At 41.0% G+C, this 114762-nt stretch overlaps 9 protein-coding genes and 1 long non-coding RNA gene across 11 annotated transcripts; 8 read left to right on the top strand and 2 right to left on the bottom strand.

Moving 5' to 3' along the window:
* The first annotated feature begins 9097 nt into the window (after positions 1 to 9097).
* On the top strand, positions 9098 to 11993 carry LOC121609832. The gene is made up of 3 exons (XR_006007021.1): positions 9098 to 9156; positions 9255 to 9489; positions 9578 to 11993. It is a non-coding gene; the product is annotated as an uncharacterized LOC121609832 (long non-coding RNA).
* Positions 11994 to 29577: 17584 nt separating this feature from the next.
* bdnf (brain-derived neurotrophic factor) lies at positions 29578 to 35839 on the top strand. Its single transcript, XM_041939653.1, has 2 exons — positions 29578 to 29713; positions 35009 to 35839. The coding sequence occupies exon 2, from the start codon at positions 35030 to 35032 to the stop codon at positions 35837 to 35839; it is 810 nt and encodes a 269-aa protein (XP_041795587.1). The 5' UTR covers positions 29578 to 29713; positions 35009 to 35029.
* Positions 35840 to 39273: 3434 nt separating this feature from the next.
* lin7c (lin-7 homolog C (C. elegans)) lies at positions 39274 to 44946 on the top strand. The gene is made up of 5 exons (XM_041941472.1): positions 39274 to 39438; positions 40722 to 40840; positions 41023 to 41094; positions 41276 to 41485; positions 42709 to 44946. The coding sequence occupies exons 1-5, from the start codon at positions 39402 to 39404 to the stop codon at positions 42874 to 42876; spliced, it is 606 nt and encodes a 201-aa protein (XP_041797406.1). The 5' UTR covers positions 39274 to 39401; the 3' UTR covers positions 42877 to 44946.
* A 5505-nt stretch (positions 44947 to 50451) lies between these two features.
* LOC121605302 (60S acidic ribosomal protein P2-like) lies at positions 50452 to 53359 on the top strand. Its single transcript, XM_041935177.1, has 5 exons — positions 50452 to 50506; positions 51533 to 51656; positions 51767 to 51815; positions 52445 to 52537; positions 53247 to 53359. The coding sequence occupies exons 2-5, from the start codon at positions 51534 to 51536 to the stop codon at positions 53321 to 53323; spliced, it is 342 nt and encodes a 113-aa protein (XP_041791111.1). The 5' UTR covers positions 50452 to 50506; position 51533; the 3' UTR covers positions 53324 to 53359.
* Positions 53360 to 56048: 2689 nt separating this feature from the next.
* On the top strand, positions 56049 to 60256 carry fth1a (ferritin, heavy polypeptide 1a). Its single transcript, XM_041943907.1, has 5 exons — positions 56049 to 56348; positions 57670 to 57775; positions 58641 to 58787; positions 59125 to 59250; positions 59782 to 60256. The coding sequence occupies exons 2-5, from the start codon at positions 57674 to 57676 to the stop codon at positions 59938 to 59940; spliced, it is 534 nt and encodes a 177-aa protein (XP_041799841.1). The 5' UTR covers positions 56049 to 56348; positions 57670 to 57673; the 3' UTR covers positions 59941 to 60256.
* Positions 60257 to 62003: 1747 nt separating this feature from the next.
* On the bottom strand, positions 62004 to 65716 carry mcee (methylmalonyl CoA epimerase). The gene is made up of 3 exons (XM_041943919.1): positions 65679 to 65716; positions 64695 to 65035; positions 62004 to 62429 (listed from the first exon to the last, which is right to left on the bottom strand). The coding sequence occupies exons 1-3, from the start codon at positions 65704 to 65706 to the stop codon at positions 62277 to 62279; spliced, it is 522 nt and encodes a 173-aa protein (XP_041799853.1). The 5' UTR covers positions 65707 to 65716; the 3' UTR covers positions 62004 to 62276.
* A 63-nt stretch (positions 65717 to 65779) lies between these two features.
* On the top strand, positions 65780 to 72036 carry mphosph10 (M-phase phosphoprotein 10 (U3 small nucleolar ribonucleoprotein)). The gene is made up of 11 exons (XM_041938108.1): positions 65780 to 65882; positions 67238 to 67910; positions 68001 to 68182; positions 68268 to 68433; positions 69929 to 70070; positions 70172 to 70239; positions 70329 to 70466; positions 70547 to 70657; positions 70729 to 70836; positions 70923 to 71153; positions 71590 to 72036. The coding sequence occupies exons 1-11, from the start codon at positions 65797 to 65799 to the stop codon at positions 71737 to 71739; spliced, it is 2055 nt and encodes a 684-aa protein (XP_041794042.1). The 5' UTR covers positions 65780 to 65796; the 3' UTR covers positions 71740 to 72036.
* Positions 72037 to 74225: 2189 nt separating this feature from the next.
* ist1 (IST1 factor associated with ESCRT-III) lies at positions 74226 to 79946 on the top strand. Of its 2 annotated transcripts, none has more exons than XM_041942219.1 (10): positions 74226 to 74314; positions 74911 to 75011; positions 75174 to 75354; positions 75440 to 75527; positions 75648 to 75731; positions 75840 to 75950; positions 76044 to 76211; positions 76561 to 76656; positions 77135 to 77141; positions 78012 to 79946. In XM_041942219.1, the coding sequence occupies exons 2-10, from the start codon at positions 74924 to 74926 to the stop codon at positions 78173 to 78175; spliced, it is 987 nt and encodes a 328-aa protein (XP_041798153.1). In that variant the 5' UTR covers positions 74226 to 74314; positions 74911 to 74923; the 3' UTR covers positions 78176 to 79946. The 2 variants fall into 2 exon arrangements, with proteins under 2 accessions (XP_041798153.1, XP_041798144.1); XM_041942210.1 differs by having other exon boundaries at positions 77096 to 77141.
* Positions 79947 to 81604: 1658 nt separating this feature from the next.
* Positions 81605 to 96019, bottom strand: pkd1l3 (polycystic kidney disease 1-like 3). The gene is made up of 23 exons (XM_041941346.1): positions 95771 to 96019; positions 94861 to 94968; positions 94647 to 94672; positions 94519 to 94552; positions 94346 to 94407; positions 94153 to 94215; positions 93479 to 93637; positions 93260 to 93372; positions 93041 to 93164; positions 92839 to 92961; positions 91817 to 92036; positions 91125 to 91306; positions 90776 to 91006; positions 90344 to 90445; positions 89376 to 89554; positions 88243 to 88389; positions 87952 to 88154; positions 85989 to 86176; positions 85714 to 85846; positions 85138 to 85333; positions 84415 to 84631; positions 84199 to 84283; positions 81605 to 82695 (listed from the first exon to the last, which is right to left on the bottom strand). The coding sequence occupies exons 1-23, from the start codon at positions 95883 to 95885 to the stop codon at positions 82649 to 82651; spliced, it is 3057 nt and encodes a 1018-aa protein (XP_041797280.1). The 5' UTR covers positions 95886 to 96019; the 3' UTR covers positions 81605 to 82648.
* Positions 96020 to 96567: 548 nt separating this feature from the next.
* On the top strand, positions 96568 to 107529 carry dhodh (dihydroorotate dehydrogenase). Its single transcript, XM_041937324.1, has 9 exons — positions 96568 to 96682; positions 99212 to 99424; positions 99513 to 99712; positions 100909 to 100991; positions 101426 to 101613; positions 102568 to 102681; positions 103571 to 103724; positions 103807 to 103966; positions 105040 to 107529. Exons 1-9 carry the CDS (start codon positions 96665 to 96667, stop codon positions 105173 to 105175), a joined length of 1266 nt encoding a protein of 421 aa, XP_041793258.1. The 5' UTR covers positions 96568 to 96664; the 3' UTR covers positions 105176 to 107529.
* The last annotated feature ends 7233 nt before the right edge of the window (positions 107530 to 114762 follow it).

Genomic DNA, 114762 nt, shown 5'->3' with positions numbered 1-114762 from the left:
GCATTTACAACAACATGCAAGCTATCAGTTACAATAGGTGCTCTAACCAACAAAGACAGTTGTAGCACCACGTGTTGCCATTGAAAATGCATAAAATCTCCAGCAAGCGAGTGGAAAATTCAAAACTTGCTAAAAGCAATGGATGAAGGGTTGTAACAGCTAAAAGAAATTAATAAATGGTTGAAATGTCAAAGTGATGATTCAGTGGTTGAAATAATTAAATAAGTAATGATAAGTTGATTTAGAGGTGGATAATCAGTGAAAGTAGCAAAAAGGGATGAATAACTGGTTGAAATAGACACCTAAGTGTAAGGGGTAAACGATTGCTGAAAAGGATCAACAGTGGAATTAAGTAAAGTGAAGGATAAACAGTTGAAATAGCTCAAAAATAATGGAAAACTTGTTGTCCAGCTTCTTCTTCCAAGTCACAGAAGTACAAATTCAAACTTGACCAAACTGACCTAAACACTGACAATTCATTATAAGAGAAAAAAATGTAACAGTTTCCACTTTCATATAATAAACCATGTTAACATCCATTGAAAAGATTGATCTCATAGGACCGTGGAGAAACTACTGCTAAATGTCACTTTTGACTTGTATTTCAGAGATATTTCCGGCTTTCCTACATTGCATTTTTAGCCTGATCAGATGTGAAGAATTTATGGGAACAAGCTTTTATTAGAATTCTATACTGAACACGAATGGCAAAAAATACCTCGAGGCTCTGTGATGAGGGTGGGACCTCATTGCTCTGTCTGGAGAGAACTAGACTTGTCACTTTGAATTCGGTCTTGCAACTTTCAGTGGCACAGCATTCAGTGTGATCGTTATTTTTAGCTCAGGAGCTCAATGCATATATCAGCACTGTACTGCGCAAGCACTGACACCCTCTCATGCTCTCATTCACAAGAATCTCTTCATTGTGTGTGTGTGAGAGAGACAGAGAGAGAGAGCGAGGGAGAGAGTGTGTGTGCGCACACAGGGAGGCAGGTCTTGGCTAAAGTTTATTAACTTTCTCTTAGCCAATGGGGCGCCTTGTGCGTTTTTCCCGCTGACCAATGGGACAGATTGAGAGGTTGGAGGTGGGTGTTGCTTAGCAACTGCAGGTAGAATCTCAGATCATGTCGGACCCATTGTTTTATCTTGCCTCCCTGAGAGACATTACATGCTATGTGTTGTGATTTGTTAGTAAAAAAAACACCTCTGTGCAAATGCGTCACAAAGTTGTTAACTCTATTTTTGCATTGTTAAGCAAAGACCACAGTGTCTTTAACGGCATTTCGCCCTCAGGTCACAGCACTTTTAATTGAATTGTCATTATGTTACTACATGTAGCACATGTCTTATTTTCACCGCCAAATCAAGCGCATACAAGAGAATTTTTATTTGATTGTTTTGGGGGGGGCTGCTCCTGATTAGAGGGATAATACTACTGAACCTCATGCAGTGTCAGAGATGAGTGGTTATAAACACAGACAACAGACACAGCTGCCAAAAGCAAAGATTCTACATGGAGATGAAACGTCACCGTTCGATTTTGAAGCAACGTTTAACCCACCACACTCCCAGATACCATTGCACTAACACACACACACAAAGCCCAGATGCAATTAATTATGATTCTTTATTCTAATTCTGACTCAGAAAGCCTTGAGTGTTGGCCTAAATGAAGTGAGTAAAACCAGCATTTGAATTGAGGCTTTATGTTTGTGTGTGGCCAGGAAGAGAGACGCCAACTAGAACGTACAAATATAAGCATATGATCCCTCCTACAATGTTCCTGACTCCCACGAGGCAGCACGTCACAGCTGTGAACTTTTCGTCCTCTGTCTAATTAGATGACCTGATATCTTACAGCAATATGTCACCGTGGAATAACTCGTGGAGAGCTGACCACCAGCACTGTCTGTCCTTTTGCCACTCTAATAGTGTTGCTTTTTTTCTTTTTGTTTCACCTCTGTTAGCCTAAAATTATCTGTACGTTACTTGAAAATAGGCGTGCGTGCTTGATGCATGCACACAGCTTATTGTGTGTCATGCTGATGTGAACAAGCTGAAAAGTAGGAGTGTGGTGTTTACTATTTTATGCTCCCCCACACCTTTTTTTTTTGGGGGGGGGGGGGGGGGGGGGGGGTGTACGATTAATTTGCTTAATTAATTTAATTTGGTGTAGTAGAAAATTAAAGGTATTTCAGGTAGCATCATGAGCGAGGCACAGTAGAGTTGCTCATTGCCCCGTCCCGTGATGCTAAATGCAAATATTTAAATGGAGGTTATGGAAATTCCTGCAATGCACCCTGAATTTGGCATGTAAAGCAGGACCAAGAGGATTGTTGTTTACGCCACGTACATTTGTGTCCAGTTTGTCCAACACTGGGAAGCAAAGGAACAGACATACAGGTATAAAATTAAAAATATTTGCCCACCAGATTGGAGCACATTTGGGGAGATACAACTTCAAAGGCAGTGAAACAGAGTGATTCTGGATAAGGTAAGCACTGACCGCTCACACCCTAACAGAGGTTTAAACTAGTGCTGAAATGATTTGTTCATTAATCAACAGGTCAATCAAAATATTTATTGTTTTTAAGAGAAAGAGAGAGAGAGCCCCAGGTCATTTGATGGTCATTTTTTTTACTATTTTATGACAGTTTAAGGACCGAAACATCAACAATTGTATCAACAAATGAACAGACAAAGAAATTAATGAGTCATGGATTGACAAATGTCTTTTTTTAACAAAACTAGCAGACTTTTTATAAGCACTGGCAGGCTTAGATGATCTTTTTTTTTACAACCAACCACCTAACATCCATCCTCAAGGACATCATATGTATACTGTCTGTGTACTACAGAAAGGTAGAGACATCAGCCAGAGCTCGATGGCACACAGTGTTTTTTTTTTTTTTTATCCTCAGTCGAATGTCACCTAACAATGAACTGTTTTGCAAACTGGCTGCAACCGAAATTCACCTGATAACGTCTCTGTTTAGTTGCACGTTTGTGCCATGTCCTCATTTTTTGCTTGTTTTCTGGAGCGTTCCATGCTACGATCTCCCTCCACATTTTACTCTGCGAACAAATTTTGTGAGAAAACAACGTGGCAGCAAATACCTGGCTCCCATTATCAATACATAGCTGACTGTTGGCAGGACCTTGTGCAGTGGGGGATGGGTGAGATTTACAGTTTCCTTTACCAGGTAATGTCTCCTGTTGTGAAACAATGTGACAGAAAATCAGTACAGCTGTGATGGCTCAGCAGTGTTCTTTGCCCCTCTACATTCTCCTCCAGGAGCTTATCCAAAGCCCACCTCAAATGTACTGTATGTAGCCTGTGGATGACTCATCCTCGGGAGAATGAGCTGTATGGTGCAGGTAGCCTTGCAAATAAACATTTCACGATTTGCAGAGTCTACTGAGGCACTTTGCTGACTTACAGTCTGAACCCACAGACCACAAATTCAAACTCTGACAAACCAATTCAATTTTATTCTGCCTGTAAGGCAAACAGAGTCAAACATCCTTAATGTGCCCCTTCTGTGTTACACATGTGATGACTATATCACTAAAACACACAACGGTGAGACATCAGTTAAAGCTCCAGAATTTTTAGTCATTTTGTTTATTGAAACAGCAAATTTGTCATCATTGCACCAATTACCATGGAGACAGGGTTAAGTCCCAAACTGACTGGTATTATACAGTGCATGAGTGTATGCTCATACTCTTTACCGCAACTTCCAGGAAGGTGAGTGGATGGACATTCAAATGATTTCTTCTTTCCCAGCAGCCTTTCACACCTGTTCCCTTCAAACGGCCTGTACATCCTCCCTCGTTCCTCGTTGGGTCTGTAGCATCCTGTTTGTCTGTCGTATGTGCGTGTGCTGTTTATGCTATAAAGTTTGTCACTAACCGGGGGGGAATTCTCCACCCGATGACAATGGAGCGGAAATGATGCTTTTTATAAGAGCTTTGTCTAAATTTCTTTCATATAAATTTGTCCTTTACATCTCTCCTGTTCTAAATATTTAGAAGAAGTGGGCCTGGCCGGGATCAAATCATATTTTTGAGGCCAGGGCTGCAAATAGCGGGAATATTACCCCTAATAATATCCAGCATGCACGTTTTCAAGGGCGATTGCATATGTTTGTGGGTTATAACCATGGAAACCAAAGGGCAATTGTGATCTCAGATTTTTATTTTTTTTATTTTGAAGGCTTGAAGTGGCAAAATTATCCAAGATCTATGGGGCAACCATGCTAAACACGAAGCAACAACTGCATGATAAGTAAAAAAACGTAACTCTCTCACACAGGACGGTGTAGACGTATGCCTGACTGTGGGTGTGGCAAAGTTAATCTGTCAGCAGTGAGGAAGACCACGCTGCAGGGTCAAGTGTAACCTGAACACAGCACCTCAGACCCTTTTTATTCAGGCCTTGTCATCCTGTTTCAAATAAAGTTGGAGCCACTCCACTGCCCACACAGGATGTTTTCACTTGTTTTGTTTGAGACCTCCTCTCAGGACTGTGTGGGTGTGTACAGACTGTGCTCCATTCACATCTGCATCAATCTCCTGTTGGGGAACGTAGCCCTTTTATCATTCAGTTTTAATACGAACAAATAGTTTGGTCACCTCACTGTAGTTTGCTTTAGCTATCATCTTTGTTTCTCAACACAGAAGCACAAGTCACCTACATATCTGAGAAATCCTGTTTCTCAGTATGGTCGATGGGTCCGAATACTGTGATAGCTGTGAGCCTCACCCACCATTGGTCTGGAGAATAGAGGCGCAAATCTGAGCTGTTGCAAAATTAAAACACTTCATCATTGCAACTGGGAACAAAATATTTCACCGTAGTGGTGACATTCATCCAAAATCGGCCCAAAATCTCATAATTGATGGAAGTTTTATCAGGTTTGGACAAAGCATATTCCTTAGCTTCAGCTCATTGTTAGCAGTGCATGCTGAAGAACTCGAAGGTTTTTGGTTCAAATGACGACCACATTAAAGTTAGGGGATGTTCATGGTCATGCTTTAAAAAAACAACAACGTTGACCTGTGGAGGAAACGAACAGCAGTCTCTTTTGTTTAAGTCTCATGTTTCGTTGACCCATCTATCCACTCTCTTCAAGTGGGATCACATTTACTTTGCTCATTGAGTCCATCTGAGCCCGTTTAAGTTACTTTTTAAAATTTGTTAAACTTGTCTATTCTTGTCAACTGGTGTCTCCTTGTTCATAAACATGACGTCAACATTAAATTAACAGTGCTTTAATCCACTTGACTGCCAAGCCTACTTTGCCCTTGACTTCCTCTAAAAGGCTTAACTGTGTTTTGCTAACATTACTAGAAAGCCAGCTACCTTTACAAAGACAATAATAATAATAATAATAATAATAATAATAATAATAATAATAATAAAAACAACCAAAGAATTTCACACTGTCAGCTTCTGGTCTTAAAAAAGAAATTCTAGTAGCTGCATATTAGCAGAACTGGTAACTTTATTTGAGGCCTTTTGCAGAAGTCATAAACGAAAACTGACATGCATTCGAATGTCTTTTACCATTCCTCTTAAGTGTCATTTTGTAAATAACATCACTTTCTATGCAAAATTGGGATTACTGCCATGCCAACCTGAGCTTAGTTTACATAAAGGATTTATTGACTCCTTGCGTGTCTGCTCGGGCTTTCTCTGAGATCAGTAGATGCAGCTCTTCTGGTTGCTCTGGATCCTGATAGTGTATAATCACCTGAAAATAAGAACTGTTGCATTATCATTACCTTAGAATGAGCTCTTTATATCTACAGAGGGGGCGGGTTCTCTCCCACTGTTTCCAGTATGTTGCACCGCTATGTTTCTACAGTAACCCAGAATGGACAAACCAAACACTGGCTCGAGGGCCTTTCACGTCGTAGGGAAGGGTGAGGGGAGTGCTATTCAGCTGGTTGCAATCTGAATTAGCTCACTAAATCCTACACACTAGACCTTTAAGGGTTTTTAAAAGTATATAAAAATATATGTTTAAATGTATTTATATATTTATTATTATTATTACTATTTAATTCTCACTGTTTTCTATGTGGATTTATCTGTTTAACTGTCGTGTCCTTACTTGTGGTTGGAAAATATTATATCTAGTAAATATATTAGTGTAAAAGGTGGTATTATAAGGTCGATTGAGCCTTGGCCTGTGTTCAAGTACCATTCTACTGACACAAGTGGTCACCCCTTTTCAGGCAGAGCCATATGCTTTCTCTGCCACCTCCACAGTGTTGTTGATGCCTCCTCTTCCTCTTTGTTCCGTCATGCCCATGCTTCCATTGGCCTTGTGGAGGGGGGTGGCTTGCAAACTCCTGACTGCACCAGGTCTGCCACCCATTCCTGAGGTAGTCCTCCACCAGTACTTTCTTAGCACTTAGTACTTACCCCTCTTCCTCTGGCAACTCTCCATCCTCTCCTCTGAGGGCACAGTTAGCTTCAGAAAGATGGGCTGTCTTGTGGTCGCAGAGACCAAGATGATGTCCCGTCTGTGCAAGGGCTGGGTGATATGTGGGGGGATTTTCAGCTGCCTCTCAAGGTCAGCCACTCTCCCTCCTTGGCGAACATGATCATCTTGGCCGTAGCTTGGCCATATCTGCAATCACTGAGCCTCTTGCTGATCGCCTCAGTAATGGACGACCTGGTTGTGTATCCATTGACAGCGCCCAACACCTAATGCCTTGGCGCAGCTGCTCAGGATATGTTTGAAGGTCCCTTTCTTGGAAAACGGGTTATTTGGGTGTCTCTGCTTTTCCTCATGTGAGCAGGTTTGGTGGGCAGGGGAAGACATCATAGACCCTCTGAATCAAGAACTCTATCCTCTGAGGGTTTCCCTTCCAGAAGTCCTGCCAGGTGACTTTCTGCTTGATCGTCTGTTCCCACTTAATCCAGACACCCTGTTGTCACATAGCCACTGTTCTGCTTGTTCCTTCTTCCTCGTCTGAAGCTTGCACCTCGTCCTGCACCAGGTTCCACCTCTTGTCATCCTGTTTCTTTCCCACTGTCTATATCGGGTAAATGTTGAGCTCTTGAGACCGACTGGCCTGCGCTACACTTAGCAGTGTACACTTGCTACTTTTAAGCTGTACTTGCTTTAATTGTCCAGGATGAGGCTTTTCACCTTCTGGGGTATGCAGTGTCCCTCCAGTGCAGCCTCGAACAGCTTCTGGGGCCATAGGCATTTCCCAGGTCCCCTCTGTCCTCTCTTGCCTCCCTGATGACCTGGGTCACCAGACCACTGTGTTCAATGCAACTGGGGAACCCCAGGATGCCCACCTTCTATACCGACCTGTCAATATATTTGTTACCCTGCAAGAAGTTGGAGAGACACCTTTGCATGTCATTATTAATTAAATGGCACTTAATGACAAGAATCATAAACAATAATAAAGATAAATTCATGATCATACCAGTTTTCACGTGTTTTCATGATTGTGTAATGCCAGCCTTATGCACACCCCTTCAAATAACGTGTTACCATGGATATGACAGTAGCTATATGTGGGCAGGATTTCTGCAGAGCTTAATTAAATTTCCTCCTGCCTACCATGGCCTTTAATTTTAAAAACTTGCAAAAAGTTGCACCTGCTTTGTAGAGATGAGAAATTTTCCACTGAAAACCAGCCTTCACAAAGTGTGTGAACTTTAAGAAATCAGGCAAAATGCGCAACCAGCCACACTTATCATATCTCGTCCCACTTGTTGCATGTTGCTCCCGCAAACGCATGTGCGAGGGACGCACTTCACTGCTAACACACAGAGGGTTTGTCTGTCAGATGACAGGAAGCTGCACTTCCAGGCCAAAGTGTCTGTTTGATGAATAACACGTGTGGATCCGGGCGCCCAATGAATCTCAAAGACTCAAAATGTGGCCCTCAGTCTGTGTGTCTCTGTGGCACACATACTGTACACACTCACACTCTTTCATATGTATCGTACACACAAACACAAACACTAGGTCTCTCTTTCTCAACCTTTCTTTCTCTCTCTTCAGTGATTAACAAACAATATCCAGCTTATAACTGCAAGTTAGTCAGACACCCACACTCATTTGCAGTGAAAGGCAAATGACCCTGGTGATGAGTCATTGCATTCACTCAGAGATTTGCTTTATTCAACACACTGAAATCTCATAAGGCAGAGTGAAGCAGTGGTTCTCGCCATTGTGCCTGTGAGTGAGCTCAGGTGTGCCTTGACGTTTTTTTCAAATGTAAAAAAAAAAAAGTGAATCAAAAATAGCACAGAACGTCATTAAAATCCGTTGAAATCAGACTATGATTCCCCAGCCACACACACACACACAAACATACCAAACAATTAAAAAGGGCTCCCTTCTCCTGTGATCATACTGGGATTTACTGTATATATTTCCAGCCAATCAATAATTAGACGTCCCTCAGAAATTAGTTTTTTGGGTAATGTGTCGTTATGGTGAAAGGAATCAAGACCAAAAGGATGAACAAATTTTCTCTGTACGGCAACTAAAAGCTGCTGTAATAATTATTATAATGAAAATGGCGACTGTATTTCAAACTGTTTGTTAGGACCCTGTAATAATATGCTGAGTGTCTGTTTTGTTTATGCTCGTAAGGACATGTTCCAAGTCTTCACAGAAGTTTGAAGGGTTTTGGTGGGCGTATTTAATTTGTCTGTTTACAAAGGCGTGACCTATTGATAAAAAGGGCTGGATTTAAAACGAGCAAGATATAAAGACACACTACTTTCATTCTGGATATTCAGTCTCTGGTGAAAGAGCATCTACAAGCTTACACTGCAAGAAAGGCCTTTTAATTCTGGAATCATCATGATGTTGGTATGTGGTGAGTACTGAACTATTTTTATGACAAATTGAGACAAAACCAGTATAAAATGCCAATATGTATTCTCCATACTCTGCTTAAGATTTGTCGCATTAGAAGCATCTGCTCACAATGATGTGTTACTTAGTTATCTTTTTTAAGCAATGTTGGTGAAATGCTACCATGCAAAAACATCAGTTGTCTGTTCTGTGGAATTGTTTGATGGACCACTTCTAGAGAAAGGTAGAAGAATCCATACTAATACAAGATGTTGTAAACAGCTCAAACAGCACAACACTGAGAACAACAGTGAGTCGGACCTTTCTTTAACAGCTAGAATGATAAAAGGAGAAAGTGTGTTTTTGTTGTAAGTACTTGCTCATAAATAGAGTTTTTTTGTATTGCAGGATTGGTAAATGAGCATCAGTCTGGTGAGAGATTTCATGTTACACCCCTCTGAAACACCATGAGAAACAGAATGACAATAAGTCTTATTCACATCTCGCATGTTTTTATTCGTTCCGATCAGTTTTAGGGAATAATCCTCAGTGTTCTGGATCTTCAGAATAAATTCTGGGTTACAACACTTGGACCATATGACCCGTAGCTGTGAAGGTGTACCCTCTGCAGAACTTAGACATGGTAGGTTTTCCCCAACATTTCATCACTTTTGTATATATATACAGTAATTTTTTAAAAATTGTGTTTGTTTTGTGTGTGTTTTTAACAGATCTCATGAACATTTGCTCAATTCACAACTGTTCAGACTGCTGATACCGGAGCTGAATCATACCACCAGCTGGAAGCAGTGCAAAGAGACAACCTGGACACATCTGATAAGACTGAAGGAGTCACATGACATGGCCTTAACACAGACAATTCCCCTGGTGAGCAAAGAATATCTTGCCATTTTTGAAAACCTTTCACACAGAATATGTACCGATACAAGCAACATTGCTTTTGCTAATTCAGTGACCAATCGTGCAGTCAAGGAATTTGTACATTCTAATAAGGAAGTCATTCCATCAATAAGGGATTTTGATGGGTGGCCCAAATGGGGTGAGGCATCTTTAGCTGGGCTTGCAAATGCTTTGAAGGCAATGTATTTGTCTGGTTGTGTACTAGCCATGTCTATTCATTATGACTCCAGGAAAAAAGCTTTGCAAATCAGTTAGAAGTCGTCACAATGCAGAGGGAAGGCGGTACGTCTTGGATGGTGGCGTGAGCACTGACGATGAGTCTGTCGATGATATTGTTAGGGTTAGACTCAGAGTTTTGTCCATTATCACCAAATAATGAAGACCTTGATATAGAAAGACTGAAAGTATTATTGGCCTGGAAAGATCATCAGAATGAGGTGATTAATCATGTGATAGATGATGTGACATCTTTCAATCATGAACCCAGTATAAATGAGGCCACTGATTTAGATTTAAATCAAGACAACTGATGCCCTCGTTATGATGATGATGATGTCAGGAAATAGGTAGAGGTGGCTGTTGGGATGGAGATGTTCATGATCAAACAGGTTGTAGTGCAGATTTACATGTGAGGGGAATATGTCTGAGTACTGTAAGCCGTACAGCACTGTTCTAATGCATAGGTGTGCATAATACTGCAATGTATGTCTGTCAGACTACAGCAGTCGTCAGTGAAGCATCTCTTGAAGGACACAGCTAAGGCTCCTTCACTGTTTTGATGCATGGTCCTCGTCTGTTTCTTTGGCCAGTAGTCTCTGAAGCACAGTCACAGCAGGAATCACATCTGATGCCAAAGCATTGGAGGAGCTCACTGTTCAGGTTAGCTCCTCAAATGGGGCCAGAGCAGATTTCTGGCTTTTGCAGGAGTGTCCACGGGTGAGGGGTTGAGATTGTGGTGAGGGGAAGGAGCTCACATTTGGAATGAAATCCCAGAGCCTGCTTCTGCACGAATACTGTTTCTGTGGTGCGCTGAAGGCTGGGAAATCCAACATTTGGCAATGCCTGGTCATCAAGAGAAATGTGCTGGATAAGAGCGTCTGTTATTTCTGTCTCTGGATATTTTCTCTTGCTTCAAGACAAGTTGGTTGTTGTTGTTGTTGCTGCTGCTCGCTGCAGCAAGTTCCTTGAATTCTGTATTGTGTTGGTTCTTTAAATTGCTTGTGTTAATGGAGCTACTTTTCACCCCTCTTGACCGTTTAGCAAAGTATCATTCGCATTCATCTTCTCTAGTTTTGCCATTGTCACTTACCCTAAAATATCTCCAAACTGCTGATGTTTCCACTTTAGCAGGGCTTGCGTCTCCGCTTTGCAGAACTTGTGTCGACAGCTTAAATCAGACGCGTGTTTGTCAAAACACCAGCAAAGAGGGGGCGCTATTGGGTGTTTGGGTTTCGTTTGTGGCACAGGTGGCCAGATAGATAAGGTTTTGCATTTCCCAAAGACGTCAGACACGCTGTTTATGGCTTAAGTCAAAACCTCTCTGAAGTGTAAGCATGAAGCCTCAGGTTAAACAAGCCATGTGACTGGTGAGGAGGCTCAGTGTGAATACATTGAGAATTACTACGCTAGAAAAGATTGATGTTAAGTGCCAAGTATGATGTAAGGCAGGCTCATGCCGTATGACCTTCTGGAGAAGTTTGGTGACATGATGTCGTACTGTGACATAGAGAGATTCATATTTTTGTCACGTGATGGTGATTGGATTCGTCCTCTGGGTCCTTCTTTGGATGGACTGAGAACTTTGTGGGTCAGAGCAAGAGGACTTTATTACTGAATACAAAATTTCTTTGAAATTTCTATGTAAACTGGGGGAACCCTGGGAACATAGGAGTGACTACCAGGCAGGATAAATTGCTCCCGTTTACAAGATTTCCAGCTCACCGGTTGGACGCGTTGATGAATATTCATTTTCAGATACACCTGTAAGTAGTGTAAATAAAAAAGGAAGAAGCCTGAGAAGACAAAGGTGTCCTAATACAGACACTAAAAGATGGTTGAAGTTTTTATTTTTTTAATTATTGTTTTTTTATGACTTGTTATTATTTATGTCTATCTCATGCGTTGATTATTACACAAGCATGTATGTGAGGGAAGAAAATATGTTCGCAAACTGACTGTTTCCAGATGATTGTATAAAAATGCTTCAATAAAACACGTTGAAATGTTCTTCTTCTGTGACTTGATTTGTTCAAAAACAACCATAATGCAATACACAAAAACAGGATTTGACAAGCAGATCTGTGCACACTGCACATTGGTGAAATCAAAACAATGATGCATGAAACTTGGTAGTTCTGATCTGACCGGATTCAGATAATATTTATAGAAAATATATTTTTCTTTGTTGTGACTTGGTCTGGCGACCATCTTTAAAGCAACTAATACTGATCAGACTGGACACTAATTTCAGTATTGACAGTTGCTAATTTTGATATTTCAGCAGCATATGTGATGACCCATTAGCTACCATTAGACACAGTTAATGCAACACCACTTCCAAGCTAACATGATGGAGCTGGAGCACAGCAGGACGACATAATCATTTTGATAACAGCATTTGATCTTCCTGTCCTAAGCATGATGTCAGAGGAATATGATGTATTTTGCTGCCTCTGGCTTGGATGTTTAATGTGATCCAACAATCCTCCTTTATCCTTTTTTTTTTTTAGATGATGCTTTCAATTTTCAAATATTTCATTGCCTTCAAATTATGGACAGTGTGTAGTGGTAGAGGCGGTGACAGGTCCACTGTAAATTCAGCAGTTTCCCACATCATCTTCTGGGCTTTGTCCATCTGTTCAACAGTGCAGGTTCCTACAGAGTCCTCTTGCAATTCTTGTGTTAGGAGCTGGGGTTTTATTAGACATGGTTATTAAGCCAGAGTGTATTTTCTTTGTCTTCATCAAAACCCAATCTTTTTGTTAGTCATCTTGGAAGAAAAGTAGTGCATTGTGAAACTCATCTGTTTAAACATGGTTTAAAAAAACATTACATACTGAAATTAACACATTAATGATACGTTTTTATCACTGCAATATTCACCACCTTTTTTTTTTTCACTGTGTATCACAGCTGATGGGCGAGCAACTTTGCTTCAGACATCTGTTGAGCATTAGGCACATACCACTCCGTAACAAATGGAAGAATTGATGGAAAAAGTAGCTCTATGATATTGCCTCACTACATCAGTCATATATTCTTTGGCATAGTGGTCCACCTCTTTACAGACATACCTGATGAGGTAGACTTGGCAGTTTGACTGTCTGATGTTGCAACATCCGCGGCTGAGAGGTTGGAGGTATGACAATGATAACAATAATAAAACCTTTATTCGTATAGCACCTTTCGTATAAGAGTTGCAGCTCAAAATGCGGTAGAACAAAGAAATCACATGCACCAAGTGCTTCACATAATACAAGACAAAGAATGAACATAAACATAGAACATCTATATAATACAAGGCGGAGAATAAACCCCACTTCATAATAATAATGAAAATAAGATTAAAAATAAGGACGAAAATGGGAACATCAAAGGTCCCCAAACCATCTAATTCCTTTAATACACTGGCAGTTAGCAGTTTGAGACTTAACTGGTGAGAACTCAGAAAGTGTTTTACCTTGTATGCACACTCTATCAATTAGCACCTCTGAGGCAAACAAGCATAACAGAATCTCCCACTTTCCCGATGGACACAGATTCGCCACCAGTCTTGATTAATCGAAATAAGCCGATTTCAACCCACCCCAGAATGTCTTTCCAGGAGTTTAAACTTACCGTGGGTGTTATCTGTGAAGCTGCCCCCAAAAAAACACCCAGTTGTGGTCCTGTGGGGGGTAAGAAAAAAGAAAAAGAAAAAAAGAGAGAGAACCTTGGAGAGAACCTCCAATAAACCAGCAACAGATGATCACAGTGTTCTTGAAGACAAATAGTGTACAAGGGGGGTAGTGGTGAATGTGAATGTTTCCAACAAAGAGTGATTTTCCCTTCCTTTCAATTGTGTATTTTGAGTCATTAGCAGAGGCCTGAAATGGTTAAGCTATCCAGTGTTTGGAAATAACCAGCAAAAGTTAGAGAAAACTTTGAAAACAACATAATTTTGTGTAGCAGAAATTGCTTTTTATTTCTGGGACCCGTCAGATTTATTTTGCGACTCCTTCGAGAGACCATGACCCACAGGTTGGAAACCACTGGAATAGGCCAATAGGAGGTCATATTACAATCAGACCCAGAACAATTAGTCTGGTGAATGGTTGAAAGGTAACTGACAATAATTCTTATCCATTCATTGTTTAACCTAAATTTATTGCTTCTCAGTTGTGTGGATTTGCTGCTTTGTGTTGTTTTCTGTGATAACAAACTTAATATCTTTGGACTGTTCATCAGAGGAAACAAGCAATCTGAATGCATTAACTCTCACTGTAGGAAATTGTGATGGCCATTTTCATGACTATTTTATATTTTAGAAATATTTCAGAAACATTTAACTGAGCTTCATGGATAATGAAATGACCATTAGGTGCAGCCCTAATTAAAAATAGATTTTTTTGTTTTATCTGAGTGTTTGCAAGATTTCACACAGGAAACCTCCACAGCGTCACACAAATCATTTTGATGTATGTACAGCGTGTTTCAGTTTGTACTTGGATGGACTTGTGAGTCGAGTGTGTGCGGGCGGTAAGACTACTTTTTTTCTTGGCATGGAAAAACTTTCCAAGTGATAGTGATTTATTTAACAGGAATAGAAAAGACACAGATTACAGATGTTTAAAAGAAATGGAAAACCAAAATGGACAAAGCTTTCTTGAAGCCAGAGTGAAAACTGTCCGTCTGTCTCGTACAAACTGTCTGACCAGGGTTTGTGCGAGGCTCTTTGCTAAAAAACCTGAATGAACCTGAGACTCATTTTTGGGCATTAGGCCTGAGGGCTGCAAGTGTTATCTGGCTGCATCAAGTTTACTTTGTTTAAGAAAAGAAAGAATAGTGGAGTGTATGGGGGAGGGAGTGTAACGGGAGTCTTTAACAGGGAGTAAAAGGGACTGAAAGGATTTTGATCCAGTGATATTATATATCTGTCCTGGTCAGGGCAGACAAAAGCACACAGCAAACCACCAGAGAGCAAAGCATGTCATCTGAATAGTATGTCTTCTTTGCAGTGTTGTACATCCAAAGGCTTTGTGTGCCTGAATTTGGCTGGTAGAAGGCACAAAGGAGGCAGTTTGTTCGCCCCTGACAAGTGTGCTTTTATTTGCGGCGGCCCTTTGATGTATAGAGAAACTTTGGCTGGGATATCCCTCGCAGACAAATGCACCAGAAATCCCACTCCTTTGTATTATCCTTAACAATTCCCTCACCATTCACTGCAAAGCTTTTATTCCCTTCAAGACCTTTATTTTAAACTTTGTGCCTACTGTCTGTCTGTCAACTGTAATGGGGAATCTAGTTTGACTTTATTGTACAGAGGAGGGGGGTTTGACGGGGAGTTGGGGGCACGCAGTTCAGATATGAAAAAAACATCAGCAGACCACGTGAGATTGTTTATCAAGACAGTTTGGTGATTACAGCATGTTGATACTGTTTAGAGAGTAAAGAGGTGTAAAAATATAAAACGCAAAACAGTGCTGTCTGTGTAGTAGCTTCTCTGAAGCTATTAGTCCTTCTCCTTCACCAGAAGGAGTTTGCCCAGTTTAATGAAATCGTAGACAATTTACAGTTTAAAGGAATAGTTCAACATTTTTGAATATGTGCTTATTTGCTTTCATCCTGAACGTTAGATAAGATCGACACCACCCATATCTGTACATTAAATATGAAACTGCAGCCTGTAGCCTCTTAGCTTAGCTTAGCTTAGCATGAAGAGTGGAAACAAGGGGAAACAAGAAGGTTACCAAAATCCACCTACCAGCACCTTTAAAGTTCACTTATCAGCACATTAAGTCTAGATGGTTAATTTGTACAAAAAACAAAGTGTAAAAATGACACATTGTGGTATTACGGGATTTATCTGCTGGACCATTTCCTGGCCATGTAGAGTCACGTCCTTGAGTCTCGCCGGGAAACCAGTATTGACTCAACATGCCTTTTTTACACTTGTTCACTTGTCAGTGTGCACTGGTGGACAAATTAAGGAATGGTGACACTGTTTCTTTCTACATGGATGCATTTATGCCACTTCTTTATAATTATTGTCAAAGATTGGGTCAGGAACTTGCTTAATTTCTCAAATTGGTTAAATTTTATAGTGGTATCCAGATGTTTCTTTTCTTAAAATAAAAAAAAACTCATTCATAATTGAAAGACTCTGTCAGGCCTCTTTCTTTTAAAGCGCTCACTACGATCAGAAAATAGAAATCGGACATTATTTTGATTGCTCTGTGTAAATTTTCCAAAAATTTGTTTTCACAGTCAGTTTGCATCTTACAGTTTACGGAAAATTATGATTTTTTACAATTCTGGATCTTAATTCAAACAGCCACACGTTGCTTCACATTAGATAGGCAAACCTTTAAGTGTAATTCCAAACACACACCTTATTAAAATCAGTGATTTAACCGGATTAGGGCAAGAGAAAGTCCACACACTCACACCTTGGAGCTGCCCAGGATGCTGCCACAGGCTGACACTGTTGTTACTGAACAGTTGGGACTTGAGTGATTGTGTGCAACAGCTCGGTCGAGGCAGAGCACAGTGTTGCTTCCCTGCACAGCTTTCGTCAGTCAGTCCGGGGATTTGAACTGCCGGCTTCCAAGTCATGAGCCTCCACCTCCTCTGCAGGCTGCCGCTACTGTCCTTTATATCAGACGACCAGTAAAAGAGCTAAAACTCTTGACCCGTCCATTCCTGGGCACCCACAAGTGCTTAAGCAGATAAAGATTATATTCATCACACAGGCATTTTAGTATGGGGGTCAGGAAATAGGGCTTTTACATAAAAACATTGAAAAAACGGTTTTGTTTTAAAGCCTGTGTAATGCTGATATGAGTTTTGCAGGGTTGCTGACCTTGTCTGACTGTATATTGTAACCTGCCTTACACTGACTTTTACAGCAAGGTATTTCCAATGCTTACTGGTTATACTAGAAACTTGTACACTGGCTAACTAAGACAGCGTGTGTTTTCTTGTTCAGAGTAAAAGAAGACGTCTGTGGGCTCAGTGTCCAGTTCATAAATCCATTACAAGGTCAACAGCCTGTGCTGCTTCAGTCCACCTCACTGGTGTTGGCTAGAATCACACAAAAGTGAATATCTGAACTCGCAATCTACCACCTACCTCCTGAGTGTGCAAGAACTATTGCTGTGGAATGACTTCTGTACATCTGCAAGCTATAAAAAATGGTGTTTTACTAGTGTGGTCGTCTTTTCAGTTATTTTATGTCTTTTTGACATTCATACATTGCAGTATATCCGACTTCTTAGCTATATTTGAAGGCACAGTGGCGTGCAAATAGGACTGACTATTCATGACCAGATCACCAGAGCAGTCTGAGCCATCGCACTCACGTGCAGACAGGTTTAAACACATTTTATTGTTTTTCCCTTTCCTCGTAGGGCTCAGCAGAAAAACTGGGAAGGAGAGACAATCATGAAATGTGAACATCTCCATCGACGTGTGTTACATGCATGTGCCGCGTTGAAGGTCAGTGCCTCACACTTGCGCTGTGCAATATTTGGCTGATCATAAAGGAGATACCATTTGCAGAGTTGCCGTGCATGCAAAATTTCAGGTCACTACCACTGGGAAACAATAATGCCTTTGGCTAAGCAACAAGATGCAAATACATCTATTCAAATTCGCACCACTCCATACACATTCGAGCTTACACAAACGCTCGCACACAATCTCATCTCAGTGCACCACGCTGCAGAATTAAAATACATTTCAATCATGAATAAATCACAGTCCTGCGCCCATATTTGATCTGAGACAAGTCTTGTTGTCCAACAAATGAAACTTCTCTAAAATATTCTAGATATTTTAAATCCCAATTTTTTACATTTTCCCTCCTTGTTGCCCGCTGTGGTTTGGCAGCCTCTCAGTCCAGTGGCAGGCCCAGATTACCCATCTCACCCAGGCAGTCGTAAAGCTAATGGCAGAAAGGCAGCATCCTCCACTCCAGGCTGTCAGGCAGACGGAGGTTAGTCAGAGTTAGGAGATCAATGCACTTATATGTCACACCCAGAGCTGCAGATTTCCCCCCTCAGGCACTAAAGACGGAGTTTACATAGTCACCTGGTGTTTAACTGCTGAAAGATGGTCTGGAGAAGACAGATGATACTGTACGCAGCAAAGCCAGATAGAAACCCTCAATATCCCACCGGCACATTCAGTCCAATTTCAGCCTGCTAAGCCACTGGGGCAACCCAAATATCATCCATCCTGACACTGTCCGTCACACTATACATAGACCGGCGAAATTAGCACAAATGCAGCGCTCGCCATCAGTGTGAAGTATGGTGGCTGGGGCGATTATTTACGGGCTGCATTACTTTCTGAAGACCTGAGCTCTGAGTCACCGACCGAGCCTGATAATTAATTCCACACTCTACAGAAATATTATGAAGCTGCATGACAGAATGACAGATGTACAGCATGGAGCACATTGTCAACAGGGTGATTGGATTATACTATTCTGACCGCTTCATTATGAAGAAAGAAGAAGAAATCATGCATTTTATGTTAAATGAATCAAGATTTAATACATGTGGCAGTTTATTCTTTTTTGCAAACTGCACTTTGACTGTTTAGAGGTGAATAGACAAGACGTGAGGTACAGCAGTTTGATTTACTGGTGTGCAATCAGAGTATTTGTTGTTTTCTGTCTGCTCTTTGTTTGTCCCAGAGCTCAACTTCCTGTAGATACAAGGTAGAGGGGGGGGGATACACTGGAATCTGACAGTAAGAGATAACCTGCCATCAGCAGGCCTTCTATTTTTAACAGCAGGTACTAGTAACACATGACGTGGGGCTCTTGTTATCAATATTTATGGAACAAAGATTAAGACAGAGTAATGATACACATAGCCCCGACTGGATCCATCCTCGCTTAATAGTTGTCATTACGGCGAGGGGGAGGAAAGTGCTGATAGACTCAAAATTTTAGGCTGGCACTCCACATTTTAGTAATGATTCAAGAGACCAGACAGGGCCCAAATGTAATTAGCAGACGTAAACAGGGAAGTATGATGACTGCCGTGTTAAAATGGCTTTAACAATACTTCTTTTGATGATTAATTTTTGCACAGTTGTCATTTGAGAAGCTGGGGATTCATTTTCAGGCTTCCATACACAGATTGCTGTCAGCTCCTCGGGAAAGGTTGGATTAAAGCACGTAAGATCGCATCTCAAAGGCAGGTTGCTGCTTTGGAAAGTGAAGACAGTTTCACAAACACAAGAGTGATAACAAGTGGCAAATGAGCCGACCACTAAAGAGCGATGCTGCGACTGTTCCTGCTATTGTTCTTACATCATATATCTTCTCCACTGCGTTTACTGTACCTTATGAATATCAGTATCTCTACCAATCTCAGTCTTTCTTTACAGGCCACATTCATCTCCATATTTATCCCACGGTGCAGCCCGTTGGCTACACATTTTAATAACACTCCCTCTGCCAAAATATATTCCACTCAAACACTTAAAAGTTCCAAGAGTAAGCTCAAAAGAGGTGAAGTATCTTGGCAGACCATAGAGCAAAATGCCATGCAGTCATATGCAGCCCAGGGGATGAAGTGATTGATCTGTGACCTCGGACTCAGCCATAAGATATTGTGGTGAAGAGTGCGGGGGAGGGCACGGATAGTGGAAAAGGGACGAGCATGAGTCAGTAACAGAGTCTGCGAAAAGCTGTGGGAGCAGAGGAAGTGTTAACAACATCACAAGTAGGAGCAAGTCAAGTTACCACGTCAGGAAGCAGAAAGGACTGAGAGTAGGATGATGGTAGGAGCCAGAGAGGTGATGGGACACATGCATCCTAATCATTTAATAAGCCAGCGAAGGGGATTGTTCATCCGCAGCATGCTGTCCACGCCGAGCTGATATGTGTTACCTCTCTCCCTACGTCACTCCCTTTTATTAGTAGCCTGTAATGAGTAGCCGCCGTGTGAAAAGCCTACATTTAGAGAGGAGTGAGTTCAAGGATAATAAGCTATGTGTGACTCTCAAGTCCAGCACTTGTTGCCTGCACATTGGAAAAAGTGAATGTTTTTCTGCAGACTGTGCTCACAATTAGAGCTAAAAAAGATTCTAATTCTATCTGATTATGCCATCTTGTGTCTTCGAGACAGAAATGTATTGACACAAACTGCGAGGAAGATAAGTTTGTTTTCTTTTCTCCCTCTGCAAGCAAGATGACATGGTACATGCGTAGTCAGACCAAATTAGAATCCACTGCATTTGCCAAGAAAAGGCTTTTGAATGTGTCAGAAGTTTTGGTTGGTACAATATTGACTAGTGACACTGACAACATAGAAACTTGCACCCCCTCCTCTAAAGCCATACAGCTGCAGATGCAGTGCATTTTTCAGTGCATGTATGACGAGGAGGGCACAGTGTTTGTTACACCTCCTTTTAAACCCATGGTTGTATAGAGACGGAAAGCAAAGTGTCCCCGAGCCGCAGTTCTGAATGGCATCAAGTTCCCTAAAACACTTTGATGAGCAGCTCTTTTGTTTTGTGAGAGGAGTCCATGGATTTGTCAGATTGGCGCTATTGTCTCTTCGCAGACGCCCGCCTACAGGTTCCAATAACGCGCCACCCATGCGGCGTGATTTCCATAAACTATGACAAAAAAGTAATTTATACCACAAGAATGACACTTTTCGTACAAACACTCCCGAAAGTTTTGGGATGCTGGCAGAGAGTCAGACAAATATCACCTATTACTCATGTTACTTCGTGCATTTGGGGCTCCACTTGCAAGCACAGCGCTTCGTCACTGCATAACAATCAGATGGCTGAGTGTTGGCAGTGCAACTGATGGAATTTTACTGAAAACAGATTTCGCCTTTGAACTTCCAGATATTCCTGATCGACAAAGTATCACTCTTGGCTTTAATCGCCCCGATCGCTTCTCTCAGTGTCATTACGCCTCGGGAGGACGTGGATTAACTTTTTTTTTTTATTTCTGTCATATCTGTCCGTGGGGAGAGAAAAAAAAACAAAACGCTTCACCTTAACAGAATTTGACAATGTAAGTATATCTGAGCGTGTTTGGATCCCAGAAAAAATAAATAAATAAAAAGCGGAGGGGGGGTTTCTTTTTGAGCAGCAACAAGTTCCTGGAGAACTTGACAGGCGGACGCAGGGGCGCTATTTAATGTGGTATTTGTTTTGTAACCTGCATCGTCCGCGTTAGACAAATCTAAATGACCAGCTGTGCGTATGCGTAATGGACATATGGCCCTTCGCCAAAGAGGGAGTCTATAACACAGTCTATAACACAAACACGTGAATGTGGATAGGTTTCATTCATTTCTTTGTCTGTTTTTGGATAAGTTTCATGTCTCTGTCGCTGTTGCCCGATGCGGATTTGAGGCGGTGAGCGAGCCATCAGTCAGGAACTAGTATCCCCATAAACTTGGATTGCCGTCGCTTATTTCAATCACGTAAGACCCCTAATGGCGTTGTCCGGGCGAGGGTGTTACGTATATCTGTTCAAGCTTTTCTGACAGCCCGGGCTTGTTGATATTTGCCTTTACTGTAGAGCCACCAAGGTGTTGCCTAAGAGAGTTTAAGCACGCCGATATTGCAAAGGGTTATTAGATTCATAAGTCAGCGAAGTGGTGGGCGATCTACTGAGCACAGCAGAAGTTCTCATATGATGACTTCAAACAAGACACATTACCTACCAGCATCTGTTGGAGTGAGTGGATATTAAGACACTTCTATCTCCAGGACAGCGTAGGGGGAAAATGGTAAGTAGCAATGGAAACACACGGCATATAAAGGACGATTACCAGTAAATAGTCGTGCTTGCTGTTTAGTCTGGCAACGCATTGCTGGAAGGGCTGGACTCAGTGGCTACTTGAGAAACTCAGCATCGAGACCCGTGTCTGATGAGGCTGATGTTGACAGAGCTTGTGTGAGAAAAAGGGGGTTGTGTGGCATTTCTCGGCTCAGGATATGCCGGTACAGTGAGAGAGGTAAGGAAATATTACATTGTGTCTGCGCGCAATGTGTGGATGTGATGTAGGCTGAGGACTGTCTTGGAGGGCTGTGTGTGTGTGTGTGTGTGTGTGTGTGTGTATTGGCAGTGGGCTTTATATTTTATGCATGTATGTATGTGCTTTTTGAGCGGTGTCCTTCTTTAAAAAAAAGCAACATGTGCCACTTACCTGTGACACTTGTCATAAGCATGACATTCAGAACAATAGGGCTCAGTATGAGCGGTGTCAGTTGCATTTCTTTTTTTTTTTTTGAGAGTGGAGCCTTTTCTCAGGCGAACGTGCGCTGAAGCGAGCCGGCGTTTGTGATATAGGTGCTGTTATCTGGAAGGAAATGTCCGACCAACATGTGATCAAATATTAACAGGACTGGTTTGGCAAGAAGGGGGGGTGAGGTAGGGAGGGGGGGGGGGCAATACACGTGACAAGACGCGGGGAAGCAGCGGAGTAAAAAAAGCAGTTTAAAGTGGGCACTCAAACAAAAGTATATAGATATTTTCTTGGCCCCCCTCATAGTTACCCTGGCTGTGTTATGCTTTCAGCACGTTGGACAGAGGCACCGGAGTCGTGCATGGACTAAAACGCCGAGTGGACGCCAACTCTCTTTCTCTCTTTTCCCAGCCCCCCCTTTGCCAAACCTGGGATTGTTTTTTCAACTTTTGGTAAGCTTATTCTGAGGGAGCCTGTGGTCTGTGAAACGGAAAATAAACGGGATTCTAAAGAGAGGCACACAAAAAGAAAGAGCAAAAAAAAAAAAAAAGAGAGAGCAAATTTAAGAGAGAGAAAAACGCAAAAGAAAAGCGCTTGACGTTAAAAGAGCTCGTGCTGTAGAGCAGCGTGAAAGTTGAAATGTTCGCTCGTGTGGTCTCTCGCACGCCACATTCTCGGTACCTATAAGCCCCCCCACACTGCGTTAAACTTTGGGACATGCAAGTCTTGGTCGCGGAGATCTAACCACGCACGTAGTGGTTGTCAGCCCCTTGTAAAGGTAAGAGCACAGTCCATTGTTTTCATGTCACTCTTTTGTTCCTGTCGTCTTTGCGGGCTTCTGGCTTTTTCTCAATTGAACTTCGGCTTAAAAAAAAAACTACAGCATGCAGCCCTCGGGTTGGCAGCGTGTTCATTGTGGGCATCAGTGACCGAAATAACTCCGAAATGAAATCCGATCCAGGTGACCAATATCTCGCAGACCATCTATATCCCCCCTTTCTTCTAAATGTGAAGTTATATTTCTAAAATGCTGGTGCGTGCATGATCGCCTCGGCGTTAGAAACTGGGACTCGTGCTCGTGCTTTTTTTAACGGAGCTTTTTTAAGCGTTTCTGGAGTTTCCGACACTGCCTGCTGCAACATAATTTGCGTAATCGTTGCGTTGTGCCTAATCATGCTCCCAATATGGGACTTAAGACGCTGCAGTGATCCTTCCAGCCTGCACGAACTGGAGTACTGATGCTGGTGCATGTCATAAAATTGTCTGGAAAAGCCTCCGTCTATCTATCTATCTATCTATCTATCTATCTATCTATCTATCTATCTATCTATCTATCTATCTATCTATCTATCTATCTATCTATCTATCTATCTATGCTTATTTTTCTTGTTTGGTCTGCTGCATTCATGTTTTGTCTTGATGTCAAACCCTCTGGATTTTGTTATCGACCAAAAATAGCCCTACTCTTTACCCCTCCACCACCACCCCTCTCCCTCCCTCCTTCCCTCCCTCCATCGCCCCCCCTCCCGTCATCGCCATCAAATCACTTGTGTTTTTACTACGACCGCTCCACGGTTTCATTCATAAGGTGCTTTTCACTTCACCTGCTACCCTACCCCCTCTTTTGTCCATACACGGCTCCGTGTCGACCTGTCAAACGCAGGCTACGGATGAATAATGTAAAAAAAAAAAAAAAAGAGAGAGAGAGAGAGAAAGAACAGATGAATTAATTCTTAATCGCTTTGACTCGTGCGATTTGCGCACGAGCCTCCTTTACAGTAGGCCTATACAAATTGTTCCATTATTCCCGTGTAAAATTACAATGAAAATGGGCGTGGTCAAAGAGCATCCGCTGACAGATGTTATGGCTGAATGTGATGGGGAGAGATAAGATGGCTTGGTATGCAACCGCTCGGGAGGTTTCGATTTTTCGTTCTTTCTTTTCTTTTTTTGAATTAATTTCAAATTAAGGCACGCGTAAAGTCTCGTCACGTGAGGCTGTTAGATTTAGGCGATCATGGCACAGAAGCGCTCCGGGATTTTATTCCTTTGCTCCCCTTCGAGGACTTGTAGCCTAAAAATTCGTCTCGCACCGATGCAGAAGCGGTGGATATTGTCTATTTCTTCTCTCTCTTTCTCTCTCTCTACAGCTCTCACTCACTCTCTCTCTCGTCTTCTTCTCCTCCCCGCCACCACCACCACCCCCACCCCCACCTCTGGTCAAAGATTTAAGATTTCTGATCCAAGACGAAGCAATTGCATGGCAAAACAACTGCAAGAGGAGAGAAAAGCCCCAACGCCCACCGGCTGTCCTGTTTTAATCAAGGCTCCTCTTGCAGGCTGCATTTTCAGATAAATACTCCAAATCGAAAGGATCCAGTAAATTCCTAATTGCATTTGAATTGTGCGACTGGCGTTTTTCGATCATTTTCATCCAGCAGCATAATGCGCGCGCATCGCTCTCTGCATATTATAGCCTATTACTCCTCATTTTATATGATAGTGAAACCGAAATAGATCATGTTACCTATTAGGCTGCCCGACATTTATAAAAACACTCCTTTAATAAAGGCTGCGTCGCAACTATAGTTTCAGGCTTATCAGTAACACGAAACCGTTTATTGCACGAATTATGATCAATCACTAATTTACCAAACGAAACGATACGCGTTTTAGCTTCTGCGAGATCAGGAAAATTGTGATGCTTTAAAGAAATATTTGGCCTTTTATTCACAGATGCCACGGGAGAGTTAGGTTTCTTTTCCCGCAGCATATTTTCCGGTTGTCTTTTGTTTATAAATGTAATAGTTTCTTTGCAGAATGCCTATTTTCTGGCCATGTAGCAGTATTTTTATTTATTTCCTTTTTTTCTACTGAGACGTGGGATTATGGTGTGGGCGTGGGCGTATTGGGTGGAGGAGGAGGGATGAGCGGAGGCGGGTTAGGAGGGGTCTGTGGGGTGGCACGACACACTTTGTATGTATGAAGGTTTTTTTATAGCACTTTTCTGCAATGTACGTCAGCGGATCAGTCCATAAATGGGGCTGCGTGTGTTTGTGTGCGGGCGTGCGCCTGCGTGCGCTCGCGGCCGTGTGCGTGCGTCTCCGCGTGTGTTATCTTTACCGAGAATCTCCCCTCTCTCTCTCTCTCTCTCTCTCCCTGCACTCTCAGCTCTGCAGAGTTGGGGTGGGCGTCAATAACAAACCTGATGGTAGGTTTCATTGCAAAAATCAGATGAAATTCTTTCGGCAAAGGCCTGTTTTTATTTAACGGAAGAAATAAACAAATGCATTCTGCGGGAACGAGGATTAGCGTTTAATAACATATCAGATTGTTGCATCCAGCTAATGTGTTTGCTGCTTTTTTTCTCATAATGTAAATGTTGGCCTTTGTGTGTCGTTTTTTTTCCGTTGCGATCAATCCATGCACTTTGGCGGCTAAAAGGATTTGGCGAAATCTGGTTTTCAATTACGGACTTTCAGTTTTCCCTTTCATGTAAATAATCGGTGCTACCTTTTAATAAAACTCGATTTCGGATCGTGCTTTCCTACTATGCTACAACGTTTTCATTCATGAAATGCAACAACTTGTCTATTTATCCAAGATGATGGTGCAGCCTGATCTAAATTATAAATAGGCTATGGATTATTTTGGACTATAGGTGGCAGAAATCTCGACTCACTGCCGGACGGGCGTCACGATATATTTAGAGCGAAAATTAATCATCTTAATCATTATGGAAATGTAGGCTACATCGCCCGCCGCCGCCGTCGCTGCTGCCACTGCTTTAGTCACCACCACCATCACCTTCATCACCAACACCTTCATCCAATTAACAGGCTTGTTTAAACAAGTTCTGGCAGGAGGCGAAGCCATGAACCTTCTTCCGAACCTTTAATTATCAGTTATTCGTCACAAGCATGATTGTGATTTTACAGTAATGACGCTCATAATTAATACACAGTGGATATAGTTACTGTAAAGACATCTTAATGTCGGACCACTGCGGGACTACAAGGATTCATGATGCTGTGTGTGTGTGTGTGTGTGTGCGCGCGCGCGCGTGTGTGTGCGTGCGTGCGCGCGCGCGTGTGAAGAAATGTTCGATCATGCCGGCAAACCATCCAAGTGTGTCTCTCAGCATGTGAACACGCAGCACACCAGTGGATCCAAGCAACTTCCCGACATCATAAAACGTACGTGCTTAAAGTGAGTCCGGCTACTGGAGCAACTCACTGCTTGATTGTTCGCGTTTTGGGAGGGGGAGAATGTCTCGTGTCTTTGTTAAAAGATGCATCTGTAGCTGCACATGGCGACAGGATGTGTCATATTGAACCAGGCAGGAGGCAAATTCGAGCCCCTGATTGAGCTCTCCACCGCCTCATTTGTGTGGCAAATGAAAAAAATGCCCGCTTTTTAGAGTTGGGCCACATATTTCAGCATTTCCAAGTAATTTTGTGGCATGATTAGTGTGTTTTCCTTCAGCAGTGAACCATGCAAAGGTTATTGATGCTGTGGTGATATTGGATTGGGGGGTGGTGGTTGTGTGGGGGGAGAGGGAGAGGGAGAGGGGAAGGCATGAGCCATGAGAAGAGACAGACAGACAGAGACAGAGAGAGGCTTAATAGGCTGTGGAGTGATTTGCAGGCTATGCCTCTATAGAAATAATGTATCAGCTGGTGTGAGGATGTGCAGGGAGGAGTGCATGTGCAGCTTAGGAGGCTGGTCTTCTCTGTCTGCCTGATGATCACAATAAAGGTTATTGTCATCGCGGGAGGGATGACATTAACTCCTCAACTCAGCATCTGAGCAGGCCTGCGTTCAGCTTACCTGTTTACCAGGCTGGAGTTTGCTCAACTGTTCACCAGCGCGCCCTGCGTCTTGTTTGACGTCATCCAACCTCTCTCTCTCTCACACACACACACACACACACACACACACACACACACACACACAAACGGTTGTCTCAGTTGACGTGTTTCCTTCTCCGAGGTAGAACGCAATTTCACTTTGATCAAAATACCCCCATCGCCCGCCTTTATCCCCAGTGAAAATGACATTTCGCAAAATGTCATTTCGTCCGCGCCACGCGGCTTCCTCTCCCGCACGAGGAGGCATAATTCCACTTGTTAAGTGAGGCTTTCGGCCGCGCGGAGCCGTCAGCATCGCGCTGCATTTGGCAGGAGAAACCTTGAAAGGTTATACAAGTGTGTCGTGCTGTCAGCTCGCGGTGATTGTTTCTTCTTTTCTGCTGCGCAAAAGTGTGCGGCGATGAAGATGTGAGGAGACCCAACTGTTCCTCGCGTGCTCAGCCATGAATGGGCTGATTGAAACCTGCAGAAATTAGCTACAAAAGCATGCAAAGATAAAAAAAAAACACCCCAACACCTCGGCTAGTTTTGGAGACACTGTGACACATCTTGCCCCCCAGCATCGATGAAATAGCGGTTCAGCAGAGAGCCTCCTGGCTGCCTTCAAGCAGGCCAGCGCTGCCATGCTTCTGTTTGACCCTCAGACGGATGAGTCAAACAGATCCCAGCACCGCTCACAGCTCCTCTTTGCTCCCAGTTAGTGAACATTTTGCTACTTTCATTCAGAAATCCAGCCCTTAACGCTTCAGTCTCACGCAAGCCAAAAGCCCTTTGCTTGATGCGCCACCTTCAGTTGTGTCGTATTCGCAGAAACGAGAGAGACCATGTTGTTGTTTTTGCTCTTCTAATGAGATGCCAAGTGATTTATTTATGAATTACTTGTTTGGAACAGCCCCCTTGTGCAGTGTGCATTTTTTTTTCATCCTCTTTGGAGTCATGTCGCTCAGTGATTGCTGATGCAACTCTTTGTCATCCAGAGTTTGCCCTCACCTCCTGTGAGCCTTTGGGGAGGGCTATATCTATCTTGGCATGTCCCCGGGTGTGTTGGAGGTGGGAGTGACTCATTAAGCAGGTGTGAGCATCCACTCCCATACTGCTGCATGCCAAACAAGAGCTCTCCGGCTCATAAGCTCGTGCGGGGAAGAATCATGATGGCAATATAGCAAACGCATCACAATAAATCTTTGCACTGGACCAGGGCCAAGTCACAAGGATAATGAGCTGCTGTTTCCCCATTATGCTCACTCTTGTATTCATCAGAGGTGGAGTTTCCGAACGTTCATCACCCATTGAAAGGTTGTGGCTCCACTGACATTTTTATTTGAATTCTGCATTATAAAGGGAGTGAATTGTTCCCAGTTTGTTCCAGGCAAGGGGAAGCAGAGTATCAAGCAGCAAAGCGGTTCCACTCTCCGAGAGGGCTCTGTGTATATAATTTAAATGCGTTTGTTTAGCTGACATTTGGTAATAATAACCTGTGAAAGCTGGTTACTACACTGCAGAGCACTTGCAGGGGAGTCATCCATCTGTTGTGGAGATGGCTCACTTTTAAAGCAAGGAGAGGCAGAATTGTCTTCAATTAAGTTCACATCTTTGTTAGCCTCCAGTGCCTGTTTCCATCCAAATGTTTGGACACACTTTGATTTCACAGCAGCAGAAATGATAAGCTGATGTTTGGGAGGGGGGGTTGGTTATATATAATAGATGTGACTCAACACATCACATTTTATATGACAAGATTGGGAGAAACTTCTTTGGCTATATCAGGGATGCAGAAAATAGATTTAGGGAGACTCATCCTGCCTGAAATGGCTTGAATGAAAAAAACACATAGCCTCAAACACCTTCTTTCTTAAAGCGCATTTGATATAAATCACCTCCTCGCTATCTGCAGACCAGCACAGGAAATGCTTATTTTTAATTCCCTGAATATCTAATTTTACATAAATAGGCCATCTCCAAATGGCACGCGGTGTATCACGACTTGTGGAGACGCGCTGTTACGCAAAAGCTTCGAAAAAAAGAAAAGAAAAGAAAAAAGAAATACGCCACATATTTGGCCTCGGTGAGCAAAACACGGAAGAGGAGAGGCTTCGCTTGGGCTTTATATATCGCCAGACATTCTGGTGTGGATGCAGGCTGCACGGCATGCGGACAAACAACCGCAGTTAATGCACACTGAAAGCGCATTAATAGTTCCGCCTCGGGGCTGCTTAAACAGGAGTTTGGTGGCGAGCAGCCAGCCAGCGGCAGGTCACATGTTGCAGCGTCATTGTGTAGTAAAGTTACTGTAGTTGCAAAGAGGCTCCTCATTTCGGCTCCAGAGGTCTCTCATCCCGTGCTGCTGCTGCTGCTGCTGCTGCGGCGGCGTCTCGCCATGCGACAACTTCAGTTTCAGACGATTCTCTCCAAAGGAGCCGCGCAGCCATGGGAGTGCATTACCTCATCCATGAATTTTCCACCATCAATAATTTAATCTATTTGCTCCAAAGCTGAAGAGATATCCTGAAGCTTGTCGGGAGAGTACAGAGAGGAGAATATATATATATATCGCTTAAGTAAATTACTCAGGGAGTTGTCCAAAACATCCCAGATGACACTACTGTCCTGTTGAATGGTCTGTTTTACGACTGGGCAGTAAAAGGTATGTGTCTGTTTGTTTTTCCAATAGTTGTTTAGAGCACTTTTTGCTTTGTTTGATGCTGTTTGAGGAAAAAGATGTGTGTGTGTTTGTGTGCGTGCGTGCGTGTGTGTGTGTGTGGGGGGGGGGGGGTCTAAAAGTAGCTCGATCAAGTCCGGTTATCCTGCGAACAGACAGCGCCGCAGCCCGAGAGGGGATATGTGTAACCTTATCCTCTCGTTCATTAATAAAAAACGGAGTTATTATGTTGATTGGGTTTCCAGTGGAGAGAGCACGAGCTCAGCAGATGCAATCTCGAGAGAGAGAGAGAGAGAGAGAGAGAGAGAGAGAGAGAGAGAGAAAGAAAAAGTCTTGTTTCATTATCAGTGCAGCCTGAGCAATGTGACTTCTGATGACTATTTCTCTGAAGTAACAAAGTGGAAACAATCCAGCGCGCTTCTCTGCGTAAAATCCGCCACGTTTGAACACTTAACGGCAACTTCATGCTCATAAATAGCTCAATTAACCATTTGTTCAGGTCTATATTTGCTCATCTAACCTCCTGCACTGTGAACAAACACACACACGCACGAAAAAAAACCCAGACAGTTTTTGTATTGTTGTTTAGGAGGGGGGGGGCTTTGATGAACTCATTAAGACTTTATAGGAAACCCGAGACCTGAACGCCCAGCTACGTCGGCCAACGTACGCTGTTGGGTCTACTTCTTGGTGTTGTGTGCTCGCACTGAACGACTTCAAATTACTGGCCAGAATGAACACGGATTAAAACAAAGTCCCATTTATAGGGTGGAGGAAAACTCCGCTCATTTGTGACAGCTTCTTGCGAAAATATATCGTCCAGGAACTTATCCGAGGATCACAGCAGTGCACAGGGGCTCGTTAGATGATGGTTTCATGATGCACTTTCCAAAAAATGCAAATTAGGGCCACATGTCTGGTCAGAGTTGTGACTAAATACCGTACAAGTGAACTTTACAGCCTGTTTACCATTTCACACGACCAAAGGCGGTTGCGCGTAATTGTTTTGTTTTGGCTTGGTTTTTTGTTTTTCTATCTATCTATCTATCTATCTATCTATCTATCTATCTATCTATCTATCTATCTATCTATCGTGTTTCACACCAGGGAGGGAAAGAGACGGGAGGAAGGTGGAGGGAGGTAGGAGGAGAAGGAGCTCGTAATATTTCACGGTCTCACACGCCATCTAGTGTACAGTGTTAAGAACTGCAGCGCGGTTGATTTGGAGCTGAATGTCTGTTGGTGTTATTTTACTAGTTAAGTTCCAGAGTTGCTGATTTGTGGGTTAAAATGAGCTGTGTGCTTTCATTGTTGAAGTTTTAATTGGGAAAAACCCGCTTTGCCACTGATATACCGCAGCGCAGCACATTTAAGGACGTGTATGTAGGCTTCAATCGGCCACTTATAATTTTACCTTTCTGTACATGTTGTGTGCTTTCAATTGCCTGCTGTTGCACACAGCGTGGGAGGGAGGCAGCGGCCCGTTTGGATAGCACAGATCACTCAGCAGCTATTTGAATGGCGGGCTTTCCATGGCTGTGGCCGGGGTTGGCCTGGAGGCCAGGTATAATCCCTTAGTGATGCTCATCTATTACTAAACGTGCTCTGAAACTGTGTCAGATTGAAAACAGATCTCAAGGAAGCAGGCTTCCACATGTGTCAGCCATTACTGCAGACAACCTTTTTTAAGTGCTGCACTGTGGCACACAAGGGGGTAGAAATTTTGGTATCATGTGCCGCGTGCTTTTCTTTCTCTCTCTTCTTGTTCTCTTGCCATTGTGTGCTATACGTTGAACGTGACAAAACACGCTGCAGGGTTAAACAGCTCTGAACGACACGATTCTTGAGGATCTGAACAAAGACGGATGCCCATGGGGGAGCAGTGGTAGCAAACAAATGTTGCCAAAGGTCGTACATTTCTATTCAAATGTAGTGGGCACATTTCCCTCTTTCATGTCTCCTGTTTCATGTTTATTTTCCCTTCTAACTGTATCTAAGATATCAGCGCCGCTGGTGAAGATGAAGCCATAAAGTGTGCTGACATGTGTGGGGAGGCGGGGGAACATTACTGAATGTGTAATAATGCTGGCCGTGCTAGTCCTTTCATGCTTTAGAGAAACTTTTCAGCATCCGTCAAAGGAGGCATTTATCACTTTAATCCCCACCTGGCACAGAGAATAAATGCGAGGGTAAGTTACATATCCCGACCGTAGAGCCGCGCTCTCAAAGCAGATGAACAGGTGGTCATCTAGAGACGTCAAAGCCAAACAGTAGGCAGAGTCCGCACACTCACCTGCTCCTATTGTTCTGGGTGTTTCACGCTCGAGGTGCGTTGTCATGCATAAAGGCGTGTTTGAGCGGCGGTTACTGCAGCTTTATCTTCCTCCACTCCATGTTTAAGTGATTTACATTTTTGGTAAAAGAACTGTTGTACTTGGACGGTCCTGACGCAGCTGGAGTGGTGGGATCTTCCTGGATTTCATTATATTTTATCTATATGGGAGAAATGTGCTCGACCACCTCCTTGTGTTCAGTGTTCTCAGAATAAAACCGACTGTCTCAAAGCCGGTCCAAGAAAAGTACATCTTATTGCAAACATTCCTCCGTATGTAGCTGCTTTATTATTCATGCCCGTCGTGTTAACTCACAAGCTCCTTTTTTATTAACTGCGAAAACCCAGCAGTGCACGTGAAATGTTCCTTCCCTGGATGTTTAAAACAAGAGCAAACCAATCAGTTGTCACATTTAGCCTCTAGTAGATATAAGCCAGAGATTCTCCGCCAGTCCCACAGCAATTAAATGATTCATTGGTTTTATCGCATTTTAACAGGATGTTGATTGAGAGCATAAGCCATATTGATTGTCCTGATGGAAACAGGAAATCACAGAGATAGAAATAAAATCATTTGTTGTTCCCGGTGTGAGGATACCCGAGGGAATGGCATGCAATTGCACGCTGTTGAGTGGCATTACCCCCAGCAACCTCCTCCCCTCCATTCTCTCCCCTATGGAGACCTGGAAGAGACGTCATCTGTGGTTGTTATGCTGCGAAATGACGCTGGCACTCTCTCCACCCCCTGCTACTGCAATATTACCCCTGTGGTCTGTTACGGAAGATGCAGCACTCTTCGTCTGCACCATTTCCAGCATGAAGTTTGACGCCTAACAGTAATTAGCCCTCTGCCTTCATTTCCTTCATGTGGAAGTGGAACCATTTGAGTGCGATGCTGATAATAATATCAGCCTAAATGCATCCTACACATAAAGCTCGTGACTGGCCTCGATCCCGTAAAAACCTACATGATTTTCTGTGCTGGGAAGCCTCGCAGACCGTTCTTGTTATTGGAAGCGAAACCTCCACAATGTTGAAGATTTAATAAGCTTGATTTTGCATGTTAAATAGGCTTTTATTAACAATATATACTGAAAGATGGATAATTAGCTCCTTCTTCTTGGCTTTGTCCTCATTGCTGTTTTAATTGGTGAGAGGAAAAATACCCCCATCTCCCTGCAAACACATACAAGGCAGCCCCTCCCCATGCCCTCCCTCTAACACACACACTCGCACACTCTGGAGGAGCACGTCACTGAGCTCAGGGAATGAGTGGCTCATTAAGAAGAAGGATGTGATATTCTGAATAGAGACTGTGAGACTCCCAGCACGTCTATTTTTAGACGAGATATCTCTATGGCAGTCACCGCGGTGTTGGTTAATTGCAGCCACGGCCCCAGATACCAATTAAGAATGAAACAAATGCTTTTAAGGTGGGGTTCCGCTCCTCCCTACTGTAAAGGTCCTCGTGTCCGTTCTGAGTGGAGGCAGGAGTGTGTTTGCCCGCCGTGTTTTCCTGTATCAAGTTGGGACATGCAGAGTGCAGTCAAAGCCACGGCCAGGCTATTTTTAAATGAGCCCCAGTGGAAAGCTAGATCTAGATTTTCTTTTCATTATGGTTGCTTTTATATCTCGGGCTGTTGGATGTCCACCAATTCATTGATTTGCAGTGAATCTTAGAGCTCCTCAAAGGTAAGGGATGCATATGTGCTCAAGGATGTATGTACGGTATTCCTGCTACCTGGCTCTTTTTACCCCCCCCCCCCCCAGCAGTGCTTTGCTTATCTTGCGAGTTGCTCTCCGGAGCCTGGAGACTGGTACCTTACAGTGCAGGGAGGATGACACATCTTTCTGTCATTCAGCTTCCTCCTGACAACATGTTAGTTCATCCTGCAGCGCGCTCGCCGTCCACCTGCCAAAAAACAAACAGTCCCTCAATGTGCTCCTGATTCCCGCTCATGACTGGAAGGTTTAGTGTATCAGACCTGTCTTACAGCACGGGCCAGTTTGAGAAATGATAATAACGCTGCGGCATCGGTGTTTGTCAGAGCTGACACAAACACGCTGCTTCCCACTCGGTCAGTCCGTCCACGTTGGAGTCTCCCCGAGTGTTGATAATGATGTTTTGTCGTGGGGCAGTGTCACAGTCAGAAGATAATACTGTACACAAGCTCTTCAAACAAGCAAAACAAACAAACCCATATCATTATGTCAACACACGCAGAGCCGTTCTGCATTTTGCCAGTTCACAATTGACCCTCACATGGTCTGAGCCCAACATGCATTCACTTATCAGATTTATTATTAATATGTTACAAAATCTAGCAATCCAGGTAACGACTTGCCCTAAAACACATGAAGTCTAATAATCTAGAAATGTCTTTTAGAAAGTTTGAAATGTGGGGAAGGCTTGAGCTTCCAACACTGATGACAACACACTGATTCAGGCAGCGAGGGATGAATGACGTCTTTGAACGATATGAAACTGCACATCCTCGTACGCTCTAGAAATAAACCGTGCACTTTAACACGGCGGCTCATAAATGATAGCGAGCCGGTGTGGAAGTAGTGACATCTATTTGTGTAATCTTATCTTTTGTAATAAGCGATCTCTCTGATGCTCGGCACAGTTTTTGTGCATCGCTGCCAACAAATACAAATCTAAGCCAGACCTCACATAGGAACAGAATGATTACAGTTTGCAAACAGTGATGACACAGCTCCAATATTAGTTTAATGACAACAACGTTTTGTGATTATTCCAAAGCTACCGGCTCCCTTTTTGGCTTGCAAAGAAACAGTAGAGGGTGGAAATAAGAGGAACGGCTGACATGGTGCATTATGGATCAAGAATAAGATAACTTCATTGAAAATATTCTTTGACTAACCGTCTTGTTCTCTCTCCCCCCTCCTTCCCTCTTGTTTTCTGTCTTTGTCTCCCCCTCCAGTTCCACCAGGTTAGAAGAGTGATGACCATCCTGTTCCTTACTATGGTTATTTCATACTTCAGTTGCATGAGAGCTGCGCCCCTGAGAGACGCCCCGGGCATGCGGGGCCATCGGACGGAAGGCTACTTGGGCGCCGCTGCGACGGCCGCACGAGGCCACGGGACTCCACAGAGTGGTGGTGGGCCAGGCCAGCGCGGGGAACTGCCCTCACTCACAGACACGTTTGAGCAGGTGATAGAGGAGCTGCTGGAGGTGGAGGGAGAGGCGGCACAGCTGGGACAGGGGGCTGATAAGAGCCAGGGAGGTGGGGGCCCATCCTCTGTGGTCACCACAGAGACCAAGGATGTCGACCTGTACGACTCGCGGGTGATGATCAGCAACCAAGTGCCTTTGGAGCCGCCGTTGCTCTTTCTTCTGGAGGAATACAAAAACTATCTGGATGCCGCTAATATGTCCATGAGGGTGCGGCGACACTCCGATCCCTCACGGCGTGGAGAGCTCAGTGTGTGTGACAGTATTAGCCAGTGGGTGACAGCTGTGGATAAAAAGACGGCAATAGACATGTCTGGGCAGACAGTTACCGTCATGGAAAAGGTCCCTGTCCCCAATGGCCAACTGAAGCAATACTTTTATGAGACCAAATGCAACCCCATGGGGTACACAAAGGAGGGCTGCAGAGGAATAGACAAGCGGCATTATAATTCCCAATGCAGGACAACCCAGTCCTACGTGCGAGCGCTTACCATGGATAGCAAAAAGAAGATTGGCTGGCGGTTTATAAGGATAGACACTTCATGTGTATGCACATTGACCATTAAAAGAGGGAGATAGTGTATAAAATGTATAGATTTTATTGAAGAGTTTAAAAAAGAGAATAAAGAGAAAATATCTATTTGTATATATACATAACAGGGTAAATTATTCCGTCAAATGAAAATTTTATGGACTGCATGTAAAAAAAGATGAAGTTTATACAGTAAAAGTGATACTACAGTCTATTTATTGAACATATTCATGACCTTGTAAACAATTAAAAAAAATCTGATCAGTCATTTGCGCCCAGTTTAAATTACTATATCACATTCCTCAAGACATTGTGATTTGTTTACGTTGCCAAGAATTAGAAAATGAAGGGAAAAAAAACAGGCAAGGAATGAGAGAGGATAGTTCCATCTTCAAAAGCTTGCATGCTGCTTCAATTGTGAATTGAGAAATTCTCCACTTACAAAAAAGGATATGATGCTGACCGAAAAAACATTCCGTTTACATATTCAGCAGAAAACAATTTTCCTCTCAAGTAATTTATCTGTTTACTGTTCTAAACTTCTCAAGGTAATGTTGGAATTACATACTATGTCAAGGTGCTGTTGTCAAAGCTTTGCTGTTTATTTTTTTATCCCCACCAGAGGACAAGATATATATATAAAGAAAATTATATACATATATATATATATACATATATATATGTATATATATATATATACACATATATAAATTTATTCATTGACATGTTTCTGGGTTAATATTATTCATTTTGTATGTTGTGAAGTTGTTTGCAATATTAAACTGAAATATTTGAAGAAATAAAAATGACTATAGGCAACTGAAAAACAAAATCAATGTCGATAAAGTTTCAACAGTGCATTTCAAGGCAGGATAAACTTTATTATACAGACAGGCAAGCAGGGAGGGAGGAAGGTGTGCACACACATACACACGCATACATTTGCACAAACGCTGCCATAAACGGGCAAATTAAATCAGGAACGACCAGGATGCTCAATAATAGTGGAAGCAGTTCTTTCAAATTCATAGAAGAATGCAAGAAAAGAAAACAATGTATTTTCAGTAGCAGAGGAGTGTATGCGTTGGGTGATATATAGCGACAGCAATAATGACGGCGTTATGGGTGGAGACGATGCATATTATGAAGCTGTTGGTTTGGAAAAAGTGGGAAAAAATGCTCCTAAACCACTTCCTGCTCTACAAAAGCTCCATTCCTGCTGCAGAAACTTACTGTATGTCCTTTGATATATTTATACGCAGAAATTCACTTAATTGTGACTCCAGCTACAAACGTAAAATTTCGCAATTAGAAGAAGGTTGCATCACAAGAAAAGCGCCTACACACACAAGAGTAGACTAGTTCAAGTAGGCCAAGGTTGTACATGAAGCATGCCTGAGTTTGACAGTGATGGATTCAGCCACCCCTACACTTGTGTACATTAAAAATACACACACAACATTTTCTTACTAGTGCACGGTAATCCCACCTTTAAATCTTCCTTTTCTTGATGCAGCTGTACATTCACTTCATCAGGAGGAAACAGTTTGGTATCTGGGTTAAAAGACGACTGCAGCTTCGTACCCACATTCCCTCCAGCAGATTATAACTCAGTGCATTACATGGTGACAGCCCCTTGCTTGCCAAGTCTACACGCCATAGTTTAAGGTTGTAGAGGGACAACAAGACGTGTTCAACTTTTCATCTTAATATCATGAAACACATCCAAATTTCCCCATAACATACAAACCTTTCAAAAACGTCAATGATGCCTTACGTTGGTGTTACGTGTGATACCAACCACCTCATTTTACTTCATCGACCTGACGGTAAGTGTGACCTCTGAAGACAACTGGATCTGCCACGTTGAGATTTGCTGCAGAAAACATCATCATCTCTTGGATCCTCCAGGGGAGGCTGATGAAGATGTTGTAAGTTACTTTCCTTATACAGAAGCTGAGAATAAATAGAGAGTGTCTCTACGCCACCATCTGACAAAGATTGCAAGCATGCAGTAGTGTCTCACAAATGATTATTATGAATTTCCAACAAAAAGTTAGTGAGGTGTCTTGTCACTGCCAAACAAACCAAGTAAGAATTAAAATGACCAGTCATTCTGAAGAATAGCAGTTGTTATGCCTTGCTCTTCAAAGAAAATCCACCTTAAGATAGAACTGGAACGATACAGTACAATTCGATAAACGTGTCTGAGCACTAACACAACGCCAGCACACGAGACCATGAATCAAATCCTCTGCAGTGTCTTTCAGACAAGATATTCTGAGATGCTCCATTTATCATGAGTAGAAGCTTCAGGCTATTTTTGTTTAACAAAGCTTAAGTAATAGAAAACTGCCATCCACCAGTCACACATTTATTAAAGTAATGGACAAATTGACTGTGAAATAACCAGTTGTCTCTCAGCCAAAGTGAAGCCCATATTATCTTTTCCGTTCATAAATCATGCATGTGAATAGATCTGAGAGTATGATGTAGTATTTATTTCATAGAGAGCTGCAGAAGCTTAAAGACAAAAACAAGAGCAAGAAAAATCAACCTAGCATTTTAGCACAATGTGAAGCTGATTTTGTTGTATCGAGAGGAAAAATGGACAAAAAAAATGCTGCTGATCCACAACATGTGGGTCCTACATTCAAATGTGTTGCGTCTCTGGCCACACCTCAACTCAGTGATGTCACAGCAGGTGTATTTCATCAGCTGTCACAGGCAAACACTTTATTTGTCATCAGTAGCTAGGGTGTGGTCAGAGGTGAATCATGCTTGCTGTAGGTTTCAGCCCACAGAGAGCAGTGCACTGCAGCTGCAGTTCTGCAGACTTGATGCACTGGAGTCTCAAGGTGTGCCGCAGCCAACCAGTAGAGGGCGGCAGAGAGAGCATTCCTCCCAGGTGTCCGCAAAAAGCCAAAGAGGCTTCTGGCTGGTCCCTTGTCACCAATACACAGGACATTATGTAACAATCCCGTGAGCTATAAGCATCCACCAGATATCAGCGAAGCTATTAAATGAATGATGCACTAGCCCACAGATGATTGCTGATTTTGTTGATCATTAAATTCTGAGAAGGGACCTTAATCAATGTGGGCACCTCTCATCACCTTTTTCCTGGATGAGGCGTAGAAAGGAAGGATCCTCAAGAATAGTGTTACTTCCATGGTCTCCGACACTGAGTCATGGTGATATTGTTATATGATATATGATATATTAAATAGTAATATGTGTACAAATGGGTGAGGTATTACATAAACAATTCATTTCCTCTGGTTCTTTGGAAACGTATAATTTATTTAGTTATTGTTTTGAGATAAATCATTTAAAACATCTACTGATTCACAATAGTCAGGGAAGAGGCCTTCAGTGTTCACTCGTGAGCATCCATTAACTACGGAAAAGAAAACGGAGAGTTTGGTGGCTTTCTCATTTTACGAGGATTACTGAACACACCATGACACTGGCAGCTAGCCTAGCCGGCTAACTTGGCTAATCTGATTTATCGTCTCGGTTAAGCGCACGGAAAGCTAGCCAGGATTACCAAATTTAGTTTTCCATATCAAGCATTTAACGCAATATAAAAAAACGGTCATTTCAAGAATGGCATCGCTTGGAGAGCCTGTGCGGTTGGAAAGAGGTAAAGTTAATCGGCTAACTAGCGTTAGCTGAGATATATTTGTTGTGCTACCAGGGAGACATTACCCTAACGTTATCTTAGCTAGCGTTAGCCAAATGAGCTGGTGATTGTTTTTGACAGCACACTTTGTTGTTTAGTTATCTAACGTTGTGTTAACGATGAGATCCAAATAGTTGATGGCTTTGAATGATGGTGTAGCTACATTCTTGCACCGAGCTAAAGCAACGATAGTTTTTACGGCTACATTGTTTTTTACTTTGCGCTCCAGCTAACAAGCCAATAGTGACAACAGACAGTGATGGGTTAGCATAGCTTGCTTGTCAAAGATTAAGCGTATGTTTGCAAAAGAAATTGAGGCTTTATACACTTTGTTATACACGCTTCATCATTAGTAGCAGGAGGAAGTATTTACATTACAAAGGCAATTCAGCCCCCGTCTTCCTTATATCTAAATGCTCACATTAGCTCCTGTCTGGTCTGGTACTACACTGGACAATACAGAAAACCCTGAATTAGCAAAGCCCCAAATATGTAATGTTAACTGTGGTTGCAGAAAGTCTCAAGCAAATATATGTGAATTAATCTCTTCGCTGTTGGGTATATTGAAATGTTGAAGGGAATTGTAACCGTAGCTAATGGCTAATGAATAGCTTTCATTAGGATCAGATAGCTGCAGTAGTAATTAGCATAGATTGGGAGAGTAGTCTTCATGCTCACGATTTAAGTCGGACAAAATAAACTATAAATCTGAAATTATAAACCGAATGTTGGAGGAAAACGGCTCACACATGGTTGTTATTTATTTTGACATAACAGCTGATAATGTTTGCCCTGTGTTGGCAGAGGCAATTACCTATTTCTTAAAACTTTATTAAGGTGCAGTACATCATTTAGCGCTATATTTGCTCTGAAGTATGATATAGTGCAATCTCTCGTACTGACGTATGTAGCTCTTTTTATTCATGGTAGATAAACATCACTGTAAGCCAAGGCGAGCGTCCCCACAGCCTCAGAGTATAATCAGATCAAATGTAGTGCAAGTCAGGGTAGATTAAAGCTCAGACTAATTAAAGACATGTTAATTCACAGAGAACTGATTCCGATTTTAATGATTTATAAATCATTGTAGACTTTAGCGATTCGTTAAGTTCCTTCAGAGATTGTTGCTTTTAAGTTTAAGATTGGCACAGATGACTTTCAAACAAGAAATTGTTTTTGTGAATGTCTTCATTGGCAGATATCAGTGAAAACCTTGGTGGCGATGTGTGTGTTCTTGTTAACAGATATCAACCGTGCTGTCGAACTGCTTGATAAGCTCCAGAGGACAGGGGAGGTGCCTCCCCAGAAGCTGCAGGCTCTGCAGAGGGTCTTACAAAGTGAATTCTGTAACGCTGTTAGAGAAGTGAGACACTTTGCTATTTTTAAAACACTTAACTGTAATGTGGCAGTAGTTCACTTTTCTGTTTTGATGTTAAACTTTAGTGTTTAAAAACAGAGTTTGGTTTGATTACTTTGTGTTAGCCTTTTGGAAGCATGAACATCTGTTTCTGGGATGTGATGAAATGTCCAACAATGTCTCTTCAGGTTTATGAACATGTGTATGAAACTGTGGACATTAACAGCAGTCCTGAAGTACGAGCCAACGCCACAGCTAAGGTAGACCCCAGTCAAACACCATGTAATACACAAGCATTGGACTTGTGGACATGTTGTTCTAATCTCAATTTCAGAGCATTTGTTTCTTAAAGGTGCTCTAGTTGAACACCTCACCTTGCTTGTTAGATACCACAAATGCACCTTATTTGCAAAGCTTATGCACCACTTTGTTTATATTTAGGCTACTGTTGCAGCTTTTGCAGCAAGTGAGGGACACTCACATCCACGTGTCGTGGAACTGCCCAAGACAGAAGAAGGCCTGGGTTTCAATATAATGGGTGGAAAGGAGCAAAACTCACCTATATACATCTCACGGATCATCCCAGGAGGCATCGCTGACCGTCATGGAGGCCTGAAGAGAGGCGACCAGCTTCTCTCTGTCAACGGGGTGGTACGTTCAATTCAATGAGTCACGGCTGACTCAAAGATGTTCGATTTGAAGCTTTAGCAAGAAACACACTTCAGTCTGATGACGTGTACACATTTAACTGATGGCTCATGCGTTTCCATAAATGGTAAATTACAAAGGCATAAATGCAAAGCTGATGTTTTTCTAAACTTGGCTTTATTATCCACCAGGTGATAAAGTAAACACTTTTACAGAATTTGAAACCTCTCAAATTCTCTGCTACTCTTCAAGTCAAGTCAGTTTTATTCATACAGTCAAATATCACAAATTTGAATCCTGTCATCCTGATGTGTCGACCATTACAGATGTCACATTTCATACTGTTTGTCTCTCCAAATCTCACTTGTGATTCCTTAGCAGAGAGCTGGGTTAAACTACTGTACAACTTGTAACGTTTTATTTTTAGTATGCTCACTGCTAAAGAAGACAGAGGTGTCTCCAGTAATCAGACCACAGAGAAATATTTTCATCGGCATGCTGGTTTACTATTAGTTGTAGGAACTGATAAAGAATTGTTATTTGGAAGTCCCCTTCAACAGTCCCCTTGCACACTGATCGGCAGGTGGTGAATGTAAGAATTGTTAGCCAGTGAATGAAGCAATGCACCAACAAAGGTAAAGGAGAAGAAGACTGCTAGCAAGCAGATATGATTGTAAACGATGGAGGTTTCAGATTCTTCTGACAATGGTCTCTGCAAATGTTTAATGAGGAAGGAAATGCATTCAACATGTTTATTAGGCCTCAGGAATACAGACTATATGTTTTGGTGAGAAACTGAACATAAACTTGTTTTTTTTTTGTTTGGAAAGAAATAATCCAACAGGGTACTTTAAGGCTCTTCCACATTAGCTACAACATTTAGCAGTTGAGATCGCTGCTTGCTGTGCTTAGGTTGCAATTCCAGGATCAGCCAAAGATAATTATCCAATTGACTTTGTTTGTTGCTCAGTTTGTTCTCTCATTAAAATTTCCAAATTACAAACTTTTATATGGTGTGTTGAACCAAAACCCAAAGCTTATGTTTAATTCACTCAAATACCTATAAAATACTGAGGTCATTGTTCCTTTCAAGTCACCTTGTGCTTAACAGTTGCCCACAGTATATTGCTTTTTGGATTATAAACCTATAAAAACTGTTGACTTTACTACAGTTGTTATGCCTCTTCGTCATAAAATCTTACAATACTGTTCTGTGTTTTCTCCAGAGCGTGGAAGGTGAGCACCACGAGAAGGCTGTGGAACTCCTCAAAGCAGCTCAGGGCACAGTGAAGCTGGTAGTGAGGTACACCCCCAAAGTCCTAGAGGAAATGGAGTCACGCTTTGAGAAAATGAGGTCGGCGAAGCGTCGGCAACAGAACAACTATCCCCAGTAGGATTTTTCTGTGCTGATGCCCAGCTCCCATGTGTCTCCTCCTCTAGCCTTCTGGCCATTTGTTCTGGTCTCTTTCTTATCTCCCTGCCCAAAAACAGCACAACAAACATACTACAAGTTTAGTTGTAGTTCCTACTCACACATACTGTATATTGTGCGTCTACCCTTTTCTGTAGCATTGTTAATATTCACCATTGTTACACTGGACACTACAACTCTAGAGACACACTAAAATGATCATGATTGTCAGTTCAGGTGGTCGCTCACACATGTGCATTAATTTTGAATTGACAATTTGAATGCGTCTTTGAGTGCTGTTGAGACCAGCTACACAATTCCTTAGACTGGAAAAGTAGTGTTAATTGTTTTATCACAGCCACTACCAAGTGCCTCAGGGCAAACACGTTCATCTCATGTACTGTGTTCACCATTCTTTCTTTCTTTTTAGTCATTCAGAGTCAAGTACTGCTAATCAAATGCTCTTGGGCAGGAATTACAACATGCTTTACATCTGTTATTCTCAAATATCATTTGATGTGATACAAATACGTGCTAAAAAATGTGTAAACCTCTTTAATTTGTGAAAACTGTAAAAAGATGCTGCTGGGGTTTTTGGTTTTTTTTTTCATTGCCGCTCCACAGACATGTTGGAATGGGAAAGCTTTGGAGGAGTTGAAGACAGTTTGAGTGATTTAAAAGAGATAGTTAGGTAGTTATATGTTTGATGATAAGGGAAACTGCTGAAAGGACACTTAATTACAAAAGGGATGGATTATCTATTAAAAGGTTTCTCTTGGCTTAGTCTTTAAGTTTTCTAACATCATTTCACACTATAAAAAGCTCAGCAGGCACTGTAAGTGATGTAATGGGGTCTCGGCAACTTTTGAGCTGAATTCCTGCCGCCGCAGAGACTCATGTTATTGCTCGTATCAAAGGAATAAATCAGAACCATAAACCTTGCAGTCAGCGTGACATGAGATGAAACCTCTTCAGCTTCTGATTAATTTGTCTTGACATAAATCAGGAATGTTCTATGTGTCACATTTTTGTTCCTATGCCAGGCACATTACTTAATGAAAAGTCAGTTACAGAACATTTGTCTTTAGTTTCTGCTAAAAACAGCTTGTTAGTATCGTTGGCATCATTCAGTTAAAGTTCAAAATGAGGAAAAATATCAATATCAAGCAATATGATAATATGAAACAATCTCTTTAAGTCACACTGATACCTAAAGTGAACTTTCATCATTGTTGTGATGAATGCACTGGCAGGTGTTGAAATCACACATACTGTATATTAATACGGCATATTTGTTGAGACTCTATAGTGTGTAGAGACTCTATACAGTGTGTAGAGACTCTATGCAGTGTGTAGAGGGTTATGCTTTTAATCTGTTGCATGGGCACATCATTCATTTTAACTTTTTTTTTAATCCTGGTAATCATTGACATCTTTAAATTACCTGGATTAAAAGATCAAATATGGCACCGGTGCTGGGATAAGAGAACCATTTACTTTAATCATGCTTGGACACAATTCAAACACAAGGCCGCGCCCGATCATGAAGATTTTAGCTGAGCAGTCAGTTTCAGCTTTTTCTGACCTGTGTGCCAGCACAGGTTTATTTCTGATCCCATCATCACTAACAGTCGTCATTGCTCCATTAAATCTAACAGTTTACTGGCACCCATGTAATCTGTATGTAATATACAAACTGCACATCGTGTTAAATAATACTTTTTATTACTGAATACTGCCAAACAGTCAAGTTTATTCTGACTGCAGTTTTAACAAGGCTAATATCAAAACAGTGTCAATAACCCTCAATATACTGCATACCAAGGCTCCCCTCCTACCTTTACAACACTGATATGTTTTATAGTTTTAAAATGTTTGCAGAATGCATGTTTAACTGTCATATTAGTGTTTCTTGTATCATGAGAAAATTTCTTGTGATGTGGAATATTAATGCTTAAAAAAAACTGATACATGTCAGTCAAACAAGTCTAACAATTATGTCTTTCAAACCCTTCAAATACTCTGTTATTCAATAAAAAACAGCAAAAGTGAGCATTCAGCAACTTTTCTGGCTTTCCCAGTGAAGGGAAATATCAAGTCAATTTCAATATAAATAACTGTCTGTTAGAAGCTCCTCATCGTCCTTTTTTTCAGTGTGTAGGACAACAAAACATCCCCAGGACAAATTTAATTTCAGAGATTTATCCACAAATTCTTCTGTTTCCATTGTAGATGCAATGTTGTGTACAATATAAAGCATAATGTAAAGTAGGCTTTAGCTGACTAAGCCATACTATCTTCCAGCCTCAGGATGAACACAGCACGTAATTGGGACGAGAAGGTAGTAACGATGTATGAGCGCAGGAAGCGTTTGCCATTGGTGTAGCTTTGAGTGGTGTCCTCAACTGTTTGTCCTCTGAATCCTTATTCACAAATGAATTCCTTTTCAGTGCAGTGTAGTGTGAAATGGATTTCTATTTGAGTTTGCCAGTGTTTGCTGTAGGACACGAATTGACGCCTGATGACATAGCTGTACAGTTTGTGTGACCATCTGAAATGAGGTCCCAGATAGTTTCTGTTCGACTGTGTAGCTGCTTTTGTGATGTAGTTACTGCAGTCCTTGTCTTTTTTTCATTGGTGTTTTGTTGCATTATCCACCATCATATGGGCAACTGCCTATGACATCACTCCCAAACTGTAAGTAGCTTTTTTCAGAAGTTATGAGGTCCATAGGTACTTTTTGACCTTAAAAAGATTCCATGATAACTGGAACTAAAATTGCAGTTTGCCAGAAAACAAAGTGCATCTTCGTCATCTTACTGTCTGTTACAGTCACTACACGTGTCCATTATTGCCCTCCATGCCAACGCAAAGTCTGCTGTTCCTTTAAATATAAACTTTTCTTGCTGGAATATCTTCACTCAAGTCAGTGGAAGGTGTTATTAACTTTTATTGAATTGCGAGACTTTGATATTTAATATAGTGCAAGAAAAACGATGATACATGATGAGCACATAGCCCAGTTGTATTCAGTGCGTGTGCTCCCTGTAATCTATTACTCCTTATGAAAAATGCTGAATTTTGGAACAAAGTAATAAAACACACACAGTACTGCAAAACTAAATGCAAAATATCTATGCAAGGTCATTTAAAAACTTTGGAGATATCCTTTAATGGTGCAAAATAGCTGCCATTTTACTGCAGAATGTGCTGAAAATTACTACTTTAATGTAAAATGACATGTTCAACAATGTTGGGACTGCTGCACTCAGACTAATTGGAGTCACTTAATGTCATGACGCATTCACAATGTTTGTGACATTCTCCTATTGATCACCATTAAAAATACTTACAGTAAAAATGTCCATGTGATATTAGCCTTGCTATTTAATTAATGATTGTCAGGATGCATGTAGAAGAATAAGCTTATGTGAAAGTGTGGTTAGCAATAGACCATTCCATAGGCTACTTTGAGCATACTTTTGTTTCAAGGCAGAGAATTTAGCAGAAGAGTCGAGGTGTACATAAAAGTTGAAATGTCTTAATATAATGTATAGTTTGTCCCTTGATTGTGTTTAATCCAACATTAGCTAGCTGGATTCACCGCTTACACTCATGTATAGTAAATCAGGAAAAAAATGTAATGAGGCTTGGTATTGATATTGCACAGTCGCACTCTTCACTGAATGTCACTGACCATTATCCAACCTTAGTTGCAACATTTTATGAAGTACCCTTCAACTTTCTACCCGTTTTCCTTGTCTATATATTGGAATGGTCAATAGAATATTTTTTATAATACTTTTCTTTTGATATTTTTCTCAATTTTTATAAGTGATTTTCCTAAAAACAAATACCAGGAATGATTGGTACTTCCATTTTGACTGCGTACCAGGGCCATATCAGCAAAGCCTCTCTGAAAAGCAGCACTGATGTCGGATGGTTGCTGATGTCTCTCGACTGTATGAACTCGCAGCTAAACTGTCCTAGATCAGCTCGTCTTCTCTGAGACCTGAGCTGATCTTTTTCTTTCTGGTACAAAGACCAAACTTGCAGCATTTGTGAAAACTTTGATAATGTTTTGAAATATTTTAGTCAGTGTTTGTTTAGGATTATTAACTGTAGATTGTGTTGTGTTATTTTGTGTTCTCTGGTTTCTTACCTAATTTACTGTGTTACATTGATGTGGAATGTAAACTGTTGTGATGTAGAACATGATAATAATTGAACTGGAGGCTAAATAAACAGTGCTTAAATTTACATCTTTTGAACGTGTTCTTGAGCATCTTTTATTGTGAGTATTTATTTTAGTTTTAGGCTCAATAGTATCAGAAGCAACCACCAAAGGCAGTGAAAGGGGAGCGAGAGGACGTGTGTTATCCCAGCCCTTCATAATCAAAATAATAAGATGACTCTTATCATTCAGCTCAAGTTCCAGACCTGTAAAACTTGTCTTGTATTTTAGAGGATATATTTAGGCTTCATAATATAGTCGTAACTCATAATTGTCATGCCTGACACCTACATGTATGATAGATGTTTGATAGAAATTCACCATCTAGAGCTTACACACAACACACACCAAGCTCTTTTTGATGCAGAGGGAAATGTAAAAAGTTTGCCGTCAAACACTTTTGGAATAATGAAACCAGAATGAACTTGAACTCTCGACTATGCAGACGGTTTATTTTTTAGACAGATCTGACTCACTCCCTCGTTGATGTGCGCTGCAGCAGCTGCACCATTTAATGTTTTCTCTCCATTTCAGCTCTCGTCTTTCCCTGCCTTGCTTTAATTGTATTAAAAGCAGGAAACCGCTTCCGAGATGGAAGCAGAGACTTGGTGAGAGCATCAGCACAGGTCACGTTAAAAGAAAATCTTTTCTTAAAATCCCAATTTTGTGGTCAAAAACTATTTATCATGAGGAAGTGGAGACATTTAGATTCAAGATTTAAGATTGCCTTTATTGTCATTGAGCGTAACATGTCAATGAAATTTGCATTGCAACCCCCCGTGTTAGAAACAAGATAATAAAATAAAGATACTAGAATAAAATAAAGTAACATGCAGTAAAAATATGTGCAAATGCAATAAAAATATACCAGAAATGAAAATATACTAAATATAGAAGGATGGAACAAGTGGCTTCCAAGTTTTTCTGCCGTACCCTCCTTTGAAAGCCAAAGACTGCCTTCTTCTCATTAGTTATAAAATGAAGCATTTTTACACTCAAAGGAACAAAAGCTTTCCATTTTGGTTCTCTCCCTGTCCTAATCGCTCCATCTTTTTCTTCACAGTGTGAAGCTTTGTGTTCTGAATAAATCCTGCTCACCTGAATTTTGGTAGCCTGGCCAGTGTCCAAGCACCCTTATTATTTTCAAGTGGATCCCAGTCATTAGCATTTTCCAAAGCAAACATTTGACTTCTCAATGCAGGAAAAGTACAGTTGTATTTAAATAACATTAATGATTGCGCCATTCATGTTATCACCTGTGCTCAATAAAATGCAAAAAAAAAAAAAAATTCAGTCACATTTTGCCTCGCCTTGTGTAACTGATAACTTATGTTTTGAACTGCTGAATTAGTCATATAGTGGCAATAACCCTGAAAGCATCCACTTACTCTACCCACAATTGATTAAAGGTATAGTTTAAAATACAGTTTTTAACATGCACTTATCCATTATTAACAAATATAAATCCTGCATGCTGTATGTACTGTATATCGACATGTATGCAAGCATATATTGTGCATAATCACCTGCTTCATGTGTATCCATTTAATATTTATTTCTTTGAGTTTCTTTTTTCTGTCTAAAATTTACAGAAACACTTTACTTGTATTTATACACTGTATGTTGTTGGTCATTGTTGCTTATTTAGATATATTTTTGTACATATGCACCTATTTTTTCACCCACCAGTATGTACATAATAGTTTTTTGTTTATTTCTTACCTGTCTTGTGTTCAGCTTTGTTGTTTTCTATTAAAACTGTCTGTAGCATTGAGAGCAGTGAAAAAGCACAGTCAAAATTTCTCTGTCTGTGCACATACTGGGCCAATAACTCTGATTCTGATATAAAGCAAAACATAGCTAATAATAAAAGTATCTTTGAGATTGTAGGTTGATCATTTTTTAATCAGACAGGTTGAATTAATAATAATGACCACTCCCACTCTGTATATATTTATGTTTAAAAGGTGGTTTCACCCAGATGCATCCATACATTATGTGGATGCCTGAGAGGAGCTCTGTAACAGCGGCTCAGTGGTACATCAGTGGCTGGTTGCCTGGAACCAAACAGTGCATGTGACAGCGATTCATTAGAGCTGGTTGTTCACACTACAGCTTGAGACCAGAGCACAGCTGTTGGTTTCTCGTGGTGTGGATCCAATCCATTGCAGAGCGTCGTGTTATTTCGTCTTCTCTGGCAACCAAAATCAATCACACCCAGCAGCAGCAGCAGGGGATGAAGACGAAGCAGGAGGCCAAACTGGACCAGGAGCCAAACCAGCAGCAGGAGCAGACAAGGAAAAAGGAAGTGATTCATGTTAATATACCGTACAGTAAAACACACTTACTTAGACTAACACACAAAGGTCGTTTTGGGGAAAAAGCTGGAAAGATGGTGGCAGAGTTGAAAGGTGAATGGACAAATGCTTTGCACCATCACAAAAGCACTAACCCTGCCACAAAGTAGGTAATTTATCATAGCAATAATTCCAAATAATAAAATAATTCCAAATACAGATCAGTTAAAATACATTATCCGATCTGATCTGAAGATTTAAAGATTCCTGTCTGATTTAACTTCCTCTCCACACAGATATTGCTGCAGTAAAATCTATACAGACCCAAAAGACAGAGACACAATCTAGGAGAAATTAAACATATCACATGAAGACACAAAACCAAACTGCGGACTGAAACGGTGAATGAGACGTATCCATGTTTGTTTGTTTTTTTAATTATTTACAGTAATTGGGACATAGCAACAGGATTTTTTTTTAATCTGCTTGTCTTTATTGTTACAAGTACAATTCTGTGGAACAAAAATATACCTGTATAAGCACACAGAAAAACAACATTGCATATTTGCTGGATAGTTATGTAAATAGACCTGAATACAAAAAATTTGAAATAAACAGAATGTGTACACGTTTAGACAAAAAGGTTTCCAGCGATCCATCTTGTAAGATCATAGGTTAAAATCCCACATTCTATCTATTTCTACCTCTTGTTTTTCACTGCCTTTTCTATTTTTGCGTTTTCAACAGAAATAAAATACACATTTTTTTAGGTATTACGTCGTATGAATGGATTTATGATAATATTCAGCTTGATAATCAATAAGATATCCTTAATGTTGAGCTACAAATATTAATCGATTAAAGATCAACTATTAAGTTAATCGCCAACTAATAATTGCTAATAGAATAATCATACAGACACTGAACACACACTCCTGCACAGTAGGCAGCGAGCTTACTTGCTTTCCGTATTTTAATAGAAACGGAGAAGAAGAGAGGTTTCTTCCGCCTCCATCCGGTGACGTAACTTCCTTTCTGTCCGTGCTAACCTTTGAGTGAACACGCGTTCGCCTGTCTAGCAAGTGAGTGTTTTGTTTTATATTATAATGAATGTATTAATCGTTGTAAAAACAGTAATGCTGCAACAAGAAATAAGTAAACTTAAAACCCCGGTCGCTCAGAAATCTTAAAGAACGCAATTTATACAACATTAATTCATTTTATTCACCGCAACGTCGGCGGTGGCTAAGTTAGCTAAATGCTAACGAGTCTGGAGAACATGCCGCCACATGGTTGTTAAAACTGTTGCTGTATAGTTATCCTATCCTATCCTATATCCTATCCGTTCGAGTAAATCTAACTAGTCTTCACTACAGCGACTTGCTAATTTGGAGTTCTGGCCCTTAACTCCCAAACTCGGTAGATGCTCATATTTGGTGACTGGCCACCTGGCTTGCTCTTACTGCCAGAAAATCACCAAGAGGCGTTGTTGTATTGTCATAAACTGTCATGCAAATTATTTAACACAAACGATTAAATGTTAGGATCTTGCAAGTTTTTAGTGTTAATCGTGATGAATGAAGGCTTTACCATAAATCAACATGCAATCATGTAAAGGAAAAAGCCGACACAAACATGGAGGATTGTGCTGCTAGACAGTGTCACTGTATTTATTTTACTTCCAGATAAAATGAAATACTTTGCAAATGTCATGAAGGAATATCATAAGATTATGTCTAATGACATATGACAGAATAATCCTGAATGTGTTTTAAAATCAGAAATGAGCCTCCAAGGGATGAAAGGTAAAGGTTTTGCCTTGAAAGTTGACAGATTTCAGTTTAAATAGAAAACTTCAGTGAAAACTGAAACATGTAAAACAGCTACAGTTAATCTGCATGGAAGGAGAAGAAAAGATTAAAGTGATAATCAGATCAGAAGTAATGGCAGCTGGCTACAATATATGCTTGGTGTGGTTTTTGCTTGTTAACTTTTAAGGTATGTTAATTTAAGTAAAGTAAATGTGTATTGAGATTGCAGAAATTTATCACACTGTTGCATCCATCAACACATCTGCTCAGTTTGAACCTTCCTGGTTGTTTTTTGAGGATGCGTTACGTTGCTGCTTACCTGCTCGCTGCCCTGGGTGGCAATGAGAACCCTGAGGCCAAGGACATCAAGAAGATCCTGGAAAGTGTTGGTATTGAGGCCGATGACACTCGTCTGGACAAGGTACAGAGCAGTCTGTTCCTTATAATGTGTCTGGTGTTGTGGAAGCAGCAGTCCTGCCAGCAGCTAGTCACCTTCTTTGTGATCTTTACAAATTTCACCTCTCTCAACAGGTCATCTCTGAGCTCAGTGGCAAGAATGTGAATGAGGTGATCACCACAGGTGAGTGTGCTAACGTGGCATTTGTATTTTAATGAGTTTTGGTTTTGCTGAATTTAGTACGTTTGTTGGTTTCTCTCCCTTAAAGCAGGATACTGGACGTACAGGATTTTAATATCGAAATGTGTGAATTTTTTAGAATATATCTTGACCATGGTTAACACAGGTGCTTCTCATATCCTTCAAAGAAAGTGAGAGCTGGACTCTCCGTCAGTGGTTTCACTACTTGCTATAAAATATAGGTGTGCAGTTTTCAGACATTAGATTAAGTTGGAAATCCTAAAATGCTGTGAACCACAATGATTGAGAGCCATCAATACATGAAACTGTCATTAAGTGTATTTGAATTCTTGATTCACTAATAGTCTTGGTGCTAAATTCTCTGATTGCAGGCAGAGGCAATCATTGTTAATTTCACCTAGCTAAAACAGCGAACTAGATTAAATACGTTCCCACTTTGAGGCTGGGAGAAGACTATATTTAAGTAATGTTAATATACAGCTAAATTGCCAGATTATATATAATGAAAACAACATAACAACACAACAGTGTTTCTGATCTTTATCTTGTTTCTGGCTGCTGAGTGTCAATGTTATCACTTGTGTTTAACATCTGCCAAATTGTCTTCTCAGGTTACAGTAAGCTGGCCAGCATGCCAGCAGGTGGTGCGGTTGCTGTTGCCAGCTCTGCGGCTGCTGGCTCAGGCGGAGCTGCCGCCCCTGCAGGTGAGCACTGCAGCTTAGCACCTTGTTTGTCAGCATCAGTGACACTTGGCACACGGTGCCTTTGCCTTCACCTTGTATGGTAATATGATTACATGCAGCCAAATCAGTTAGTCATCATTAGCTAGTTTTTCATTGAATTAAATACTACAAATCTACATAATTTAAACCTGACAGTACATGGTGAGTGCAAATCAGACAGGTAATGTAATCTGTTAAGATTTTTTTTTTTTTATTTATGGGACACTTGCTAGGGCTTTAGTTAGGATCGTTTTGGAGAAACTTGTCATTATTTGCATATTTAATTTTCTAAGTACAGTAACCTTGCATTAATGTAATAGTTTCTGAAAATGTGAATGATAATTAGATTATATTAGACTTTATTAATCTCACAATGGAGAAATTCACTTACAGAAACTCTTTAGAACACACAAGGGGGGGTGCAAACAGCAGATGATGGTGCAAATAAGAACAATAGGAACAATAAGGTGCAAAATAAGAACAATAAGGGTGCTAATAAGAACAATAGGAAGAACAAGGTGTAGATAAGCAACAACGGAGCAAAAAAAAAATTAACACTGTAAGAGTTTAAGTGACCTTTTCCCTGCAGTAGTGGATAATGATTGTCTGACTTCTTTAGTGACCTCAAGCATGGCTTTTAAATGTAATGGTGATTGTAGCAGCAATTAATTTCTTTCATCTTGTTTTGCAGCTGAGGAGAAGAAGGAAGAGAAGAAAGAAGAGTCTGAGGAGTCCGATGACGACATGGGATTCGGCCTGTTTGACTAAACTTTGTCAAAAGATGAATAAAGTTTATAAAAAAAACTCACAAGTGTTAAATGTCTGTTTCACTGCAGATTGAAAGTTTTATTGTTAGGCTAAGTTAGGTAGAAAAGGCGTCACTGAGATACAATATGAGCCAATTCCTGAAATTAGAACATAGCCACCCGAAGGTTTTTAAATTTGTTTAGAAAGGACTTGGACTAGATTTTACACATGTAAATTTTATGTATTTGGTGCACGAGGTGCAATGTTTAAATACTCAAAGTTGACCTTTTGAAAAGAGGCCCACTGTCAGTGCCTGTCTTGTGGGTTAAAAGCTACTTCCCTGCAGTAATTGTGCTGTAGAACACCAAAAGAACTGCCACAGTATTGCAGTCAGTCATTGATTTATAGATCATGTAATTCAGCCCAATGATCGGCAGATGGCGCTGTTGAATTCCGCACTGCACAAAGGAATAAACGGGACACTGCAAAACACTGAACTTAAATGTTCTGAATTAGATGCGAGGGTAACCGCAGATCCCTTGCTCACTGTGCCCCATGTCAATACCCCCATTATTTACTGCTACGGTTAAAAACACTGGCTAACAGGTGCACGTGACCTGCTGGCTCGCCCGCAGTTGCACGTAGACAGACATCTCTACGTCAGTTCATCAGGTGAAAGGTGATGTACGCAAACCACAGACCACCGGTTTGTGAAAAGAAGTAATTGTAGGTTTTCACAATTTTATATATATGTGTGTGTGTGTGTGTATATATACTTCATCACTCTATAGTAAAATGAGATGATGTTGACCTATAACAGGTCTGAGTGTGTTTTCTACTGTTATGACAGTGCCTCATACAGGTCCACAGAGCAGAAATACTAGGTTATAAGTAAAAGTCAGTGATTAATAACCTAGCCTAAGTACTATTTCCATAAATACAAGTAAAAACAAAAAGGGAAAAAATTGAGTTCATTGTACTTAAATACAGTATTTCAGTAAATTACTTAACAACTGCATTTATCTCGCCCTCAAAGATTCTTATTCGCTTTGAAAATAGTTGTGTGAGATGCTTTTCAGGATAAATAAGTTTGTTTGAAAATGTGATGTGTATAGCAGTCAGGATTTATAATGGAGACTTTAGGTTTGCCTAGAAAAATGCATTTGTAGGACTTCCGAAGGAGAAAAACATGACAGCTCTTTACACAACAGCAATCCAAGTAATCAGTGAAATCTGACCCTTTAAGTGGTATTAACTAATCGGAACCAATAAATAACCGGAATAAAATTGCTAAAGAACAAAGACAAATCTCCACTCACACTACGTTTTCCACAGGTCAGCCTGTGTCACTAAATCTTTCCAGTTCAAATAGTTCAACAGTCAACATCCTCAATGTAAGTTCGTCAAAACCAATAAATAACGCAGGCAACTCATTTCAATAAGTAAAAAAAAACAACACTTCCCTCTTAAACTTTGTTTATTTAATCGCCATAGCAACAACAGACCAGATATTAATCTTTTGGTGCCTGAGCAGTGTGTTTTAAACTGTGTGCCTCTCCACTGTAACTGATTAATATCATTTACAACACTGTGCGTTTCAGTACTAGTAGAGGATGGCTGCATTGTGAAGTCTTACAGGTGTCATTACTAGGGTGACCAGATCCCAATTTACCACATGTGGGACAGGGACTACATCTGAGTGGGGGACATCAAGATGTCGTGGTTGTCTTCAATAATTAATTTTTAAAAATCTACCGGTATTCTGCTCAAGTATATGATATTTTATTTGAATGCAACTTTTGTGAAAAAAAAATGCTCTAATTCAGAAATCTAAGGTAAGTTTTTCAGTATGTAGAGCAGCACTTGCAGCTCTTGGGCGGTGCTTTCTAATAGACACACTACCTACAAATCCCTGCACCTGAGCTAACACAGGCAGGCCATAAAGTCCCAACTACAGCTCTAAGTGGAATAGATCTAATAAGTGGATCTTGGGGGTGATACAAGCCTTACAGAATGTTTTCTTTCTTTTCTTAACTTTTCTTTGTGCCCCCCACCTCTGAAAGTAAACCCACACTCTTGTTCAAATGTATCACAGCTGTTCAACCATATGGTGACCTGAGTACAGTCTGAACAACTTGAACTCTGGACTTTTATCATGGCAATTTTCAGATGTCTCCACAAGCCAATTAGTCACATCCTGGTGTATGACAATAAGACTGTTACTTAATCCCCAACTTTTCAGGTTTTGCAATACCACTAAAAAACAGCAGAGTCAAGTCATGTGTTCAAAGATGAGTCAGTAGATGGTAGCTCTGTGTGAGTGTTTGGGTTTTTTGGGTTGAATGTCTGTGGACAGAGGGTGTTATATGCTGTCGAGATTGTTATTCTTCTGCCCTGCTCTCATATATACTTCTCTTTCTTGCTCTTTCCTTGCTCTAGTTTACCCATACACAATCATGGGATAGGGGCAACACAATATCGTTTCCGCGTCGAGTCAAGAGGTCAACATTTTCCTCTGAAATGCAGAGGAAGAGAAGTGTGACGAAGTAGATATATAAAGCAGCATACCACAGAAATACTCCAGTAAACAAGTCGCAAACTTGTACTTTGTTAAATGTATTTCGTTATTCTCCACCAATGTGAAACTAATAACTCGAATATTAGATGGCGCAACCGCCGCCATGTCCCTCCCGCTTCCTGGCAGTGACGTCACAGTCCGTACCATCTTCGCTTATCTGTGGAGGTTGACGGCGCTGTCTACAGTTGATCCTCTCGTTAGCGGACAGCGAAGGTTACCTGCTTCAACAGTGCTTGAACGGCAACCTTTCAACTGTCTTCAAACGCCCCGTTACGGGAATAATCACGCTGATCTCTCCTACTACCGCCGATAATATCAAATCAGAAAATTTCTTACCTTAAAACACCGACTAGGTTAAGTTATCCAACACTTTTAGCTTGCTAGCTAGCTATAACAATTTTGCTAACAACGCAAGCAAGTCGGACAGCTTTTCGACCTCCTCACAAGAAGACCCGCCACTGAGATTTGGTAAGAATGCTTCTTTAAGCTTTCTTCTTATCATATGTATGTTAGCTTTGACGACGGTAATGTTAGTACACGTTGAGCTGAGAAACGTTAAAGCCTGTACTAACGTCAGCGCTGGTTCGGTTGTTTATTTGCTTGTCGCCGCCGCTGCCAGTGTGGCCTTTGCGCAGTTTGGTTTTCAGCCGTGCGTGATCTCTGTAGATGCCAGGCATGCCACACAACAACAATGGATCTGTCAAACAAATCAATGCTTAGTTTTAGGGATGAATATTTTCGCTAATTTAAGCCTTTACTATTTCGTACTTTAATGCGACGTGTGACGCAGCTGTGACAGTATGACACAACCGTGAGTATGACAGTATGTAAAATACGACAGTTGAGAATTCAATATAATGCTGTGGTAACTGTTATTTTTTACTTCCCTTACATGCTTTGGCCATGTTTAACAAAATGATACTGATGTATACTGTTTCAGTATGCTATGTGATAAAGTAGCTAACGCCGTTAAAGGAGGGGCCATCGCTTTTAAGTAAATATTTTGTTCAGACCTGCATGTTGCTTCACAGCAGCAGTCCTCGACAAGGTAGCCGGTAATATTTATCATTCGTCACCAACCACCTAAGTTTAATGTTGTATATTTTTGGGAAAAAAAAACCCTGAAAGTTGGTTAGTAGTTTTGATATCGAAACATGCAAATGAAGCACCACATTTTCCAAAGAGAAAATCATTGTCACACTTAAGGTCACACTTAAGAATGACAGCTTTGCTATAATGTCTAGTGAGAAGTGATAGACACCAACTAGAAAATGAAAAGTATATACAGTAGAGCAATATAAGAGGAAGCTTTTGTGGTTACTGTGATTAGGGCTGCAACTCACTTATTTTCATTATTGATTCGAGTGTATTTCTTTCAGCATTTTGATTAATTGTTCAGATTTTAAATATCAGGAAATAGAGAAAATTGCCCATCACAATTTCCCTGAGCCCAAGGTGATGTCTGAAAAAATTCTTGTTTCATCTGACCGACAGCCCAATTTTTTATTTACAACAATATTAGATAGCGGAAAGCAGCAACAACAACACATTTGATAAGCTCGAAGCATGTGATGTTTTGCTTAATAAAGAACTTTGAATGATTAACCATTACCAAAATGCTGATTCATTTACTGTCGGTCGACTGACTGAGTAATGGATGAATGGTATCAGCTTGAATTGGGGCTGTATACTTTATACTGTAAAATGCCTTGTGTTATGCACACATATGAGTTAATAAATTTGAGGCGTGCTTGTTTGTCTAGTAAGATCTTTGTTTGCTGTGTTTCAGAACCATGAGTTCTCAGGTGAGACAGAACTTCCACCAGGACTGCGAGGCTGCAATCAACAGGCAGATCAACCTGGAGCTGTATGCCTCCTACGTCTACTTGTCTATGGTGAGAGTCCAATAGGTGTACAGGAAAAAAAATGGTAGAAAAGCAGCTGAGTGAGTAGAAAGCAGCGGGACACCCAGGCTGGAACAGCTGATGATAATACAGGTAGAACATGTTGGCGTAAGGGGAACAGTTACACTAATACCCATTATTATCAAGAAGTGATTGTAATTCCTTTTAACTGACCGTTTTGTTGTTATGTAACTGCTGTGCTGAGTGGGCTTATGTGGTGTGTATCCTCACGCACCCTCCAAGCATGGCCACTGTGCCAACCTCCTTCAGATGGCTGGAAAAAGCACGTGGGAAGTTTGGATGAAGGCAGTCAGGCAGCCCACTGCCATGATGAAGAGAAGCCACTGCCAGAGCAGCCATTTTCATTAAACATTAACTTGAGAAACATGTGGGGGAGTTTTTAGGTGTAAGTCTGGTATCATGGCCAAGTTGTAAAACAAAGGTTGAAGTTCATGTAAAGAGATGGGGTAGAGAGTGCATTGCCTGCCCTTAAAAAAAATGTGCTGCACTCTAGCTTTCATCTGTCGGTCACACACAGCCATGTATCTGTACCCTCTATATATTTAATTTTAATTCTTAAACATTCTCTTAACTTTTATTTATTTTTTTTTTACCAGGTTTATATTAAATAAATATAAACATTTTGTTTAGTTGAGATATTTTTAAAGTTCTGTATTGTATTTATCTCTGAATTTTAGCATATTAAATTCTGCGTGCATGGCTAGTTTTAGTTCTGTGTGATAATCTTGGCAGCTGGGTAGCTGTGTGTTATGTTTCGGCCACATTTCAGGACCATTGTGCTTCACTTGAAGGAAGTAGCTGTTTTACCAGACATTTCCCTGTTTCCTCCTCACAGGCATATTACTTTGACCGGGATGACCAGGCATTGCACAACTTTGCCAAGTTCTTCCGTCATCAGTCGCATGAGGAGCGGGAACATGCCGAAAAGCTAATGAAACTGCAGAACCAGAGGGGGGGAAGGATCTTCCTACAAGATATCAGGGTACGGGTTCATATTTTATCTAATGCTTTATTGTTTTGTTGCTTTATGTGTGTTTTAACTTCAGCACTGGGTGTGAGATTTCTTTCCTGGACTATCATGTGGCCCATGTTGGGCGGGCAAAACATAAGGACAAACAGATACAGAGGGCGTGACTGTGTCGTGCTGCTTATCTTTCACAGACACACAAACACAGCCCATTTAACGTTTGAGTTAAACGTTAAACTGCAACCCACTTTGAAATAATCAGAGAGCTTGCTGTGTGGGGTCAGGTCATTGGTGTCCTACCACCTCATTTAATAAGTGTCTCACCATTGTCCTGACCTGCTTTGTATTGCAGAAGCCAGAGAGGGATGAGTGGGGCAGTGGTGTTGAGGCCCTTGAATGTGCCCTGCAGCTTGAGAAGAGCGTGAACCAGTCCCTGCTGGACTTGCACAAGCTCTGCTCTGATCACAATGACCCACATGTAAGTATTGAATCAGTACTGATCCAGTTACATTCTGCAGTATTAGCATGTTTATAGAATCTAAAGACTACTCAGATCAGACCACAAGCACTTAATGCATACACATTAGAGATAAATATATTAGTTCAGTGCAACAAGCTACAAATTCTGCATGCTTCCTTTTTCATTTTGTGCAATATGTGAAAATAGTCAGACTTTGATCTGGCTTATGTCACATTTATACAGTACAGCTGAGGTGTTTCAAAGCAAATATACCATGCAGTAGATTGCTGCATTGTTTTTTTTTTTTGCTCGTGTTTAACAAAAACTTGCTTTTATATTCAGTGGATTAGACAGGTAGGCAGAGCTGTAACTCAGTAATCAGAACAGAATCATCACAAAAGTGTCAATTCAGCTCATGTGTAACATTTGCTCATGTTTATTTAAAAATACTTCAGCTGGTAAATAAAATCAAAACAAGACAGACAGTTCTATCACTTTAGGCGAGTATGTGTTTCAGCTCTTAGTTTGATTGAACTCTCATTCTTTCAGATGTGTGATTTCATCGAGACGCACTACCTGGACGAGCAGGTGAAGTCCATCAAAGAACTGGCAGACTGGGTGACCAACCTGCGCCGCATGGGAGCTCCTCAGAATGGCATGGCCGAGTACCTGTTTGACAAACACACCCTGGGCAAAGAAAGCAGCTAAATCCGTCCAGATCATATTTCCAAAAGCTTTCTATATATGTATATTTGTATTTTGCTTCCAAATGTTTTCAAAATATGAAGCCATCTGCATGATACTGGCTTGTCATTTAAATTTCTTATATTACTCATGTCATTATTGCCATTTCCTCCACATTAGTTTCCCTGTTCCCACAGCTGTGAGCTATGGTATTCAAAGTCCACTCTTGTACCTTGCACCTCTCTCTGCTGTCAATGCCTATGCCATTACTATGTATTTGCTGTGTTTTATGCCAGGACCTGCTAATCAATCCAAATAAAACGAACCCTCTGGATTCTGATTAGTCTAATTTTTAATGTTATTCAATGTGTTTTTTAATATATATACATATATTAGACCACTTTAATGGGTTAAATTGAGCTCCATCACTGTTAAAACAGCAAAACGCCCCCACTGACAAATGTGTAATTGCTGTACTGATGGTATGTTTCACTTCCTTTACCACTACCATGGAAAAGAGAACCAGGCAGTCAGCTGAAGCATTTAATAGAATTACTTACGTCTATTGTAGGATCTGTTTTTAAATCGTGGCATATTGAATGTTCTAGAGACCTGGCTGTTAATGGAGGACTGTGCTTTCGTATAGTTTAAGGACACTTGAGAGACCCATAATCAAGAAAGTAATCACAGTGTTTACCTGAATGTGAGGAACATAATTACTGTTTTCCTGAAAGCCTGTGGTTTCTAGAAAATATACACCAAAAATCCAAAATAAGCAGCTTGATGTGAAACTAATCATGATCATCTGCAGTCATGTCTCAAGGCATTAGCAAATTGCCACTGGTCTTTTGTGTCAAGAGTATTTCATAGAATCATTCAATCTCCTTCTATCTGCGGTTCCAAAGAAGTGTGTATGTAGATTTTTTTTTGGACCATCAGGAGGGCTTCTAAAGAGTCAAGTAATCTGGGGATTTCCTGTTCAGAAACTGCTGATATTTGACTGGAAGCGTCAAAGAAATTTGAGAGTAGACTTGAGTTCAGTGTCTCAGCAGGGAGTGAACGTCATCTGTATTTCACATGGATGATTCTGGATTTCTGGCCAGCAAAAGTATGTTTCCTATTTGGGTTCACCTAAAAAGCACTTCAGTTTTTAATAATTTTACATCTTGGATGGAATTAAGTGTTTCGTCCTATTTGAAATTTGACATATGCAGGTTAAAAATGCATGATTAAAACACAAAATGTCAGTTTTTGTGATTTAATTCAGTCCTTTTCATTTTGGAATCTGCATTGATATTGTGAAATTGAAACTGCATTAGTTGTAGTTGATGTAAAAGTAAACTGCAGCAGTAACGTCATGGTCCCCGCTTCACGGTTCTATGACTCCACCAACCAGTCCTGTTGCAGATTATATCCATGTCTGTCCAGACTCATTTGATATATGTAGTGAAGATTTTGAAGGAATTTAATACAAAGGTATTAAGTGTCTTTTTTTTGTAAAACGGAAGTTATCACTATATTGACATGTATGACTCCAGTAGATGATTTCCAGTGAGAAACATGCTGTTTTCACTTGGAGACTATTTTCAGAGAAGGGTACGGAGGGCTGATAGAGAGCTTCATTGCATGGTGCAACAACAACCACCTGAAGCTCAGTATCATCAGAACCAACCAGCAGCGCAGAACATCTATAGAATCAGCACAGTTTCAAGGTGGATGCCAAATGTTAAATATGGTCACAATGACTCCTTCTGTTCCTGAGTTTTGCTGTTGAACAATGGCCAAAAAAGTTTTTTTGCAGAACATTATGATGTCATAGCGAAGTTGACCTTTGACCTTTTGGATATAAAATGTCATCACTTCCTCATTTTATCCTATGAGACATTTGTGTGAAAAGTTGTTAAAATAAGTGTATGAATTCTTGTCTAATCTAATAAGTCCAAGTGGACGTTTGTTTCAAGTTTGAAGAAATTCCCTCCGTTCATGAGGGGACATATTTGTGCACCTGAGACCAAGCCAGAAACATAAGGCCTCTGGCTATGGCTGTCGCCAGCCTGTGGGGATAAAAAATTCTGTATTAAAAAGACTTCCATTTAAACACAATATTGCCATTTGATACATTTTTTTAATTTTTAAGGGCTTAATGTGAACTCATCATGTCAGCAAAACGAGAGGAAAGAAAAGCACTGAAACCAAACTGGAGGAACAGCTTTGAGGCACAGGGAAGATCAAAACCTAAGTGCTATAAAGAACAATATTACAAAAATCAACATTAGTTATCATATTTTGATTATCAGACGGACTGTGGAATATATAAATGTGAGTTAACAGCTCCCACAATCGCTGTCAGACGGAGGTGTTCACGCTTCTTCAAGCTCCACCAGCACACCGTCACAGTCTTTAGGATGGAGAAACATCACTGGTTTCCCATGAGCACCTATTCTGGGCTCTGCTGACAGAGTTCTGATGTTCTTCGCTTTCAGGTCGACAATTGCGGCTTTAATGTCGTCTACCTGCAACCAAGAGGAGCCAACTGTTAATTATTTGTCTAACTTCAGTTAGTCTGAATCACGCTCCGTCATACTGATCATTTTTAAGAGCACAGTGATGTATGAAATGCAGAAAATGCGCTGTGCCATTGAATTTAAGTATACATGAGAACGGAATCACACCATTACTGGATTTTTGAAGCCAACACCAGTATTGATATTTGAGAGTATAAGAAGTCTGATGACAATTATTTATTGACATAAACACACAACACCAACAACCCTTAAATTATTATTCATATTTTTATTTTAAAGACGTGTAGTGAGAGGGACATTTTATGTATATATATACATACGTGTGTGTATATATATGTGTGTGTGTGTATATATATATATATATATATATATATATATATATATATACACACTACCGTTCAAAAGTTTGGGGTCACTTAGAAATTTCCTTATTTTTGAAAGAAAAGCACTGTTTTTGTCAATGAAGACAACTTTAAACTAATCAGAAATACACTCTATACATTGCCAATGTGGTAAATGACTATTCTAGCTGCAAATGTCTGGTTTTTGGTGCAATATCTACATAGGTGTATAGAGGCCCATATCCAGCAACTATCACTCCAGTGTTCTAATGGTACAATGAGTTTGCTCATTGCGTCAGAAGGCTAATGGATGATAAGCAGAGACTGTTGATGTTTTTAAAAGGACGCTCAAGACTCACCTTTTTGGTTTGGCCTTTCCCTGATCTCTTTTAAACTTTGAATTCTTCTATTATGCTATTTTTACTTCTTATATTTCTTATGACTTGTTCTTAGTTATGCACTTTATCAGTATTACATCTTAAAATCTTATTACTTTTACTTATTACTTACTATTTATTAGTTATTTATTTGTCTATTTTTCCTCTACATTTTTAACTTTCTTAAAGCTTTTAATTTTTGTGCATTATACCTGCTTTTATCTTTAATTTATTTGGTTATTTATCTATTTTTTTTTCTTTAGTCCTTTAATTTCTAGCTTCAGTGTTTCCTCATGTGGGGGCCTCCACACTGGGGTGTGTGCCCGGTCTGCCCACGGGGGCTGTTGCTTGGAGGCCGCCTGGGCCCGAGGGACTTGGGTGGCTCTGCATTAAGTGCGGAGTCTGCCCCTGTCCATCGGCGTCTGGATGGTCTCTGTGGCGGCGCTCCCGGTGGCCGCAGGCTGTGGCGCTTCCCAGTGTGGATGGCTCCCATAGGTGTTTCCTCACATGGTTCCTCAGTGCCCTGCCATGTCTCAGCACTGTGTGTGTGTGTGTGTATGTGCGTGTGTGTTTTGTGAGTGTTTGTGTGAGCATATGTGTGTATATCTGGAAGTGGGATATTGTCTGTCATATTATGCTTTTATTCTCTCGGTTGTTGTATTCTTTTATCTTGCGAAGCACTTTGTGTTGCATTTTAAATGGATGAAAAGTGCTATATAAATAAAGTTTGATTTGATTTGATAAGAAAACCCTTGTGCAATCATGTTAGCACAGCTGAAAACAGTTTAGCTGGTTAGAGAAGCTATAAAACTGACCTTCCTTTGAGCAGGTTGAGTATCTGGAGCATCACATTTGTGGGGTCGATTAAACAAAAAAAGCTGGAAATTAGTTTAAAACTGCTCCAGACTTCTGACCCAAAACAGCATGTTTGGGATAAAGTGGAAGAGACTGCTGAACTCCCCAAACACAGGTCTTACTAGTAATGAATGATGGATGCTTTCCACTCAGGTGTGTCAGTGTCATCAGAGCCCTAGTGCTGGCCTCGATCATTTCATGTCACAATAGGTATTTAAAAAAAAAAAAAAAGGGAATGCACAATGTGTTTGTGAGAGGATCCTGCAAACTGTCCATCATTTGAACTCACTTTATCAACCTCAGACCTTCAGACAAAATCCACACAGACCTGTCACAGCTTGAAAAGCACACGTGCAATTAATAAAATGAATGATGGCCGAATTTTATTTAGCCACTTTGGTTTTAGGGTCCTGGTGTTGTGCATGCCGGCTCACTGGGACAGGTAAATAGAGCAGAGCCATAAATGATGCAACACCTGTGCTTTTTCAAAGTATGACAAGTCAAAAATTCAACATCATTATTTATTAGTTACACCTGCACTTACTTTGCGATGACAAATATCTGCTGTGAGTAAGTTCTATTCAAGCTTGTCTGAGGGTTAAAGTGGGTCCTACACAATAATGACTAGATGTACCTAATGACGGAGTAATCCCTAATGCATGCTGTCAGTGCTGTCTCACCTCAATACAAATATGGTGCATCCCTCCAGACTTGTTCTTCTGTAGGAAGCCAGCGATCGGGCTCTTCTCCCCCAGAGGATGGAGCAGCTCCAGCTTGGTGTTGCCCAGCTCCACAAACACTGTGTAGACGCCGTGCTCAGGCAGGGGCACCTGGGCACTCACCGTGGCCCCCAGCACGTCACGATACAGAGCCGTGGCCTTCTCCATGTCAGGCACGGCGATGGCAATGTGGTTCAGCCTCCCCAGCTTCCACAGCGATCCAGGAACGCCCTGATGGAGGGGTGCTGTCGTTGAATGTGCCCTCATGAGCGTCACATGAGAACATCTGGAAAGACCTGCCACTGGATGAACAGATTGAAATATAGTGAGATTAGTTGTGCCAAAAACTCAAGCTTTTACAGTTTTCTCATATTTTTCCTTCAAGATTGGAAAAAAAATAATTCTCAGGATCACATATAAAGTATATTCTGCACCAGCTTGTTCCAGCTCTTCAGTTATACTGTATGATGTCGACAGAGAGAACAGAACACATTCATCAAATGGAAATATTCTACATGTGCATTATTTTACACACATTTTCCCCAAATTCATCTGTACCTTTGGAAACTTTAAAATCTCCACTGGAGTTAAAAATAAAGGTCTGTGGGTTTGACCAATGTTTGGCTGCTTAGCACGACTCACATACATTTATACATTAGTGGATAAAAGACTCGAGTGAGATCATACAGAATCAAATTAAACTGCATTTATTCGATCTATCTTTGCAAGTCTTCTGATAAAAGTCACTTTCTTACACAAAACACTAAAAGTACCATGTAACCACACGGTGCAACATGATGTACTTAACGTTAACATGAGGTTGATTGTAACACAGCTCATGTTCGACAATAAATTAGAGGTCGCCCATACCGATATTCGCTGTTGCAGAACACAGTATATAAAAGCATGGGTTTGAGAATTAGATAATCACTGACAGAAACCAACCTGCAACCTTCAGCACGGCGGACGCCATGTTTGTATGTCGGAACCAAACAGCAGCGGAAAAGTTTCTCGGTGAGCCTATTTACTTACAACACAGCAGGGCACGCATGTGGGAGAAAAGATGGCCAGTGAAGGTGTGCTGAGCGTGCTGGAGGGGTGTTTAAAGAAAATAAAAGCCAACACAGCACAGCCAGAGAACTTTCTGAGGCAAGTGTTAGCTCTCTTAATACGTGTATTGTTGAAAAAGGTGTTAAATGTTGTCGCAGCCTAGTTAACGCATGTTTGAAGAGAAGAGGTTAGGCTAGCTAGCCGCTAGCTAAAGCTAATTGCATGAACTTCACCGTTAGCACTGCGTTTCGTTAAATGGGTTGCAAATTGTCACAGTCAACCTCGTCGATACCTTAAGGAGGGTTTTGGGGTATTTGGGGTTGTACACCGAGTTGCTGTAACTCTTCAATGTAATGGCAACGTCACTAACAGTTATGCCTTTGAAGGGACTCGTGCAGATATTACAGTTTTGGACCAATTCAGGAAAGGTGGAAACCATTTACCCATTATTTATCAGTGAGGACCACAGCAACCACAGAAATCTCCGCTAGCTTGCATCTACACTTGGGCTTTCTGTTAGTTTACCACCCTGCAGCATTAACTTAAATACACAGTACAAGTTGTATTTAGATTCGTAGAAGAATCGAGTAACAAACAGCACAATATTCAATCAAATGATGTGATTGTGATGCTAGATGCAAAATAATCAGCTGCTGTGGTACATCAAAATGTTACTGTAACCAGAGAGGAACAAAACAAATGGTAAAATACTTGCAGAACTTGAGTCATAGTCTTCCTTTATTCTGTACATTTGAAGTTCCAGTGTCACAAAACCTTAAGGATACCTCTGATTTGATGACGTAATGGAGGGTTTAATGCACACTGCAAAATGTATGTGTGCCTCAACTCAAATAGATTTAAACTTGCTAAACTCTGCACTGCCAGAAAGCTCTGAAAGAAATGTCTGGAGTGACTGAAAGATCCCCTAATATGAAGTATTATATAAGTATTATACAGACACACAATGTGTCTGTATAATTTCAGGCTTTAACCCAGAAAATTGGAAAAGCGGAGGTGGTAAGCCACCCAGATTCTGATGCATCAATGTAGTTGGTTGGTGAATATTTAAACAATCAACACACTCATCAAACATGTTAAAAAACATGTTATTGTTTTATTTTATAGGTTTCTTTATGTCAGGTGACCTGACCAGCTCTGCAATAAGCTATTGCAGGAAAAACCCTGAAATTGTCTCTAAAAGAAATCTTCAAATACCAACTTGTTATTAAAAAAAAAGACAGACTCCATAAGTCCAGTGCCTCATGCTAACAGCATCATTATTGAATGTATTGCATTATATTGTTGTGTTGAGAACCCTACCACTGAAGATTGCAAACAACAGCCCTGCATCCAATTTCATGGGTGTATTTTTGACAAATACATTTTAAAACACCCTCTTGCTGTTAATAATACACCAGACATGCCATACTGATCATGTGTTTCCCCCTTCTCAGCCTTCAAGATGGAGTGGCAGCAGACTTTACCTCTCTCACTAAGACCCTGTATGACCTCCACAAAGCTCAGGAGCCTGCAGCTTATAAAGGCAGCCCTTTGGCTCAGCTGGTGGTGGAAAACTTTGATGAAGAGCAAATCTGGCAGGAGCTGGAGCTGCAGAACAATGCTGTACTGAAACACTTCAAAAATGCTACTGACGAGGCATTGTCAGACAAGACGTTAACGTTGCTGGTAGAGGAGGAGGAAGAGAATAGTAGTGAGCCAGACATAGTGACTGATGATGAAAATATTGATGAGGAAGAAGAAGAGGAGGAGGAGGAACCACCCAGAAAGCCAAAGAAAATGGCTGCGGAGGCTGAGGACGGGGCAGAGGATTACACAGATGAGGGCTCGGATTTAGATTTTGACATGGATGCTCTGGAGAAGAGAGAGAAACAGAAGAAGGATATTGGAAGGAAAAGCTCCAAAACAAAGGTGGTTCCCTCTGATGTTGATGACAAGTTCTTCAAACTGTCAGAGATGGAGTCATTTCTTGATGATATGGACAAGCAAGAAGGAAAGGAGGATGAGAACGAAGATGACCTTGACTACTTTCAGGACCTGCCCTCTGAGGATGATGACGATCTTGACCTAGATCAAATACTTTCTACCAAAAAGCAAAAGAAAAACACTGTATGTATTTTATCACTCATTCTCACTTGTTTTATTGTGCTCTTATTGTACAGAATACAGGAAATAGGGGATTGTTGTTTATACTGACAGGCAAAGAGCTCCAGGAATCTCAAGTACAAGGACTTCTTTGATGCCGTGGATAGTGAACCTGCTAAAGCTGATGACCAGTCAGATGGTGAGGATGACAGCATGGCTGAAAGCCAGGAAGAAGGTGAAGGAGAAATGGATGACGAGGAAGATGATTATGACGGTGAAGAGGAGGGTGACGATGAGTAAGTGCGATTAAAATTATGTAATGCATATAATTATGTGTGGTGTATGGTTGATACCAGCATGTTCGTGTTTACTGTTTGCCAGTGATGAAGAGGGAAGTCAGTCCAAAGCAGCTCGTAAGACAGTGACCTTTAACCTCTCTGGGGATGAGGACAGCGAGGGAGAGGACCTGGAGGACATTTTTGGAGGAAAAAGTCCAAGCTCAGCAAAATCTGAATCGAAGTCATCCTTTGAGAAACGGCAAGAAAAGGTAACCAGGTTTTAGATTTAGCTCATTCGATTTGTCTGTCCATGTGTCTTTAATGTGGTGCAGCAGTCAAGTGTAGGACATAAATGTATTAATGCTGCTTGTTGAGCTGAGTAGTGTTTGAAATTTTCTGATACAGGTTCCAATACCCAAACAATGCTTTACTTCTCATGTTGAGGAATGTGGAAATCTTTTTCTACAAAATGTCTTTTATGTTTAACAAGATGAGGCAAACCTCTCTAATGCATCCATGTTTAATTTTGTATTAACATAAAGCAGCAGTACAAGAACTATAAACTAGAGGAGCACTTGGAGAGTGCAGACATCCGTCAACCCCGACGGTCCACTCTTGTTTGATAAGCAAATATGCAAGTGCAAACTTTTCAGTCAGTATTATTTCTTGTTCTTGTAAAGCAAAAAGTTTGAACATTTTTCCGTCATATTTCTGGTCAAGTTTACTGCTAATAATTCCCATTTGGATGTGAGTAAGAGTATAATTACTGGTATGATATGTGTGTATGTACGTTTCCATGGTCACACCTCACTTTGAGGGAAAAACTGGTTCTCCCAGGAGCAGCTACACATGTCCTGTTAATTTGCACTGTGACATGGAGTCATTGTATTTCTATAGTTTTCTATGTTTTGTCAGCTTTGAGCATTATTAACTTAGCATTATTAAATCTACTGGATTTTAAAATGTATGGCGTTTATTCCACCATGGCCAAAAGTCCTATCTCGCAGTGTTAACAAAAGTGAAAAGTAATTTATCCTCCCCTTAATGTGGTCTGCGCCAAAATTTAATGGGTTCTTCTTTTGCTCCTGGTACATTATTCCATCAAGTTTAATTAAAATTGAGCCAGCAGTTTCTCCATAATCCTGCTGGCAGACAGATAAGCAAACAACACACCAGACTGAAATGTACCCTCCTTGGCAGAGGTAATAAAATGCACAATTAATTCTTCAGTCAAGAAATATGTAATCAATGAATAGGAGAGAGACGATTATGAATCTGTGTGATGAAGCACATTTCTGCTGGTCTAAGTTGTCGTAGAGATAGAACACAACACGTACATTTGTCATTTCTCTGCAGGTTTAAACCTCCTGCTGTTGCAGCGTTTACGCTTATCTGACAGCTTTTACTTCAAAATTGTGGCGTGTTTGTGTTTGGCCTGCTCACTTAAAAGTGCCTGTTCACTTAAAAGTGAATAGGCCAAACACGAACACGCCACAATTCTTGATTGTTCACTTTTAAGTAAAAGTGAACAGGGAGCTTATTCAGACACAAGACATATGTTAAAGTGGCATCAGTTTAACATAAAGGGTCGCATGCCTGAAATAATCTTGAGAATCCTTCAAATCTACCGATCTGCATTTCCTGGATTGTATTTCATGTCTCACCACCAACACAAGCCCTTGCATTGTTTTAATGCGAGGCCGATCTTGATCTGAATGCCTGCTAATAGTGGTTATTACATCCTGTTTGTGTTCTCACCTGCAGATGTCAGAGAAGATCCAGGAGCTGGAGAAAGCGGCTCTGGGAGAGAAACCCTGGCAGTTGTCTGGAGAGGTGACGGCACAGAGCCGTCCAGAGAACAGCATGCTGGAGGAAGATGTGGAGTTTGACCAGACATCCAGGATGGGTGAGTGACTCCAGTGTTGTATTTATGTTGTTTGATTTAGGCAAGAATGTCTGTCTGTGTGCTTTTTCAAATCGGACAAGATTTTATCTTTGCTCTTTTAGCCCCTGCCATCACAGAGGAAACCACGCTACAGCTTGAAGACATCATCAAACAGAGAATTAAAGACCAAGTTAGTAGAATAACTTGTGTTTTATAAAGTGTTTTTTCTTTTCTATTGCCTGATTATAACCCAGTGCCTTTGACCTGTGTTTTTCTAAGGCGTTTGACGACGTGGTCCGCAAGGAGAAACCCAAAGAGGAGGTGTTTGAGTACAAGAAGAGGCTGACATTAGACCACGAGAAGAGCAAGCAGAGTCTAGCAGAAATCTATGAGCAAGAATACCTCAAGCAGACTCAGGTTTGACTTTTGTCTCATTCATAACTCCAACACATATGAACGTGTTCTACATTCATTTTTGTATTTCTTTCTTATTTTAGGAAAAGACAGAGGAGGAGGAGAACCCAGCTCATGTAGAAATTCAAAAACTTATGGACACTCTTTTCCTTAAGTTGGACGCTCTCTCCAACTTCCATTTCACACCCAAACCGGTAAGTTTTGCCTGACTGTAACTGCCATAAATGCTAAAAAACCTTTTATTAATGTTGCCCTTTGTCCACAGCACATTCCTGAGGTCAAAGTGGTGTCTAACCTGCCATCCATTACGATGGAGGAGGTGGCTCCAGTCAGCGCTAGTGATGGTACGCTGCTCGCACCAGAAGAAATCAAGGTTTGTCATCAGTTTCCAAACATCTGTTTTGATCTCGGTATATTTAGTTACACGGCGTGTCTAATAATACTCTACTCTAACCAAAGGAGAAGAACAAAGCAGGAGATATTCTGGGTGATGCTGAGAAGACGTCAACAGATAAGAAGCGTGAGAGACGCCACAAGAAGAAGGTGAAGCGTCTAAAGATCAAAGAGAAGGAAAAGAGACAGAAACTTAAAGAGGCCAGAACAGCTGGGGAGAACAAAAAGCCATCAAAGGCCGAAGTCACAGAAAACCTGAAGAAGCTCACAAAAGCAGGCAAAGCCACGATACTCAAGGTGGGTGTTTTCTGTCCTCTTCTCTCTTGCATTGCGTAGATCCATGTGCATTTAGTGCCTGTATTTGTTTCAGAATAGCAAATCTTTGTTTGCCTGTTCAAGCATTTAGAGTTTAAAGATAAACAGGAGAAAGACAGTTGTGATGATATGAACACTGACTGCGCCCCAAGTGGACCAGCCTTTGGAATGAAGTACCATACATGTAGTTTCTTCCCTGGCGGCTGAATCAACACAATGAGCTAATGTGTCCTGGATCAGCTGATGTGTTTGCCATTACAAACTATCTATAAGTTGTCAAACTGATTGCTCAGTCTCTGCTTCCACGACCACCATTTCACACCTTTGAATTCCAAAAAACAAACATTACATCAATTCTTAAATAATATTGTGTATGTTCCCGAGGAGACTCGACTAACATGGCGTTGCTCTGTTTCAGGATGAAGGAAAGGACAAGGCTCTGCGGTCCTCTCAAGCTTTCTTCTCTCAGCTGCAGGACCAGGTCAAAAGTGAGATCAAAAGTTCAAAGGACCAGTCTTCAAAGAAGAAGAAACACAAAGAGGTTTCTGTCAGCAGACTCAAGTTATAATAACTGTGATGGTTTGTTGTGGAACTTTTTATTGTACAGATTCTTTTTTATGAGAAAGCTGCAATGTATTAAAATCTGAAAGTCCTCGTTAAATGTTTCCATTTTCATTCAAAAAATCAAGTGTCAGGATGTGTTTTTTTAGCAAAAAGTAGAGCAATTATTACAGCAATTTCAGCTGTTATAATAAATGTTCATTCACATGAAAATATCAGAGTACTTTCTTTTATTTAAAGATGAATGTGAACTGTCTGAGGACCCACAGTTATTCATAACACAGTCTCATTAGAAAACCATTAAAAAAAGACCTACATTTAAAAAAAACAAGGTGTTTTTGTATTTGTTGTGCATGAGCACATGATTGGAGAAAATATACACTCACCAGCCACTTTATTAGGTACACCTGTCCAACTGCTCGTTAACACAAATTTCTGACATGGTTGTTGGTGCCAGATGGGCTGGTCTGAGTATTTCAGAAACTGCTGATCTGCTGGGATTTTCACACACAACCATCTCTAGGGTTTACACAGAATGGTTCGAAAAAGAGAAAATATCTAGTGAGCGGCAGTTCTGTGGGTGAAAATGCCTTGTTGATGCCAGAGCTCGGAGGAGAATGGCTAGACTTGTTTGAGCTGATAGAAAGGCAACAGTAACTCAAACAACCACTAATTACAACCGAGGTATGCAGAAGAGCATCTCAGAACGCACAACATGTCGAACCTTGAGGCAAATGGGCTACAGCAGCAGAAGACCCCACCGCGTGCCACTCCTGTCAGCTAAGAACAGGAAACTGAGGCTACAAGTTGCACAGGCTCACAAAAATTGGACAACAGAAGATTGGAAATTCGTTGCCTGGTCTGATGAGTCTCGATTTCTGCTGCAACATTCAGATGGTAGGGTCAGAATTTGGCGTCAACAACATGAAAGCATGGATCCATCCTGCCTTGTATCAACGGTTCAGGCTGCTGTTGGTGGTGTAATGGTGTGGGGGATATTTTCTTGGCACACTTTGGGCCCCTTAGTACCAATTGAGCATCGTTTCAATGCCGCAGTATTGAGTATTGTCGCTGACCATGTCCATCCCTTTATGACCACAGTGTACCCATCTTCTGATGGCTACTTCCAGCAGGATAATGCACCATGTCATAAAGCTCGAATCATCTCAGATTGGTTTCTTGAACATGACAATGAGTTCACTGTATTTAAATTGCCTCCACAGTCACCAGATATCAATCCAAGAGAGCACCTAAGGGATGTGGTGGAATGGGAGATTCGCATCATGGATGTGCAGCCGACAAATCTGCAGCAACTTTGTGATGCAATCATGTCAATTGGACCAAACTCTCTGAGGAATTCCATTCCCTCATTGAATCTAGGCCACAAAGGATTAAGGCAGTTCTGAAGGCAAAAGGGGTTCCAACCGGGTACTAGCAAGGTGTACCTAATAAAGTGGCCGGTGAGTGTATATCCTCATCAGAAACATCTGACTATACCAGTCTAGGTCAGTGCGTGTATTAGGCTCAAGATCAGCACTTTTTTAGTGGCTATAACTTCAAGCCACTGAACATCAAAGATTCTGAAAAATTGACATCTCAAAACAATTTTTTTTAGGTTTGAAAAATCTTAATCTTCTACAGGTATTATTCACACCATCAGATGGAATAAGTTGTCATATGCCAAAAGGAAAGTAACAGTGGTGGAAGAATATTAAGATGTTTTATAAAGAGACATAAAAAAAAGTTAATATACCACAGTGTAAAAGTCTATTATTGGACCTACATTCAAAAATATAGAGACATGTTTGTAATGAATGTAGTCAAAAGTAAAAATTTTCCTCTTAAGAGTCTTATGTTACTATAGATATTATTGGTTTATTAAGAGATGAGATAAGATAAAACTTAATCACCTGCTGCAGCAATCAGGGTGTTATAGACAGCAACCAATAGAAATAGCAAAGGCAATAGAAATATAAAAAATACAAATAAAAAGTTGACTATATATACTTAACCATATATGTGTGTGTGTGTGTGTGTGTGTGTGTGTGTGTGTTTTGTATGAAAAATATTTATCTGCCAAATAACTATGGCTGTCAATCAAATGTAGTGGAATAAAAAGCACTTTTATATTATATTATTTCCCCTAAAATGTAGTAAGGTAGATGTACTATATACTAATGCACTAAGTTACGACTTTTAAAGGTTCTATAAACTGCTGCTAATTAAAACTCTAAAAATTAACTTAATTTCATTAACATGTTATGTTTTGCATGCGGGAACCCGAAAACGTAAGTAACATTTTTCTTTTCCTCTGAAATACAATGTCATAAAAGTAAAACATTTAAATACTATAAGTTACAAGTAGCACTACTTACAGATTCTGGCAAATCACAGTATTTCACTTAATGTACCTGGGTCACACCTGTGGTTAACTCCTGTGTGGCAGAAAGTATGAAGACCCCGCCCCTGAGGTAAATTCCCATGACGTCACTACAGAGCATTACGGAAGTGAACGAGGCGACGAGACCGGACATAACAGAAACCCAAATAACTTGTTGTGTTCGTTCGACTGTAACTTCCAGGTAAGTTGCTGACGCTTTAATAGCTGTACATCGCGTTAAAATTACCCAATTCTTCAGACTACTCGAGTGTGTTTGATAAGTTTGTTGTGATTTTGTTAGCGTTGAGCGAGGGCTCGGTAAGTTAGCTAACGTTAGCACAAACGATGACGGAACAGAAGACTGCTAACAAAGCAAAGGGTAGCTAACAGTCAGGTTTGACAACGGAGACACTGGTTCGGGTCTCTTAAGGCGTCTACAGTATGGTTAAGTAAATAACGTAGATGTAATAGGGATGAATAAAGTAGATTAGCTGGTGATTTTTGAAGTAGCATGGCTCAGGTATCCGCGTTAGCTGTCCGTCGCGTCAGGCTAAAGCTAACTGTTTTGAGCTATAAAACGCTTAATGATGCGTGGTTTTGGTTAGCCGGCTTACTTATTGTTTTCATGTGTGTTATATTTGTTTTGAATCTGCGGAGTCATTCTGCTGCGATCGGTTGGTCATGCTCACATGATTAAGTGACTCACTGGATCAGAGGTGGGGGCGAGGTCAGATGGACTATGTAGAATGGTTACGCTTCCGTGTGGATTGTGCTCCTCTCATGCTCTCCTGTTCACAGATAATCTATCGTCATGCTGGGAGGAGGGTTCAAAGCAGAGAGGCTAAGAGTTAACCTCCGGCTGGTCATCAACCGACTCAAACTGCTTGAGAAAAAGAAAAGTAAGTCCTGATGATTAACAAAAACCCTGGTCCTGCTCTCTGACTGTTTATGTGGATTCAGTGGGTTCTTGTTTGCCAGACGAGCGTTTAATTTTTCCGTTGCTCCCTGTAATGACAAACAATGTACCTTTTCCCACTCCCATTCACAAATTTGACATGAAGCCGAGCTTGCTCAAAAGGCGAGGAAAGAGATCGCAGATTACTTGTCATCGGGAAAGGATGAGCGGGCACGGATCCGTGTGGAGCACATCATCAGAGAAGACTATCTGGTGGAAGCCATGGAGATCCTGGAGCTTTACTGTGACCTGCTGCTTGCTCGCTTTGGCCTCATTCAGACCATGAAGTAGGTAACTTAGTCATTGAGTTGTATGATTCTGGCTGTCATTGTGGTCATTTTTGTTAAACCCTTCTCTGTTTTTTCAATTAAGGGACCTGGACCCAGGCTTGCAGGAAGCAGTATCCACTCTCATCTGGGCAGCGCCTCATCTCCAGTCAGAGGTGTCTGAACTAAAAATTGTAAGTACTGTCTAAATATAATAAAGTGGAGGCAGCATTGCCAACAGCACTGAACAAGTTCTGTTAATTTATTCCTACGAGACCAGTCTTGACAGTCCTATCACTAAATGCTTATTTCAGGTGTCAGACCAGCTCCATGCAAAATATAGCAAGGAGTACGGCAAGCTGTGCAGGACAAACCAGATTGGCACAGTCAACGATAGGGTAGGCATTTTTTTCTACAGACTGCTCATGAGTCTGTTCAAGAATGCATGAACCTCAAGCCTTGTAACTCTTTACCAGCATCTGATCACATGTCTGATATGTTCATAGCTGATGCACAAACTGAGTGTGGAGGCACCTCCCAAGATCTTGGTGGAACGTTACTTGATAGAGATCGCAAAGAACTATAATGTGCCGTATGAACCAGACGCCATGGTCCGGGTGAGCGTTAAAGAATCAGCTATCACTCCCTATGAAGGATGAAGTCATGTATTGCGTTTATTTACCCACTCACCCACCCTTGTCTCTGGACAGCCCGAGGTGTGTCCTGGAGAGGAAGCAGACCTGATTGACGTGAACAATGACAAGAAATCTGGAGGAGGTGGAGGTGGTGGAGGTTTCCACGCTGGTGCTATGCCTATGCCCATGCATATGCCCATGCCCATGCCAACAGCTTTCAACTATCCACCTCCCAATGGAGCCGTAAGATATCCCTTTTCAAAGGCCCCCATTATTTATCATTTTTTGTGAGTTATGTATTTATTGATAGAAAACAGACCCCCCCTGCAGACATGAAGATAGTTTCATGGTTGAATGCAGATTTTTGTGTCTGCTGTTGAGACTTTTGCTACCACAAAATTGGGGAGGGGGGGGTGTTTATCAGCGATTTTGAAAAACTCAACAGGAACATTTTTTTTTTCATAGAAACTCCAACTTCGTCTGCATCGACGTCTGGGGATTATTCTCTCTGATTATTGTACTTACTTTGGATGGATAGGAAGAGATGACATCTAAAAGTTTACAGACTTGTACTTGTACTCTGTTCCCCCAGGAACCGTTTAATGTTGGAACCTACAACAACTTCCAGCACCCCATGGGAGGAGGGCAGCCCCCTCAGCTGCCCACTTCTCCCCCCACATACGAGTCTGTAAGTGACCCATCCCATCCATGCCCCTTTCCTGTTCCCACAGAGGGACAGACGGACAGGGCAGGGCACCACTCAGGGAAGAGCAGTTCATTCAGCTTGCTTGTAGTTTTGTCTGTCCTCTACTTTTTTTACTCTATTTCTCGGGATGTGCTGAAGTCGTAGCTACTAACTTTGACTTGATCAGTTGCTCTCTGTGAGTGTGAACAGATGAAAATGTGAGGTGCATTTTAAACACAGCTTAGGCTAGTCCTGAAGTCCTGAAATGTGTTCTGTGTAACACTCTAAAGGTGATGGGTTCTCAAAAATCCCCTACAATTTTCCCTTTCATTCTACTTCGTTGACTGCGGTTGCCACAATACTAATACTAACGTATATGTCAATATAATATTTCAATATGATAATGGAACTATCGTTGACACATTTTTTTTCTGGGTTTCAGATTGATGACATAAATGAAATACCTTCTGTTCCTTCGCAGGCAGTAGGTGAGTTCTGCTAACACCAACAGATAAAGTTATTCTATGTTTTTGTTAATGTCAATAAATCCAATTGAAAGACCAAAACCAACAGTGCGTTAGTAAGTCTTAGAATGCTTTCTGAATTTCCTACCCTGACTGTCACTCAACCACAAGCCCATTCATTCTGTCTTCTAGTTTTTAGCAAATCTTACCCAAAAAGGAGTAAACAGCATATTTGTTGGGAACAATATTCAGCACCAGTGCCATTGTTCATCCTAAAGGTAAAACTGATCAGCTTTGGCCTAGGTTGGCACTGGTCCTTCAAAGCGCAGCCGATGAGATAACAGCTGTATTTGACATAGCCGGAAGCGACACATGCAAGCAGGGGAGATAGCGAGTGATGGAAGAAAAACTCACATTCTGTGTGTCTGTAAATCACAACATGGAAAACATACCACAATATTATCAGCAAAAGTAATTTGTGGCCAAGTGTCAGCAGTCAGATGTGGCAACCAGGTTGGTAAATGGGCATATAGCTTATGAACCTTGTTAAGTTTAAGTTAAGATTAAGTACACCTTTTGATGCTGTGCTTTGTCCCTGCCAGTGTCTGCTATGAGTCCTATATTGCGGTCAGCGTAATGCAAATTTCTTATCTTGTAATGACTTAACCAAGGTACACGTAACCCAGTGTAACTCACAGATGTGTTTTTAAAATTTTAATAGTTTTTGGACAACATTGATGCCTGTGGCACAGAGGAATAGGCTATCAGGATTTGACATCCCAAGCAAAACTTAAAATCAATTAATCGGCTCAACATTGTCATTTTTTGCTATTATATGAAGTGACTGGTATACTGCTGCATAAATTAAAATTAAAGCCATATATTACTCTCCAGGTCCCGGCCCGTCATCTAAGCCATTTGACAACTCTCTGCCAGAACTCCCGTCTGTTCCCGACACACTCCCCACCTCCTCGTTCGGCGGGAACACCACCTCCTCGGATGACATCGACTTTGACAATTTGACAAGGCGGTTTGAGGAGCTGAAGAAGAAGACCTAATTGCTTTATCCCTGGTCTATACACTCACACATATACAGACACACAGGCCCATGTCGTCACTACGCAGCTCAGATGTAGGAAATGGAATCAGATTTGGATAGTTCTCCTCCTCTTTCCACGGTGAAGTAATCTTTCATAGATATTAAACATACATGTATTCTTACCTCATTTGTAGAAATATGACCAGCTTACTGAGGGTGTGGTTGCTCACTCAACCTTAACAGTTGACAGAAAGCTAATATCTGTTGAGTACCACAGGTTTTAATTTCTTAATGTATGGCACTATAGTCCCTCATATAAGGTCATACTGGCTTGGCTTTTAATTTTTCCCATGTGTCTGTGAGTGATTTTCTGCATAACCAAACGTAGATTTTAATTCTTTCTTTACCTGGGGTTTTGGGTCGGACAAATATTTACAAACATGCCTTGATTCTACTTTGTACATGCTGTGTTGCTGTGATCTTTGCCACTGTGGCACTCAGTCTTGTCTCAGATTAGTCAAACAAGCCCGACTGGCTGCACCAGCTTAGTGGAGAACTGGCACTTACATAGTTTCACACAAACAAAGGCACTAGATTGTTTCCGAGGCGAGGCTCCCACCAGATCTTTTTCATGACGTTATCGGAACAGCTAGAACCCATGTTTTCAATATCTCGTGCAGTCATGCAGCTATGTCACTGTGGAAAGGACAATTTGTAACACTCCTTACACTTCAAGGTGTATTTATATCAGAAAAAGGGTTTGTGAGGAAAAGCTCATGGTGACATATCTTACAGCAGAGGTGTGGCACAGATGTGTGTGATATAAAGTGGTAAAACCAGTGTATGGAAATATGTAATATAATACATTTACAACAGATATATCTAGACCTATTTAGACGAATGATTGAACTGTACAGCAAAAAGATTTTGGTTGTAGGGAGTTGATCAATATTTGACAAATCTGTTTTATATACACTATCTCCAAATAAAGTTTTCTTTTTTTGCCCTTTTGATTGTCAGTTTTACCAAATACCTGCAGTCTCTTATCAATAAAGAACTTAATTTACAAGCAAAGTGTGTGCAGACAAAGGCAGTTGCACAACAACCTGATTTGATAAGATGTAAATATTGACCCCAGAGCTACGAGGTTCGTGTTCTCCTCTGTGCTTGTGTGTGCATGAGTCTTCTAGTGTATATCCACACATTTGCCTTAGTTACCATCTCTCATCAGAGGCCTTGCCAGTCTATATTAGGATTATGCATTTGTTTTCCATCAAGACTGGGTCCATGTTACCTGCATTGAGTCTCAGTTGATTAGATTACACTTCACTTTGTTTGCTTTACCTGTCGGCATTTCTTTTTATTTGAAATTTGTTGGATGAAAAAACAACCCATCTGTAGTGGCAGTAGAGGTGGATGTTTCCATTTTTTTCGTGGAGAAATAAAGGGGGTTTTGTTGTCATACAGACGTGACGCGTTGCTGCAACCTAACCGCACCCAGCTCTGCTCGCATAGCAAATGGACGGTGGCCTTGAATAAAATGATTCAGCAATCTCTGGAAAGCACGGTGAAAAGCTTTCCAGCTGGGTGATAGACAGGTTTTATTGATGTGTTATAACTGTGTAAATAGAGAGAGATTAACACTACAGAACTGTGATCTGCTCACTGTCCTTTCTATGGAGGACTGTTCTTTCATGCTAAACCTTGAGACACACAATTGTGTCTACTTGCAAAAAACATTTTTTTCCACTGTATACTGAAACAATGATTTAATAAAAGACTATTTGGAACTGGAAACTGGTATGGTTTTTACACTATTTTCTCCTTGTGTTCTGTAACACAATTTTGCAATATCAAATGGTAACCAGCAGGGGTCCTCAGTATAAAGGGGAAGAATTATTCAGCAACATTTCACAAATGAAGTTGATTGTGTATTGTTGAGGTCTAGTTTTTCTTAATTCAGATCACAGTAATCTGTTCACCTTCTTCATGGATCCTAACAATGCTGTCTTGACAATCCTGTATCACACTGAGACACCTTTAACCCGTTCACCTCTAAATGTATGAAGATAAATTCAGACTCAACTATTTCTTTGAGAGGACACCAGCAAGGGCAGCTAGGAAGGTGTTCAACAGTGACAACTATTGCATTCAGGCCATTAACGTGCATGTTTTTAGAGATAATCAGAAATGGCTCGGAAGGATGGAAAGATGAGCTCATTGAGTAATGCAAAATGTGGCAGAGGAGGCGTTTGAAAAGGAAAATCTTGGATAATATCTGCTTACATAAGCTGCTGGAGAGTGAGACATTGAATGCCGTGGCAGCCATTTTCTTAGACGTCTCATTTGTGAACTCTCCATTAAGTCTTGAATAATTTGTTTACAGGACATGCATTTGACAGACACTTGAATCCAAAGTGGTTTACAATAAGTGCATTCAACCTATGCAGGAACAAGACCTATATGTTATCAAAGATGTTCAATATGGAGTATTTGGGCTGACTTTTTAACAACAGGTTAAACCTGTGTTATGTCGCAATGATGCTCATGGCCAGTATATCTGGATTTGTATTTTTATGTTTGAGGTCCTCCACCAAGGCCTCGGAGCAGAGAGATGGTTCTGCAGCTTTTCTTCATGTTCTATCACTGTGAGGTTTGTCCAGGCTGAAACCGCACTGACAAACTGATCATTATTATCTTGGAATACACAGCGGTATCAACGCATCACACCTTGCTTTTAGTTACTGAACCACTGTGGTGTATGTGGGTCGAGCAACTCTGCTGAAGTGCTTTGAAGAAAATGAGGGCTGCTGATACTTATTGAGTTGTGTGCTGTTGACCGGAGCTGGAATGGCTGCTGGATAGTTTCTTTTACGAACTTTCAAAGGTTATTCCACTGAAAGGACGCATTGTGCAAAGGGAATAATGACCAGCTGGATTTGTGTTAGTGGTTTTGTGAGTCCTTTGTGAGGTCAGAGATGGACCGTCAAAGTCTGGCATTGTATATTAGTTTTGATGTGATAAGTAGAATATAAATCATCTGTATGTATCTACTCTATAAGGACAACTTATAGAATGCCGAATGCTTCGGAAGATGGTTGGCTGGATGACATTCCATAAATACCCACTTATATAAACACATTATTGTGGATTATACCAAAAATAGCTGCAAGAAGATGTCTATTTAGTGCCCAAAAGGTATTTAGTGTAAACCAGGTGTACAAATATTGATGCTGAAGCTTGGTTTATCTGAAAGATTGTCAGAGAGAAAAAGCAAATTTGAAATGAATGAGTATATTATAATTCCAGTAATAATAGTGACTATGAGGCACAAAACAGTGGTTTTTAGTTTACAGATTTATCAGCTACTGCAGCTCATTCAATTAAAAGTCACTGATTGATTAAATACATTCAGAATTTAATAGAGATGAGTTAATTCGAGCCCACACACACAGTATCAATAAATGAAAACAATAAATAAACCAGTTGTTTTTGATTTAAGAAAAAAGGACAGAAGGTCTAAGACGTGTCTGCAGACCTGCTCGTATTCCCAAACCAAAAGCACGAACTCGAACGAACGTTGTTAGGTCTGCGACATGAATCATTCAAAGGCAGGGCAGACTGAAGAGCACAGAAGCAGGCATGTATGATGAAAAGTCATGACATGCACCTTCAGCATGTATTACAGTGACGGAGGTGAAATGAAAAAAGTGATCAATTAATAATTGGCTCCCATATGTGCAATTACGTAAAAGCGTCTTCCCGCTTCTCTAAAAGTGGAAGTCCATGTTGGCGTAGAATCGATGGCTGGCCGTCAGACACTGTGATGATGAGTCATGCTGACAGGCTGCTTTGAATGCTGACCATGTCAATATTTCCAAAGTTGCTGATAGCAAATTATTTGAGCCAAGTCATTTTCATGCTAAAACAAGACATTTCCCCCTTTTGTACAAGCCATTGAAATATAATTTAGAATATTAATGGTCCACTAAAACCCAAATGAATTTGGCTGAACTTAAAATTAACAAATTATATCAATATGTATATAGACTTTGAATCATCCTAGCAGGGCTTCTATTCCATTACTTGTTGATTACATTTATTTTATTGGATGTTTGCCATCCAAGCCTGCCTCAGTGCCTTTAGAAGCTGTACATGGATTCTACCAATTTTGCGCGTTGACAGCGTATCCACAGATGAACAAGCAACCAGAGTCTTTATACACACAAACATCGTCATGTAAATTACTTGAAAAAGCAATGCTTCAACATGCAGGAACATTATTTAATTACCCATTTCAGAAAAAACTTTCCGAGGCACTGGAAATTCTGTACATATACAAAAACATCAGAATGTGTTATGCAATTTTTATGCTCAGAAAGTAAAACCTCCAATAAGTGCAAAAGAGTGTTTAAGAAGCGAGGGCGCTGTGGATTGCACCCGGGCCCGTCAGAGAAGACATCTCATCCCGCTAACCTCCCTCACAGCTCCCTCACAGCGTGTCCCTGCCAGAGTACCGTCTACACTTGTCTTGTTGCTCTGTAAAATGGAGAAGACAGTGCAGTAAGGCTCACAGTACTTAACTTCTCTTTAACTGAAGGATGGATGCACTGATACACTTAAGAGAGAGAGAGAGAGAAGTCACTTGGGAGGAGCAGAAAACTAAAAGGGCCACTAGTTTGTAGTTGTCAAAGCAAATATTTTTACTGTTTCATATGCATCATTACATAACAGCTCTCTGCAGTCAACCTGAAACAAAATGGAATGGATACCTCTGTCTGCCTCATGAATTATGCATAGGTAGTTTGGACTAAACAATTTATGTGATAAATTAAATTTAGAGGCTTCTTTTTTAGATCTTGCAATGCAACATCTCAGGTTTATCCTAAAAGGCTGGTTCCACTCAGATGCTTTTGCTAGTTTGCCAAATGTCAGTTGTCACAGATATTATATATTTATTTTATGAAAGTTTTTGTTTCAAGTGAAAGCTAAATTTTTACTTTGAAGCAAATTAAATGTGTTGAAACTGGATATTCATTCCTTAGGTTTAAAAATGCAATATGGAAGAATTTGCCATCTGTTAAATTCATACTCCAAACAAACAGGGGGCAGCGTATCACCAGAGTGGCTGCTAACTGTAGCTGCTGATCGCTAGTTTGCTCAATTAGTCGTGCAGCTAGCTGTCCGGACTCAGACTGGGAGCTTGGAGCACCGAGGGAGCATTGGTGTTTCACCCCTGAGACAGGAACTTTGGAGGAGGAGGTTTTCAAGCTCAGGGAAGGGGGCCCAGCTGGAAATGCTGGGATCAGCAGCCTCCCAGTGAACAAGGCTGGACCGGACTCCAGGGACCACGAAGACACCGCAGAGACAGGAGAGGTGTGAAGAGGGAGAGGAGCGAGAGGGAGGTCCGGCTTCGGCCAGTGCCCCACCTCCAGAGGCCTGAGCTATGCTATCAGACTCTCACCTCTTGAGGTATAAAGTGGTATTACAAGAAAGGATGGTTTGGGGCTAGCTGGTTAGCATGCTAACTTCAGTAGATATCTCTGCATCACAATATATAGACCTTTTTAATGTAACGTCAAAACTGTTCAGCTTCAAATTCTGCTGATGATTTAATTAAACTTTTCATTGTTTTGAATTAAAATTCTTACATATTGCACATTTAAACCTGCACTAACTGATTTTTTTTGGCCACTTGGGGGCAGCAGAAGCAAACTGTGAACACAACATTGAAATCTTTTCACCTTTTAAGCTGATTAGGCGAACATGTTAGCAAACAGTTGCTTATTTACACATGCGCCAGACATGGGGCTACATCTTTGTGGCAAATGTAAGTCCAATATTTGCTCTCTTTTAGCTCTGTTTTGGTCGGCACCAACTCCTCTTTAGCTGCTAAATGCTCCTTTATGTTCACCAGCGTACAGTGGATTTTTAGATTTCTGCTACATCTGAAAACAACGTTGTGAGAGTGAACAAAAACATCGAGGAATCTGTACACCCCAGCCTGTTCTAGTAAGACTTCCTGCACAATGTTTTTCTTACCCAACAGCACTTGCTCAATTTCTTCAGTCTCCTCCACAGCTACAGGTTTCAGCAGAAGGGCAAAAACCACAGCAAGGCCTATCACCTGTGAGCAAAAACAAGCCACAGGAACTCTTTCAGAAATGCTGCATACCTGACACACATAAATATAAAAAACACAGAAATCTTTTGAACAAATTGTGTTATTCCACACCCGGTTTCCCCATCTTTACCCACCTTGAGAGGCTGGAGTATAAAGATGCTCTGGAAAAGGGAGAGGCCCAGAGACATGACCCACTTGATGGACTTCTCTTTGCCGTATTGAAAACCGTACAGCAGGGTGAAGAATGTGGACACTCCACTGATGGAGAGCAACAGGAACCAGCCCAGGAACACACACCACCAGGGCAGCCAGCAGCCTGCCGACTTCTCCTTCTTCCTCACGGGAGGTGGGCTGAGCAGAGGTGAGCGAAGGAACAAGCGGAGGCAAAAGAGGACAGCACACAAGATGTAAATAAAACCAGTGGTGTTTCTGCTCTAAGCAGATATAATTATATTGCGGAGTTTTAGCTCTCGCCTCCAACAGCAATTAAAAATCTTTTAAAAAGTTTAGAGGAGAATCTTTTTTTAGAAGTGAAATATGACAAAGGGCCCAAACAAGATGTGGTGTTTTGTAACAGCTCATAAGCCTTAAACAGAACCACTAGTTTAATCTTAAATAATGCACTTAATTTTGATTAACTTTTACGTTTTTGCAAAATCTTAAACTGAAAAGTAACTAAAGCTGTCAGATAAATGTAATGGAGTAAAAATTGCCATATCAGCCTCTGAACTGTAGTAGGGTAAAAGTAGCATCAAATAGTACAAGTACCACAAAATTCTACTTAAGTGCAGTATTTGATTAAATATACTTAGTTACTTTGCACCACTGTGTGTTTGTGTGTTGGCTGGTGTGCTGACCAGTAGGCCAAGTGGCTAGAGAAGACCATCTCAGCCTTGCGAACCAGCAGGTTGGTGACGTTGAGGGTCTGCTGGTACTCGTATGGACTCGGGAAGTTCTTTCCATCCATTCTCTCCAAGCACATCATGAGGTGACAGAGACCGGCCAGGAGGAACTTGCTGCAGTACACCCAGTGGGGGTCACTCTCACTCTCCCCTTTGATCAGGTGACACACATACCAGCATGTAATTGTTTTTCTCTGAGAGCGAAAGACAGACTGGGGAAGCTGGAGAGTGTTGAGAGACGCACCCGTGTTGACAGAAATGTACATTGTCTGCAGTGTTATCCTTGAAACCTTTATTGCATCAGGAAATACCTGTGCCTGTGTTAGGACACTTTGGTGTGACTGTCTTTGTCATCAACTTGCTCTGTCTCATTCTTCGTGACTGTATAATGCTCTTCTCGTTAGCTGCAACTTCATTTAATTGTACAGTACAGAAAACACTTTGTCCTTTTATCGAGTCAGGCTAACAGGAGGTAGTACACTGCCGTTTTTCTGTAAAAATAGATAAATGAATAAATAAATAAATTAATACCTTGCATAAGATGAATGAATTCATGCACTCTGTCCAAGGCAGGGCAGAGGTCAGCGATGGACTCCAGCTTGTGCACCTCTGACATCTTGTTCCTCTGACTTCTGCTCACCAAAGAAATCACTTCCTCTGTATCCTAGGAGAAAAGCAAGAGTACATATGCTTTATTATACAGTAGAAGTCAAAGCCACGCAAAGCACTTAGTGTTACTGTGGCATGATGAGGCATTGAAGGACAATGCACAAAACCAGTCACACAAGCGCAAGTGCAAAACACACCTTCAGAATACTTGGTATGGTAATTGCGGGTGGTCTCGAGTTCCCCTCAGAGTCGCCTTTTTGAGATTTTGAAATTATGCGAGGTCTGATGCTTCGGAAGATGGTGATGATGAGGATGTTGATTGGGAACATGAGTAGGCCACTCTCTACCCCCACCATGACCTCCTGCCAGGTGATTTGCAAAGAACCTAAAGAGAGAGAGAAAAAAAGGACACAGTTTCGATGATGAGAAGCAACTGACACCAGACCAAGAGAAGATCATCCAATCACACATCTAGTTTTATGGCTCTCCTCAACCTCATTAAAGCTCTGACAAACTGACTACCTGTCCAACTCCAAACAGCTCACAAACACATATAGCTGCTGAATATTGTGGAACATCTGGCAGCTGAAAGAAGCAGATATTTCCCTCAGGGGTTGGTGGAGAGCAAAACAGAGCTAAAAGTATTCTACAGGTGGCCAGAAACACGACTCCAAATGAAAGCTAACGCTGACTGCATCTGCTAGATGTGTAATAAGCAGCTGTTTGCTTATAAGTTTACTACATTGGCTTAAAAGGTCATGTGTCAAAAAACCAAAAAGAAGCAAGTTTAGAGCTGCAGATGTAGACATACCTGAGAGCGCCATCTACAGGCAAGAAAGTATCTACTTTTGAGATTTTGACATTTGCACTTGCATTCGCAGAGCATTGAGTGTTGCAGCTATTTGAAGCTTTTTTTTATTTCTAGTTACAGTTTGTGTGTCTGCGACTGTGATTTTTCAACTAAATACTGAGCTTCAACAGTGCTCTGTGTGTCACTGCATGTCCTCTGTCCTCCTGGTTACTTTTAAGAGGAAGGGGTCCTGATCAGACTTGTCCAAGAAAGAAAATTCAAAAGAATTTAAGGAAATTAGAAATGTCGGCTGACTTTGTGTTTGGTGCTGAATATTACTATTATGCTGAACTGGTATATTGGTATATGCTGAATATTGCTGAATATCTCATGTTTAATTTTCTTAAAAAAAAAATGAAATTAGAAAATAAAAAGCTTAATCCATTTCCAGGTTCATATATGTGTAAAAAAATATGTATCTCTATTAATATTTATTACATTTAACATATCAGATAGTGATCCATTAATATGTATTATTTCATTTTAGCTAACAGGTAGCACAAGTGTAAAATGTTAAATCTTAGCACACATGCAGATGCACAAAGAAAACAACTGCTGCAACATAGCCTGAAGGTGGTGTTTGTGTTTGACTTAATGTTACTTTCTTTTGCCTGCAGGTGGCGACATGTGTACATCTGAAGGTTTGCTGCTGGTCTAAGACCGACTAAACAGCTCCCTCCTGTGGACAATCTACATTCTGCTAAACCAATGTGAGTGAGACACTACACAGCTGCATGAGGTGCTTCTCAAAAAACCAATGAAAACAAAGAACCCCAAAAATCTGCACAGTTTATCCATATTGTGAATAATTCTAGCTGACACCGCAGAGTTTCTGGTTACACACGCTCACATGTGTACTTGTGCAGCAGTATTAGTGATGCTACTTGCATGCATATTCAACCAGCTGTGACCTCCAAAAGGCAACAAGCAGGTCAAAAGGTGATTGATGATCTCATTGCACACATGCTCTATTTATTTTTTGCTGTAAAGCTGTGCTGACGCCTCCATCGAGCCTCAGTTGCACATGTGGAAGCAGACGTGTTGGAGATAATACGATATATTTACAAACAAGCCAAAGACACCTTCCACTCCAGCTCATATACTGGCTTCAGCCTTTTGAACTTTCCCAAAACTTAACATCCTGAAGAAAGCATCTCATTATATTACATTTCAGATAATCATTAATTGTTCACGATCAAACTTTCTTGCTACACTGTGGGTTTGTTGTGCAATTCACCTTACATTCTACATACCCTTGATTTTTTTAGGTCATAAAGCTAAGAAACAGACTTTTAAAGACTGCAATTCACCCAACGAGAAGAGTACTGGCGAGTCCTCATCTGTAGGAATGTTCCAGAAGGCGATATTGATGGCCATGGTGCAGAGGAGCAGGCTCATGCAGCAAGAGACCCTCTGGGCACGAGTGAACGGACTACGAGAGGGAGGATCCACTATGGACACCCAGATGTGTTCATCCCTGAAGCCAGTCGACGTTCTGCTCTGGAAAATATTCCTGACAGAGACAGAAACCCAGCAGAAACACTTATAAACCGAGAGCTGAGTGGGTTCGTTTCAGCAGCGTAAAGTGGTCCAGCTCTGACCTGAAGCTGGCAATCTCGTTGTTCTTTGCAGCATTGAAGGTTTTCTTGGTCATTCCGTCTCCACGGTCAGCGCTCAGCCAGCAGTCACAGAGGAAGTGCCACACCTGTCGGGTCTGGAGGTCTTGTATGGTCACCTTGTTTATGTACCTTTTCATAAGGGAAATTCATAAGGCAACAACATTATACATTCACCATATGTGCATGCGTGAAATGCAAATGTTCGATATATTTCAGCTAAACTGGGAGCACCAAATGGCATTATACGGAAAGCATTCAATTTGCATATTATGCCTGTTATGTATTTCGTTTGAAATTTCCATATACTGTAGGCAGAGGTTTCTTGCCTGCAGCCAAAGTCAATGTTAAAGAATTACAATTTTGTAAAGCAAACCACGATATATTTATCATATCATTAGTCAGGACAGCATCAACCCCTATGCTGCATTGGTCATAGTATTTTATTGGAAGCACAACAGTACTCTATATGTTTCTTTATGACCGATCTTCTGTGACACTATAGCTCAGATCTATTCTCCACCAAAGCCTGTGCGTGTGTACTGTCGGCTTAGAGCGGTATTTAACAAGAGGTGATAACAAGGTAGTGCTAAACGATGAGGCTCTCCTGACATTTTGATGTGTCACAGTGAAGAAGCAAGCGAACTGTCCTGCAGAGAGGCAATAACCCCTACCTGTACACAGCTCTAACAACCCTGTTAACAGGCTGACACTGACACCCAGCAATTATCCACCGGGTCAGATGAATCAATCCAAACCAAAAAAAACACACAACTGTCTAAATATCACTTCAAGGTAGAATCTAAAAATCCCATAAAGCTGCAATAAACTACACGTGTACTGGTTTCAAAACAAATTATGTCATTTTAAAATAGCTGCGGTGGACAAGGAGGAGGAGGAGACGGTAACATGGACATCACACATATATTGTATAACTGGGCTATGCCTTGTATATATGCCACTAAGGAATTGTTTGTTTATGTATTGACAGAAATCCTTGTGACTGAAATGTTTAAATAAATCAATACAGAGCTCCTAAGCGTGTGTGTGGGAACTGACTTTTTTCTTCGCAGTAATATTAGATGCATTAATTGCTACTGAAGTATGCTCAGTAGTACCATGATGGGCGACCTCCAGAGTTGTCATGCTGCAGTCTGAGGTTTCGCACGTCTCCCAGTGGGAAGGGTGTGGCCAGCAGAAACATATCAACAGCTCCTCTCTCGAACACAGGCTTGTCTGGATCTGTGAGGTTGTGTATGTCACTCTCCCCCTCTGAGCCACTCAGCTTCACTGTCACCTACAGGAGGACAGAAACACTTGTGCTTACACAACACATCAGTGTCCTGAGCCAAGACCGAGTAAAAGACAGACCACACTAGTGTTGGTGTGTGTGTGTATATATATATATGTACACACACACACACACACACACACAAACCAAATTTTACCTTTACCTTTTACCTAAATTTTATCTATGGTTTTTCAGCAATGTATTCTAATGTGGTTATTACATCTCTGTATGGTAGTTATTATTGTAAGTGGCTGGGTCCACCATTCTGATGCATTCAAGTGTTGGTGGGGAGTTCTAGCATCCAAGACTTGTGAGTCTAAAGTTGTGGAAAACAACTTTATTATTATCTTTTTTATTATTATTATCTATTTTTCAAGTCTGTCTGAAAACAATAGTCAGGCGCTTTTAGTCATGCATTTTGCTTGCTTTGATCGTTCATCTTGTTTGAACTGGCTGTGAGGACAGTTCATATAAGCACCTCATTACCGTTTCATATCCTTCAAGGAGGCTTCATTTGCATTATCTTTTTCACAATGTCTGTGTTTACTTGTTGCCATCATTGTCATGCCAATATGGTGCTTAAATGTTGAACGTCAGCTAGATTCATATTTTAACTTGAACTGAATCTGCTGAAAGGTAGGAAAAAATACATTAATCTAAAGTATACACCACTTAAACATGCAGTATGCCCAGATGTACGGCACCCTCAGTAACATGATAAGTCTATTAGCTTATTCAGCTCTCTGCTAGAAAAATTAAAAATAAATAATTCTGTGAATTAAAGAAAACTCTTACATTGGCAGTAGTCCCAGCATTCTTGCGATGGCCAGTCTGGACGCTAATCAGATAGTTGTACAGAGCACCTGGGTGATTGTCCTCCAGCAGAGTCATCTTCCTCTGTACAGTTCAACATAGAAGATTGTGGTGCACAAATATGAATGTGTTGGCAGGAACTGCTATATTTGGGCACTGGAGTGAATACAAATAGTTTCATTTCCAAACAGAATATCTACCATTCTAAAAAAGGACCCTATGCAGGTCAATACGGCTTAATATTGGGAAATGATTTGCTTATAAGTTCATGATTAAGAAAAGAATACATTCTTTTCTAATGTGTAGCTGAATTGTCCGTACATGATAATACTGCAACACCTCACACTTAAATTAATAATACAATATGAAAAACACTGACATAAGGAGCTGTTTTATGAGTCTGGAGAGACTGACCTTAGAGCGTGACCTGCGGTCAGCATAGCAGGCCCACAGCAGAGTGATCAGGTACAGGCCGAAGAAAGTGCACAGCAGTGCCAGCACCACGTAGTTCTCAGACACGGTAGCAAACAGCTCTGTCGTGCGAGATACGTCCACGTAGTTCGGCATCACAATGACGGAGCTCCCAAAGAGAGTGAGGTGGTTACACAGACACTGCGCTTGCTCTGGGGTGCTCTTCTCTCCCACCTGAGACAAACAGACCACATCAGTGTCTGATATGCAGCTACTGGTGCCGGTGGTTGTAGTAGTAGTAGTAGTAGTTGCCGTACATGCAATATCAGAGTTAATCCAGGTGGAAACTCACCTGGCAGCCTTCAGTGCTCCATGTCTCCTTCTCTATGCTCCAGTACAAGCACTTGCTGACAAAGGAAGTGATCCTCAGCGTCAGGCCTCTCTCCCAAGTGGAATTGAAGAGTCTGGTGTCAACGTACCAGACTCCAGGAGTCCGCTGTAACATGTCTGGGGTTATCGTCCAGCGATAGCCTCCTATTGCAAAAATTAGCTTAATAAATACAGTTTGTCCATTTGACACACGCTCACCAGCCACTTCATTAGGCACACTTGTACAACCCTAATGCGATCCAATACAACAACCTCAGCCATAAATTCTGATGGTAATGTTCAGCTTCGATTGACACGGTCAGAGATATATTAATTTAACTGCATGTTTATTACTGACGTTATAGTTTGCAGTTGTGTTGAAGTAGACCACATGTTCCCAATTATTTGTCCACCCCATTCACATGCACAAGAGAGACAGAATATTAGAAACCCCTTGTAATGTAATGCACCACCACCACCTACTATGACCTCAATAATAGTAGAAGTTATGGCAGAGCTGCCGTGTTGGATCAGTGGCCGGTGAGTATCAATACATGAGAGAAGTGAGCAATAGCATGTGAAACAAACCATAGTAAATTGGTGTCTGTTAGCACTTTTTGATCAGAGGTCAGGGCATGCAGGAATAGATTAATGCCTGCTTGTGGTAACAGTTACCCGTTTGGCTCAGGATGGTTGTGTTGCTGAAGTATGTGTCGTTAGGAGGTGACCCTTGAGACAACCGAAGAAGCAGCGACACATTGGTGCTCGGCTCCACGGTGAAGAATACGGTCGCTGTAGGGTCCGAGACGTTGATTGATGTAAGCGCAGAGGTGTTTTCCTCCAACACAACGGTACTATTAATGACTGTTGAAGCATTTGGATGAGGCATGAAGATCTGGAGAAACCAGAGAAAACAATCAACCTTAAGTACATATATGTTAATCAAGCCAGAAATAAATCAAAGATCTTTAGCCGTACAGTTAAGAAGAGATAGACAAAAAAAAAAAGACGGTGAGTTTCAATTTCTCTGGATTGTGTAAACTACAGTAACCAAAGAGTCAATTTTTAATGAAAAGCAATATGAAAATAATAATGAGCTGACTTTGATCTAGTAGCTTACAATAGCATTTACTCTACTAATATACACATATCTCTTGTATCTCTAATATGATTACGTTATATAAATTGTTTTTTAATTGTATCCCAAATTTCCCCGGCTGGGGATAAATTTTTATCTTGTCTTATCTAATCTTATCTTATCTAATTTCATATTTTCTTATTTTTTCTGACCATATACATTATGCACTAACAAAAAAAGACCTTATTCAATCTTAATAGTAGTAGTCGTACATTTCCCACCTTTTCCCCCCAATGCTTCTGTTTTGTGTTGCTTGTTACTGCTAACTCCACTGTTGATCTGGGAGGGGTGTACACCGTTGTGTGCTAAGTGCTGTGATAAACAAGGAGTCAGTAACTGCTTTCTTTTCACCTTCCAGTGAGGAGCTTCACTCTCTGTGCAGTCGCTCTAACAAAACTGGTTATTTCCTGGATGTATGTGAAACGTGTCTCTCACTACTGCCATTTCGAATTGACTGACCCAGTGGAGGCACCGTAATGTTGACTTGTTGTATGTGATGCACAGTGTTCTGTATCACCTTTGCTTTTCCTTTGCTTGCATTCAAAACATTTGTCTGTACCTCTATCATCTCTGTCAGGTTTGCCAGCGTTATGTCTGAGGCTCCGTCACTAAGCAAAAGGCTGCAGAGAGTCCCAGAGATGTTGTCGTCAGACGGATGAGGATTCTCTGAGAATGTAGCCATCTGAGAGGGAAACAAGGTCTGTTTAAAGGGCTGCAGATGACTGCGATGAAGCAAACACATGATTATAACACACACATACCTGAGAGATGATTCTGCTGTGCTTTCCAAGCTGAGCCTCAAGTGCTGAATATGAGGGGAGTCTGATGAACGCACCATCTCTCTCTGAACCCAGCACCGCATTGCTGAGGTCAGCAGGTGAGTGACTGGGTAGAGGGACATAAAATTTGGAATGTTCTGTTTTAACATGTAATTGCTCTCATATCTATATGGTTAAAAATGAAAAAAGAAAAATCCCAACCTGCTCTGATAGATAACGCCTCTTGGGTGCCTGATAATAAATGTCTCTGTGGTAGCCAAACCCAGCAGCAAAGAAACTGCCCGAAAGATCTCAAAGATATCCTCAAACAAAGACTGGAGAGGGAAAAAAGCATCATCACCTCACTGTAACAGCTATAATGACGACAAAACCTGTATGATTGCTTAAAGCTGCCACAGTTGCACATTCTTCTGAGCTCACCGTAGGGTTTGGGTTAACGTCGATGTCACATTTTTTCAATGAGAGCAGGAGGATGCCGGTGCTACAGTTGATGATGCGACTGATTGTGACGTTGTTTTGCAAAGCGAATTCTGGAGTCAGTTTTCTTGTGCCCTCCAACAAATATTGAATGAATTTGTCCTATGAAAGGGAAAAACGGACAACACATCTGATGTGTCAGGACAGTTACAATGATGCAGTTGCAGATTCAGGTGGTCTGAGGGGCAGGGGTGAAAAAAAAAAATCAAAAGAGCACCAGCTGCATGAGGTGGGGCTCCAGTGCAGAGGAAGTCCAGATTAGAAGTGTTTTATTATGTAAGTCAGTATAACTACAGCTCTGTAATAAGGAAAAGGAAGGAAAGTATTTAACCATTTATATATGGTACTGCATCATGTCTTCAGTATAGGAAGGGCACCTTTAAAGGGACTTAATCAAATTTACTCCACTTGAAGGGCACCCTGGAGTGCACTTTGTCATGTTTTTTTGCACACTGGGCCACCACAGAGGGCACTTCATTGTGTTTTATCTACCATGGGAGCAACTAAAGGGGCATGTTTGCAGTGTCTTTTTCAAACATGGGGGCACCAGGGGAGCCACCGTCATCAGTGCATCAATGGAATACATTCCGCAGGCTTTCCAACATGAAGGTACCCACCCTGTTGTCATCTGTCGGCTCCCCTCCTGTTAATTCCATTCGCGTTAGTTCTTTATCTGCTTCCTGCATTAGAAAAACAACACTTGTGAACTTTGAGGTATAATAAGCAAAAGGCCATTATTGTACTATTGAAAAGTCCTCGTGATTCATGGGTCAAACAGTCTGTATGTAATATTAATGAGGCATCTCTCACCTGGAGAAGTCTGTCAATGTCTCCAACATGCAAACGCATGCCCTCTTGATCCCTTTTGAGACCTGTGATCAAAGTGTGTTTGAGAAGCAGAGAATGAGAGGCAGAAACTCAGTTTTATGACTTCTGTCCTTCACTTCTTCACTTTCATCACATAAAGTTTCAGTCTCACTTACGGGCTCTGGTCCCATGACTGGACACGACTGTCTTCTGCAGAGGAAACAGATGAAACAAATTACAAAGAAAACTAACATGAAAACTGAGTCTAGAAGGCTTCTTACTAACTGTGAGATGTGTCTCATACCTTTGTGTTTGATGAGGACCACAAATCTTTAAAACAATAATGACACTTTTAAGAATCAGCATATTGCATATGAAGTGAAAGAAAACCGTAAAAAACTTTAATCAGTTGTCAGGAATGCAAGGAGAGAGGAAGAAAGAAAGACAGAGAAGAAGGAAGGGAAAAAAGGAAGAGAGGTCGAAGTTAAAGCAGTGATCAGGAAGCTGTTGTTGCGTACTGTGGGTGCAAAGGAAGCCTCGTCTCTGGTTGCAGTCAGATGCTATGAAGAGCTGAAGAGGACGCAGCTTCATGTAAATGCAGTTGTCCTTTGAAACGGCAACATTTTCTGCACATAAACACACACCGACACACCATTAGGAGATCTAACTTTTTGGTACAGGAGCTGCAATTGCAGTACCATAAACCCAAAGAAGACAACAAAACTATTAGGGCTGGAACAATCAATCAATCAATCCATTAATCTGTCAATTATTTTTCAGATTTATTAGATTTTAAAATTTCAAAAGACAGTGAAAAAGTCCATCCATCAAACTGAGCTTTGCTGTCCTTTAATTAAATGTTGATGGACTAATTTTTAGCACTAGAAATAATTTTATTTCTGTAAACACATATGTTACAAAGTGTAAGTGCTAGCTATACTGTAGGCAGAATTTACATATACAGTTTACATATAATTAAACAGGGGGCTGCTAATTTTTTTACTGTATGCCGGCAAAGCTCTTGTACTGCAGTTTGTGCTCAGACAGCATTTAACACTGAGGCATTTGAGAAGTTTGTCTTATTTGGTTAAATTTCAAATGAAATGCAGTCTCACTCAGTGCCAAAGAAAGTCGGGAACCTCCCTTAGGTCATGATATAATTTTGTGGCACTGTGCACTTTGTGCCGATTTCTCTTTGAAATATTGAATAACCTTCAGCTACGCAGCCTCTGATGATTAATTCTGTCAAAGAGCCTTTGCTTCAACTCTGCATGTGACAGGAGGTCTCCAATAGACTGCTGGATTTAAGGATAAGATAAGATTTTATCTGGGGGATCACAACCCAACAATACATTAAAAATTAAAAAGAGAAAAAAGGAGGGAAAAAGCAACAACAAAATAAATGTTGTGAGTGTGTGTTTTACTCACTTCTGTCAGGTCCCTGGTACACTCCCGCGACCCCCTTCCCCAGCCACCAGGTGAAGTTGCTGATGTTTCTCTCTTTGGTGAGGCTCTTCAGGAAGATTTTTATTGGGTTGTTCATCACCTTCAGGAGTTCCCCTCCTTGCTTTTCACAGCTGCTCCTGGCTTTGGACCAAGTTGTGGACTCCTCAACAAACTCAAAACAGACATTTCTGAAAACAAATTCACACAGTGCAGGGAAATCATTGCTGCCAGGGCAGGCTTCAGACTTTCCCAGTATAGATATAAATCCAGCTGAAATCCACAAAAAGACAGCGGTTCGGAGTAACATGTCCATAGTTATTATAATGCACAGAGCAAAAGCACATAGTGCTGCAGGAACTGTGGCAGGGACAGCAACTGAGCAAGATCACTTCCGTCTGTCCCATGGAAATTAGAGAGCTTTCTCAAGAAAAACTCATGCATATGTCCTCAATACATTAGGAAAATCACTGCAGACACTCAAACAAGATGCAAAGTGTGAAAAGAGTCAACTGGCATCACCAAAGGTCATACAGTGAATCTTCAGTCAGCTACTGACTACGGACAGGTTTAATCTTTGCTGTTAACATTAAAAACACACTGTATATCATTATATATATATCCTGTTTGTATTATAATGAAGCTTCCTTAAATTAAGCTACTCTCAACTTACATCAAATTAAATGCACGTTTAAATATTCACTGCCTTCACATTGCCTCTCTTAACTGTACGACCAACATCCCTGTAGCTCCTCCACCTTCCTCAGCCAGCGTTGAAATATCGCGAGAGGACGTAGAGGAAGCTGTGACCGCGCGTGTTTGTGTAACATGTTAGGAAATGCATTCATTGCCCTTTAATGCAGTGATAGAACCGCGTCTATGGCGGGACAACTGAAGGTAATTTAACAGACAATCTTGTATCTATTGTTGTTTTTTTTGGCAGCGTCATATAAATTAAAACGTGGCCACGAAAGGGAGCTAGCACTAACTGCTAGCTCGGTTGCTCCGCCTTAGAGTAACATTAAACCAGGACACACGTTAGCTTTGCTGTGTCCTTCCGCTGAGACACATGAACTGGTGGTGTCTTGAGTCTTACATGCCCTTTGAAAATTGTGGCGGTTGTTGTAAGAAGACTACACAAAAACGGATAGTTGTGGTTCATGCATTTAGGAGTACGGTACGTTTGTGGCCGTTACACAGAAAAGTAACTTGAGTCACTACAGTGTCCCCCGAAGATGACCTGTTATCGCATGTTACGACGCCAGTTGATAGCACGGAGTCATGAAAAAGGATGGATAGTAAAAATCAGCTGTCAGCAAACTAACATTTGTCCAATTCATGCCACTTTATACCTCTACTTTATTACCTTTCACAGGGAAATTGCACTTTTTGCTGCACTATATTTATGTAGCTGCTCCAGGAACTAGTTGCTTTGATTGTAACACACAAACCATATGATCAATTGATTAGATATGATGCACTGCTGCAGATTGAAGGCCCCACATACCCACACAGTCACAGTGTCTAATCAGATCTGCTCAGGCTGGACTTGTGCAGCTATGCTGGGACTTATGTGAGGTCATTGTGTAATGATGAAGTTGTAAATTGTCCCTCAGTAAAACTAACGGAAGACTTTTTTATTTTATTTTGCTGCACACAGTAATAACTCATGTGTGCAAATCAATATTTTGCGTGAATATAATTAAAATTAAAAAATCTTGCAGGACTTTGAAGGCTCCATAAATAAACACTTTGCAGAGTGAGTACTATGAATACTTCTAAGTACATTTTGCTGGTAATAATTATTAGGATTAAGGACTTTTACTCGTATTTGTATTTGTATTTGTACACTGTGGTATTGCTACTTTTACTTAAGTAAAGATTTGAGTACTTCTTCCACTACAATTAGCAGCTTTTATACTTGCTCTCTTCGTCCAGCTTTTCTTGTTTGTTTTTGGGCACTCATTATGGAGCTTAAGATGAATTCAGATATGACTGCCTGTCTCAAAAGCTTAATAACAAACAAAACATTTTTTTAACCTGTTTTCCAATCTCTTATCTACATTAGTCCTCATATCACTTGTGCTCCATAATCTATGTATAACCTTGCTGATGGTGTGTAGATTGTCGATGTTTGCTGAGAACATGTAAGGGAAAGCGATCTACAGGGAAAAACTGATTGAAAGGTATTCTCTACAGCAGGTGACACACTTGTTTAATCAGTGTATCGTTTTCATCCTGCCTTACTGAGCTAGTCTACACATCACAAACCATAGATTCTACCAAGCACGCCTAAATGCACATGTGATTATGCTTTGGAAGATAGAATTTGCTTTTGTCATGTAAATGCATCAATCTTATTGTTAAAATCCCTGCTCAATCTTTTTCCATTCATGGAGGTGTTTGCAATTACTCTGAATGATTACACCTCTTCAAAAGACTGAACCCTCAGAGAATTACCATCGAAAACTGTAGGGCCTCTCAGTCTCATTGAGCACTTGAGCAAAGCATCTATGAGGTAACTGTTTTCTGATCTGCAGCTCTTGTTTCATCAAGCTTGTTTCCAGCCCCAGCAGAAGCTTTTTATAAACCCAGTAGCATCAAACAGCACAGACGAAGTTAGCGACTAGCTTGTCAACATAGTGGAGAATTTACGTAACAGCTCAAGAGCCAAATATTTCCCTCAGCAGTTGGTAGAGACCAAAACAGAGATAATAGGATAGTGAGTATCTGTCTACCAAGTGTAGTAGATGGATAGACTCCTAATGAATGCAAATGTTGCTCTGTATCTGCTGGATGTTTAAGGAGCTAAACTGTTAGCGAATACATTTCCTATACCGACTTCATAAGGTGATAATATGTGAGATGTTGTCTTTTCAACTGCTTCCGCTGCCCTTATAAAAGTCAGTTAATGCAGCTTTAAAGTTGGGTGGCGCTGTGCTCAGATCAGTGAACTTCATGCACTCAAGACAGTTGTTAAGATGTAACTAGTCCTTTTAATGCCAGCTGTAACAGCTCCACCATAATGTCGTCAAAAGTCAGAAAAAGTCTTTTAACCACATTCATTTTATAACAAGTATAAATATAACCTCATTAATACACCTAGATTGGTGAGAATGACAAGTGTAGTGTGCATAACCAGTATCAGATAATGTCTAAAGCTGCTATAATCAATATTAGGGCCAGATATTTCCCACAGGAGTTGGTATTCCCCAGGTGGCCAGAAATATGACTCCAAATTAACTTGAAACAGAGCACACACCAACAGCCTGATTATGTAACAAATCAGCATACAAACTCAGGTTACTGTGAAAAAGTTATGAACGCTGTTATTGAACTTTTACCTATGTCTATTCACAGCAATTGATGTCTGATGTGAGTCCTTTGAAGGACACTGTTATTCAGTTTTCATGCTCTTGTCCACAGAAGCAGTTAAAAGACGCAGTGAAGGTCATCAGCTCAGGTAGCTTTCTGTTTGCCTCCTACCTCACTGCGGTTGGAGATGAGCGTTTCTATGCAAACCAGCTGATGCCCCTGCTGCAGAGGATTGTGGGGGCAGAGCAGGCGCATGTGTTGGCCGTGAAGATGATTGGTCTGGGTCTGGTTCCTCTAAACCGCTATCAGGACCCTGCATCATTGGTACGCACGCAACCTTACTTTCAGTTTTCATGTCCCATTGACATCACAATCATAGACACCCCAAGACTTTGTTCTTATGTATCTACAGGAAGTTAACGTGATGGGATTAAAGTTTAAAAACCCTATTGGGATTGCAGCTGGCTTCGACAAGCATGGAGAGGCCGTAGACGGGTTGTACAAGGTGGGTTTTGGCTTTGTTGAAGTGGGCACAATCACTCCCAGACCTCAGGAGGGGAACCCCAAACCACGCGTGTTTCGACTCACTGCAGATCAGGCAATTATTAACAGGTAAGTTTTTGATATGCTTTTGGGGTATGCTCAACTGACACAATGACAGGCGATACAGATATTGAGATGCACTCTGTTGTCAATTCATCAGGTACCATACACCTAGCTTCTAGTAATAAATTTGTTTGTTTCTTTCTTTCTTTCATTCTGTCTTTCTCTCTTTCTTTCATTATTATTTATCCATAACCTAGAAAATTCGGGGGAAAAAAAGCCAAACATGGAATTGAGATTGTGTTGAAACTGTTTTGAGTCATACAGATGCTGAATTTACTCGGGTAACTCTGCTAACTTTATAGCAGCGATTATTGACTTTTTTTCTATTCTTTTTATTGATGTTCTGTAGATTCACGGCCTACATTTCTGTTGCTTCTCACAAAGTGGTCTTTCAATTTATGTAACAGTTAAGGAGCCACATTAGTCTTAGTTTATGGTAATCCTGAAGACTGGAAACAATAGTAGGAGACATTATGTTATTGGTTAATGTTCTTTTTCACATGGCTCTGTATGTGCAAAGAGATTATGCTGCCTACGGGTTTGCTTTGATAAGAGTTCACATTCATCTAGCCGTGAAGAGTTCATGGGTTTACCTCATTTTCTTTGCAGTTTTAATTTGCAACACAGATTTGATTGCGCTAAATGACGGTAATCTTTCTCTACCAGCTCATTCCTGATGTTGTTTCTCTCTCATCATACACAGTGAAATAATTTATGTCAGTTTTACATTTATGAGTGATTGCAACAGACAATTTACCTCTGAATTAAAAGCTTTGCCAGTGGGTCTAGAACAATCTGTTTTAATTTATTCCATATTCTATAGATATTTTTATATTAAAGTTTCGTTATTCAGTGCTCTTGATTAGGACATGGCCAATAATCTAACATCTTGGATATGGGAAATTAATATTTCTGCATTAGAGTCCCAGAGTGGGCACAATCATACAGTTTCCTCTTGTTCATAACCATTTTTCTTAACAAACGCACATTTTTAGCCTTAAAAGAGAGATTTCAGAGTTTATCTGCATGTTCACAATTTATTTATGTAGTATAGTGGATTATCACTCAAAAGAAAGGGTAGAAGCTGGAGTTACAAAATGATAAAAACCATTATTTTCTTTTATCTTATTGCCTGTAAGAGCTTATTTGTAAGTTGCAATTTTAAGTCTTAATTCTGTATATATGTGTTTGCTTCTTACCAGATACGGATTCAACAGCTGTGGTTTGGCAGAAGCACAACAGAGGCTGAAGGCCAGAGGAGACACACAGCAACATCAAAGTAAAGGTTAGCAGGCACGCCTTACACTCTCTAGACTTCTCATCTCAGTGGGAAAAAATTCAACCTGTTTGTATTTTTCTTTTAAGAAAAATTAGGTCACGTTCAGTTTTAATAGCGTAGTGAGTCTGCTCTGTTTTTTTGTCGGCCTGCATTTATTATATGCTGGTCACTCTGTTTCCAATGGGGGAGCCAAAAGCTTAACTGGGTATGTGGTTAAATACATTATTGTATTTTAATGGTCCTGACCTGTCCTTGTCTCACGTTTTATGGTGTGTCTCATCCATACCTGCTTACAGCCCATTTAGCACATCAGCAGCCTCTGCCCCAGTTGAGTCATGTGTCTGATGATGCAGCCTGTGTTTGTTCTTGTCTGAACTTTCCTGTGCGTGCGTGCGTGTACGTGCGTGTGTTTGCATACGTGCGCATGTCTGTGTCTATAGCTGGCCTTCCCCTGGGCATCAACCTGGGGAAGAACAAGCTGTCCCAGGACGCAGGGGCAGACTACTTGGAGGGGGTGAGAGTGCTGGGCCCGTTGGCTGACTACCTGGTGGTCAACGTCAGCAGTCCTAATACGCCAGGTCTCCGGGATCTACAGGGGAAGGCTGAGCTCCACCGGCTCCTACAAACGGTAGGACTGTCCGAATGTTCATGAAATTACAGGGTGGGGACCCAAAAGTGACAAAAATGGAAACACAATAAAAATGTTCTTAACTGGCCTTATTGCTCAGCCTTTAACAGTCAAAAATAATTTAACCTGCATTTAAATTACAAGTGAAGGAAAGCCATTGTCATTTACAGTAGATCTTTATTATAGAGCCTCAGTCTAAGTAATAAACAATAATCAATCGCAAAACCAAGTGACGTCATGCAGCAGTGATCATCAACTGGAGGCCCACTGGTCACATCTGGCCCACGAAAGCTTCCCATCTGTCCTGCAGAATATTAATGAAGTCAGGAAATGTGCGCATCTTATGTTGCTCTTCAGAAGAAGAAGCCCAGTCAGTCCACAGGATGGATAATACATTTGCTTGCCAACCTCCATCAAGGAGCCTGAATGACTCAAGAGGTGTCATTTGGCTTTATTTTATTTCAGATCTGATAAAATAGAATTCATATTATTTCCACCGTGCAAACACTGCTTTCCCCTCACAGCGAAGGGAAAAATGAGTCAGGACCGGGTTAATGAAGGTCACAGAGCAGCGATAAAATACTCTATGTGACGAAAGCCCTGCACCCTTTCAGTGCAGTGTAATGATTTAGACGTGAAACTCTGTGAAATAAAAACAGGATTCGAAAGGATTCGGATTTCATGGGAGGCTTGGATTCAGGAAAGGATCCTGTACCCCATCATGAGTGCATGTCAGGGTTTGAAAGCATTCTTTGAACAGGGGATGTGTTAAGGTTAAGGTTAAACATGGTGCTTAGTTGCTCTTTAAATGAAATAACTACTCTGTATTTTTGTTGTTGAGCCCATCAACAACCCTAAAGTTCAGCAGCACAGTACACTGTCTTTCAGTCTGGTTTCCAGTAGTTGCAGCCCTCCCTGCCCCCTCACCTGATTGTCTCACTACCATCTGCTCAGGTGTTGAAGGAGCGTGATGCCCTGCAGGGAGAAAGCAAACCTCCGGTCCTGGTGAAGATCGCTCCTGACCTCACTGCACAGGACAAACAAGACATCGCAGATGTTGTCACTGAGGTGGGAAGTTATTTCTCATTTAATTTAATCTATAGTGTTCTAAGGCTCATTTTACTTTATCTTCGATTGTTGTGTTGTTCATTTATTCCTTGTCAAGAATTCAGGAAAAAACATGCAAAAGTTCAGGTCCTTGTCTTAGGTGGCAGGAGACTCACCCATGTCACATGCTCTTATGCAAACCACATGCACCCTTTGCAAGGGTGCATCCACCTTCCTTCTTGAATGACAGTTGGGTTGCTGGTCTGATAAATGTGACTCTACAAAAGTCCAACTTTAGTATCACTAAACTCTCCCTCTTAGTAGTAAAAATTATATTCTACTTTATTTGTACAGCACCTGTGAACTGTTTTAAAAAGAACGTTTTTTCATGAGTTATTAAAAAGATGTTACAGATTCTGATGAGATCCTTTACAAAGCTGCTTGTGGCTGTTAACTTAAATTTGCCTCTTGCTTCAGGAGGTTTCTAAGTTGGCATCTATGGTAAGATAAAAGATTTATGGTGGTCAGTTTCTCACATCTTCAGTACACAGTTTAACCAAAAAAATCCATAGTTGGTCGCAGCCATTTAAAGATATTTGGCCCTTCTCTTCCTGTCTGCTCTGGTAAACCTCATCACCGCTTGTGTTGGTTGGTCTTTTTTCTTTTTTCAAATATAGAGTGTTGTTTTTGTGCTAGGTGGAGCGAGGAGGAGACAAATTGTAATGGAAGAGACATTAAGGAGGGCAAAGAAAGCTCTATTCAAACAGCACTCTTATTATGTCACAGTACATTTCACATTTGAGGTCTGTCTCGTTGCCTACATACATCAGCTCTGCTCCTGTGCATTCGGGCACATACAGATTGTCACTCACTTCCTGTCCTCTCCTTGCTGTATGTACTGTGTTTGCAGCTGGGAGTGGATGGTTTAATGGTGTCTAACACCACGGTGTCCAGACCAGAGACGCTTCAGGATCCACATAAGTCAGAGGTCGGTGGGCTAAGTGGTCAGCCTCTCAAAGACCTCTCTACTAACACTGTGAGAGAGATGTACAACCTCACCAAAGGTACCAATTTACACAGCAGTGTTTTCTGCCAATTTTCTCTATCAAGAGAGTACACAGAAAATACATAATCATGTTTTTGTAGGTAAAGTACCAATTGTTGGAATCGGTGGCGTGGCCAGTGGACAGGATGCCATGGATAAAATCCGTGCTGGTGCATCGCTGGTTCAGCTTTACACAGCTTTGACCTACCAGGGTCCGCCGGTAGTGACGAAGATAAAGCGAGAATTGGAAGAACTTCTTAAGTGAGTGCTAACAGTCTGGTACCTGGTGACTCACATTTTTAGAAAGTCCCTGTGCACTGTTATTGGCTCTGGGCTACACACACTCTGCCCAAAGGTTGCAGCCCAGAAATGTCCTGACCACAGCAAAATAAGTAGAAAATAAGAAAACTTGCTTTGCTATCAGCCTGTACATTGTTTTTCTAGGCAAATCCTGCAACCTTTAAAGCAGGCATCTCAAACCGGTTCCATAAAGGGCCGCGTGGCTGCAGGTTTTCATTCCAACCCAGGAGGAGCACATCAGGCCAACCAATCAACATCAAGGGATCACTTATTTGTCAGCTGAAGACTGAGATCAGCTGATTAATTGATTCCAGCCTGGTGTGCTCCTCCTTGGTTGGAATGAAAACTTGCAGCCACGCGGCCCTTTATGGAACCGGTTTGAGATGCCTGCTTTAAAGGATAATGCTGGTTTATTACAGCATTGGTGCAATCGCTGAAATCTGTGAATGCAGTGCTGAAAAGTCTGAAGGGCAAGAAACACAAGCAGTCAGGCGATCAGACAGATTTCAAACAAACCTGGTCACTCCAGGTCACTCAGACTAACCTGAACGAGAAAATTATTACCATAATTGCCAGTTACAGATAGTCATTACAATTGATAAGCAGATTTCCTTCAATTGTTTGCTGCAGTTCAAGTTTGACCTAAATGCTGCAGTGTTGTGTTGCACCTAGCTATCTAGGTGCAACACAACACTGCAGCTGCTGGTTGCACTGCAACTGTTGGTTTTCTGAATCATCATTATGCCCAATCTGACCTCTTTTTAGTGTTGCAATCCCAGATAACAACAGTTGCTTTGCTTACATAACTGAGGGAAATGATAGCCCAAGCTGTATAAATGAGACCATAATAGAACATATTTAGCCTTCAGTGTTGTTTAGCATCAGCCTACTCTTACAGAGCAGTATTTGAGACAGTTGATCTCAAACGTGCATGAAAGTCATGTTTCTCAAAGACATCACCTCTTGTACATTAATTGTGTTGTCTTTCAACCGACCGTTTTCTCATTCTCTACAAACTTGTTCTTTCCCCACAGAGAACAAGGTTTCAGCAGCGTATCAGAGGCAGTCGGAGCAGATCACAGGGGGTCGACACGTAAGCCGAGCCCACTGAAGGAGATGGTAAACGTTAACGCAGACGCGGCACCCCTAGCTGCCATCTCCTCCAACTAACGTGATCCTCAGCTTTTCTTGAACTGTGATGGATGCTGAGTATTTGTTATTGTCCATCCATCCACCTTGATTTCCAGGAAGAGATGCGGTATTAACTGGTAGTTTTTGATATTTCCAGCATTTGTGACAAGGAGTGCAAATGCTCAACACACCAAATCTCAGCTTCTCACCGTTTCCTTGAACATCATGGTGAAGTGAATAATGAGTCTGTTTGTTACTTTATTTCAAACGTTCATCCTTTGTTACAGTGTAACAGCAGTAAGTGACTCTCAAGTGCACACTAACACCAAAGTGCTTGAACTCTTCAAACAAACTTTTTTTACAAACATACAGACCGTGTTCTTGTGTGTAAAGAAAATAATCTGACATCATCTTAGATGGTTCAAAACAGCAAAACCTGTTTGTTTTCCTGAGTTTTAGGAATTGTCTAATACAGAACTTAAAACATACATTCAAATGTTGATAATGTATTATTCACTGCACATCTAAAAATAGATATTGGTATTAAAAACTTCATGAAGAAAAAATCCTGTCAATCACAATAGCAGCTCAAGTGTTATAAACTGTTTTAAATATTTTGGTTTAGGGTCAAGGTATTTGTTATGCTCTGTGCCATGAGTGGGCATCTGTACAGTAGGTACTGTAAATCCTTTCCCTAGAAACTGAGAAGCACTACATTTCCCTAATTAAAGTCTGATATTTTTTTATTCACTGCCCTGCTCAGAGAAAGTTATGATTTGACTCAACAATGGAGCACTTCTACTAAAGAAAAGCCGCAGAGGTCATTGTTGCTGGGCTGATGAATATGAGACTGTTTGGTATGCTTTGGTGGGAGAGCTTTATGCCATTTGCAGATGTCACAATCATTCCTAGGGGGCTTGTAGAGGCGACTCATTAATAACTTGGTATTTCAACCAGGGGTGATGCCTTATGTCCTGTGTCACACGGTCTTGTGTGCCTGGTGCCCATTCTCGTCAGCTCTCGTTGGATTGACTCATCACTATTTGGATAAGCCGTAACCGAAGAAGTTGATTATTACCCAAATCATTCCCTTAACTCCATGATTAAGCTTACAGGGGACGGCATGCCTCGTCGTATTTTCAAACAGAGGTGATGTCAGTTTATGCGGATACACTTCAATTTTTGCTCCTTGTGCTTCTGTCACGGCTGGAAACGCGTCTAGACTCCCCTGCTAATTTTACTTGACGTAACGTTATAACAGGAATGTATATTGACATTAAATGAACTAAATTATGTCCATCATCAGTAAACCAAAATAATTCAAGTGGGATTTATTTTCATCGTCTCCCAGCTAGCCAGTAAAATTCATCCGATATTTTCACAGCACATGATGCGTGCGCATGTGACATTGTAAAGTTGGCATGACTGGATAGTGCAAATCAAAAGTGCTTAACTACATTATTTGTATAAAACAAAACTCACCCTAAGTGGTGGAAAATTCCCGAACGTGTACTCGGAGCACAGGCTGTGAGGTCATGGAGCTCATCGAAGCGTGCTCTGCTACGTGCTGCAAAACAACACCCATACTGGTGAAATACCCAAGTTTTTAGGGAGTCCCATTGTAGAAAGCTGCCTAATGGAGCCACTGATTTGGTATTCTGTGTATTAGAGATGGTTGTTCCAGTGTGAGAGATCCTTAAGTGGAATCAGACTACTGTTAAAGCACGACCGATAACAGGAAAATAAATTAAGAATTCTGGGTTAATCTCTGTCCTAATGTGACGAAATGGCAAATTAGCTGTAAATTATGACTTACATGTTTTGACAAAAGAATTGAAGAATGCAGGGTAACCATATCTGCTGTGGTTATTTATGGACCCCAGAGGATAAACCATACTTGAATAGGTTTGAATTTGTTTTCACAACCAGTTATGCAGGTTATCCTGTGAGATTATTTAATCGGATTCTAAATTATTTGTTTATTGTCCGTCAAAAAGAAGCCGTTCTAAACAAATGCATCCCTAAATGCATTTGATCAGGTTGTGTTGGCTGTTTGAAACCATCCTCTTTTTCCTGCACAAAAAGACCTTGAAGCAATGCTGAAAGAAACGTGGACATTCAGAGAGAGAGGCTACATTCAGGTCTTACCTGTGTTTTCATTTAACTTCCACACACAAAAACTACAGGCTGTGGAGTGCAATATATTCTGTGAGAGCAGAGTTGGAATAATGTACTTGTGATGAATCTGAATGTAATTTCACAGAGCACCATGCCTGGATTTCAGCAAACCCACTTGTGTTCCTTTGTGTATGTGGAGAACCACATGTGCTAAGGTGAATGAGTCACTCAGGCTAAAAAATGTGCTTTAAGGTACAACTATAATAAAAAAAATGAAAACAAGGTTACACTGTGTGAAGAACTGCAGTTGTTTTCACTTTGAGTACAAAAATAATTTCCGTCCTGCAGAGAAACGTCTTCTGCCTGAACAGAGTTAAGTCAAATGATTGTTCCTAATCATCCGTGGCAGCAGCAAACACTGGAATTCTGATGATTTAAGAGATTTTCAGCCATGAAAGAACTAAAATGACTTTGCTGAGTTCCCTGCAGCAATGGAGAAAGCCCTTTAAGTCCTCTTCCCACTCTCACTCCTCTCCTCTTATTAGCTGTGGCCATAGTGGCATCACAGCCTCCCATTGGTGGAGGCTGCTGCTTTTATTGTTATTCTTGGGTTTTTCCTCACTCATTGACACATTGAGATGCCTCCCTGGCCTATCACAGCACCGCCTGCAGTGGTCATTAGACATGGCCAGTGAAGGCAGCAGTACTGAGAGGATCAGCTGTGAGCTGCTGGGCACCTCCTTCTCCCTCTCCCGAGGCCAAGTGCAGACTGGCTTGTATCCTGTGTGTGGTGTCACGGGGGGAGAAGAGGCAAGGCTTCCAGACAGGCAAAACTTTAAAACTGATGGCCACTTAGATGTTCAGTTTCCTCATATAGCATTGATCATACTGCAGCTAGGAGGTAGTATGTATTTGTCCCTGAGATGCTATTTGTACCGTGTTTTTTCAGAAGCTAATAGGAAAAAGAAGGTCATTGCCGCTCAGATCTCGCACTATGCACGTATTCACAAGGTCATTAATGAAGGCTTTAGAGTTCAAGCATTGTTTTCTTTGTTTTCTACCGCACAGTGGTGTGTCTAACCTAAAAACTACTACCACTAATAAACTGTTATCTGTGGAGAGCAGATGTCTTGGTAATACACAAACAGCCAGTGAAGAGGAGGGAATTAGTCCTTATTTGACTGCAGAGAGACAAACAAAGAGAAAAACAGCAGTAAATCAACATAAAAGACACATTCTGTCTTTGAAATATGTGTATGCTACATATGCAACCAAAACAGTGCAAATGCAGAAGAACAGAGGAGGAGAAAGAAGTGGACTGTGGACTTTTATCCTCATTGAGTATTAAGTCACTCTGCTAGGACTAACTAATGACTGTTTTTATTACTGATTTTTTTTTTCGGAATAATTTAGTTTATAAATTTTAAGAAAACCGAAGCTTCCAGAGACCAAAGTGATCTCCTAAAATTATTAAAGTCTGACAGTCCAACAGTCCAAAACACACAGATATTCCTTTTTTTTTTTTTTTTTTAATGATTTGAAACAAGTAAAACGTCACATTGGAGGAAATTGGAACAAGCGAACGTTTGGTGTTTTTGGATGCGTTAGTGGTGTGGTCTGTCAGTCCAGTGCAAACTGAAAATCTCAACTGTTGGATGGATTGGCATGAAATTTCCTACACATATTTATGTTCTCTGGAGGATGAAGTCTACTTACTTCAGCGATCGCCTGACTTTTCTTTTTCCAGCTCCACCAGCAGGTTGACATTTTTGCTTTGTCTCAACAGCTATTTATACAGATATCCAAAAAGATGAATCCTAACGATTGTCCCGACTTCATCTTGCACCATCATGATGTTGTGTGTGAGTGACATATCTTGCCTGCAAAACTAATGATATTCCCATCAGCCTCAGCTTTACTGTGTATTTAGTGTTGATTTGTAGCCGAGGAGCTGATCTAAGAAGGTGACCATGGTCAGCCTTGTACGTGCTGTTATACCTGTTTTTGTCATTATTGGCTTGTTAGCATGCTGACATTTTTCTCCAAGCAAATCTGTGCTCATGTTCACAGCCTGACAGCCGCTAGCATGGCTGTAAACTAGCCTTGATGCATGATGTCTTTAACAATTACGTGATTTTTGTCAGTTATTTCTATTGTTTGATTTATCTATGAATTGACTAAATGTGTATGGCGTAATTTAACACTCGTGTTTTATTTATTATTTTATCCCTCCCTCTGCTTTCTGTCTCCGCCTTTTTGAAGATTATTTCTTTGTCGTTGTGTGTTTCAGTGCAGATACAGACAGTGTGTCCAACAAAGGTTTCCAGACATAATTGAACCTGGGATGTTGCAGTTATCTGGTGTACATGCTAATCATTAGGGCACTGGGACATCCCTTTTCCTTTTTCTCTCACTCAATCCACCTTTCTGCTTTGGTGAACCCAAATTTTTTGTTTTGGCTTTAGACTGTGATGCAGTTTCTCTGTTTACTTTATATAGATGACATTTACAAACGTGATTTGTGAGTGGGTTTTTTTTTTTGGAACATGAGACAACAAAGCTAATGAAGCGTTGTTTAAATCAAAGAGACTATTGTAGACTGATGATGAGGAGGAGGCATCCAGTGTGTCTGGGTCATCGATCACAAAACTAATCAAGCCTGAATGTTACAAGGTAAAGCAAAGGTGGTTTCAGGGTCATTTGTCAACTTCTAGCAGACGATTTAAAACTTGGGCCTGTTTTTAAAATAAATATGTATAAGAGTATAATACACGTCCAGTGAGTGCCCTTAATGTATTAAATCGTTTTAATCGTTGTAATACTGTATGTTCAAATATTTCAATTTGTGTAACGTTTTGTCAAATCTTTCAAATTGAATTTCAAATTATAAACAATTTATGCTTGAAATACTAATTTTGCATGGCAGATCACAGCAACACAAGAAAAAACAAACAGGATAAAAACATGTATGCGGACCCCAGTGAATAAAACAAATGCATAGATAAAACAAATGCCATGAAGCATTACAATAACAGGTACTATTACTCGCAGGTAGAACATACCAATGCAGTAGAACTCCAGATGTGCTTATTGTGCACACTCATTGGTTTCCTCATGATTTGCTCCTTCTCACAGGAGGAGCCCAAGTCATACAGCAGCATTTGATTTTAATTTTTAACTGTTTGTGGTGTTGTGGCTGATTTGAAAAGTTATCAATTTACCTTTCTTTTTTTAAATTTTACATTATTTACACATTTATTGAAAAACTGAACAGCCTGAGCTGGTCCCTAAAGCCTAAGTAGGTGTGGGTCTATAGGTGTATACAGCACTTCACATCAGCATATCTTAACATTTAGATATGAATAAAGCATAAGATTATGCAAACCCTTAATATGTTAAAAGAAGGCAGCCATCCCTGAAAAAAGACATATGACTGTCTTGAATCTGTCAAAAGGCATTTCATAGAGCAGGAGACGAGGTTGTGGAGTTTGCCGACAGCACAGGGAAGCTTACTGTGAAGCGTGTCCATGGCAGCATCAGGCCATGGAGGAGGCTGGTAACACGAGTGCATTAAGACAAATATAGGGACAATCTTGAGAGGAAAGCTGCCTTAGACTGCCAAACACTTTAGGTCGATTGAGCTTTCGAACAGGACCGTGACTGCATACACAGAGGAGATATCAACACTGGAATAACTTCAGAGCAAGAGCATGACAGCTCTGCAGCAGCACACGCCAAAGCTCCGTCTTAGATGTCATTGAAAACCAGTTAAATGACCTGAAAAAAAGCCGTTGCAGCACACAATTCCCAGTTTGACTGAGCCATACCAAATCTGCCAAGGCAGAGAAAAATCCAAAATCTAGAAGTGCTCAAGGGATACAGATTCATCCGCTTTGCCTCAAAACAAGATTTGTTTCCAAAGGAGCTTCTTGTGTGCAAAGTGTTGCGACTGAATATATTGTCAAGGCTTCTTTCTTCTGCTGTATGTGCATGTGTGACATTACAGTGTGTTTGCCTGTAATTTAAACCTGTGGAAAAAGTATCTTGCAGAGAGCAGTTCTTACATCACCTCAGAATAACCTCATAATAATCAGTGCAAACAGTCATGAAATTACTTAAACATGAGTAAATAGAAGACTGTCGCTTCAAATGGATGCACGTCATTGTGGCTAATGTAGACCCTTGATTTGAAAACACGTTTGAAATAAGACTACCATAAAGTATTAACATTTAGTCAATATGAACGTAATGAAGCATCTTGAATTAATTTCTCTATAATTGGAGGAGTAGCTTCATCAATACACAGTCTCATCGTGGCAGAGCAATGAATGAATGTAGAGCCATACTCTCAGACTCCTCATTAGTGGCACCCCGTTTTACACAGTGTTCATTCGATACTATCACAATGGTGTGAAGCTGAGGTAAACCACCGCTGAGGTGTTACAGTCTAGACTGACGGCAGGCCCTAAACAAATCATGTCAAATTCTGAAAAAGGGGTGAAACATATCAATGAGTGGTAAGGTGGATGTCAAGCAGACGTGATTATGTAAGTTGGAGTGCTGCCGGTGCTGTCTGAAGTGTTCGTTTGCCATAAGGAGGAGGAGGAGGAGGAGCTGGAGGAGGAATGACAGCTGCGAGCCTGTCAGGTCAGGGCAGCCAAATAGGCATAAATGTTCTTCCTGAATCCTGATGGTGATGTAATGTTGATGTTTATATTTATTTCATTTTATTTATTTTTTTGCCAGAAATTAACATAGGGAGATAAAAATGGTGGAAAAGCTGCATATACATTTCTAAAAATACATATTTGCCCCCTGATTAATACCCTGAAGTAGATTTTATATGAACAGTGCAAATTTGTGTATGCCTAACCATTTATTATCAGGAATTTATAGATCCTTGTGGTTACCCATGATGGATGATGCAGTGGTTGTATTTGTCCAGTTTCTTACGCTCCTTTTTAACATGTAACCTTCAGCATTGCTGGTATTAAATCCATCCCTGAAGTCAGCACCTTCACCTCTCATGAATACACAATATGAATATATTAATATCACATTTTAGCTATTGCTGCGTCAGGGCAAGGCCTCAGTGTTTATACCCTTTGCTACCTCTCCTATTTAATTCCATTAGGCTCTAAATGTGCAGTAGTTGACTTTTGGCTTTTTTCTTTTATACCTCTTTTTTGTTAGTCAAAAAAAAAATGCTTAAAATTCACCAGTCTAATTTTCAACGCAACAATCTGTTAAATTGTATGTAGATCATTTGACATGACATGACATGACATGACATGATTAGAGTTTTAGCAGATGCTGCCATGCTAAGATGCTTTTGACCTCACTGACCACCTGACTCTACAGTGGGCACCGGCGTTACCATACCCTCTTTGTCTTTCACACATGACTGCACTTCATGCAAAGAAGAGCTGAGTGGCTCGAGGATGACGAGTTTTCACTGGGAAAACAGTGCAGCCATGTTGGAAGCGCTGGAGGCAGTTTCTTTTTTCGATACCTGGAGGTTGTCTTTGAATCTTGGCTACGATAAGCTTGGAGGATAAACCCGCATCAGTCTAAAAGTTTTGGCAATGTACAAAACAGGAAATGTTCCCCGTGTACCAGTTTAGGTCTAAAGAAGATAAAAACCCAGAATAAGATAAGTTGGATTTTGTGTCTCTACATCTGACTTGTCAGATACACTGCGATGATGTCACCGTGAAAAAGCCTTAATGCATTTTGAGATGTGATGTAGCTTGAGTGCGGCGTGTCTGCAGTGCAGTGTGACAGAAGTATACAGCCCAGCGTCCCTCTGCAGATGGCTGTTATGAAAGCTGGTGCAGCCTCTGGCTACAGGAAGTCACAGGTGTGATGGAGGCAGACAGAGCCATAAACGACACACCACACTGCCCAAACCGATTACCACTGATGGGGGTGTGTGTGCATACATACAAAACACAGGAGGCAGGGCATAGATGCATCAATATAAATCATGCTAGATGTTCCACTTTCCATAAAAAGATGCATTTTATTTGGTGCTCGTTCATCTTTTTTACATTTTTAAATGTAATTAAAAGATTTGATCGACAACACAAAGTGAACAACCTCACAGCTCTCATCGCGGTTTAATTCAAATGTTGCCAAAAAAAAAGTATGAGCGTATGAAAGTTATGCTGCTGCAATTCAAAATCAAAAGATCATTTAGATCAATGATTTCTAAACAAATGAAATATTATTTTACTGTCTGCTGCTGTCCTTATGCATCAAGGCAAAAGTGCACAGGTCCCACCTCCGATGCTTCCCAAATATTACAGTTTCATTTATTCTATTTTTAGCGTTGTCCTACAGTTGTGTCAGGTTTTACATAACCCACCTCTGATAAAGTAAGCAAACACCCACACTTACTCTCAGCCATGCAGTAAAGCCATATGGGACTTCAGCCCTCATTAGCCCAAGACAGCGTGAAACTAGTCGGCTGAAAGGCATCATTCAACCCTGCAAGTGCTCGCACTATACAGCCCCTTCGTATGTTAATCCAGCCCTATACGTACATAACATACACACATATAAGGAGCAAAAATGTTATGAACTGATTATGCATTTTTATGAGCTATTGTGTCTCTTGCAGGAACGCTGAAGTTTTTAAGAGCAATAGCTGTTATTATACCACCTTAAGTAAAACCCCTGTGATAAATATTACAGAGCAACCTCCCTGTCTGAGGACAGGCTACAGTGTCGGGAACACTCAAGTTGAGTGCAATAGTGAGTTTATTGAGGATTCTTTGGATGAACTGTGCAGGTGGGTGTATTTATAGAGGACAATGTCAGCGCAGACTCCAGGTAGACCTGACACCAGACCAGCAGTCTGTGCACTCGACTGAGGCCCAGTCTGCTGGGCAGAGACAGTGGAGCCACACTTTGAGTATGGGTGAATAATCTAGGTGGCATATCTGTAAGGTGTGGCACCAAGCAAGACGGATGGATGGCGATGGAGCCGGAGTTTCTTGACTCTCAGAGGAGCTTCTGCTCGTTTCGAAAAGATATAAGTATCCTATGAGGCAGTGGGAGATGGCCTGCATGGGCAATCAATTACACACAATCAATCAATCACAGCAGCCTCGCGCGTTTCCAATTTTCCATCCATGCAGGGCAACAGAAAAACACTTTGTAGAGGTTTGGAGAGAACAGTTAAAGGGACAGTACACCCCGAAATCAAAACCGCATTGCTACCTCTTGTAGTGCTATCTATCCATCTTGATTGTTTTGGTGTGAGTTGCTGAGTAGCTTAGCTTAGCATTAAGGGGGGAGCGAGCTAGCCCGGCTCTGACTGAAGGTAACAGAGTTCACTGACCAGCACCAAACAAGGAGTAGCGTGGTGATTTGTGAACTTGCTAGCAGACAGATTTGACTTCCTTTTGGACAGTCACGCTGGCTAAGCTAACTGTTTGTCGGCTGTACTGTAGCTTCATATCGATACCAATAATCTCAAACAACTCCAGAAAGCTAATAAGCAT

This window comes from Chelmon rostratus, chromosome 1, assembly GCF_017976325.1.
Source record: "Chelmon rostratus isolate fCheRos1 chromosome 1, fCheRos1.pri, whole genome shotgun sequence".
Taxonomy (NCBI): Eukaryota; Metazoa; Chordata; class Actinopteri; order Chaetodontiformes; family Chaetodontidae; genus Chelmon; species Chelmon rostratus.
This window is presented reverse-complemented; position numbering and strand designations above follow the sequence as displayed.

What these genes read in the sequence shown, in the direction of transcription:
- bdnf (XM_041939653.1), top strand. Translation starts at nt 35,030, where the DNA reads ATGACCATCCTGTTCCTTACTATGGTTATTTCATACTTCAGTTGCATG.
- LOC121605302 (XM_041935177.1), top strand. Translation starts at nt 51,534, where the DNA reads ATGCGTTACGTTGCTGCTTACCTGCTCGCTGCCCTGGGTGGCAATGAG. An exon ending in ATGACACTCGTCTGGACAAG is followed by an intron (nt 51,657 to 51,766) that starts GTACAGAGCAGT and finishes CTCTCTCAACAG; the next exon opens with GTCATCTCTGAGCTCAGTGG. An exon ending in GAATGAGGTGATCACCACAG is followed by an intron (nt 51,816 to 52,444) that starts GTGAGTGTGCTA and finishes TTGTCTTCTCAG; the next exon opens with GTTACAGTAAGCTGGCCAGC.
- fth1a (XM_041943907.1), top strand. Translation starts at nt 57,674, where the DNA reads ATGAGTTCTCAGGTGAGACAGAACTTCCACCAGGACTGCGAGGCTGCA. An exon ending in CCTACGTCTACTTGTCTATG is followed by an intron (nt 57,776 to 58,640) that starts GTGAGAGTCCAA and finishes TCCTCCTCACAG; the next exon opens with GCATATTACTTTGACCGGGA. An exon ending in CTGATCACAATGACCCACAT is followed by an intron (nt 59,251 to 59,781) that starts GTAAGTATTGAA and finishes TCATTCTTTCAG; the next exon opens with ATGTGTGATTTCATCGAGAC.
- ist1 (XM_041942210.1), top strand. Translation starts at nt 74,924, where the DNA reads ATGCTGGGAGGAGGGTTCAAAGCAGAGAGGCTAAGAGTTAACCTCCGG. An exon ending in ACTGCTTGAGAAAAAGAAAA is followed by an intron (nt 75,012 to 75,173) that starts GTAAGTCCTGAT and finishes TTTGACATGAAG; the next exon opens with CCGAGCTTGCTCAAAAGGCG. An exon ending in AGGTGTCTGAACTAAAAATT is followed by an intron (nt 75,528 to 75,647) that starts GTAAGTACTGTC and finishes TGCTTATTTCAG; the next exon opens with GTGTCAGACCAGCTCCATGC.
- mphosph10 (XM_041938108.1), top strand. Translation starts at nt 65,797, where the DNA reads ATGGCCAGTGAAGGTGTGCTGAGCGTGCTGGAGGGGTGTTTAAAGAAA. An exon ending in GAAGAGGAGGGTGACGATGA is followed by an intron (nt 68,183 to 68,267) that starts GTAAGTGCGATT and finishes ACTGTTTGCCAG; the next exon opens with TGATGAAGAGGGAAGTCAGT. An exon ending in AACAGAGAATTAAAGACCAA is followed by an intron (nt 70,240 to 70,328) that starts GTTAGTAGAATA and finishes TGTTTTTCTAAG; the next exon opens with GCGTTTGACGACGTGGTCCG.
- pkd1l3 (XM_041941346.1), bottom strand. Translation starts at nt 95,885, where the DNA reads ATGAACAACCCAATAAAAATCTTCCTGAAGAGCCTCACCAAAGAGAGA. An exon ending in GGTCCTCATCAAACACAAAG is followed by an intron (nt 94,553 to 94,646) that starts GTATGAGACACA and finishes TTTCCTCTGCAG; the next exon opens with AAGACAGTCGTGTCCAGTCA. An exon ending in TTATACTCCAGCCTCTCAAG is followed by an intron (nt 84,284 to 84,414) that starts GTGGGTAAAGAT and finishes TTTTGCTCACAG; the next exon opens with GTGATAGGCCTTGCTGTGGT.
- dhodh (XM_041937324.1), top strand. An exon ending in ATCAGGACCCTGCATCATTG is followed by an intron (nt 99,425 to 99,512) that starts GTACGCACGCAA and finishes ATGTATCTACAG; the next exon opens with GAAGTTAACGTGATGGGATT. An exon ending in GATCAGGCAATTATTAACAG is followed by an intron (nt 99,713 to 100,908) that starts GTAAGTTTTTGA and finishes GCTTCTTACCAG; the next exon opens with ATACGGATTCAACAGCTGTG.
- lin7c (XM_041941472.1), top strand. Translation starts at nt 39,402, where the DNA reads ATGGCATCGCTTGGAGAGCCTGTGCGGTTGGAAAGAG. An exon ending in TCTGTAACGCTGTTAGAGAA is followed by an intron (nt 40,841 to 41,022) that starts GTGAGACACTTT and finishes ATGTCTCTTCAG; the next exon opens with GTTTATGAACATGTGTATGA. An exon ending in GAGCCAACGCCACAGCTAAG is followed by an intron (nt 41,095 to 41,275) that starts GTAGACCCCAGT and finishes GTTTATATTTAG; the next exon opens with GCTACTGTTGCAGCTTTTGC.
- mcee (XM_041943919.1), bottom strand. Translation starts at nt 65,706, where the DNA reads ATGGCGTCCGCCGTGCTGAAGGTTGCAG. An exon ending in CGCCGTGCTGAAGGTTGCAG is followed by an intron (nt 65,036 to 65,678) that starts GTTGGTTTCTGT and finishes CTGTTCATCCAG; the next exon opens with TGGCAGGTCTTTCCAGATGT. An exon ending in TGCACCATATTTGTATTGAG is followed by an intron (nt 62,430 to 64,694) that starts GTGAGACAGCAC and finishes TCTTGGTTGCAG; the next exon opens with GTAGACGACATTAAAGCCGC.